The sequence below is a fragment of the Ranitomeya imitator genome, chromosome 5 (genome assembly GCF_032444005.1).
Source record: "Ranitomeya imitator isolate aRanImi1 chromosome 5, aRanImi1.pri, whole genome shotgun sequence".
In the NCBI taxonomy this organism is placed as follows: domain Eukaryota; kingdom Metazoa; phylum Chordata; class Amphibia; order Anura; family Dendrobatidae; genus Ranitomeya; species Ranitomeya imitator.
The window spans coordinates 711,209,750-711,314,325 of record NC_091286.1 but is presented as its reverse complement, the minus strand read 5'-3'; the positions used below and the strand labels follow the sequence as shown (position 1 = coordinate 711,314,325).

At 47.8% G+C, this 104,576-nt stretch overlaps 1 protein-coding gene across 2 annotated transcripts; it reads right to left on the bottom strand.

Moving 5' to 3' along the window:
- Window positions 1-36,574: 36,574 nt before the first annotated feature.
- Window positions 36,575-104,245, bottom strand: LOC138638919 (zinc finger protein 665-like). Of its 2 annotated transcripts, none has more exons than XM_069728668.1 (7): window positions 104,127-104,245; window positions 49,070-49,222; window positions 45,512-45,685; window positions 40,513-40,704; window positions 40,255-40,413; window positions 39,907-40,030; window positions 36,575-39,426 (listed from the first exon to the last, which is right to left on the bottom strand). In XM_069728668.1, exons 2-7 carry the CDS (start codon window positions 49,145-49,147, stop codon window positions 37,601-37,603), a joined length of 2,553 nt encoding a protein of 850 aa, XP_069584769.1. In that variant the 5' UTR covers window positions 49,148-49,222; window positions 104,127-104,245; the 3' UTR covers window positions 36,575-37,600. The 2 variants fall into 2 exon arrangements, with proteins under 2 accessions (XP_069584769.1, XP_069584770.1); XM_069728669.1 differs by lacking the exon at window positions 104,127-104,245 and adding an exon at window positions 52,787-52,979.
- Window positions 104,246-104,576: the final 331 nt, after the last annotated feature.

Below are 104,576 nucleotides of genomic sequence, written 5' to 3'. Positions count from 1 at the left end.
ATTGAAAAAAAAAAGAAAATTGCTAATTTGTCAGGTGTTGGGTTAGGGATGAATTTTTTGACTTTAAGGCCGTGTGCACAAAATCCGCATCTCCTGGCAGAAAGCGCAGGTGCAGATTTTCCGCGGATTTTATGCGGATCTTCTGTAGATTTTCTGCGGATTTTGTGCGGCTTTTCTGCAGTTTTTACCCCTGCAGATTTCTATAATGGAGCGGTGCAGAAACGCTGCAGATCCGCATGACAGTAGTGACATGCACTTCTTTGAAATCCCCAGCGTTTCCGCGCTGATTTTTCCGCACCGTCTGCACAGCTTTTTTTTTTTTTTGCTATTGATTTGCATTGTACTGTACATTACAGTGTGAATCTGCAGCGTTTCTGTGCAGAAAAATCCGCTGCAGATCCGCACTAAATCCGCACCATGTGCACATACTATTAAGCTATGTGTACACGTTCAGGTTTTTTCGCTTTTTTTTTTTTTTACATTTTTTCACAGTAAAAATGCTATAAAAACTCATTAAAAACGCATACATTATGCATCATATCATTTAGAATGCATTCTGCATGTTTTGTGCACATGATGCGTTTTTTTCCGCGAAAAAAACGCATCGCGGTAAAAAAAGTAGCATGTTCATTAATTTTCCTATTTTTCTGCGTTTTTCCGTCTATTCTATGCATTTGGGGAAAAACGCATAAAAAAACGCACAAGAAACGTCAAAAATGCGGAAAAAACGCATGCAGATTTCTGGCAGAAATGTCCAGGTTTTGTCAGGAAAATTTCTCCAAGAAATCCTGACGTGTGCACATAGCCTTAAGGTACCGTTACACTAAGCGACGCTGCAGCGATATAGACAACGAGCCGATCGCTGCAGCGTCGCTGTTTAGGTCGCTGTAGAGACGTCAAACACGGCAACACCAGAACGATGCAGGAGCGATCCAGTGACGTAACAGCGACTCACTTATCGTTCTCGCTGGTCGTTGCTCCATGTAAAAACATTGCTGGCATCGTTGCTTTTGCTCTCAAACAGGAGGAATCACGCCGACCTGACGACCAAATAAAGTTCTGGCCTTCTAGCTCCGACCAGCGATATCACAGCGGGATCCTGATCGCTGCTGCGTGTCAAACACAACGAGATCGCTATCCAGGACGCTGCAACGTCACAGATTGCTGTCGTTCTCGTTGCAAAGTTGCTGAGTGTGACGGTGCCTTTAATGTCGTCAAGGTGAAACGTTTCAGCTGCATTTGGCCTTTATCAATTACAAACTATACAGGAGCGTCCGGGATCCGGGGGAATCCTGTGCATTATTAGTGAGCCGCGTCTCAGTCTGGTCACCGCTCACATTGTACAGGCAGATGACGTCTCTCACCACTCACATTGTACAGGCAGATGACGTCTCTCACCACTCACATTGTACAGGCAGATGACGTCTCTCACCACTCACATTGTACAGGCAGATGACGGCTCTCACCACTCACATTGTACGGGCAGATGACGGCTCTCACCGCTCACATTGTACAGGAGATGACGTCTCTCACCGCTCACATTGTACAGGCAGATGACGGCTCTCACCGCTCACATTGTACAGGCAGATGACGGCTCTCACCGCTCACATTATACAGGAAGATGACGGCTCTCACCGCTCACATTGTACAGGCAGATGATGGCTCTCACCACTCACATTGTACAGGCAGATGATGGCTCTCACCGCTCACATTGTGCAGGCAGATGACGTCTCTCACCACTCACATTGTACAGGCAGATGACGGCTCTCACCACTCACATTATACAGGCAGATGATGGCTCTCACCGCTCACATTATACAGGCAGATGACGGCTCTCACCGCTCACATTATACAGGCAGATGACGGCTCTCACCGCTCACATTGTACGGGCAGATGACGGCACTCACCGCTCACATTGTACGGGCAGATGATGGCTCTCACCGCTCACATTATACAGGCAGATGATGGCTCTCACCGCTCACATTGTACAGGCAGATGACGGCTCTCACCGCTCACATTGTACGGGCAGATGATGGCTCTCACCGCTCACATTGTACGTGCAGATGACGGCTCTCACCGCTCACATTATACAGGCAGATGATGGCTCTCACCGCTCACATTGTACGGGCAGATGACGGCTCTCACCGCTCACATTATACAGGCAGATGACGGCTCTCACCGCTCACAGTGTACAGGCAGATGACGGCTCTCACCGCTCACATTATACAGGCAGATGACGGCTCTCACCGCTCACATTGTACAGGCAGATGACGGCTCTCACCGCTCACATTGTACAGGCAGATGACGGCTCTCACCGCTCACATTGTGCAGGCAGATGACGGCTCTCACCGCTCACATTGTGCAGGCAGATAACGGCTCTCACCGCTCACATTGTACAGGCAGATGACGGCTCTCACCGCTCACATTGTACGGGCAGATGACGGCTCTCACCGCTCACATTGTACAGGCAGATGACGGTTCTCACCGCTCACATTGTACAGGCAGATGACGGCTCTCACCGCTCACATTGTGCAGGCAGATGACGGCTCTCACCGCTCACATTGTGCAGGCAGATAACGGCTCTCACCGCTCACATTGTACAGGCAGATGACGGCTCTCACCGCTCACATTGTACGGGCAGATGACGGCTCTCACCGCTCACATTGTACAGGCAGATGACGGTTCTCACCGCTCACATTGTACAGGCAGATGACGGCTCTCACCGCTCACATTGTACGGGCAGATGACGGCTCTCACCGCTCACATTGTACGGGCAGATGACGGCTCTCACCGCTCACATTGTACAGGCAGATGACGGCTCTCACAGCTCACATTGTACAGGCAGATGACGGCTCTCACCGCTCACATTGTACAGGCAGATGACGGCTCTCACCGCTCACATTGTACAGGCAGATGACGGCTCTCACCGCTCACATTATACAGGCAGATGACGGCTCTCACCGCTCACATTGTACGGGCAGATGACGGCACTCACCGCTCACATTGTACGGGCAGATGATGGCTCTCACCGCTCACATTATACAGGCAGATGATGGCTCTCACCGCTCACATTGTACAGGCAGATGACGGCTCTCACCGCTCACATTGTACGGGCAGATGACGGCTCTCACCGCTCACATTGTACGTGCAGATGACGGCTCTCACCGCTCACATTATACAGGCAGATGATGGCTCTCACCGCTCACATTGTACGGGCAGATGACGGCTCTCACCGCTCACATTATACAGGCAGATGACGGCTCTCACCGCTCACAGTGTACAGGCAGATGACGGCTCTCACCGCTCACATTATACAGGCAGATGACGGCTCTCACCGCTCACATTGTACAGGCAGATGACGGCTCTCACCGCTCACATTGTACAGGCAGATGACGGCTCTCACCGCTCACATTGTACAGGCAGATGATGGCTCTCACCGCTCACATTGTGCAGGCAGATAACGGCTCTCACCGCTCACATTGTACAGGCAGATGACGGCTCTCACCGCTCACATTGTACAGGCAGATGACGGCTCTCACCGCTCACATTGTACAGGCAGATGATGGCTCTCACCGCACACATTATACAGGCAGATGACGTCTCTCACCACTCACATTGTACAGGCAGATGACGTCTCTCACCGCTCACATTGTACAGGCAGATGACGGCTCTCACCGCTCACATTGTACAGGCAGATGACGGCTCTCACCGCTCACATTGTACAGGCAGATGATGGCTCTCACCGCACACATTATACAGGCAGATGACGGCTCTCACCACTCACATTGTACAGGCAGATGACGTCTCTCACCACTCACATTGTACAGGCAGATGACGGCTCTCACCGCTCACATTGTACAGGCAGATGACGGCTCTCACCGCTCACATTGTACAGGCAGATGATGGCTCTCACCGCACACATTATACAGGCAGATGACGGCTCTCACCGCTCACATTGTACAGGCAGATGATGGCTCTCACCGCACACATTATACAGGCAGATGACGGCTCTCACCACTCACATTGTACAGGCAGATGACGTCTCTCACCACTCACATTGTACAGGCAGATGACGGCTCTCACCGCTCACATTGTACAGGCAGATGACGGCTCTCACCGCTCACATTGTACAGGTAGATGACGGCTCTCACCGCTCACATTGTACAGGCAGATGACGGCTCTCACCGCTCACAGTGTACAGGTAGATGACGGCTCTCACCGCTCACATTGTGCAGGTAGATGACGGCTCTCACCACTCACAGTGTACAGGTAGATGACGGCTCTCACCGCTCACATTATACAGGCAGATGATGGCTCTCACCGCTCACATTGTACAGGCAGATGACGTCTCTCACCGCTCACATTGTACAGGCAGATGACGTCTCTCACCGCTCACATTGTACAGGCAGATGACGTCTCTCACCACTCACATTATACAGGCAGATGACGTCTCTCACCGCTCACATTGTGCAGGTAGATGATGGCTCTCACCGCTCACAGTGTACAGGCAGATGACGGCTCTCACCGCTCACATTATACAGGCAGATGATGGCTCTCACCACTCACATTGTACAGGAAGATGACGGCTCTCACCGCTCACATTGTACAGGCAGATGACGTCTCTCACCGCTCACATTGTACAGGCAGATGACGGCTCTCACCGCTCACATTATACAGGCAGATGATGGCTCTCACCGCTCACATTGTACAGGCAGATGACGGCTCTCACCGCTCACATTATACAGGCAGATGATGGCTCTCACCACTCACATTGTACAGGAAGATGACGGCTCTCACCGCTCACATTGTACAGGCAGATGACGGCTCTCACCACTCACATTGTACAGGCAGATGACGTCTCTCACCGCTCACATTGTGCAGGTAGATGATGGCTCTCACCGCTCACATTATACAGGCAGATGATGGCTCTCACCGCTCACATTGTACAGGCAGATGACGGCTCTCACCGCTCACATTATACAGGCAGATTATGGCTCTCACCGCTCACATTGTGCAGGTAGATGACAGCTCTCACCGCTCACAGTGTACAGGCAGATGACGGCTCTCACCGCTCACATTATACAGGCAGATGATGGCTCTCACCGCTCACATTGTACAGGCAGATGACGTCTCTCACCGCTCACATTGTACAGGCAGATGACGTCTCTCACCACTCACATTATACAGGCAAATGACGGCTCTCACCGCTCACATTGTACAGGCAGATGATGGCTCTCACCGCTCACATTATACGGGCAGATGACGGCTCTCACCGCTCACATTGTACGGGCAGATGACGGCTCTCACCGCTCACATTGTACGGGCAGATGATGGCTCTCACCGCTCACATTGTACAGGCAGATGATGGCTCTCACCGCTCACATTGTACAGGCAGATGATGGCTCTCACCGCTCACATTGTACGGGCAGATGATGGCTCTCACCGCTCACAGTGTACAGGCAGATGATGGCTCTCACCGCTCACATTATACAGGCAGATGACGTCTCTCACCGCTCACATTGTACAGGCGGATGACGTCTCTCACCGCTCACATTATACAGGCAGATGATGGCTCTCACCACTCACATTATACAGGCAGATGACGTCTCTCACCACTCACATTATACAGGCAGATGATGGCTCTCACCGCTCACATTGTACAGACAGATGACGTCTCTCACCGCTCACATTGTACAGGCAGATGACGTCTCTCACCGCTCACATTGTACAGGCAGATGACGTCTCTCACCACTCACATTATACAGGCAGATGACGTCTCTCACCGCTCACATTGTGCAGGTAGATGACGGCTCTCACCGCTCACAGTGTACAGGCAGATGACGGCTCTCACCGCTCACATTATACAGGCAGATGACGGCTCTCACCGCTCACATTATACAGGCAGATTATGGCTCTCACCGCTCACATTGTACAGGTAGATGACGGCTCTCACCGCTCACATTGTGCAGGTAGATGACAGCTCTCACCGCTCACAGTGTACAGGCAGATGACGGCTCTCACCGCTCACATTATACAGGCAGATGATGGCTCTCACCGCTCACATTGTACAGGCAGATGACGTCTCTCACCGCTCACATTGTACAGGCAGATGACGGCTCTCACCACTCACATTGTACAGGCAGATGACGGCTCTCACCGCTCACATTGTACAGGCAGATGACGTCTCTCACCACTCACATTATACAGGCAAATGACGGCTCTCACCGCTCACATTGTACAGGCAGATGACGGCTCTCACCGCTCACATTATACGGGCAGATGACGGCTCTCACCGCTCACATTATACAGGCAGATGACGGCTCTCACCGCTCACATTATACAGGCAGATTATGGCTCTCACCGCTCACATTGTACAGGTAGATGACGGCTCTCACCGCTCACATTGTGCAGGTAGATGACAGCTCTCACCGCTCACAGTGTACAGGCAGATGACGGCTCTCACCGCTCACATTATACAGGCAGATGATGGCTCTCACCGCTCACATTGTACAGGCAGATGACGTCTCTCACCGCTCACATTGTACAGGCAGATGACGTCTCTCACCACTCACATTATACAGGCAAATGACGGCTCTCACCGCTCACATTGTACAGGCAGATGACGGCTCTCACCGCTCACATTATACGGGCAGATGACGGCTCTCACCGCTCACATTGTACGGGCAGATGACGGCTCTCACCGCTCACATTGTACGGGCAGATGATGGCTCTCACCGCTCACATTGTACAGGCAGATGATGGCTCTCACCGCTCACATTGTACAGGCAGATGATGGCTCTCACCGCTCACATTGTACGGGCAGATGATGGCTCTCACCGCTCACAGTGTACAGGCAGATGATGGCTCTCACCGCTCACATTATACAGGCAGATGACGTCTCTCACCGCTCACATTGTACAGGCGGATGACGTCTCTCACCGCTCACATTATACAGGCAGATGACGGCTCTCACCACTCACATTATACAGGCAGATGACGTCTCTCACCACTCACATTATACAGGCAGATGATGGCTCTCACCGCTCACATTGTACAGGCAGATGACGGCTCTCACCACTCACATTGTACAGGCAGATGATGGCTCTCACCGCTCACATTGTACAGGCAGATGACGGCTGTCACCGCTCACATTGTACAGGCAGATGACGTCTCTCACCACTCACATTGTACAGGCAGATGACGTCTCTCACCGCTCACATTGTGCAGGCAGATGACGGCTCTCACCGATCACATTGTACAGGCAGATGACGGCTCTCACCACTCACATTGTACAGGCAGATGACGGCTCTCACCGCTCACATTGTACGGGCAGATGACGGCTCTCACCGCTCACATTGTACAGGCAGATGACGGCTCTCATTGCTCACATTGTACAGGCAGATGATGGCTCTCACCGCTCACATTGTACAGGCAGATGATGGCTCTCACCGCTCACAGTGTACAGGCAGATGATGGCTCTCACCGCTCACATTGTGCAGGCAGATGACGTCTCTCACCGCTCACATTGTACAGGCAGATGATGGCTCTCACCGCTCACATTATACAGGCAGATGATGGCTCTCACCGCTCACATTGTACAGGCAGATGACGGCTCTCACCGCTCACATTGTACAGGCAGATGACGGCTCTCACCGCTCACATTATACAGGCAGATGATGGCTCTCACCGCTCACATTGTACAGGCAGATGACGGCTCTCACCGCTCACATTGTACAGGCAGATGACGGCTCTCACCGCTCACATTGTACAGGCAGATGACGGCTCTCACCGCTCACATTGTACAGGCAGATGATGGCTCTCACCACTCACATTGTACAGGCAGATGATGGCTCTCACCGCTCACATTGTGCAGGCAGATGACGTCTCTCACCGCTCACATTGTACAGGCAGATGACGGCTCTCACCACTCACATTGTACAGGCAGATGACGGCTCTCACCGCTCACATTATACAGGCAGATGACGGCTCTCACCGCTCACATTATACAGGAAGATGACGGCTCTCACCGCTCACATTGTACAGGCAGATGATGGCTCTCACCACTCACATTGTACAGGCAGATGATGGCTCTCACCGCTCACATTGTGCAGGCAGATGACGTCTCTCACCACTCACATTGTACAGGCAGATGATGGCTCTCACCACTCACATTATACAGGCAGATGATGGCTCTCACCGCTCACATTGTACAGGCAGATGACGGCTCTCACCGCTCACATTGTACAGGCAGATGACGGCTCTCACCGCTCACATTATACAGGCAGATGATGGCTCTCACCGCTCACATTGTACAGGCAGATGACGGCTCTCACCGCTCACATTGTACAGGCAGATGACGGCTCTCACCGCTCACATTGTACAGGCAGATGATGGCTCTCACCGCTCACATTGTACAGGCAGATGATGGCTCTCACCGCTCACAGTGTACAGGCAGATGACGGCTCTCACCGCTCACATTATACAGGCAGATGACGGCTCTCACCGCTCACATTATACAGGAAGATGACGGCTCTCACCGCTCACATTATACAGGAAGATGACGGCTCTCACCGCTCACATTGTACAGGCAGATGATGGCTCTCACCACTCACATTGTACAGGCAGATGATGGCTCTCACCGCTCACATTGTGCAGGCAGATGACGGCTCTCACCACTCACATTGTACAGGCAGATGATGGCTCTCACCGCTCACATTGTACAGGCAGATGACGGCTGTCACCGCTCACATTGTACAGGCAGATGACGTCTCTCACCACTCACATTGTACAGGCAGATGACGTCTCTCACCGCTCACATTGTGCAGGCAGATGACGGCTCTCACCGATCACATTGTACAGGCAGATGACGGCTCTCACCGCTCACATTGTACGGGCAGATGACGGCTCTCACCGCTCACATTGTACGGGCAGATGACGGCTCTCACCGCTCACATTGTGTAGGCAGATGACGGCTCTCACCGATCACATTTTACAGGCAGATGACGGCTCTCACCACTCACATTGTACAGGCAGATGATGGCTCTCACCGCTCACATTGTGCAGGCAGATGACGGCTCTCACCACTCACATTGTACAGGCAGATGATGGCTCTCACCGCTCACATTGTACAGGCAGATGACGGCTGTCACCGCTCACATTGTACAGGCAGATGACGTCTCTCACCACTCACATTGTACAGGCAGATGACGTCTCTCACCGCTCACATTGTGCAGGCAGATGACGGCTCTCACCGATCACATTGTACAGGCAGATGACGGCTCTCACCGCTCACATTGTACGGGCAGATGACGGCTCTCACCGCTCACATTGTACGGGCAGATGACGGCTCTCACCGCTCACATTGTGCAGGCAGATGACGGCTCTCACCGATCACATTTTACAGGCAGATGACGGCTCTCACCACTCACATTGTACAGGCAGATGACGGCTCTCACCGCTCACATTGTACAGGCAGATGATGGCTCTCACCGCTCACATTGTGCAGGCAGATGACGGCTCTCACCGCTCATATTGTACAGGCAGATGATGGCTCTCACCGCTCACATTTTACAGGCAGATGATGGCTCTCACCACTCACATTGTACAGGCAGATGACGGCTCTCACCGCTCACATTGTACGGGCAGATGACGGCTCTCACCGCTCACATTGTACAGGCAGATGACGGCTCTCACTGCTCACATTGTACAGGCAGATGACGGCTCTCACCGCTCACAGTGTTCAGGCAGATGACGGCTCTCACCGCTCACATTGTACAGGCAGATGACGGCTCTCATCGCTCACATTGTACGGGCAGATGACGGCTCTCACCGCTCACATTGTGTAGGCAGATGATGGCTCTCACCGATCACATTGTACAGGCAGATGACGGCTCTCACTGCTCACATTGTGCAGGCAGATGACGGCTCTCACCGCTCACATTGTACAGGCAGATGACGGCTCTCACCGCTCACACTGTGCAGGCAGATGATGGCTCTCACCGCTCACATTGTACAGGCAGATGATGGCTCTCACCGCTCACATTGTACAGGCAGATGACGGCTCTCACCGCTCACATTGTGCAGGCAGATGACGGCTCTCACCGCTCACATTGTACAGGCAGATGACGGCTCTCACCGCTCACACTGTGCAGGCAGATGATGGCTCTCACCGCTCACATTGTACAGGCAGATGATGGCTCTCACCGCTCACATTATACAGGCAGATGACGGCTCTCACCGCTCACATTGTGCAGGCAGATGACAGCTCTCACCGCTCACATTGTACAGGCAGATGACGGCTCTCACCGCTCACACTGTGCAGGCAGATGATGGCTCTCACCGCTCACATTGTACAGGCAGATGATGGCTCTCACCGCTTACATTTTACAGGTAGATGACGGCTCTCACCGCTCACATTGTACAGGCAGATGACGGCTCTCACCGCTCACATTGTACAGGCAGATGACGGCTCTCACCGCTCACATTCTCTCATCTCTTGGCATCACAGACTTGGCCCTTTCCTGGATCTCATCATATCTGACAGACCGAACATTCAGTGTCTCCCTCCCCCACACCACCTCCTCACTTCGCCCCTTGTCAGTCGGTGTTCCTCAAGGCTCTGTTCTAGGACCCCTACTCTTCTCCATCTACACCCTCTGCCTGGGACAGCTCATAGAATCCCACGGTTTGCAGTACCATCTCTACGCTGATGACGCAGATCTACTTATCCGGACCTGACCTCACCTCCTTACTTACCAAAATCCCGCACTGTCTGTCTGCTATTTCAGCCTTCTTTTCTGCTCGCTTTCTACAACTGAACATGGACAAAACAGAATTCATCATCTTTCCCCCATCTCACTCTACCCCTCCACCAGACCTATCCATCAATGTCAATGGCTGCTCACTTTCCCCAGTCCCACACGCCCGGTGCCTCGGGGTGATCCTCGACTCTGCCCTCTCTTTCAAGCCACATATCCAAGCCCTTGCCTCCTCCTGCCGTCTCAAACTCAAAAATATTTCCCGGATCCGTGCTTTCCTTGACCGCAACACCGCAAAAACGCCAGTGCATGCCCTCATCATCTCCCGCCTCGACTACTGCAACCTCCTACTCTCTGGACTCCCCTCTAGCACTCTGGCACCACTCCAATCCATCCTACACTCTGCTGCCCGACTAATCCACCTGTCCCCCCGCTATTCCCCAGCCTCTCCCCTGTGTCAAGCCCTTCACTGGCTTCCTATCGCCCAGAGACTCCAGTTCAAAACCCTCACAATGACATACAAAGCCATCCACAACCTGTCTCCTCCATACATCTGTGACATGGTCTCCCGGTACCTACCTACACACAACCTCCGATCCTCACAAGACCTCCTTCTCTACTCCCCTCTCATCTCTTCTTCCCACAACCGCATCCAAGACTTCTCCCGTGCTTCCCCCATACTCTGGAACTCTCTACCCCAACACATCAGACTTGCGCCTACCATAGAAACCTTCAGAAAGAACCTGAAGACTCATCTCTTCCGACAAGCCTACAGCCTGCAGTGATCCTGAAGTTACTGAACCGCCGCGCAACCTGCCCTACCCTCTCCTAGTGTATCCTCACCCACCCCCTGCAGACTGTGAGCCCTCGCGGGCAGGGTCCTCCCTCCTTATGTACCCGTGTGCCTGTTATCTGCTCATGTTTAATGTATTTGTCTATATTTGCCTCGTATTCACATGTAAAGCGCCATGGAATAAATGGTGCTATAAAAATGTATAATAATAATAATAATAATAATAATCTGGGGGAAGAAACAGCGATGTCACCACGCCCATCTGACCAGACCAGCCTGATTGACAGGCGAAAACGGCGACTTTGGTAAGTTATTTCGGCAGCATAGGTGGGGAATCAGGGTACACTACATACACTATAGTAACGCACAGCTCAGGCCCTATTTAACGGTATTTTTTATCTCGTACTGAAAAAACGGGGTGACAGGTTCCCTTTAAGACCAGCTTAATCCTCACACAATAACAATCTAGCTGTGGGTTGCATTGAGGGGATTAACTGACATTGCGCCCTGGATCTGGCTGCACTGACACCCAAGCTACACTCCTGCAACATAATTAGGAGACCTAATTGGTTCCGTTAGTACTACAGGTACCATCTCTTATTATATTTCTTGGATTTTTCAGAGATTGTTGAAATGCTGGATTTAACATAAAGACACTGGAATAATCATTCCAGGTCTCTGCTGCCATCTTGTGGTGAAATCTGGAACAATACCCAACTCCTATTACTTCCATTATACTTGGATTTTGGGATCCAGCTCACGGGGCTTGGTGTCACGGAGTTCACGCGACAGAGCAGTGTCAGAAGTCCACGGCGTCTGATGGCTTCTGCTTCATCGCTGAGAAGAAGCGCTTCTCCTGTGTAGTAAAGGTGTTTGTTTTCTTTCAGCAGGACAGGGGTTAATAGGCCATGTGGTAATCCCTGCTTTCAGCTGTGCTGGGTTAGCCACTCCTCTCTCCTATAAATGCTAGGCCTTCTGGTCAGATCCTTGTCTGAGATAGCACTTGTATGATAGACCTGGAGTAGTGAGGAGCTGGAGTTTGGAGAGCTGGAGGAATTTATTGTGCGACAGTTGTTTGGTTTGTACGCTTGGAAAATTCCTCATCCTTACCTGCTTTATTTACATTCCCCGTCCTTCACACCCTGGTGGATACCTCTGTTATTTGTGAGGGCATATTTTGTGTGAGTGGAGTTTTCTTTGTACCCTTGTCTTTGTTCCCCTGTTTGTCGGGTTGGTGTACTGTTGTACACAGTAGCGCCTCTCTTCCCCGGGTGGGGGAGGGGGACAGACGCAGGGCGGCAGTCAGGAGACAGGGCGAGGGCGGAGGCCCCGGCATCCTCGCCATCTGGGGTATCCCGGGGAACAGGGCGAGCTAGGGCGCCCCCTAGAGCTAGGGCCAGAAAAGGTGCCCCTGGTCCCAGTTTACCCGCCAGTCCAATCGTGACATTATCTCAGACCCGTAAGCATTTTCCGATCTGCTATGGATCCTATTACAGCGCTGACAGGGCAGTTGCAGCAGCTCAGTCTGGAGGTGGCGGATTTACGCACGGTGGTTTCACAGCACTCTGTAACGTCTGGTGTGGGGATTTCACTTTCCAAACCAACCATTGTGGAGCCCAAGGTCGCGCTGCCAGACAGGTTCTCCGGAGGGCGGGACAAGTTTGTTGTGTTCCGGGAGGCCTGCAAACTTTATTTCCGGCGGTGCGGAATCCTCTGGTACGGAGGAGCAAAGGGTGGGGATTGTTATCTCGCTCCTACAGCATGGGCATTCTCTCTTCCATCTGACTCACAGTCACTTCAGTCAGTAGAGGGCTTCTTCCAGGCTTTGGGCTTAGTGTATGATGACCCAGATCGTGTCTCCTTGGCTGAGTCGTCTCTGCGCCAACTTCAGCAAGGAGACCGTTAGGCGGAGGAATACTGCTCCGAGTTCCGGCGGTGGGCCACTGACACTAGGTGGAATGACCCGGCCCTCCGTAGTCAGTTCTGCGAGGGTCTCTCCGTAAGAGTAAAGGATGCTTTAGCTCTCTGAGACTCCGGATTCCCTTGAGGCGGCCATGTCTCTGGCGATCCGGGTTGATCGCCGTCTTCACCAGAGGCATAGGGAGACACCTCTGGGGACAGGAGGTCCGAGTTTGAGCGTGACCAGTACTGATTCTACTGTGGAACCCATGCAAGTGGGTGCAACATCCCAACCTAGCAAACTTGCTTTGATTCGACGTAAGGGGGGGGGGGGGAGTGTGTTTTTGTTGTGGCAAGGTCATTTTGTGAGCACATGTCCTACCCATCACTTGTTTAAACAACTGCCAGAAAACTAGAGAGCCTGGGTTGCTGGGAGGTAGGCAACCTGGGTGTACTCATAACCTCTGTGGGAAAGACTCGTTTTTTCCTCCCAGCTATGTTATATGTGGGTGAATATAAGGTTGACGTGTCCGCCTTCTTGGACAGTGGGGCGGGGTTTAATTTGGTCGACGCAGGGTTCGTCCGGGACCAAGGCCTTGTCTCACAAACCCTGTCCAGACCTATACCCATAATAGCAATTGATTCTGGTCCTCTAAGACAGGGGCACTTCACGCAGGTAGTCCATGACTTACGGCCACAGGTAGGGGCCATACACTCTGAGGTGTTAAAATTTTATTTCTTGGAGGGAGCGGTTCACCCTGTGACGGTGATCACTGACCATAAGAATTTGGTTTACTTGGAGTCAGCAAAACGTCTTACACCCCGTCAGGCCAGATGGGCTTTGTTCTTTAACAGATTTAACTTTTTTGTCACTTTTAGACTAGGAAGTAAAAATGTTAAGGCAGATGCTTTGTCCCGTTGCTTTCCTGGGGGAGGCGATAAGTGCAAACCGGTACCTATACTACAAAAAGGGGTAGTAATGGCGTCCATATGCTCCAATCTTGAGAGAGGTTGCGGACGCTCAGGGGTACGCCCCTGCTACCTGTCCTCTTGGTAAACTGTTTGTACCAGTCAATCTCCGTCTTAGAATCCTCAGTGAACATCATGATACTGTGCTGGCTGGACATCCAGGAATTAAGGCTACCGCGGATCTACTTACTCGGCGTTTTTGGTGGCCAGGTGCTTATAAGGATGTCCAGGAGTATGTCGCCGCATGCAATGTCTGTGCGCGTTCTAAGACTTCACATACTTGTCCATCAGGGGCTCTCCTACCTTTGGAGATTCCCAGCAGACCTTGGACTCATTTGTCGGTCGATTTTATTACGGATCTACCTGTGTCTGCAGGGAACACTGTAATCCTGGTGGTAGTGGACAGGTTCAGTAAAATGTCTTTTTATTGCTTTGCCTAATGCCAAAACTTTGGCACAAATATTCGTCAGGGAAATAATAAGACTGCATGGGATTCCTACGGATATTGTTTCTGATCGGGGGGTGCAGTTTATCTCCAAATTTTGGAGAGCGTTTTGCACGCGTCTGGGGATCCATTTGTCTTTTTCTTCGGCGTTTCACCCACAGTCTAACGGGCAGACTGAACAGGTTAATCAGAATTTAGAGACATATCTTAGATGTTTTGTATCTGAGAATCAGGAGGACTGGGTCACCTACTTACCGTTGGCTGAATTTGCTGTTACTAATCGCTGTCAGGAATCAACTGGTAAGTCCCCATTTTTGGGGGCATATGGGTTTCATCCGCAGTTTAGTTCGTTCAATGGTGATCGCCCTTCTGGTTTACCGGAGGAGGAACGTTTCTCTTCTTCTATTTCTACGATTTGGCAGGGGGTGATTGATAATTTGCAAAAGATGGGCTCCAAGTATAAGAGTGTGGCTGATTGGAGACGTTTGGTGGGTCCGGACCTGAGTGTTGGTGACTTGGTGTAGCTGTCCTCAAGGAACATTAAGCTAAAGGTTCCATCTTGGAAATTGGGTCCCAGGTTTATTGGTCCCTATAAGATCCTTGCCGTAGTCAATCCGGTAGCATTTCGCCTTGCTCTGCCGCCTACTTTTAAAATCCACAATGTGTTTCACCGTTCTCTTCTCAAAAAGTATGTGGCATCTGCAGGATCCTCACCTTTGCCACCTTCTCCTGTCATTGTCGATGGTAATCTGGAGTTCCAGATAGCCAAGGTCTTAGATTCTCGTCTGGTTCGTCGGTCACTTCAATACATGGTACATTGGAAGGGGTGCGGTCCTGAGGAGAGGATGTGGGTTCCAGCTTCTGACGTTCATGCGACCAGACTGGTTCTGGCCTTTCATGCGGCCCACACAGATAAACCAGGTCCTGAAGTTCCAGAGGTCCCTCATAGAAGGGGGGTACTGTCACGGAGTTACCGCGACAGAGCAGTGTCAGAAGTCCACGGCGTCTGATGGCTTCTACTTCATCACTGAGAAGCACTTCTCCTGTGTATTGAAGGTGCTTTGTTTTCTTTCAGCAGGACAGGGGTTATTAGGCCATGTGCAAATTCCTGCTTTCAGCTGTGCTCGGTGTTAGGAGTCGAGTTTCCTCTGCTGCACAGGGGGAATCTCGATCCGTGTCTGCTGCGGTCTCCCATTCTGCATCGGCCGCAGTGGGGTCTGCTCAGCGGAGTCGTCGCTCCCAGCGTCTCGCTGAGGCTGATTCTGTGCATAGGGTTACTACTGCCTTTTCTGGCTCTCCTATTGTACCCTGCACTGATCTGCGGCGAGCAGGCTTCTCTGGGACTAAGTCCTTATTTACACACACTAAGCATGCCCAGGGCAAGACCTCTCAGTGGAGGTCTAGGGTCACATGCTCAGGTACTGCAGCGACTCCCATTGGTCCTTCTCATGGAAGGTCCTGCAGGTACTAGGACTAGTTCTGCTTTGCACACTGAGCATGCCAAGGGCAGGATCTCTCAGTGGAGGTCTGGGGTCACGTGCTCAGGTGCTGCAGCAATTCCATTGGTCCTTCTTTCACAGGTCCTATATGTGCCGCAGCTATTTAAGGCTCGCATGGCCGCACGGCCATGCGCTAGTATCGTCTTATGTCATATGCTTTGCGCCAATGTGGTCATGTGTTTGAATGTGTTCAGGGACCCGGCTGAAATAAGCCCCTAGAATGCTGGCATCTCCAGCGAGGAGTTTTGTATGCATGCATGACCACTCACTGCTCACATCTGGGTAGTTGGCCTGTGCCTCTGTGAAAGTCTAACAGGGCACAGAGCTTTCCTCTCGCGGTTACTCTGTGAAGCTAACAGAGTTGGTATATACCGCCATATAGAGCCGCCACTATTTAGCAGCAGGTACTTTCCTGCACGGTGGATCCCGGGTTGCGAACGCACCAATTCCATTCAATAAATAATATATTTGGTGCGTCCCGCCAACCCTAACAGTATACTAGCGCCAGGATCTGGCTAAGTAATGGCGGATAAACAGCGATTGCAGGGGTACATCTAGCTGCTGGAGGGCCGGTTGGCGTCTCTTGAGCGTGCAACCTCGGCGGTGGATGTTACCGCAATAGCTGTTCAGGCTGCTAGCGTGGCTGCAGCAGCTTTACCCACTGCCACCTCTGTTCCGACCCTATCTCACCTTCCTTTGCCTGAGAGATACTCTGGGGACAGTAAGTCCTGTAGGGGTTTCGTGAGCCAATGTGGTATACACCTCGAGCTCCTGGCTGCACGCTTCCCTACTGAGCGGGCAAAGGTGGGATTCATAATCTCTCTGTTGTCGGACAGAGCGTTGGAGTGGGCTACGCCACTGTGGGAGCGCAACGATCATGTGGTGCGGAGTGTTCCTCTGTTTCTGGACACTCTGAAACAGGTCTTTTTAGGACCTCAGGTCACCCATGATACAGCGCTCCAACTGCTGGCTTTGACTCAGGGTTCAACCATGGTCAGCCATTTTGCTGTTCACTTCCTGACATTAGCGTCTGAGTTGGAATGGCCAGATAAAACCCTCATTCCCGTATTTTGGAGGGGGCTGGCTGACCATGTGAAGGACGCTTTGGCCACTAGGGAGATTCCCGCCACACTGGAGGAGCTCATAGCCGTATCCACTCGCATAGACCTTCATTTTCACGAGCGAAGGTTGGAGCGAGCCCAGTGTAGGCAGAGGTTTCGGCTGGCTCCCACCTTCGCCAAACCTTTGGAATCTCCAGTCCAGGCGTCCGAGTCACATGAGGCCTTAGAGGTGACACGAGCGGGATCCAAGTCTCAGTCCGCCCGTGCACATAAGGTCCGTCATATTTGCCGGTAGTCAGGACATCTTGCCTCCAAGGGTCCTCAGCGGTCGGGGAAACGTCAGCGTCTAGTGGCAGTTGGAGGAGGTACACTAGACACGGCGACGTTTGCCTCAAAGTTGTCCTTCAAGGGGACAATTACCATAGGCCCCATCCACTCTTATGGTCGAGCTATGCGTGGATTCTGGGGCAGAGGGTAACTATGTCTTCCGCTTTTGCCCAGCGTCACGCAATACCCTTGGTGATGCTCGCCAAGCCAGTAACCGTTCGAGTGGTAAATGGGTCGACACTACCCTCACAGATTACCCACCAAACCATTCCTTTCACGCTTTCTGTCTCCATCACATCAGGAGATAATCTCCCTATTAGTCATTCCTGAGGGAATTGATGAGGTCCTGTTGGGAATACCATGGCTTCGCTACCATTCTCCTCATATTGAGTGGTCCTCAGGGAGAATTTTGGGATGGAGTAAATCCTGCGAGGGTAGATGTCAGAGGAAGTGCGTTCAGGTTGCTACTACACAGGTACCCGCAGATCTTTCTTCTCTCCCCAAGCAGTATTGGCACTATGCAGACGTGTTCTCCAAAAGGGCTGCGGAGACCCTTCCTCCTCACCGCCCCTATGACTGCCCTATTGACCTCTTGCCTGGTGCTGAGCCTCCCCGGGTCGAGTCTATCCGTTATCTCTCCTGGAGACGGAGGCAATGTCTCAGTAAATCCAAGAGAATCTGGCAAGAGGACTCATTAGGAAGTCAGTGTCACCGGCAGGGGCTGGTTTCTTCTTCGTACAGAAGAAGACTGGAGACTTAAGTCCATGCATAGACTACAGGGGTCTTAACGCCATCACCGTTAAGAACAAGTACCCATTACCCCTGATATCTGAGCTTTTTGATAGGCTACGGGGAGCAAGGGTATTTAAAAGTTAGATCTGCGGGGTGCTTACAACCTGATTCGCATCCGTGAGGGGGATGAATGGAAGACGGCCTTTAACACCAGGGATGGGCACTATGAATATCTGGTGATGCCCTTCGGGCTCTGTAATGCCCCAGCCGTTTTCCAAGACTTTGTCAACGACATCTTCCGGGATATGCTCACCACCTCGGTCGTAGTCTATCTGGATGATATCCTCATCTACTCTCCAGATATTGACTCCCATCGGAGAGATGTTCGCAAAGTCTTCGACCTCTTACGGGCAAACTCCCTCTACGCCAAGTTGGAGAAGTGTGTGTTTGAGCAGGAGTCCTTGCCTTTCCTTGGTTATATCATCTCTGCCCAGGGTTTGGCTATGGATCCTGCCAAGCTACAGGCTGTAATGGACTGGCAGGAACCCCATTCTCTTAAAGCGGTGCAGCGCTTAATGGGGTTCATTAATTATTATCGCCAGTTCATTCCACACTTCTCAACTTTGGTAGCTCCCTTGGTTGCCCTCACCAAGAAGGGAGCAAATCCCAAGTTGTGGTCAGAGGAGGTCTCCAAAGCCTTTCTCTCGATCAAGTCACACTTCGCTAGCGCTCCCATCCTACATCGCCCCGATGTTGATAAACCATTTGTCTTGGAGGTGGATGCCTCATCCGTTGGTGCTGGAGCAGTCCTTTTCCAAAAGGATGCTCAAGGTCGGAAGCATTCTTGCTTCTTCTTGTCCAAGACCTTCACACCAGCGGAGAGGAATTATTCCATCGGGGACAGGGAGTTGCTAGCCATGAAGTTGGCTTTTTCAGAGTGGAGACACCTCTTGGAGGGAGCTCGCTTTCCCTTCCAAGTCTTCACTGACCACAAGAACTTGGTGTATATACAGACGGCCCAGTGGCTGAATTCTCGCCAGGCTAGGTGGTCCCTGTTCTTCTCCCGGTTCCATTTTACTCTCCATTTTCTCTCCGGGGAGAAGAACGTTCGTGCCGACGCTCTCTCCCGCTCCGTAGTGTCATCTGAGGAGGAGCCTCGGCTTATTGTCCCTTCTGAGAGCCTGAGAACTGTAGCTCCGGTTTCGCTAGAGTCTGTGCCCCCGGGCAAGACTTTCGTGCCAGCAAATTTGCGACCGGAGGTTCTCTCTTGGGCTCACTCCTCCAGAGTGGGTGGGCATTTTGGGACCAAGAGGACATCTGAGCTTCTGGCGAGAACATACTGGTGGCCGCATATGGCCCGAAATATCAGGGACTATATTCAGGCATGCGTTTCTTGCACCCAGAATTGGTCTCCTCGGCAACGGCCTGCTGGGTTGCTTTACCCTCTACCGGTGGCAGACAGGCCCTGGGAGATGGTTGGGATGGACTTTGTGGTGGGCTTCCCCAAGTGGCGTGGCTGCTCCGTTATTTGGGTTGTCACCGACCATTTCTCTGAGATGGTGCATTTGGTGCCGCTTCCACGGTTACCTTCTGCACGGGCCTTGGCGGTGTTGTTCATTAAGCACATTTTCCGTTTACATGGTATGCCTGATAAAATTGTCAGCGATCGGGGTCCCCAGTTCGCGTCTCGGTTTTGGAGAGAGCTCTGCCGTTTACTCAGCATAGAGTTGCACCTCTCCTCTGCATACCATCCCGAGATGAATGGGTTGGTGGAGAGAACCAACCAGACTCTGGTGACATATTTGCGACATTTCGTCTCTGCTAGGCAGGATGACTGGGCATCTTTGCTACCTTGGGCGGAATTTGCCTTGAACAACGCCGTAGCCGATTCCACTGGTCAGACTCCTTTTCTCCTTAATTACGGCCAGCATCCGCGTGTCCCTGTGCCCATGCCTGTGTCATCCACCGATTATAGGGTGGCAGACTGGGCGGTGGAGGCACGTGACATCTGGGACCGCACACAGGATGCCATCCGGGCGTACAAGGAGAGAATGAGGGTTTCGGCTGATACACACCGGCGTCCCGCTCCGATCTTTGCTCCTGGCGACTTAGTGTGGCTCTCCGCCCGTAACATCAGGCTGCGAGTTGAGTCCACTAAGTTTGCTCCTCGCTACATTGGCCCGTTTAAGGTTCTGGAACAGGTCAACCCTGTGGTCTACCGTTTGGCTATTCCTCCACGCCTTGGTATCACCGATACTTTTCACGTTTCCCTCTTAAAGCCCGTTCATTTGTCCCGGTTTTCTGAGTCATCTGCTGGGACATCGGGTTCATCCACGGATGAGTTTGAGGTGAATGCTTTTGTGGGGTGCAAGGTGGTACGTGGCAAGAAATTTTATCTGGTGGACTGGAAGGGTCACTGTAGTGAATTCTGTGGCCAAGCTCCCTCCTGTGGTCGAGAGTGGTACTTCGGCTGGTTCTGTCTATGAGCTTCCTTTGGTGGATGAGAGTGGTACTGCGGCTTCTGAGTTTCCTTCCTCAGGTGATGAGGTTAAGTCGTTAGGTGCTGCTCTATTTAACTCCACCTGGTGCTTTGATCCTGGCCTCCAGTCAATGTTCTAGTATTGGTCTTGCTTCCTCCTGGATCGTTCCTGTGGCCTGCATAAGCTAAGTTCTGCTTGTGTTACTTTTGTTTGCTATATTTTCTGTCCAGCTTGCTATATTGGTTTTTCTTGCTTGCTGGAAGCTCTGAGACGCAGAGGGAGCACCTCCGTACCGTTAGTCGGTGCGGAGGGTCTTTTTGCCCCTCTGCGTGGTTATTTGTAGGTTTTTGTGTTGACCGCAAAGCTATCTTTCCTATCCTCGGTCTATTCAGTAAGTCGGTCCTCACTTTGCTAAATCTATTTCATCTCTGTGTTTGTATTTTCATCTTTACTCACAGTCATATGTGGGGGGCTGCCTTTTCCTTTGGGGAATTTCTCTGAGGCAAGGTAGGCTTATTTTTCTATCTTCAGGGCTAGTTAGTTTCTCAGGCTGTGCCGAGTTGCATAGGGAGCGTTAGGCGCAATCCACGGCTACCTCTAGTGTGGTGTGATAGGATTAGGGATTACGGTCAGCAGAGTTCCCACGTCTCAGAGCTCGTCCTATGTTTTTGGTAATTGTCAGGTCACTTTGTGTGCTCTGAACTTCAAGGTCCATTGTGGTTCTGAATTACCTGTTCATAACAGGTCACGGCCCAAAGGATAGAACCTGGGAGCCTGTGGAGCATATTCGGGCTCCGCTGCTTATTGCAGCTTTTGAGCGTAGTGAGGCTCAAGGAGGGGGGCCCTAGGAGGGGGGGTAATGTTAGGAGTCGAGTTTCCTCTGCTGCACAGGGGGAATCTCGATCCGTGTCTGCTGCAGTCTCCCATTCTGCATCGGCCGCAGTGGGGTCTGCTCAGCGGAGTCGTCGCTCCCAGCGTCTCGCTGAGGCGGATTCTGTGCATAGGGTTACTACTGCCTTTTCTGGCTCTCCTATTGTACCCTGCACTGATCTGCGGCGAGCAGGTTTCTCTGGGACTAAGTCCTTATTTACACACACTGAGCATGCCCAGAGCAAGACCTCTCAGTGGAGGTCTAGGGTCACATGCTCAGGTACTGCAGTGACTCCCATTGGTCCTTCTCATGGAAGGTCCTGCAGGTACTAGGACTAGTTTTGCTTTGCACACTGAGCATGCCCAGGGCAGGATCTCTCAGTGGAGGTCTGGGGTCACGTGCTCAGGTGCTGCAGCAATTCCATTGGTCCTTCTTTCACAGGTCCTATATGTGCTGCAGCTATTTAAGGCTTGCATGGCCGCATGGCCATGCGCTAGTATCGTCTTATGTCATATGCTTTGCGCCAATGTGGTCATGTGTTTGAATGTGTTCAGGGACCCGGCTGAAATAAGCCCCTAGAATGCTGGCATCTCCAGCGAGGAGTTTTGTATGCATGCATGACCACTCACTGCTCACATCTGGGTAGTTGGCCTGTGCCTCTGAAAGTCTAACAGGGCACAGAGCTTTCCTCTCGCGGTTACTCTGTGAAGCTAACAGAGTTGGTATATACCGCCATATAGAGCCGCCACTATTGAGCAGCAGGTACTTTCCTGCACGGTGGATCCCGGGTTGCGAACGCACCAATTCCATTCAATAAATAATATATTTGGTGTGTTCCGCCAACCCTAACACTCGGTTAGCCACTCATCTCTCCTATAAATGCTAGGCCTTCTGGTCAGATCCTTGTCTGAGATAGCACTTGCTTGAGAGACCTGGTGTAGTGAGGAGCTGGAGTTTGGAGAGCTGGAGGAATTTATTGTGTGACAGTTGTGTGGTTTGTACGCTTGGAAAATTCCTCATCCCTTACCTGCTTTATTTACATTCCCCGTCCTTCACACCCTGGTGGATACCTCTGTTATTTGTGAGGGCATATTTTGTGTGAGTGGAGTTTTCTTTTTACCCCTGTCTTTGTTTCCTTGTTAGTCGGGTTGGTGTACTGTTGTACACAGTAGCGCCTCTTCCCCGGGTGGGGGAGGGGGACAGACGCAGGGCGGCAGTCAGGAGACAGGGATCCTCGCCATCTGAGGTATCCCGGGGAACATGGCGAGTTAGGGCGCCCCCTAGAGCTAGGGCCAGGAAAGGTGCCCCTGGTCCCAGTTTACTTGCCAGTCCAATCGTGACACTTGGCTTACGGCCCCCCTTACAGCCCCCCTGAATATTGGGAACTCGGCCTGGGGTGGGCTTGCTAATGGGGTGCTAGGCTCTACGGAGTAACCGCCTCACCCCCCATATCCCATCACCATTCTAGACACACAGTGCTTACTACAGACAACTATATGAAAAACCAGAAAGATCCCTGAACAGAAAGCAAAATCGGTTGGGGAAATTACCTCTGAAGACCTGAAACGTTACCTAAATTCAACTCCCCAGACTAGAAATACAAGGTCTGCAATGACATCTACTACTAATCGTGATAACTTCCCGTCCGGGGATTCAGTGGGCACACGTAGCTCGTCGGCTGATGGCTTCGATGAGGACATCGCAGATTCGGAGGAAATGAACATCGCAGAATTGAGCAAGTACATCAAAGCTCTACCTACCAAAAAAGACCTTGAGGGATTCGCTTGTAGGCTTGAAAATACATATAAGCAAGAAATCCACAACTTGCAGAAAGAATTTTACTACACGAATAGAGGACGTGGAAAAAACACAAGAGAATATCTTTCGAGAACTGCAAGCTCATAGGGATCTCTAATAGACAATTCTCTCAAACTAGAAGATATCTCATCTGGAATGGAGGACCTCGAAAACCGCAATAGACTAAATAACATTCATATACGAGGCCTCCCAGAATCTGTTGGTTTTTCTGATCTAGACCGTACAGTACAAAATATCTTCTTAGACCTGCTGGACGACAAGGATGGCGGCTCTATCGAGTTTGATAGGATCCATCGCGCTCTGGGTCCCAAACCTACTTCCGATTCTCAACCACGCGATGTTATATGTAGAATCCAGTACTATAGAATCAAAGAAGCCATAATGGTGGCTGCCAGGAAAAAAGAAGTCATCAGATTTGAGGACCAACCAATTTTAATTCTTTCTGGCCTATCTAGACGCACTTTATTACGGCGCAGAGCTTTGAAACTATTATTGGCCGAACTCAAGAGGAGAGACATCCCATACAGATGGGGGTTCCCGTTTCAATTAACGGCCTTTAAGGGAGGCAAGTCGGCTTCTTTTCGAAGGCTTTGCAACTTAACTACTTTCCTGGGCACCTTCGAACTTCCTATGGTAAATCTCCCCGAGTGGCCCGTGAGCCCAACACTCCCTGAAGCTCCACCAAAATGGCTCAAGGTTCAACAAACCAAAAAACGAGACAACAAGCGGGTTCCATCTGATCTGCCTTGAGAACTTAGCATTCTGGCTTGGTTATCCAGAAAGGCGAGCTCGGCTTACTGATGGAGTGGGTTTCGTTTGAAGGCTTTTATAGTCTGGTTTCTCTCTTTTGTATTTCCGTTCTGTCGGTTATGATAGTCTAGCATCAATTGCTTAGTTTTATTATGTTAGCACTTTATTCTCAAGTTCTCAGTGTTTTAGGTGCAGATGTTGCAGATCGCGAGAAGTCGTAGGCTCGTAGCAGGAGCTCTCCCTCCAAACCCTTCCCTCCACCTTCTCCTAGGCCTTTCCCTTCCCTTCTTCCACCCCTCCCTCATCATCTCTCCTTCCCGTCTCTCCCACCCTTTCTTTCTATCCCTCCCTTCTCCCTCTTACCTATATGGAGGATTCGCCTGCACAAATAGGCCTATACTTACACTTTCCATTATTCATATACAGCCTTGACTTCACACTTAGGTTCCTGCACTGACAATTAATTACCTTATTACTATATATAACATATATAATTTGATGTATTGACGTGTCCAATGGATATTTCTTATGCTTTCTAGGGTGGGGGGGTCATGGTTCTTCCTTGGGCTTCCTTCCCTTTGGTTGGGTTCTCAGGTAGTATACTACCAAAACTTGTCCTACCGTAGCTAGAACTACAAAGCTTTGGCTTTAGAGCAAATATAGATGTTTTGTTCTTTCTTTGTTTCTCTCTTTTTTTTCTCCGCACTCTTTCCCTTTCTAAATATTTCCTCTCCATGCGGGTACCCCTTCCGGGCGGATCAATAAAAATTTGCTGCTCAGCGATGCATTCAGATTATGGGTAAATTAAAGTTTTGCTCCTTTAATGTAAAGGGGCTAAATATTCCTGAAAAAAGGAGACAGGTCCTGTACACAAGTCATAAACAGCAGGTTACGGTCCTGATGCTCCAGGAGACGCATTTTAAAACTGGGGTTATCCCTCCCTGTGTTTCAAAATATTACCCCAAACCCACAGTTCCAATCCACATGCCAAATCTAAGGGGGTCTCGATAGCTTTTCATAAAAACTTTGTGCCTGAAGTGCTGAGTTCCTCTATAGACCCAGATGGTAGATATGTGTTTTAAAAAATTTCCTGTGATGCACGTCAATTGGTCTTAGCTAATGTCTATTTTCCGAATCAAGGTCAGCAGAGCTTCAGTGCGGAGTGTGGGAGGCGCCTCGGGGAGTTTGCTGGCTCCTCTCCTGTGATACTGGGGGGTGATTTCAACATTCCCATGAATACGGTGGTAGACGTCTCTTCGGGTAAGACTTCATACTCACTTTCTTCTATTGCTCGGATTAGGAAACAAATACGTGACATGAGACTAGTAGACATATGGAGGGTACTTCACCCAGGTACAAAGGATCACAGCTTTTTTTCACAAGTGCATAACACAGCAGAATTGATTACTTTTTTATCTCACACAACCTGCTGGATCTCCCAGTGGAAGCAGAGGTGGGTTCGATTCTGTGGTCGGACCATGCCCCGATATTTCTCTCAATTCTGTTTCATTCTAACGCAAAATCGGGCTTTTCGTGGCGCTTGAATGAGAACTTGCTCCAGGATACCCAATGCAAAGCCGACGTGGAAAAAACGATATACAATTTTGCAGCGGACCATGGGGGGAGAACGCCACATCTTCTCCTATGAAATGGGAGGCCCTAAAAAGTGTGATACGGGGAGTTCTCATTTCACATGGTGCGCACTTGAAGAGGGAGAGGGTCGCAGAAATAATTAAACTATCAGACCAAATTCATAAATTAGAAACGCAACACAAAAGAGATCTCAATGATGTTACGTTCGCACACTTGTCCACAGCCAGGCAAAAGTTGCTCGCCTTACTAGACCAAAAATCACGTTATCTCAGGGAAAGGCTCCGAAATCGCTTTTACCAATATGGAAACAAAAGCGGCAAGATTTTGGCTAGATATATAAACCCACGTGGCCCAAATACATTTATTCCCTTTATTAAAAATGGGAAAGGGGAAAAGTTACATAATACCAGGGACATCACCTCGAGCTTCAGTGATTACTATAAAGACTTATACAACATAGATGGCCACTACAAAGATTTGTCCATATCCTCACTCCATAACAAAATTAATACATATCTACATCAAAACAATATACCTCTTCTACCGGAGGATGAGATCCTGGGCCTAGAGAGGGAGTTTACATTGGAGGAGGTATTAGTAACTATCAAATGCCTGAAACAAAGGAAAAGTCCAGGTCCAGACGGATAGTCAGCTGGTTTTTAAAAATCATTCCCTTCATTATTGAGCCCGATTTTTCTTGAAATGTGTAATTCGGTCTCCTCCGGCGGTTCCTTTCCCCCTCAGGCTTTAGCCGCTCATATCACGGTCATACCAAAACCAGATAAAGATCCCTCGTTGCGTAATAACTATCGTCCAATATCCCTTATAAATTTAGACACTAAAATTTATGCAAAGATGATTGCAAATAGATTGAGCCCTCTCATTCCAAACGTGATAAACCAAGACCAGGTCGGTTTTGTCCCGGGTAGGGAGGCGCGTGATAATACCATTAGGACCATCTTTTTAATAGACGGGGCGGGGCGGGACGGGGGAGAACCTATGTCTATCCTGTCGATCGATGCAGAGAAGGCCTTCGACAGGGTGCACTGGGAGTTTTTGTTCCAGGCGCTGAGGGGGATTGGTCTGGGAGAAAACATGATGCATAGAATCAAAGCCTTGTATACCTCCCCTAACGCCCAGGTAAAAGTAAATGGCACCCTTTCGGACGCGTTCGAGATCCGGAATGGTACGAGGCAGGGGTGCCCGCTTTCCCCTCTTGTATATCCTGTCAATGGAATACCTGGTCACCGCCATACGCAATAACCCCTCCATAAGAGGAGTTAAATTAAGATCAGAGGAGCACAAGTTGGCGCTTTTTGCCGATGATATCCTCTTATATGTTACCTCCCCTATAACTTGTATACACAATATTATATCAGAATTATCGAAATTCGGTCATCTAAGCAATTTCAAAATTAATTCCCACAAATCCATGGCCTTAAACATATCCTTACCACCATCTGAGGTGGGCCGGTTGCGAGCCTCTTTCCCGTTTGGGTAGCGCTTCGATTGACTTCCGTATTTGGGGATCGGGATAACAGCCAAAACCTCTGGTTTGTACGACGCAAACTTTAAAACGGCGTTACAAAAAGCGGAGCTGGATTTGGAGAGGTGGCACAAACTTCAACTGTCCTGGTTTGGTAGAGTCAACGTAATTAAAATGGACTTATTGCCTCGTCTTTTATATTATTTCCAGACAATCCCGTTATATCTTCCTGCGTCCTTCTTCTCGCGACTTAAGAAAGCGGTCATCCGACTGGTCTGGTCCCATACTAGATCAAGAATATCACATTTTGTATTAAGCAGGTCCAGGGGGGGAATTGGTCTACCAGACTTTCTAGTATATAGTCGAGCCTCAATAGGTACTTGCATTTTAGACTTATACCACAGCAGTAATAACAAGAAATGGGTAGGCTTGGAGGGTGATCTTGTTGGCGGGGATCCTCAGACGATACTATGGAACACAGGAGGGGGGGGAGGTCGGACCTTCCATTCTTGACTAGGAACATGCTTCTACTTGTACGACAGAGTGGCAGAAATACTATAACCTCTACAGCCCCGGGTCCACTAACCCCAATTTACGACAATCCTCACTTCCCCGCAGGCCTCCGTAGGAAAACTTTCCTGAGTAAAAACAGAGCTTCAAAACCCATTATATTTGACTTCATAAACCAGACAGGTATTAAGTCCCTACACGAAATATACCAGGGGGGGGGGACCTCCTGAGGGCTCTTGGTTCTTCTATGAACAGCTAAAGAGCTTCATAGGCACATCATTTAAACTTAATAAGTCCGTGGGGGTGTTAACCTCTTTCGAGAAAATTTGTCTCGCTGAGGAGCCCCCATTTCGTAAGGTTTCCTTGTTACATAATCTTTTTCAAGAGAGTCAGACCCCAACACATGATTTCCCAACGTTTTTCTCAAGATGGGAGAATGACTTGGGGATTTCTTTGTCCCAAGAGGAAAGGGATAAGATTTTGCTGTTCACCTTTAGGACTTCATTGTCGGCTGTATCACAGGAGAGGAGCTACAAGGTTCTGTCGAGGTGGTATAGATGCCCTTGCCAGGTTCACGCTATGTTCCCGGTGATCCCGGATATTTGTTGGAGATGCACATCAGAAAAAGGGACTTATGTCCATATCTGGTGGGAATCTCCACCTATAAAGAAATTCTGGATGCTATTTTTCGATCTCCATAATAAATTATCCATCCGCAAAATACAGCCAACGGTGGAACTAGCCCTCTTGTCTCTGTGTGACATGTCGATCTCTGGTTTTAAGAGGAGTCTTCTCAGACATTTTCTTACGGCTGTCAGGAACTTGATTCCTAGATATTGGAAGCAGGATCGTTACCCCTCAGGCTCCGATTTTGTTGCGGAACTAAACAACATTTACAGAATGGAACAATTGATAAGCGAATCCATGGGGGACTCGGTGAAATTTTTTAACACTTGGGCTCCATGGATTGTATTCAGGGAGACCCCGGAGTTGGATGTATGATTGTCTAGGTCCTAATTCATATCTGGAGCCGCTATGGAAGCGTTCGCTAAATGGTTGTTGCCCCTATCCTCTAGTCTGCTGTCGTGGCTTAAAGCCAATGTTGGTGATTCATTGATCTTTTCTCTGCTATATGGGGCTTAGGATCGGCCCGGGGGGGGGGGGGGAGGGGGGCGGGGGGTGTCGCATTCCTCATACTTATCGTACCCTCCTACCTTCACCCGCTTTCCCTCCCCCCCCCTTTTTTTTAATCTCTTCTTTTTCCCTCTTTCTTTTTCTTTAATTCTTTCTACTTCTACCCATTTCTTCTACCTAGTGACATTCTCTACTAAGATAAACGACTAAATATAGCTAGTAATGCTTGATTGCCTTCGCTGTTGTTTATATGTTTCAACAATGAAAAGTATCATTGCTAACTTGAAAGTGTTATTGTTGGCATTGGCCAATTGCATCTACAACTTGCTGAGACTTTCTCATTATGTATGATCTATGGGTTGTACCCCGCTGAGTTTAATAACTATGTTTCAGCACTGTTCCATTGTTTGTATTGTTTATTTGCTTCAATAAACTTAATTTATACGAAAAGGAAGAAGACATAATGCAGCAGACATGGAGAAAGTCTTCAATGCCTTATTCCATAATGATTACAATATTGTTCTAATATCCATGATGGCGAGTGGGAAGGTCCACCCTGACGTTTCTGGCGGACCACCCTTAGTCAAAGGCCGGTGTCACACTTGCGTGTGCAATGCTAGAAACTCACACACGTCTCTTGCATCAATACCCGAAACTGTCGCTGATTCTCGGGACCGGAGCGTTCGGCTGGATAGAAATACATGCAGCTGAACGCTCCGATCCCGAATGCCGGGTATTGATGCGAGTTTCTTGCATTGCACACGCAAGTGTGACCCGGCCATAGAGTGTATCAGAGAATCATGAGATATGCCATTAAAAGCAACCACCCACCAATCATGAGAACAACAGAAAACCACGTGAACACAGAAATTAGAAGAATAAATGTAACATAATGCAATTAATACAGCGCTATATGGAATACGGACAAACTCCTAATTAGAGAACAATATCAATACTACACGTCAGAAATTACACATAGTATCATTTCTAGAAAACCAGGGATTCAAGCTTCAGGAGGCTAATTTGCATATTCCAGGTGCCTTCTGGGAGAAGCGAAGTCTCCCTAAGCTAGAAGATCGTTGGGTACAGCCGGGACCAGCTGCTTCGAAAGCATCACCAAACCAGGGATTCAAGCTTCAGGAGGCTAATTTGCATATTCCAGGTGCCTTCTGGGAGAAGCGAAGTCTCCCTAAGCTAGAAGATCGTTGGGTACAGCCGGGACCAGCTGCTTCGAAAGCATCACCAAACCAGGGATTCAAGCTTCAGGAGGCTAATTTGCATATTCCAGGTGCCTTCTGGGAGAAGCGAAGTCTCCCTAAGCTAGAAGAATTTTTGCCTGTAGGACATTATTGCAAGAGAGCTTGGCTGAGTAGATTACACAAGAAGGAAAACACACAGCAAGTCAGCAGGATCTAGGAGCAACATGGCAGATGTGACAACCTACATGGTGAGCTGCAGCATGTGCTACATGTTCACAGATCGACCAGAAGAAGAATCCAATTTCACCTGTCAGAAGTGTAGACTAGTGGCCCTTTTAGAAGAAAAGGTGCGGGGTCTGGAAGAAAGAATAGCAACTTTGAAACTCATCAAAGAGAATGAAGACTTTCTAGACAGAACAGAAGCATCTCTACTGGTCACAGAAGGTGCAAAAAGTGTCAGAGAACCTCCAAAAGCAGATGAGTGGAAGCATGTGACCAAAAGAAGCAAGAAGACCATGGAGAAATCACCAACCACACAACTGAAGAACCGATATCAAATCTTTGTAGAGGATGAAGATGGCACACCTAAGGATGAAGCAATACCAGCAAGCAAAAAAGAAAAGGGCACACAGCAACAAGTGACAGCAAAAAGTACAGCCAAGAAGCAACGAAGAGTGGTGGTGGTGGGAGACTCACTACTGAGAGGCACAGAAGCAGCCATCTGCAGACCGGACATAACTGCAAGAGAAGTATGCTGCCTTCCAGGTGTGATGATCAAGGATGTGACCGATAGGATACCAAAGCTCTTCAGCTCCAAGGACGTCCACCCATTTCTTCTGATACATGTTGGCACCAATGACACGGCAAGGAAGGACCTACCGACAATCTGCAAGGACTTTGAAGAGTTGGGGAAGAAAGTAAAGGAACTGGATGCACAGGTAGTTTTTTCTTCTATCCTTCCAGTAGACGGGCATGGCACCAGGAGATGGAACAGGATCCTTGATGCAAACAACTGGCTAAGACGATGGTGCAGACAACAAGGATTCGGATTCCTGGACCACGGTGTGAATTACTGGTATGATGGACTCCTCGCCAGAGACGGACTACACCTCAACAAACCTGGGAAACACACATTCGCCAGAAGACTCGCTACACTCATCAGGAGGGCGTTAAACTAGAAGAAGAGGGGACGGGAAGAAAAACATTAGACTCGAACAAAGACGACCCAGGAAAACATACTCAGAAGGGAGGTAAGAACATTTCTAAAACAATCCACAGTGAGGAGATTGGAACAAAACAAAATCCTCTAAACTGCATGCTCGCAAACGCCAGAAGCCTGACAAACAAGATGGAAGAACTAGAAGCAGAAATATCTACAGGTAACTTTGACATAGTGGGAATAACCGAGACATGGTTAGATGAAAGCTATGACTGGGCAGTTAACTTACAGGGTTACAGTCTGTTTAGAAAGGATCGTAAAAATCGGAGAGGAGGAGGGGTTTGTCTCTGTACAAATCCCTAGTTAGACCGCACATGGAGTACTGTGTCCAGTTTTGGGCACCGGTGCTCAGGAAGGATATAATGGAACTAGAGAGAGTACAAAGGAGGGCAACAAAATTAATAAAGGGGATGGGAGAACTACAATACCCAGATAGATTAGCAAAATTAGGATTATTTAGTCTAGAAAAAAGACGACTGAGGGGCGATCTAATAACCATGTATAAGTATATAAGGGGACAATACAAATATCTCGCTGAGGATCTGTTTATACCAAGGAAGGTGACGGGCACAAGGGGGCATTCTTTGCGTCTGGAGGAGAGAAGGTTTTTCCACCAACATAGAAGAGGATTCTTTACTGTTAGGGCAGTGAGAATCTGGAATTGCTTGCCTGAGGAGGTGGTGATGGCGAACTCAGTCGAGGGGTTCAAGAGAGGCCTGGATGTCTTCCTGGAGCAGAACAATATTGTATCATACAATTATTAGGTTCTGTAGAAGGACGTAGATCTGGGTATTTATTATGATGGAATATAGGCTGAACTGTCTTTTTTCGGCCTTACTAACTATGTTACTATGTTACTATGTTACTATGTCTCTATGTAAAGTCTTGTCTAAAGTCCACTTTAAGGGAGGATATTAGCGAAGGGAATGAGGATGTCGAGTCCATATGGGTTGAAATTCATGGAGGGAAAAATGGTAACAAAATTCTCATTGGGGTCTGTTACAAACCCCCAAATATAACAGAAAGCATGGAAAGTCTACTTCTAAAGCAGATAGATGAAGCTGCAACCCATAATGAGGTCCTGGTTATGGGGGACTTTAACTACCCGGATATTAACTGGGAAACAGAAACCTGTGAAACCCATAAAGGCAACAGGTTTCTGCTAATAACCAAGAAAAATTATCTTTCACAATTGGTGCAGAATCCAACCAGAGGAGCAGCACTTTTAGACCTAATACTATCTAATAGACCTGACAGAATAACAAATCTGCAGGTGGTTGGGCATTTAGGAAATAGCGACCACAATATTGTGCAGTTTCACCTGTCTTTCACTAGGGGGACTTGTCAGGGAGTCACAAAAACATTGAACTTTAGGAAGGCAAAGTTTGACCAGCTTAGAGATGCCCTTAATCTGGTAGACTGGGACAATATCCTCAGAAATGAGAATACAGATAATAAATGGGAAATGTTTAAGAACATCCTAAATAGGCAGTGTAAGCGGTTTATACCTTGTGGGAATAAAAGGACTAGAAATAGGAAAAACCCAATGTGGCTAAACAAAGAAGTGAGACAGGCAATTAACAGTAAAAAGAAAGCATTTGCACTACTAAAGCAGGATGGCACCATTGAAGCTCTAAAAAACTATAGGGAGAAAAATACTTTATCTAAAAAACTAATTAAAGCTGCCAAAAAGGAAACAGAGAAGCACATTGCTAAGGAGAGTAAAACTAATCCCAAACTGTTCTTCAACTATATCAATAGTAAAAGAATAAAAACTGAAAATGTAGGCCCCTTAAAAAATAGTGAGGAAAGAATGGTTGTAGATGACGAGGAAAAAGCTAACATATTAAACACCTTCTTCTCCACGGTATTCACGGTGGAAAATGAAATGCTAGGTGAAATCCCAAGAAACAATGAAAACCCTATACTAAGGGTCACCAATCTAACCCAAGAAGAGGTGCGAAACCGGCTAAATAAGATTAAAATAGATAAATCTCCGGGTCCGGATGGCATACACCCACGAGTACTAAGGGAACTAAGTAATGTAATAGATAAACCATTATTTCTTATTTTTAGTGACTCTATAGCGACAGGGTCTGTTCCGCAGGACTGGCGCATAGCAAATGTGGTGCCAATATTCAAAAAGGGCTCTAAAAGTGAACCTGGAAATTATAGGCCAGTAAGTCTAACCTCTATTGTTGGTAAAATATTTGAAGGGTTTCTGAGGGATGTTATTCTGGATTATCTCAATGAGAATAACTGTTTAACTCCATATCAGCATGGGTTTATGAGAAATCGCTCCTGTCAAACCAATCTAATCAGTTTTTATGAAGAGGTAAGCTATAGGCTGGACCACGGTGAGTCATTGGACGTGGTATATCTCGATTTTTCCAAAGCGTTTGATACCGTGCCGCACAAGAGGTTGGTACACAAAATGAGAATGCTTGGTCTGGGGGAAAATGTGTGTAAATGGGTTAGTAACTGGCTTAGTGATAGAAAGCAGAGGGTGGTTATAAATGGTATAGTCTCTAACTGGGTCGCTGTGACCAGTGGGGTACCGCAGGGGTCAGTATTGGGACCTGTTCTCTTCAACATATTCATTAATGATCTGGTAGAAGGTTTACACAGTAAAATATCGATATTTGCAGATGATACAAAACTATGTAAAGCAGTTAATACAAGAGAAGATAGTATTCTGCTACAGATGGATCTGGATAAGTTGGAAACTTGGGCTGAAAGGTGGCAGATGAGGTTTAACAATGATAAATGTAAGGTTATACACATGGGAAGAGGGAATCAATATCACCATTACACACTGAACGGGAAACCACTGGGTAAATCTGACAGGGAGAAGGACTTGGGGATCCTAGTTAATGATAAACTTACCTGGAGCAGCCAGTGCCAGGCAGCAGCTGCCAAGGCAAACAGGATCATGGGGTGCATTAAAAGAGGTCTGGATACACATGATGAGAGCATTATACTGCCTCTGTACAAATCCCTAGTTAGACCGCACATGGAGTACTGTGTCCAGTTTTGGGCACCGGTGCTCAGGAAGGATATAATGGAACTAGAGAGAGTACAAAGGAGGGCAACAAAATTAATAAAGGGGATGGGAGAACTACAATACCCAGATAGATTAGCGAAATTAGGATTATTTAGTCTAGAAAAAAGACGACTGAGGGGCGATCTAATAACCATGTATAAGTATATAAGGGGACAATACAAATATATCGCTGAGGATCTGTTTATACCAAGGAAGGTGACGGGCACAAGGGGGCATTCTTTGCGTCTGGAGGAGAGAAGGTTTTTCCACCAACATAGAAGAGGATTCTTTACTGTTAGGGCAGTGAGAATCTGGAATTGCTTGCCTGAGGAGGTGGTGATGGCGAACTCAGTCGAGGGGTTCAAGAGAGGCCTGGATGTCTTCCTGGAGCAGAACAATATTGTATCATACAATTATTAGGTTCTGTAGAAGGACGTAGATCTGGGTATTTATTATGATGGAATATAGGCTGAACTGGATGGACAAATGTCTTTTTTCGGCCTTACTAACTATGTTACTATGTTACTATGTTACTATAAGCCATTTCTATCGGTCGCTTCGTGTCCATCCTAATCCCGGACGCCTTCCTCAGTAACAGATTTTCCACCAGTCTCCTCCTCTATCTGGACGATTAACTCAATTCCAAAGATTGTGAGACTTTGAATGTTCCCATTATGTGTCTCCAAAAAATGTCTGGTTACCCCCCAATGTGTCCTGTTGTTACTGGTAACGTTTGTAGAGATTCCAATATTCTTTTTTCAGTTTTCGGCTCGTACATCCCACATATTTAAGGTTGCATTAATTGCATTGTACAGTATAGCTGTTCTAAACTGTTCCCGATACATACTGGGGGACGGCATATTACCGAGGGGGCATCCTCTATTAGAGACTCACTAAATCAACAGGAAGTGAGAGCTGCGGCTGGCCGATCACTTCCTGTTATTTACTTATGTCCGAAGGCGGGGACAGTGAAGCCGGCGCTGATTGGGCGCAGAGCTCATGTGACGTAACAACCTCACCAGACCCCAGGACCGAGAGCGCAGACACCGCTGAAATGGCACCAATGCGGGAGGTGAACATACAGTGGTGTGAAAAAGTTTTAGCCCCCTGCCGGATTTCCTATTCTTTTGCATGTTTGTCACACTTAAATGTTTCAGATCACCAAACAAAAGTAAATATTAGACAAATATAACACAAAATGCAGTTTTTAAAAGAAGATTGTTTTAATAAAGGGAAAAGGAAACCCAAAACTACAGGTCCCTGTGTGAAAAGTGATTGCCCCCCTCCCCTTAAAACATTAATTAACTGTGGTTTATCACATCTTTGGGAAGCAGACTACACATTCCCTAGCCTGCCACACCTGTTCTGAGTCAAGAAATCACTTAAATAGGACCTGCCTGACAAAGTGAAGTAGACCGAAAGCTCTTCAAAGGTTACAAATCATGCCGAAACCAAGTAATTGAGATCTTTCAGCTTGGATAAGGTTATAAAGCTATTTCTAAAGCTTTGGGACCCCAGCGAACCACAGTGAAAGCCATTACCCACAAATGGCAAAAGCATGAAACCACGGTGAACCTTCCCAGGAGTGGCAGGCCGACTAAAATTACCATAAGAGTGCAGTGATGACTCATCCAAGAGGTCAAAAAAGACCTCACAACAACATCCAAATTACTGCAGGCCTCACTTGCCTCGGTGAAGGTCAGTGCTCATGACTCCACCATAAGAAACAAAGCAAAAGTTTGTCCGCATGGCAGAGTTCCAAGACGAACACCACTGCTGAGCAATAAGAACATAAAGGCTCAATTCAGTTTTGCCAGAAAACATCTTGCTGATCCCCTAGAGTGGACTTTTGGGAGAATACTCTGTGGAGTGATGAGAAAAAGTTAAACTATTTGGCATGTGGAAGTCTCATTATGTTGTCGGAGTCGTCACGACAATACCCTTCATTCACCAGTCAATGATGAGGTAAGAATGAGTCAGACAAAGAGCTGGTTCAATCTCAGTGCATGCTCGTGCTTCTACAAGTATTAGCAACGGTCACAGCAACTGAACTTTATTTCCTGATACACAGCATTATGTAGTGTATTGGGGGAAGGCGTGCAATAGGCGGGGTTTAAGCAATATATGTCTAGTATCCGGTCTTTCTGGTTAGTCCTGACGTCATCTGGTGGATCCTCCTCTCTACACGTATCTCAGGTTTCGACTTCAGCAGAAACGATACTTAGCTTCTCAGAAACTAGGGCATAGGTGAATACTGGCAGCCATTTTAAATACAGTTACATTTGCATCAGCAAGCAAAGGGGAAAACTTATTGTTTCACAGCATAAGAATATAAAAGTACAAAAAGTGTATAAAGATATATATCTTTTCACCCTGACAATGTAAGTCTATCACATCTGGCGTAGAAGTAACAAAGCATTTCAGAAAAGGAAAATCATACCAACAGTAAAATATGGTGGTAGTGTGATGGTCTGGGGCTGTTTTGCTGCTTCAGAATGTCTGGCCATCTGTTTATGACATTAAGCTGGGTTATGCAGCAGGACAATGATCCAAAACACACCAGCAAGTCCACTTCTGAAAGGCTTAAGAACAAAATTAAGAATTTGGAGTGGCCTAGTCAAAGTCCTGACCTTAATCCGATTGAGGTGCTGTGACATGACCTTTAAAACGCAATTTATGCTCGAAAACCCTTCCATGTGGCTGAATTACAACAATTCTGCAAAGATGAGTGGCCACAATTTCTCCTGAAGGATATAAAAGACTCATTGCCAGTTATCGCCCATGTTTCATTGCAGTTGTTGATGCTAAGGGTGACCCAAGCAATTATTAGGTTTTGGGGCAAACAATTTTCACACCACTGCAACGGTTATTTAATGGGGCAAAAATTCTGATTAAGAATGGGCTTTCTTAGTGGTCAACCAATGTAATGTCTACACAACATTTTTTACTAGAAAATAAAAAAAGTATATATTCTTTGTAAAACTGTAAAAAATGTTATAAATATATGTAAAAATTTCATATTAAACAGCTCCCCCCCTGTGTGCGACTTATCTGATGACTATGAAGTTTGTCTTTGCTAATAAAGCATTTTCCACATTCTGAGCATGAGTACGGCTTCTCTACTGTGTAACTTCTCTGATGTTTCACCTGAAAAGATTTGTTTAAAGAAACATTTTCCACACTCTGAACATGAATTTTCTTATGCCTGAGAAGACTTGATTCATATATAAAACAGATCCCACATTCACTACATGTAACTGGATTGTCTCCAGTGTGATCTCTTTGATGAGAACTTAGCAGGGTTTCAGTATTAAAACATTTTCCACATTCTGAGCATGAATATGGCTTTTCTTCTGTGTGCATTTTCACATGAGTCATTAGATTTGACTTACTTTTAAAGAATTTTCCACATTCTGAACATGTATACGCATTTCCTGTGTGAATTGTCTCATGTGCAGTAAGACTTGATTTAAATCTAAAAACTTTCTGACATTTTGAACATGAATACGGCTTCTCTCCTGTATGAATGATCCTATGAGCAATAATATTTGATTTTTCTTTAAAACATTTTCCACATTCTGAGCATGAATATGGCTTTTCTTCTGTGTGCATTTTAACATGAGTCATAAGATTTGACTTATTTATAAAGAATTTTCCACATTCTGAACATGTATACGCATTTCCTGTGTGAATTCTCTCATGTGCAGTAAGACTTGATTTAAATCTAAAAACTTTCTGACATTTTGAACATGAATATGGCTTCTCTCCTGTATGAGTCTTCTCATGCTTAATAAGAGTTGATATTTGTGTAAAACTTTTTTGACATACTGAACATGAATATGGCTTCTCTCCTGTGTGAATTCTGTTATGTGTAACAAGACGTGATTTTCTAGTAAAACACTTTCCACATTCTGAACATGAATATGGCTTATCTTCCGTGTGAACACTCTTATGATTATTAAGAGTTGATTTATGTAAAAAACATTTCCCACATTCTGAACAGGAATATGGCTTTACACCTGTGTGAATTCTCTGATGTGAAATAAGACTTGCTTCAAATGTAAAACTTTTCTGGCATACCGAACATGAATACGGCTTCTCTTCTGTGTGAATTCTCTCATGTTTAACAAGGCATGATTTTATACCAAAACATTTCCCACATTCTGAACATGAAAACGGCTTCTCTTTGTGAATTTTCTCATGTTTACCAAGATCTGATTTATCTATAAAACATTTTCCACATTCTGAACATAAAAATGGCCTTTCTCCTGTATGAATTCTCTGATGTCTAAGAAGAAAATATTTGACAGAAAAACATTTTTCACATTCGGAACATGAATACGGCTTCTCTCCTGTGTGAATTCTCTCATGTATAACAAGGTGTGATTTACCTATAAAACATTTTCCGCATTCTGAACATGAAAACGGCTTTTTTACTTGGTGAATTATCTTATGTTTAAGAAGGTTAGATTTTTGGGAAAAATATTTCCCACATCTTGAACATGAATACGGCATCTCACTTTTGTGTCTTTTCTCATGTAAAACAAGATTTGATTTGTTTATAAAACCCTTCTCACATTCTGAACATGAATATGGCTTCTCTCCTGTATGTATTCTCTGATGTCTAGTAAGACGATATTTGTCTGAAAAGCATTTCTTACATTCTGAACAAGAATACGGCTTCTCTCTTGGGTGACTTCTCTTACATTTAACAAGATGTTCTCGATGTACATTAAGAGTACTGAGGTTTTCTCCTGAGGACTGACACATGATATCCTCTTCTTTTACATTATACTCTAGAGATAACACGACATTTCCTCCAGAACGATCACTTGCATTTTCTGTTAAAAATAAAAATAGATTTAATTATTTTTTATAAATCACAACTTTAAGCATAAAGGCCCATCCATGTCCCACCTCTGATCCAGGATGGAGAATGTAGAAGAAATGTTAAGGAATTCAATGCACATTACGAGAAATCCCCCGATCATCGGGAAACAGAAGATGCAGAATATGGGATCCTCCAATAGTTTCAGCTTCCCCAGTAAGTGTGTTTGAGAAGTTCTCAATCATGAGTGGTTGCACAAAGGAGACCCCTGAACTTCCAGACCACATCCAAGTGCAAATCAGTTCCACTTTCATGATCATCAGCGCACATTCAGACACGGGCAAAATCATGTTACACCAAATAACAATAATTATACTAACAGGTAATTACAGACACGTGTATGTACGGCCTGGGACAGTAGTGAGGATGTATGATATCTGACAGTGTCGACGACAGAAACGGCCACATAGAAATGACGGAGGTCTCCACTTACCTGGTGATACAAGAGGCCGATGCTCCTCCACCACAACGTCCTTATATTGCTCCCAGTGTCCTTCTACATAATCCCACTCCTCCATGGAGAAATAGAGAGCGACGTCCTGACACCTGAGAAGAACCTGACAACCAACGAGACCGACATCACCCAGAATCCTCCAATGTATACTTTATAATCTACCAGCAGTCTCCTCTCATCACCCAGAATTCTCCAGTGTATACTGTATAATCTCCCAGCAGTCTCCTCCCATCACCCAGAATCCTCCAGTGTATACTGTATAATCTCCTAGCAGTCACCTCTCCACTCATCACCTAGAATCCCCCAGTGTAATCTCCCAGCAGTCACCTCTTCGGTCAGCAGCTCAGTGATCTTGTTGGCCAGTTCAAGGACCTTCTTCTCAGGTGTCGGGGAGTGCAGGGGTTCTGTGTTGGGGCTCTTGCTCCGTCCTCCGGACATACAGGGCGTCACACGGTCACCGGACGTCTTCTTCACCACCGTGTGCTCCTGTGTACAGTGACAGACGCCGATCACCACAGATTCTATCCATCTTTTTGGTCCGGTTATATTAATAGAGATCAGAGTGATCTCATGGGAGACTCTCACCTTTCCCTTTAACAAGTCGATTATCTCCAGGGCGAGGAGTAATATTCTTGCAGTCATGTTGCTTTTGTCCTGGTCGCTCCTCGTTGGGTTATTTTTCATCCTGACATCCTGGTACTGATCCTTCTGTCCTTCCATGGACTCCCACTCCTCCATGGAGAAATAGACAGCAGCATCCTGACACCTGACAGGAACCTGAAAAACATATAGTTAGGAGCAAAAATCATTGGCCACTGAGGAATCCTCATGATTTCAACTCTGTAGACCGTTAGTTGGGATGTAAAATGAAACAATTGAGATGAAACTGAAGTGGAGAATTTCAGGTTTAATTTAAGAGGAGGAACAAAAATCTCCTATGAAACGTTTAGGAATTGCACCCATCTTTCTGCAAATCCTCCTAATTTTAGGGGCTCATGAGTAATTGGACAAATTAACTTTCCCATAAATAAAAAGGTCATCTTTAATTCTTGGTAGAAAATCCTTTGCAGCAATGGCGGCCTGAAGTTTGGAGGACACGGATGTTGCTATCGCTATTCTCCACCTGTGTGAGGCTTTGCAGCAATGATGGCCTGAAGTCTGGAGGCCATGTACGTTACCATCGCTGGTTTACTACTTTTGCCGCCTTTACTGCAGACACTTCCGTTTTCGCTTGTTTGTGGCTCTTTCTACCTTCAGTTTTGTCTTCAACATGTGAAATGCGGCTTGATGGGGCTGAAATCTGGTGATGACTCGATCACTAGAGAATAGTCCTCTTCTTTTTCGCAGGATGTTTTGGATTATTTTCCATCTGTCCTGTGAAGCGCCATCCAGTCAACCTTGCTGCATTTGGTTGCATCGGAGCACCAACCATCATCATTCAACACTGGTGGCTCGGGGTCATTGGAAGCTTTGCATGCCTACGCCATCACACTGCCTCCACCATGTGAAGAAAATTAGCAGTAGTCCGCTCACCTACCAGGGTGTGGAGAATTTACATCCACGTGCAGATCAAGCCAGAGCAGCTGAAGTAGATACAATGAGGTACAAGTGGTGATTCATGGTCACCATGAGCCAGACGTATGTCGATGCGTAGGTCCTGCCACTAGTATCTAATCTGCACTACTGCCAATCTATTTGGAGAATTTTTTAAATGGCTAAATAAAAGCTATGTTTTATACTTGGGACAAAGTCTTATCACTGCATCACCACTTGTACCTCATCCATGTGTTACAGGTGATGTGCTATGGTTTGGATCATGAGACGTTCCAAGCCTTCTCCATACTTTCGTATTCCAATCATTCTGTAATAAGGTTGATCTTAGTTTTATCTGCCCAAAGAATGCTGTTAAAGAACTGGTGGCTTCTTCAGATGTTTCTTGGCAAAGTCTAATATCACCTTTCTATTTTTAATGATGATTAATGGATTGCACATTGTGGGAAAAAGCCTTGGAAAGCATCACAGTTCTGGCAGCGTCAGGTGCGCTCCTGCTAGGCCATGAAAATCTGTGGGAGTTGGTGTAAAAGACTTCCAACTGAGATGTTCTTTAACCGCATTTTGTGGGTTCACAGCAACAGCGTCTGAATGTAAATCCCACACATCAAATCAGCTTGAGTCCTTTTACTTGCTTAATTTATGATGGATTAATGAGGGAAAAGCTCATGTACCCCACTAAAGAGCTTATAAGATAATTGTTCAATTACTTTTGGTCCCTTGAAAAAGAGGGAACTACAGTGGCATGTAATAGTTTGGGCACACCCTTGTCAAAATTACTGTTATTGCGAACAGTTATAGATGAAATTATCTAAAAGGTCAAAAGTTAAAAGATGACATCTTTTTATTTTAGGTAAAAAATATTATACATACATTCATATGAGCAGCCCAATCTCCAGACCTGAACCCTATTAAAAACCTCTGGAATGTAATTAAGAGGATGATGGATAGTCACAAGCCATCAAAGAAAGAAGAACTGCTTAAATGTTTGCGCCAGAAGCAGTGTGGAAGACTGGTGGAAAGCATGCCAAGACGCATGAAAACTGTGATTAAAATTCATGGTTATTCCACAAAATATTGATTTCTGAACTCTTCGTGTGTTAATACATTAGTATTGTTGTTTATAAATGATTATGAACTTGTTAGCATTATTTAAGGTCTGAAAACGCTGTTTTTTTACATTTTGACCATGTCTCCTTTTCAGAAAAAAAAAATACAAAATGTATTGCTTGGAACTTCGGAGCCATGTTGTCAGTAGTTCATAGAATAAAAGAACAATTTACATTTTACTCAAAAATATGCCTATAAAGAGAAAAATCAGACAAACTGAACATTTTACAGTGGTCTCTTAATTTTTGCCAGAGCTGAATATATATTTCATCTGTTCCTTTTTAAAAGTTACAAAAAAGAAAATGAGCCAGTGCAATAGTTTGGGCACCCTGCATGGTTGGTACCTATTCGCATCCTTTTTATAAGTATAACAGCTTGTAAATGCTTTATTGTAGGCAAACAAGAATCTTTCCACTCTTGTTTGAGGGAATTTCATCCATTCTTCCTTGGAGAATTCCTCCAGTTCTGTGCAATTCCTGGGTCCCCTCGCACCCTCTATTTTGAGGTCGAGCCACAGATTTTCAATTTTTTTTTCAGATCAGCAGACTGTGAGGGCCATTGTAAAACCTTCATACATCTTGCACCTTTTGAGGTCGTCTATTGTAGATTTTCACGTGTGTCCAGGATCATTATCCATTTGTAAAAGCCATCCTCTTCCTATTTTCACCTTCAGCTTTTTACAGATGTTTTATGTTTGTATCAAGAATTTGTTGAAATTTCACTGAATCCATTCTTCCCTCTACCCATGAAATGTTCTCCGTGCCATTGGCTGCAACCCAACCCCAAAGCATGATTGATCCACCCCCATCCTTAAAGGATGGCAAGAAGTTCTTTTCTTAAAATTTTTTGCACTTTCTTTTCACCACATATTGTGGCCAAAGAGTTCTATTTTTTCCTCATCGGTCCACGAGACTTGTTTCCAAAATGCACCAGGCTTGCTTAGATGTTCTTTTCATACTTCTGACGCTGCATTTTAAGGTGAGGTCACAGGAAAGGTTTTCTTCTAATGACACTTCCATATATTTGTGCAGTTGTCTCTGTACAGTAGAACAATGTACCACAACTCCAGAGTCTGATAAATCTTTCTGAAGGTCTTTTGCAGTTAAGCAGAGTTCTGATTTGCCTCTCTAGCAATCCGACAAGCAGCTCTCATTGAAATTTTGCTTGGTCTTCCAGACCTGATCTTGACCTCCACTGTTCCTGGTAACGGCCATTTCTTAATTACATTTCGAATTGAGGAAAGGGAAACTTGTAAAGGCTTCGCTATCTTCTTATATCCTTCTCCTGCTTTGTGAGACTCACCATTTTCAGAGTACTGGGGAATGACCCCAAACACACCTCCAGGCTGTGTAAGGGCTATTTGACCAAGAAGGAGAGTGATGGGGGGCTACGCCAGATGACCTGGCCTACACAGTCACCAGACCGGAACCCAATCAAGATGGTTTGGGGTGAGCTGGACCGCAGAGTGAAGGCAAAAGGGCCAACAAGTGCTAAGCATCTCTGGGAACTCCTTCAAGATTGTTGGAAGACCATTCCCGGTGACTACCTCTTGAAGCTCATCAGGAGAATGCCAAGAGTGTGCAAAGCAGTCATCAAAGCAAAAGGTGGATACTTTGAAGAACCTAGAATATAAGGCATATTTTCAGTTGTTTCACACTTTTTTGTTAAGTATATAATTCCACATGTGTTAATTCATAGTTTTGATGCCTTCAGTGTGAATGTACAATTTTCATAGTCATGAAAGTACAGAAAAATCTTTAAATAAGAAGGTGTGTCCAAACTTTTGCTCTGTTCTGTAGGTGTACCTTGATTTTTTTTTTTCATAGAAATATTTATTTATGGATACATTATCTCCTGATGTTTAAATTTCCGATATTTAAAAAAAAAGTTTACTTTTTTTTTTTTACATTGTTCCCCTATGGGACAATGATTTTTTGCAGGCTGATCGCTTGTAGATTATGGGGACGCAGCAGCATACCTGTACTGTGCAAACTGTCAGCTCTGCGCTGAGAGAGAAAGCTGCTGATCGTGCTCTGTCCATGAGTTAGCAACTTTCCTAGCTCTGGTGACCAGGATGCCATCATGATGACATCGGGTCACCATAGCGGCGTCATGCCGCAGGGTCCCTGATCCAAAGATAAAGGGGCGGTCATCCCTCTGTCAGCTCCACCGTTCTATCGCAGCATTTAGGGGGTTAAAGTGCCGGGAGCGGTGCATGACTGATCCTGGGAATTAGTGCTGGGTGTCCGCTGTCAGAATCAGCTGACACCCGGTGGTGGTCGCCCGCAGCCTCTGTGCACGCACGATCACGTAGACGTAATAATCCGTCCCGGGTCAATAAGGCCCAGAACACCGGAGGGATCATTACATCTGATGTCAGAAAGGGTTAAAACTGAGAATCGGCACCGAGATCCCACACGGATCATATAACTGGATCTCCAACATGTAAAAAGCTAAAATGCCAAAACTTGTGTCACCGTCCAAATAATTCTGTATACTATCACCACCCAGAATCCTCCAGTGTATACTGTATAATCTCCCAGCAGTCTCCTCTCACCACCCAGAATCCTCCAGTGTATATTGTATAATCTCCCAGCAGTGTCCACTCATCACCCAGAATCCTCCAGTGTATACTGTATAATCTCCCAGCAGTCTCCTCACATCACCCAGAACCCTCCAGTGTACACTGTATAATCTCCCAGCAGTCTCCTCTCACCACCCAGAATCCTCCAGTGTATACTGTATAATCTCCCAGCAGTCTCCTCTCATCACCCAGAATCCTCCAGTGTACACTGTATAATCTCCCAGCAGTCTCCTCTCACCACCCAGAATCCTCCAGTGTATTACTGTATAATCTCCCAGCAGTCTCCTCTCGTCACCCAGAATCCTCCAGTGTATTACTGTCGCATTTCCCAGCAGTCACCTCTCCAGTCAGCAGCTCTGTGATCTCGTTGCTGAGATCTAGGATCTTCTTTTCAGCCATCAGGGAGTGTGGGGCTTCTGTGATGGGGCTCTCACTCCTGCTCCTTCTTCCGGATACATGGAGATGGATGATGGGAGTCACACAGTCACCTGATGTCTTCTCTATGGTGTAATCCTGTATAAGGAGAGATGCTGATGAATATTACACATAAGGAAACATAAGAACATGACTGTCACCGATCCCCCACCACTCAGCAGATAACAGAAATATAGAAGAGTTTACCTCTCCACTCAGCAGATAATAATAGAAATATAGAAGAGTTTACCTCTCCGCTCAGCAGATAATAATAGAAATATAGAAGAGTTTACCTCTCCGCTCAGCAGATAATAATGGAAATATAGAAGAGTTTACCTCTCCGCTCAGCAGATAATAATAGAAATATAGAAGAGTTTACCTCTCCGCTCAGCAGATAATAATAGAAATATAGAAGAGTTTACCTCTCCACTCAGCAGATAATAGAAATATAGAAGAGTTTACCTCTCCACTCAGCAGATAATAGAAATATAGAAGAGTTTACCTCTCCACTCAGCAGATAATAATAGAAATATAGAAGAGTTTACCTCTCCACTCAGCAGATAATAATAGAAATATAGAAGAGTTTACCTCTCCGCTCAGCAGATAATAATAGAAATATAGAAGAGTTTACCTCTCCGCTCAGCAGATAATAATAGAAATATAGAAGAGTTTACCTCTCCACTCAGCAGATAATAATAGAAATATAGAAGAGTTTACCTCTCCACTCAGCAGATAATAGAAATATAGAAGAGTTTACCTCTCCACTCAGCAGATAATAATAGAAATATAGAAGAGTTTACCTCTCCACTCAGCAGATAATAGAAATATAGAAGAGTTTACCTCTCCACTCAGCAGATAATAGAAATATAGAAGAGTTTACCTCTCCACTCAGCAGATAATAATAGAAATATAGAAGAGTTTACCTCTCCACTCAGCAGATAATAATAGAAATATAGAAGAGTTTACCTCTCCGCTCAGCAGATAATAATAGAAATATAGAAGAGTTTACCTCTCCGCTCAGCAGATAATAATAGAAATATAGAAGAGTTTACCTCTCCACTCAGCAGATAATAGAAATATAGAAGAGTTTACCTCTCCACTCAGCAGATAATAATAGAAATATAGAAGAGTTTACTTCTCCACTCAGCAGATAATAGAAATATAGAAGAGTTTACCTCTCCACTCAGCAGATAATAATAGAAATATAGAAGAGTTTACCTCTCCGCTCAGCAGATAATAATAGAAATATAGAAGAGTTTACCTCTCCGCTCAGCAGATAATAATAGAAATATAGAAGAGTTTACCTCTCCACTCAGCAGATAATAGAAATATAGAAGAGTTTACCTCTCCACTCAGCAGATAATAATAGAAATATAGAAGAGTTTACTTCTCCACTCAGCAGATAATAGAAATATAGAAGAGTTTACCTCTCCACTCAGCAGATAATAGAAATATAGAAGAGTTTACCTCTCCACTCAGCAGATAATAGAAATATAGAAGAGTTTACCTCTCCACTCAGCAGATAATAATAGATATATAGAAGAGTTTACCTCTCCACTCAGCAGATAATAATAGAAATATAGAAGAGTTTACCTCTCCACTCAGCAGAAAATAGAAATATAGAAGAGTTTACCTCTCCGCTCAGCAGATAATAATAGAAATATAGAAGAGTTTACCTCTCCACTCAGCAGATAATAATAGAAATATAGAAGAGTTTACCTCTCCACTCAGCAGATAATGATAGAAATATAGAAGAGTTTACCTCTCCGCTCAGCAGATAATAATAGAAATATAGAAGAGTTTACCTCTCCACTCAGCAGAAAATAGAAATATAGAAGAGTTTACCTCTCCGCTCAGCAGATAATAATAGAAATATAGAAGAGTTTACCTCTCCACTCAGCAGAAAATAGAAATATAGAAGAGTTTACCTCTCCACTCAGCAGATAATAATAGAAATACAGAAGAGTTTACCTCTCCGCTCAGCAGATAATAATAGAAATATAGAAGAGTTTACCTCTCCACTCAGCAGATAATGATAGAAATATAGAAGAGTTTACCTCTCCACTCAGCAGATAATAATAGAAATATAGAAGAGTTTATCTCTCCGCTCAGCAGATAATAGAAATATAGAAGAGTTTACCTCTCCACTCAGCAGACAATAATAGAAATATAGAAGAGTTTACCTCTCCACTCAGCAGACAATAATAGAAATATAGAAGAGTTTACCTCTCCACTCAGCAGATAATAATAGAAATATAGAAGAGTTTATCTCTCCGCTCAGCAGATAATAGAAATATAGAAGAGTTTACCTCTCCACTCAGCAGACAATAATAGAAATATAGAAGAGTTTACCTCTCCACTCAGCGGATAATAGAAATATAGAAGAGTTTACCTCTCCACTCAGCAGATAATAATAGAAATATAGAAGAGTTTACCTCTCCACTCAGCAGATAATAATAGAAATATAGAAGAGTTTACCTCTCCACTCAGCAGATAATAATAGAAATATAGAAGAGTTTACCTCTCCACTCAGCAGATAATAATAGAAATATAGAAGAGTTTACCTCTCCACTCAGCAGATAATAATAGAAATACAGAAGAGTTTACCTCTCCACTCAGCAGATAATAGAAATATAGAAGACTTTACCTCTCCACTCAGCAGATAATAATAGAAATATAGAAGAGTTTACCTCTCCGCTCAGCAGATAATAATAGAAATATAGAAGAGTTTACCTCTCCACTCAGCAGATAATAGAAATATAGAAGAGTTTACCTCTCCACTCAGCAGATAATAATAGAAATATAGAAGAGTTTACCTCTCCACTCAGCAGATAATAGAAATATAGAAGAGTTTACCTCTCTACTCAGCAAATAATAATAGAAATATAGAAGAGTTTACCTCTCCACTCAGCAGATAATAATAGAAATATAGAAGAGTTTACCTCTCCACTCAGCAGATAATAGAAATATAGAAGAGTTTACCTCTCCACTCAGCAGATAATAGAAATATAGAAGAGTTTACCTCTCCGCTCAGCAGATAATAGAAATATAGAAGAGTTTACCTCTCCTCTCAGCAGATAATAGAAATATAGAAGAGTTTACCTCTCCACTCAGCAGATAATAATAGAAATATAGAAGAGTTTACCTCTCCACTCAGCAGATAATAATAGAAATATAGAAGAGTTTACCTCTCCAATCAGCAGATAATAATAGATATATAGAAGAGTTTACCTCTCCACTCAGCAGATAATAATAGAAATATAGAAGAGTTTACCTCTCCACTCAGCAGATAATAGAAATATAGAAGAGTTTACCTCTCCGCTCAGCAGATAATAATAGAAATATAGAAGAGTTTACCTCTCCGCTCAGCAGATAATAATAGAAATATAGAAGAGTTTACCTCTCCGCTCAGCAGATAATAGAAATATAGAAGAGTTTACCTCTCCGCTCAGCAGATAATACTAGAAATATAGAAGAGTTTACCTCTCCGCTCAGCAGGGAGATGATCTCTAAGGTGAAGTCTATGATACTTCTAGAAATGTTGTTCTCGTCTTCGTCCATGTCTGGTTCGTCATTCAGGGATAAATCTTGGTGGTGTGAATGGATCTGGTTCTTCGGTGTCTTTATGACAGGAGGCTGTAAATCATACAAGGACATCGTCAGTCACATACAGATCTGATATCATTGCACAGTGACATTTACAGATTATTAATAGGTATTTTACACCTGTCCATCAGGTGAGACTTTCCACCTGTGAGGACCGGGCTTGTGCTTTCCACCATCCTATAAAGACATCTGAAGCCTCGGTTCCTTATGGCCTTCATGAATATAGGGGGTCCGTGTAGAAGTTTAGGGGTCTCTAATATGATGGCACATAGCAGAATCCATACTTGTAGAACTAGTAAAGTCTCTCCCTGTATCAGCTTTACTTTGTCACATCCCTCAGTCTTTGCCTCTAGGGAACCTGTCCACTTGGAGAACGCTATTTCTACCATTTCATGGGTGATCTGTGGGTGAATAAGGAGACATTGCTGCTCGGTTGTTTTACTGAAAATAAATGAAACTATTTTGTCCCCTGAGATTTCCAGCCCTCAGTCCCTGGTGCGTGCATGTTTACAGCCGTGGGTGGATCACTATTCCACCAACGGCTGTTAGAGACACACGACAGCTCATCAGATCAGCTGTCATGTGCCAGAAAAGTTGCTGGATCTCGCAGCAAACGTGGAAGGCGTACTTGGACGTAATGTGAAAGGTCGGAAAGGGGTTAATCAGAAAGTTTCTATCTGTGGCTTTAGAGCTTCCTACTGAGAAGACATGCATTGTCCAGCTCACATAAGGTGTGAGACCCCCGGCCTCCATGGCAGTATGCACACGGTGTTAGTCAAAGCTTGAATTGTAGCCTGTAAACATGTTTGTTAGAAATGAATATTCAACTATATGGAGGCCTGAATTAGAACCAATCAGTAATCAGATGCTGCATATCTTATTGGATGTATTAAGTTTTGTATCTTATTTCTTTGTTACTCCCAAAGAGATACTGAAGAAATATGTATTAATCTCCTCTAATAAACGGGGAATCTTGTGATACTTGCAGTTGGTTTGTGACCTCATTCCCTCCGTTGACGGCATTCATCTGTGACACGAGGCCGATCCCTGCACGGCTGGTGGAGAATGCGGGCACTACAATAGAGTCACCGACCTGCAGACCAGGACTCGGGAACAACCGCGGTAAGTAACCCCTCGCGTTACTGCCGGCCTCCTGTAGCTCTGGCCATTAGTCTGTAGTCTGCACAGTGTCACAGTGAATACACAATTGCTTTTCTTTTTGCTGTTATTCTATGTGCTTTACCGTGTACCGAGAGTATGATTCTGTGAGTGGCTGAGAGAAGGGACTCGGAGATTCCTACAGTGGGGAAACTGGTTTCATGTAATAAAATGCTAATTAATGATGTAACAATCATACACAGAGATTTTCTGGATTTTCTCTTTAGCTTCTGTCTCTCACAGGTGAAGTGTACCTACGATTGAAATTACAGATCTCTTCATTCTATGTAGGTGGGAAAACTGCAAAATTGGCAGCGGATCAAACACTTATTTTCCCCACTGTAGTTCATTCTATCATCCTCTTATTAAGACAACTCAGAGTGAAGCGGTGCGGTGAGGGTTTTATCAGACTCCTAGGATTCAGAGTGAAGCGGTGCGGTGAGGGTTTTATCAGACTCCTAGGACTCGGAGTGAAGCGGTGCGGTGAGGGTTTTATCAGACTCCTAGGATTCAGAGTGAAGCGGTGCGGTGAGGGTTTTATCAGACTCCTAGGACTGAGAGTGAAGCGGTGCGGTGAGGGTTTTATCAGACTCCTAGGACTCGGAGTGAAGCGGTGCGGTGAGGGTTTTATCAGACTCCTAGGACTCAGAGTGAAGCGGTGCGGTGAGAGTTTTATCAGACTCCTAGGATTCAGAGTGAAGCAATGCGGTGAGGGTTTTATCAGACTCCTAGGACTCAGAGTGAAGCGGTGGTGTATAAAGCATCCAGAATGAATGCTAGGACCCTCGCAGTTCTTCAGACGTACTTGAAGTCATGTCGTCGTGTCCTCTATGTCCAGTTTGTCTTGTAAATTGATATCGAAGGTTGAGCGTGAGCAACTGTAGTCCCATGCAAAGGTTGAGAACAGAAGGTCCAGTGTAAAGTGCTCCCATGACTTCAGATTTTGACCTACGCCTTAATTGGCTGAATGGCAATGTAGATGGGTTCAGGGAGTTTTCATTGAAGAAACCTCCTGAGGAGGACCAAGTAGCTTTGAGACTGTGTGACTAGGGTCTACCTTTTGGATCTTTAGATTAAGGATCCTGGGTTTCCAGGGTAGGGATCCTGACCATTTATAACATACAAACAAAAGTGTTTGGATAGTTGGATGGGTGCCTAGCTGCCTTTTGGAGATGGGTGGTAAACAAAGAAAAGTGTCCTCCAGGAATTACCCTGAACCGTGGGTCACAGCCCTAGACATTGTGGGAAGCATGAAGGGAAGTTCTGCCACTAAAGGTAACAAGTTATTGCTTAAGAGAGGGGAGCAGGAAGACAAGGTGTTAAATGAGGGGATATGGAAATGATTTCCACCCAACAATCAGGATGGCTGGAAGCGAATGGACCACTGACTATGGCACCAACATGGCACACCGGTGCGAGCCAAATCACTAATACAGACCATAAGGAAAGAGAGACACCAGATGGATGCCTGTATATAATATACAAGGGCATCCAAGACAAAGAAAGGGCCTATCACTCCCCAGGGACCTAGTGGTTCCAAAGCGCCTCCACCTTGAGACAGCAGAACCTTAACTGGAGTGACTGTTGTAGCACATGTGGAGGTCCAAAGCCACATGCCCATAACCTGGTGGGGCTGTACTCCATGATCAAGGGGGTGAGATATGTCCTTTGTCTGTTCTACGCTTACCTCGCCGCAAGCTCCGAAAGCTGTGGCGAATGCCTCACAGGCCGCTGCAGCCCCTGTGAACTTAACCTCTTACAGTGTCTACCAACCATGGACACCCTGTGCCAGGAGCAGTGGGGACCACAGGGATTTGTGCCGGGAGCAGTGGGGACCGCAAGGATCTCTGCCGGGAGCAGTGGGGGCCACGGGAATCTGTGGCGGGAGCAGGGGGGACCACAGGGATCTTTGCTAGAACAGATACTTTTTAACCTCTTTATTACTGACCTTGTGGATGGGATTGAGAGTTAAGTGTCAGTCTTAGGCCGGCGTCACACTACACCTTTAACGGATGTGCTGCCTCTATTTTTTCATCTTTTATACTGAGGTTTGGTCATTGCTTTGGAGGCACGGCACCAAGGTACGCTGCCTGCTGCTGCTTTGTCGCCTTCTTTTTTCTATGTATTATATATACACAGATACATATGTGTGTGTCATTGACATCTATTTATCGATGTATTCTATGTGTATATATCTATTCTATTCTATCCCAACCTGTCACGCTGTGATATTACTGTACGCAGCAGATGAATTGCCGGCTTTTCTTCTGTCTATCTATGTAATAGATATATTTGTGTGTCACTGACATCCATGTATTCTATGTGAATATATCTATTGTAACCTGTCACTTTGATATTACTGTACGCGGCAGATGATTTGCCAGCTTTTCTTCTGTCTATCAATGCATGCAATATATACTGTGGCAGTTCACTCACGTGGCGGCATAGAGAGGTAGAAAAAATGAGAACACTGTCTCTTTAAGTCCTTGTTGATTTACTGTCAGGCAGCATAAACCAACCCATGGGAACAAAAACTCAGCCTTTCTGGCAACAACAGGAACAAAACAATAAAAGGAAAACAATAATGCTGCAACCCAGTCCGTATTGTGCGAGCGGCACCAAGCTCTGGAGCAGCACAGGTTCAGTCTGCGCTCGATGAGCCACAAAGCCTCTGGAGACTCCTCTCTCCCAGCTAGCTGAACCCAGATTGCCTGTACAGCTCGGTTATTTAACCCTAAGCCTGTTTTCCCATCATGTGATTGATCACATGATCATGACCTCACGCAGGTCCTGGCAGGTCTGCCAGGGAAGATAAAGTGGAGCTTCTCCCACCTGCCCTTTTACGCAACTTAACCCTCACAACACGTAGTGTGCTGGATAAAAATCCTCTGGTTTCACTGACGTCATTAAGCACAGTGACACATATCTCCCTTCTACCACCCTGCCAGCGACTGTCACATATTCCTCCCCCCTTTGCCTAAAGCCGTTGGTTTAGGCACCTTCACTAGCTAGGCAGGGGAGTCTGGCCAGGGCATCTGCATTCCTGGGCAACTTTCCTGGCCTACGTAAAAGGTGAACTCTTGGAGGCCCAAGAACAATCTCGTCACCAGAGCATTCTTACCCTTCTTTTCCCTCAACCACCTCAAAGGGGCATGGTGAGACACCAGCTTAAACCTATAGCCCAGCAGGTCGTACGTCAGGGTAGTCATAGCCCATTTTACAGCCAAGCACTCTTTTTCGACGATGGCATAGTTTTTTTTCACACAAAGAGAGCTTCCTGCTCAGATACATGATGGATGTTCCTCCCCATTCACCTCCTGAGACAGCACAGCTCCCATGCCGGCTTCTGATTTGTCTGGACAATGAACTCTTTGGTGAAGTCTGGTGTGATCACAACTAGATGCCTACGTAGAGCCTGCTTCAGCTCCTGGAATGCCATCTCAGTCTCTTCAGACCACTTCACTAACGTCAATCTTGTGCCGTGAAGGTCGGTCGGTCAGTCAATGGGGTGACAATTATGGCAAACCTTGGGATAAACAGCCGGTAGTAACCCACAATTTCAAGAAATGCTGTCACTCGCTTCTTGGATAGTGGTTGTGGCCATTTCTGGATCGCCTCAATCTTGTTTATATGGGGCTTCATCTATCCCCTCCCGATGACATAGCCTAGGTATTTGGCCTCTTCCTTTCCTACGGCACATGTCTTTGGATTGATGGTGAACCCCGCATTCCTCAACGCATCCAGAACAGCCTGTGCCTTTGGTAGATGACTGCCCCAGTTCGGGCTGAAGACCATAAAGTTATCCAGGTAGGCAGTGGCATACTTCTTATGCAGTGCCAGAACTCAATTCATAGCCCTGTGGAAGGTTGCTGGGGACCCCCTTATAGACCAAAAGGCATCCGGGTGTATTGGAAGCATCCATCCAGCATCGAGAAAGCCGTGTTCTCCTTAGCACTCTGGGACATGGGCATCTGCCAATAGCCCTTCGTCAGGTCAAGGATGGTAATGTACAACGCGGTCCCCAGTCTCTCAATGAGTTCATCCACCCAGGGCATCGGATACGCATCCGATTTGGAGACCTCGTTCAGTTTGCGGTAATCAATGCAAAACTGCCACACTCTGTCGGTCTTTGGCACGAGGATTATGGGACTCGACCATCCGCTTTTCGACTTCTTGATCACCCCAAGGTCCAACATCTTCACCTCATTGGCTATTATCTTCCAACGTGCTTCGGGAATTCGACATCGCCTGAGGTTCACCCTTACATGAGGCTCCGTCAACACATCATGCTCTGCCACCTGCGTACGCCCAGACTACTTGGAGAACAGGTCACGGTTTTGCTGCAACAGTTCCCGACACTGTTGTCTCTGGGCCAGTGTGAGAGTCTCTGCAACTGGGACGTCGTCCACTGTGGCTTGGCGACTGGCACGTAGGCATAGGGTTTCCAGGGATTCCCGTTCTCGCCATGGCTTGAGCAAGTTCACGTGGTATATTTGGTGCAGCTTCCTTCAGCCTGGCTGGTGTACCTTGTAATTCATCTCACTCAGCTTCTCCACTACCTTGCATGGGCCTTGCCACTTGACTATCCGTGGGGATAAGCACGAGCACGCGGTCCCGGGCTGGAACTGCCTCACTCTTGCTGACCGCTTCCTGCGCCTGCAGAACATGCTCCTTCACGATTGGCATCACATTCGCCATCCTCTACAGTAATTGGGCAACATGCTCTATGACGCATCGGTATGGCATGACCTCAGCTTCGAAGGTCTCTTGGCCAATGTCCAGAAGCCCTCTCGGATGCCGACCATACAGGAGCTCGAACAGTGAGAAGCCAGTAGAGGCTTGTGGCACTTCTCGGATTGAGAATAGCAGGAACGGAAGCAAATAGTACCAATCTCGGCCATCCTTCTCAAGGACCTTCTTGAGCATTGCCTTCAAGGTCTTATTGAGGCGCTCTACTAGGCCGTCTGTCTGCGGATAGTATACTGAGGTTCGCAGTTGGGCAATCTGAAGGACCTTACACAATTCCGTCATCACCTTGCTCTTGAACAGGGTCCCTTGGTCAGTCAAGATCTCCTTCGGCAGACCTGTCCATGCAAAAATATGAACACGTTCCCTGGCTATGCTTTTAACTGAGGCATTTCTAAAGGAGCACGGCTTTGGGGTACTGGGTCGCATAGTCCATGACCACTAAGATGCATTAGTTCCATTGTGCAGATTTAGCTAGAGGCCCCACTTGATCCATGGCAATCCTCTTAAATGAGACCACTATCACCGACAACAGAATTAGGGGACTTCGGAAATGATTAGAGGGAGTGGTTATCTGGCAGTAGGGGCAGGATCTACAATAGTTTGAAATCTCTCTGCAGCAACCCGGCCAATAAAACCTCTGCATTATCCTCAACCCCCAGATGTCCCTCCATGTGAATGGGCCCTGGTCTAACACCCTCCGCTGGTAAGGACCTGGAATCAAAAACTGCTCCATTATTTCCCTCCCCTCAATCTGGTTACCCGATATAGTAACCATTCACGGCAAAAAGTGGGAACCTGGTGTCAGCCCCCAGCTCTTGAGCAACCCCATCAATTACAGATACATTTTCAAATACATTTTTTTAACGTAACATCCCGCATCTGCGCAGAACAAAAATTTTCCCAAAAGTCTCACTGACCTCCACCTCATCCGCATTCCCCTCCATGACACATAAGGGGAACTCCTCCACCTCGGGCTGTGACAGGAATTGAGCGGGGTTTGACTTGCCTATGTCTGGGTCATTTATCATTGCAGCCTTCCCCCACAAGTCCCAAAACAGGCTGAAGTCTTGGCCGATTATCACAGGGTGTAGCAAGTTTTTCACAACCCCGACCTCATGGGATTCAGTGCCACAGTTAGTTTTTATACAGACACTGGCAATGGGGTAGTCCTTGGCATAGCCATGGATACAGCGAATGCCCACGTGCTTCCCTGGAATCATCTGGTGGGGAAGTGTAGACCTTAATAGGGTCACAAAACTCCCTGAGTCCATTAGTCCTGATACCAGCGTCCCATTTATAGTCACAAGACATGATTGAGGACCATCCTCGTGCTGATGGTCCACACTGCAAGAAGGGTAAGCAGCATACTGCCCCCTGAGGAAGCCTAGGGCGAAACGCGCATCGGGGCACGTGTGCACATATGGAGAAGGATATGGGTAAGACTGTGTGATGGGAACATTGGTTTGTGGATTTAAGGGGGCTCCCTTGCTATGCGGTTGTGGCCGATTTAAAACAGATGAGGACTTCTCTATATTATTATATTAGCAAGTGGACTATATTTATTGTGGTTATTATGCACTGGCACTTTTAACAGACTGATTGTATTGGCCCCTATCCTTCCATTAGCTTACTTATGATCTCCCTGTGGTGCTACACATTTTATATGGGTGCACCTGTACCTTATATTCAAATTGCTCTGGTAATAATAATTGTATCTTGATTGTTATATACATGTAATCTATGATAAATGTTTTATATGTACTGAATAAAATATATTTTTGTTTTTACTTTTTGTGTGATTATATGCTTCACTAGATGGTAGCCCGATTCTAACGCATCGGGTATTCTAGAATATGTATGTAGTTTATTTATGAAGATTTTAGAATAATACATTGAATACACAGGACTGCGCCTGTCGCTGATTGTTCACGGCCAGCCACGTAGTATATAGCACAGCCACGTAGTATATAACAGCCCACGTAGTAAATAGCAGCCACGTAGTATATTGCACAGCCACGTAGTATATAGCACAGACACTTAGTATATAACACAGCCCACGGAGTATATAGCACAGCCACGTAGTATATAGCACAGCCTATGGAGTGTATAACAGCCCACATAGCATATAACACAGCCAGGTAGTATATAACAGCCCATGCACGCAGCATATAACACAGGCCACGTAGTGTATAGCACAGCCCACGTATTATATTGCACAGGCCACATAGTATATCGCACAGCCACGTAGTATATTGCACAGCCCACGTAGTATATCGCCCAGCCACGTAGTATATTGCACAGCCACATAGTATATCGCCCAGCCACGTAGTATATTGCACAGCCCACGTAGTATATAGCAATGTGGGCATCATATCCGTTAAGAAAAAGAATGAAAATAAAAAATAGTTATATACTCACCTTCCGTTGGCCCCCGGATCCAGGCGAAGCAGTTACCGACGCTCCTGGCGCGCTCCGGTCTCAAGAGTGCATTGCGGTCTCGTGAGATGATGATGCAGCGGTCTCACGAGACCGCTACATCATCATCTCGCGAGATCGCAATGCATGGAGCGGTCACCGGAGTGTCGCGAGGAGCCGGAAAGGTCTGTTTTGGATGCGGGGGCCGACGGATGGTGAGTATATAACGATTTTTTTTATCATTAGATGTTTTTACTATTGATAATAATCTAATAATCTTTATTTTTATATAGCGCTAACATATTCCGCAGCACTTTACACACATTATCATCGCTGTCCCTGATGGGGCTCACAATCTAAATTCCCTATCAGTATGTCTTTGGAATGTGGGAGGAAACCGGAGTACCCGGAGGAAACCCACACAAACACGGAGAGAATATACAAACTCTTTGCAGATGTTGTCCTTGGTGAGGTTTGAACCCAGGACTCCAGCGCTGCAAGGCTGCTGTGCTAACCACTGCGCTTGCCCATAGGCAGCATCAACAGTAAAAAGTTGGTTACACAGGGTTAACAGCAGCGTTAACAGAGTGCGTTACACCGCGGCATAACGCGGTCCGTTAACGCTGCCATTAACCCTGTGTGAGCACTGACTGCGGGGAGTAAGGAGCGGCCATTTTGCCGCCGGACTGTGCCCGTCGCTGATTGGTCGTGGCTGTTTTGCCGTGACCAATCAGCAACTTGGATTTCCATGACAGACAGAGGCCGCGACCAATGAATATCCGTTTGAGACAGAAGGACAGACGGAAGTACCCCTTAGACAATTATATTTATAGATATTATGTTTTGGATGCCAGTGGTCTTGTCTGCTTGTGGTCACTAGAATACCGGCACCTCCGGTGAGGAGCTTGTATGGTGAATTCAGGGCTGCCATAAAGCCATTAGAATTCCGGCTCCACCGGAGAGGAGGTGTTTGTGTGCTTCCTACTCCCTGACCACTGATTGCTTTTGCTCTGTTAGGCAGCTGTGTTCCCCTGTGACGCTAACAGGGCACAGCGTTTTCCATTCTGTTCGAAGTGAAGTAACAGAGTTCGCTTCTACCGCCATATTGTGCTACCATTTGCTAGCAGCAGGTTGGTCTCCTGCACGGTGAACCTCGGGCTGCGAACGCACCAATAATAATATCTAAATATACTCGATGCGTTCCACCAGCCCTAACACTTTGAAAGTGTCCCCAAGTGCAGTTGCAAAAACCATCAACCGCTACTAAGAAAATGGCTCACATGAGGACCGCCCTGGGAAAGGAAGACCAAGAGTCACCTCTGCTTCTGAGGATAAATTTATCCGAGTCACCAGCCTCAGAAATCGCAGGTTAACAGCAGCTCAGATTAGAGACCAGGTCAATGCCACACAGAGTTCTAGCAGCAGACACATCTCTACAACAACTGTTAAGAGGAGACTTTGTGCAGCAGGCCCTCATGGTAAAATAGCTGCTAGGAAACCACTGCTAAGGACAGGCAACAAGCAGAAGAGACTTGTTTGGGCTAAAAAACACAAGGAATAGACATTAGACCAGTGGAAACCTGTGCTTTGGTCTGATGAGTCCAAATTTGAGATCTTTGGTTCCAACCACCGTGTCTTTGTGCGATGCAGAAAAGGTGAACGGATGGACTCTACATGCCTGGTTCCCACCGTGAAGCATGGAGGAGGAGGTGTGATGGTGTGGGGGGGCTTTGCTGGTGACACTGTTGGGGATTTATTCAAAATTGAAGGCATACTGAACCAGCATGGCTACCACAGCATCTTGCAGCGGCATGCTATTCCATCCGGTTTGCGTTTAGTTCGACCATAATTTATTTTTCAACAGGAAAATGACCCCAAACAACTCCAGGCTGTGTAAGGGCTATTTGACCAAGGAGAGTGATGGGGTGCTACACCAGATGACCTGCCCTCCACAGTCACCAGACCTGAACCCAATCGAGATGGTTTGGGGTGAGCTGGACCGCAGAGTGAAGGCAAAAGGGCCAACAAGTGCTAAGCATCTCTGGGAACTCCTTCAAGATTGTTGGAAGACCATTCCCGGTGACTACCTCTTGAAGCTCATCAAGAGAATGCCAAGAGTGTGCAAAGCAGTCATCAAAGCAAAAGGAGGCTACTTTGAAGAACCTAGAATATAAGACATAATTTCAGTTGTTTCACACTTTTTTTGTTAAGTATATAATTCCACATGTGTTAATTCATAGTTTTGATGCCTTCAGTGTGAATGTACAATTGTCATAGTCATGAAAATACAGAAAAATCTTTAAATGAGTGTCCAAACTTTTGCTCTGTACTGTATATACACACATACATACATATATATACACACACACACACACACACACACCATGTTTTAAATTATTATGCAAATTGGATTTTCAGTGTCATAAAGATTTAATTGTTTTGTTTTTCAAATAAACTCCTGGATGGTATTGTGTCTCAGGGCTCAATGGATCACTGAAATCAATCTTAAACACGTGTGATAATTAGTTTTCCAGGAGATTCTAATTAAAGGAAAACTACTTAAAAATGATGTTCCACATTATTAGGAAGGCCACAGTTTTCAAGTAACATGGAGAAAAAGGATCTCTCTGCTAAAGAAAAGCATCAAATAGTGCAATGCCTTGGTCAAGAGAAGATATTTCCCAAAAACTTAAGCGTGATCATCGTACTGTTAAGAGATTTGTGGCTGTTTCTGAGCACAGACATGTTTGTGCTGATAAAGGCATAATGAGGAAAGTTTCTGCCAGGCAAATTCATCGGATTAAGAGAGCAGCTGCTAAAAAGCCATTACAAACCAGCAAACAGATATTTGAAGCCGCTGGTGCCTCTTGAGACCCTCGAACCTCAAGGTGTAGGCTCCTTCAAAGGCTTGCTTTAGTTCATAAACCTACTATTCAGCCAGCCTTAAACAGTGTTCACAAGCCGAAACGGTTGCAGTGGGCCCAGACATACATGGACTAATTTTCAAACAGTCTTGTTTACTGATGAGTGTGGAGCAACCCTAGATGGTCCAGATGGATGGAGTAGTGGATGGTTGGTGGAGGCCACCATGTCCCAACAAGGCTGCGAAATCAGCAAGGAGGTGGAGGAGTCATGTTTTGGGCCAGAATCACGGGGAAACAGCAGGTTGGGCCCTTTAAGGCTCCGGGAGGTGTGAAAATGACCTCTGCAAAGTATATAGAGTTTCTGACTGACAACTTTCTTCCATGGTAAAAAGCAGAAACCAGGAGTAAAATCATCTTCATGCTGACAATGTCCCATCTCATGCTGCAAAGAATCCCTCTGAGTCATTGGCTGCTATGGGCATAAAAGGAGATAAACTCATGGTGCGGCCGCCATCTTCCCCTGACCTCAACCCTATAGAGAACCTAATAAAAGTCATCACCCGTTAGATTATACATCGAATTTTATTGAAGAAACCTCCCAATGATAACAGTATAATCTCCCAAATGAATAAAACCCCACAATGCACTGCTCCAAATTATTAGGCACAGTAGAATTTCTAAACATTTGATATAAAGAACTGAAAAGTCTCATTTGTGGAATTTGCAGCATTAGGAGGTCACATCCACTGAACAAAAAAGCTATTTAACTCCAAAACCTCCTACCAGGCCAAGTTACATGTAACATCGGAGCCTTCTTTGCTGTCACCTTCACAATTCTCGCCTCCATTGAACTTGTGAGTTTTTGGAGAGTTTCTGCTTGTATTTCTTCCCTCCCAGAGCCGCTGTTTTGATGTGATCGGCCTCCCACCCTCATAGATCTTTGGCTTGATGATCCTCCAAAGACTGACTGTTATTTGCACCATTTAGGAAAATCCGAGAAAAATATCATTTGCATAATAATTTGGAACATGGTGTATACATACATTATATATACACACGTTTAGAAGAATATTTCCTCTGTAAGTGATGGAGAATTTATCCATGTAAAAGCTCATGTTGAAATCGCATTACAACCCGATGAGAAAAACTGGATTGTACTCGCATTATACTTGTGTGACTCCGGCCTTATTCTTATTCTTTTCTGACGACACCAAACGATGTAGGATATAAACTCTGACCCCGACATTACAATATTACACAACAATCTGGATGAGACATCTTATGGGAAACACTTATCAGATGAGATTACAAGTAAAGGTACCGTCACACTAAGCGACGCTGCAGCGATATAGACAACGATCCGGATCGCTGCAGCGTCGCTGTTTGGTCGCCGGAGAGCTGTCACACAGACAGCTCTCCGGCGACCAACGATCCCGAGGTCCCCGGGTAACCAGGGTAAACATCGGGTTACTAAGCGCAGGGCCGCGCTTAGTAACCCGATATTTACCCTGGTTACCGTTGTAAATGTAAAAAAAAACAAACACTACATACTAACATTCCCGCTGTCTGGTCAGGTCCCTCGCCTTCAGCTTCCAGCACTGACTGTGAGCGCCGGCCGTAAAGTACAGCGGTGACGTCACCGCTGTGCTCTGCTTTACGGCCGGCCGGCGCTCACCAGTCAGTGCGGGAAGCTGAAGGCGAGGGACCTGACCAGACAGCGGGAATGTTAGTATGTAGTGTTTGTTTTTTTTTACATTTACAACGGTAACCAGGGTAAATATCGGGTTACTAAGCGCGGCCCTGCGCATAGTAACCCGATATTTACCCTGGTTACCAGTGAAGACATCGCTGGATCGGCGTCACACACGCCGATTCAGCGATGTCCACGGGAGATCCAGCGACCAAATAAAGTTCTGGACTTTCCCCAGCGACCAACGATCTCCCAGCAGGGGCCTGATCGTTGGTCGCTGTCACACATAACGATTTTGTTAACGATATCGTTGCTACGTCACAAAAAGCAACGATATCGTTATGTGTGACGGTACCTTAACCCCTTCCCGACCTTTGACGCCACGTAGGCGTCATGAAAGTCGGTGCCAATCCGACCCATGACGCCTATGTGGCGTCATGGAAAGATCGCGTCCCTGCAGATCGGGTGAATAATAATAAATAATAATAATCTTTATTTTTATATAGCGCTAACATATTCCGCAGCGCTTTACAGTTTTGCACACATTATCATCACTGTCCCCGATTGGGCTCACAATCTAGAATTCCTATCAGTATGTCTTTGGAATGTGGGAGGAAACCGGAGTGCCCGGAGGAAACCCACGCAAACACGGAGAGAACATACAAACTCTTTGCAGATGTTGTCCTGGGTGGGATTAGAACCCAGGACCCCAGCGCTGCAAGGCTGTAGTGCTAACCACTGCGCCACCGTGCTGCCCAAATAGGGTTAACTCCCATTTCACCCGATCTGCAGGGACAGGGGGAGTGGTAGTTTAGCCCAGGGGGGTGGCTTCACCCCCCCGTGGCTACGATCGCTCTGATTGGCTGTTGAAAGTGAAACTGCCAATCAGAGCGATTTGTAATATTTCACCTATTAAAACTGGTAAAATATTACAATCCAGCCATGGCCGATGCTGCAATATCATCGGCCATGGCTGGAAACACTTATGTGCCCCCACCCCACCACACCGATCGCCCCCCCAGCCACCGATCTGTCCGGTACACTGCTCCGGCTCCCCTCCGTCCTGTGCTCCGCTCCCCCCGTGCTCTTGTCCGCTCACCCCCGTGCTCCAATCACCCCCCCGTGCTCCAATCACCCCCCCTGCACTCCGATCCACCCCCCCTCCGTGCTCCGTTCCACCCCCCCTCCGTGCTCCGTTCAACCCCCCCTCCGTGCTCCGTTCAACCCCCCCCATGCTCCGTTCCACCCCCCGCGCACGGTGCGGATTTGGCTGCGGATTCGCAGCAGAGTTCCATCAGGCTTACAGTACCAAGTATACCTATGGAAAACCAAATCCGCTGTGCCCATGGTGCGGAAAATACCGCACGGGAACGCTACGTTGTATTCTTTGTGCGGATTCCGCAGCGTTTTACACCTGTTCCTCAATAGGAATCCGCAGGTGAAATCCGCACAAAAAACACTGGAAATCCACGGTAAATCCGCAGGTAAAACGCAGTGCCTTTTACCCGCGGATTTTTCAAAAATGATGCTGAAAAATCTCACACGAATCCGCAACGTGGGCACATAGCCTTAGGGTTAGGGTTGGAATTAGGGTTGTGGTTAGGGTTAGGGGTGTGTTGGGGTTAGGGTTGTGTCACGATATGGTATGAAATATCATAAGTAGTTCTCTTGCTAGCCTGAGTGGGCTAAGCCCCCCTTCTTGGAGCACAGTTTGAGCTGCAAATTCCTGGCTTTCCTTCTCTGAGAGTATGGGGGAAGAGAGGTTTTATTGCCGAACGGAATTTACGACTAGCATTTCCTGTGTAAGCTCTTGTTCAGCTATAAGGGAAGTAGAAACTTCAAGAATCCATGAAAGATTCTTTGTTTAGTTTTTGTCAGATATTAGGCAAACGATTTAAGCTAGGAACATGAAAATATATATTCGTATTCCCACTCGGTGTAGGTACCCATCCCTTTAAACTCGGGCTTCTAACTCCATCTGGTAAAGAAGTAGGGATTTCTCTGTAAATATGTATCCCAGATAGGACATATTTGATCTCATTAGAATGCTCACGTTAACCCGAGATGAATTATGGGTTTGGTATGACTCTGTCATGTTTTGTAGTGAAGTTATAGAAATTAGAGAGAATAGTTTAAAGTTTAGGCAGAATGTAGAGAGAGGAGGGTCTGGATACGCCAGCCCTTCTGTGATGTCACAGCCTCCAGGTATTAAGTTGTAGCAGGCTGCCCAGGGCACGGTCTTCTGCTGATTTCTCTTTCTGGACTGTTTTGTCCTATTGTCCTGGAAGAGCTGAGTACCTCCCATGGACTGGGATGTATGGAAACTAAACTAGCCTGGATGCCTGCAATGCTTTTAATATGTGAGTGTTGCTTTTCTCATTTATTCCCTTTATGTTATAATTACCCTTGTACATATTTGCAATTGTCTCATGTATAACATCTTTATAAACTATTTTTGATAAAGCACTGCCTAATTAATTTTAATGGGATATACTATTATATATTAGTTCTTCTCCATGCTCTAAAAGCCGTACCCTGTCTCTTGAAGAGAATTACGCTACTGTGTTGGGTTAGCTTCGGACCCGTTTAATCGAAGCTGGTGGCAGCGATAAGTGTGCAGACTGTTGAGTGCTGCTGCAGTGACTGCGGGGTTCATAATTATTGTTCCTGCCGGTGTGGGAGTAGTTATCGCGTCGCTGCAGCGTGCCCAATAGCCAGTACATAGCAGGCAGCCTTTCTGGCGACTAATTACCCAGGGTGCAGTACTTAATCTGACCTGAGAGTAAGGGGGCGCCAGAGAGCTGCAAGTGTTAAGTGGAACTGTAAGCGGGATATACATAAATCCCTGCAGTTCGTGGTATATTGAAAGCAGTGGGATACCTAGAATAAGCCCCTGCTGTAAACTAAGAGGTCAATAGCCTTGTGTGTGGTTCTTCATCACATTGTTAGCAGTGGAGGGATAACTAAGATAAGCCCCCCTGCACATGTGATAGCCGTCTGTTGGCCTAAAGTCACCCTGATCCGTGACGTAGGGGTGACGGTCACGGTGTGAATCCTGACCCAGTGGTGACAGCGGTCAGGGGAATCGTGACAATTGGTGGCAAGGCGGTGGGATATCTTAGAGCATTAGTGATTTGGTTTGAGTAATCATTCCTCTCACTAAAAACTTGCAGAAAGTTCTTGCGAGGACTCTGCGCAAATAAGTTTGGAGAACGAACTCAGTGCTTTTTAGTTGTGAGACAATTGCGTACTGGTAATTATCCCCTCCCTTTCTCTTCGTTTTTCTATCCTATCTTTTATTTGGCAACCATGGTTGGGCTGGGAGAAACCTTCTATGAGCAGCAGACCAGAGACACCCTTGTCGCCTTATGCAAGTCACAGCACATTGACTTTGCAAGCAAAAACAAAGCCCAACTGGTCGCAGATCTGGTGCAATGGGAAGCCGCTCGAGACCAATCTCAGAGCTCAGAGGCCGCAGAAGCCAGCACCAGCGAACATGAGACTGCAGCAGAGGTCCAACCACTGAATACAGGCCCTACTGGCAACCCGGGGGGCGCAGACCTCCTCCTGCAGCTGGCTCTGCAGCAATGCTCCGCAGATGACCTAGAGAGACGTCTGCAGCTGATCCAGCAATACCAGGAGCAAGCCGAGAGAGAGGCCCGAGCTGAGAGAGAGGCCCAGCGAGCCGAGCGGGAGGCTGAGAGAGCCGAGCGCCAAGCCCAGCGAGAACATGAACTGGAGATGCTCCGGCAGGGGGGGATGCCCTCCACCGCCCAGAGACGTGAGCCCAGCAGCGCTCAGATACCTAAGCCCCGGCCCGATCACTTCCCTGTTATGGAGAAGGACGGGGACTTGGACACTTTTCTGCGGGCCTTTGAGAAAGCCTGCAGACAGTACCGGCTGCCTACAGATGAATGGGCCCGATACCTGACACCAGGGCTGAGAGGCAAAGCTCTGGAGGCGTTTGCTGCCATCCCTCAAGAACAAGATGGTGACTATGAGGCCATCAAAAAGGCTCTGATAGCCAAGTACCAGCTTACACCCGAGGTGTACCGTAGAAAGTTCCGGACCCTCCAACGTGGCCCACACGACAGTTACAGTGATGTGGTGCATGGACTGGGGACCCACTTTGACCAGTGGACCCAAGGACTGTCAGTGACCACCTTTGCGCAGCTGCGAGACCTGATGATCAAAGACCAGTTCTTTCATCTTTGCCCAGCTGAGGTGCGACAGTTCGTGATGGACAGAGAACCCAAAGACGTGACGAAAGCAGCACAGATTGCCGATGCCTATGAGGCCAACCGTAGATCGGAAGTGCGGAAGCCAGTCACCACCAGCTGGAGAGGGGGTAAGCCTGCAACCAACGCCAGTACCCCTGCCAGCCAGCACACCCGAGGTCCTGGCCCTGTGGCCAACAGCACCAGACCTACCACCGAACCTGGCGCGTGTTACACCTGCAAGCGGCCTGGGCATATCAGTACCTTCTGTCCAGACAGGCCGAAGAACCCCCCAGCCAAGGCCCCAGGGCCTAATGCAGCAGTTCTTTTGGTGGGTGGTGTGGTTGGGAGGGTGTGTGACAACGTACAGCCCGTCACTGTGGGGGGCCATGTTGCTACAGGCCTCAAGGACACCGGGGCTGAACGAACCCTCATCCGACCCGAACTGGCGGCCCCTGAAGAAATCATTCCGGGGAAAACCCTAACTGTCACTGGGATTGGGGGCATCAGCTGTCCCTTACCGATGGCCCGGGTTTTTATTGATTGGGGTGCTGGGAGCGGGGTGAAGGAAGTGGGGCTGTCTGATAATTTGCCCACTGATGTTTTGTTGGGGACTGATTTGGGGAGGATGGTTGCATACTACGTTCCTGACACCCCTCCCCAATCTACTAATGCGGGTAAAGTTAACCCTGATGATGATGATGATGATGGGAAATCGCATGTGTTACCTGACCATGCTTTATCTTGTAATGATGCATCTATTAACCATTTTTTTCCTAGGATTGATGGTGAAAATGTTGTACCTGTGCCAACTGAACCTGATAATGATTTTTCTGTGAAGGTTAATGTGTCCATAGGTACAGGCGTGCCCAGCCACGTCGCTCTGCGGAGTGAGACGGCTGAGGAACCCCTAACAAGGGCAAGTGTCGGTGCTACAGGAAATGGGGAGATGCATGGGAACCGTGAGGAAGGTGATGCCATGAAGGTGACCAGTGCCACCGAGGAAGGTAACTGGCCCATAAGTAGCAATGCTCCTGGAGTGTTGGGGGTGGATGGGGAGGTAGAGCCCATAGCAGCGCCGGCTGATGGGACTGTAGAAATCCCCGGGGAGACAGCCTACGTAGCTGCTGTCACCCGCAGTCAGAGTGCCCGGAACGCAGATAACTGTCGGCCTTCCGGACCCTCCTCAGTCATTACTGTGACTGAACCAGAGGTGGACCCAGAGCAGGTCCAAGAGGGTTCCCGTGGGGAAGGGAACCTGACATCGCTTCTAGCTTCCCCTAGCCAGGAGTTTCAGGCCGCTCTGCACACAGATGCGAGCCTAGAGAGTTTGAGACAACTCGCCGAGACGCCCACCTCCGAGACTGATAAGGAGAGGGTGTTCTGGGAACGAGGAAGGTTATACCGGGAGACAGTACCCGGAGAATCACAAAAGGAGTGGTTGAGGGAAAGACAGCTGGTCGTCCCACAGCAATTCCGGGGTGAGTTGTTGCGGATTGCCCATGAGATCCCGCTAGCTGGACACTTGGGGATCAGCAAAACTAAGGCCCGGCTGTCTCAACACTTCTATTGGCCTAAGATGGGGACAGATGTGTCAAACTACTGCCGCTCCTGTATCACTTGTCAAAGAGTGGGGAAGGCGGGGCAGGCTCTTAAGGCTCCCCTGATCCCTTTACCAGTGATAGAGGAGCCTTTCCAGAGGATCGCAGTGGACATTGTGGGCCCGCTGGCCGTCCCCAGCAGCTCTGGAAAGCAATACATCCTTACTGTGGTAGACTATGCTACCCGGTACCCAGAGGCAGTAGCTCTGTCGTCAACTAGGGCAGATAAGGTGGCGGATGCCCTGTTGGCCATCTTTTCACGTGTAGGATTTCCCAGGGAAATGCTTACTGATCAAGGGACCCAATTTATGTCTCGCCTAATGGAGGCTCTCTGTAAGAGAATGCAGGTGAAGCACCTGGTATCGAGTGCGTACCACCCACAGACCAATGGCTTGTGTGAACGCTTCAATGGTACCCTCAAACAGATGCTACGCATGCTGGTAGAGACTCAAGGGCGCGACTGGGAGCGGTACCTCCCACACCTGCTGTTCGCTTACCGAGAGGTTCCACAGGCCTCGACGGGGTTCTCCCCCTTCGAGCTCCTGTACGGCAGGCGAGTCCGGGGACCCCTTGGGTTGGTAAGAGAATCCTGGGAAGAGGAGCCGAGCCCTTCTGAAGTGTCCATAGTGGCGTATGTCATGCGCTTCCGTGACAAGATGCAGACCTTGACGCAGTTGGTGCATGACAACATGACGCAGGCTCAGGCTGATCAGAAGCACTGGTACGACCAGAACGCCCGGGAGCGGACCTACCACGTGGGTCAAAAGGTGTGGGTGCTGGTCCCCGTACCAACGGATAAGCTTCAGGCAGCCTGGGAGGGCCCGTACGTCGTCCACCAACAGCTCAACCCGGTCACTTACGTGGTCACGCTTGACCACACTCGGGGTAGGCGAAAGGCCTTTCACGTCAACATGATGAAGGCTCATCACGAACGTGAACCTTTCGTCCTACCGGTCTGCAGCTTGCCCGAAGACGGGGAGGAAGACACCCTCCTGGACTTGCTGGCCCAAGCCAAGGCCAATGGGTCCATCGAGGGTGTGGAGGTAAGCGCCTCGTTAACTGAACCCCAGCGGGTGCAGTTGCAAACCACACTGGAACCCTTCCGGGTCGTATTCTCCAACCGACCTGGGAGGACTGAGTTAGCAGTCCACGAGGTGGACACCGGGAATCACGCCCCACTACGGCGAACACCCTATCGAATCTCTGACCAGGTGCAGCAGACTATGCGCCAAGAGATCGATGAGATAAACTAGAGTTAAACTGAGTTAAACTAGAAGAAGAGGGGACGGGAAGAAAAACATTAGACTCGAACAAAGACGACCCAGGAAAACATACTCAGAAGGGAGGTAAGAACATTTCTAAAACAATCCACAGTGAGGAGATTGGAACAAAACAAAATCCTCTAAACTGCATGCTCGCAAACGCCAGAAGCCTGACAAACAAGATGGAAGAACTAGAAGCAGAAATATCTACAGGTAACTTTGACATAGTGGGAATAACCGAGACATGGTTAGATGAAAGCTATGACTGGGCAGTTAACTTACAGGGTTACAGTCTGTTTAGAAAGGATCGTAAAAATCGGAGAGGAGGAGGGGTTTGTCTCTATGTAAAGTCTTGTCTAAAGTCCACTTTAAGGGAGGATATTAGCGAAGGGAATGAGGATGTCGAGTCCATATGGGTTGAAATTCATGGAGGGAAAAATGGTAACAAAATTCTCATTGGGGTCTGTTACAAACCCCCAAATATAACAGAAAGCATGGAAAGTCTACTTCTAAAGCAGATAGATGAAGCTGCAACCCATAATGAGGTCCTGGTTATGGGGGACTTTAACTACCCGGATATTAACTGGGAAACAGAAACCTGTGAAACCCATAAAGGCAACAGGTTTCTGCTAATAACCAAGAAAAATTATCTTTCACAATTGGTGCAGAATCCAACCAGAGGAGCAGCACTTTTAGACCTAATACTATCTAATAGACCTGACAGAATAACAAATCTGCAGGTGGTTGGGCATTTAGGAAATAGCGACCACAATATTGTGCAGTTTCACCTGTCTTTCACTAGGGGGACTTGTCAGGGAGTCACAAAAACATTGAACTTTAGGAAGGCAAAGTTTGAACAGCTTAGAGATGCCCTTAATCTGGTAGACTGGGACAATATCCTCAGAAATGAGAATACAGATAATAAATGGGAAATGTTTAAGAACATCCTAAATAGGCAGTGTAAGCAGTTTATACCTTGTGGGAATAAAAGGACTAGAAATAGGAAAAACCCAATGTGGCTAAACAAAGAAGTAAGACAGGCAATTAACAGTAAAAAGAAAGCATTTGCACTACTAAAGCAGGATGGCACCATTGAAGCTCTAAAAAACTATAGGGAGAAAAATACTTTATCTAAAAAACTAATTAAAGCTGCCAAAAAGGAAACAGAGAAGCACATTGCTAAGGAGAGTAAAACTAATCCCAAACTGTTCTTCAACTATATCAATAGTAAAAGAATAAAAACTGAAAATGTAGGCCCCTTAAAAAATAGTGAGGAAAGAATGGTTGTAGATGACGAGGAAAAAGCTAACATATTAAACACCTTCTTCTCCACGGTATTCACGGTGGAAAATGAAATGCTAGGTGAAATCCCAAGAAACAATGAAAACCCTATATTAAGGGTCACCAATCTAACCCAAGAAGAGGTGCGAAATCGGCTAAATAAGATTAAAATAGATAAATCTCCGGGTCCGGATGGCATACACCCACGAGTACTAAGAGAACTAAGTAATGTAATAGATAAACCATTATTTCTTATTTTTAGTGACTCTATAGCGACAGGGTCTGTTCCGCAGGACTGGCGCATAGCAAATGTGGTGCCAATATTCAAAAAGGGCTCTAAAAGTGAACCTGGAAATTATAGGCCAGTAAGTCTAACCTCTATTGTTGGTAAAATATTTGAAGGGTTTCTGAGGGATGTTATTCTGGATTATCTCAATGAGAATAACTGTTTAACTCCATATCAGCATGGGTTTATGAGAAATCGCTCCTGTCAAACCAATCTAATCAGTTTTTATGAAGAGGTAAGCTATAGACTGGACCACGGTGAGTCATTGGACGTGGTATATCTCGATTTTTCCAAAGCGTTTGATACCGTGCCGCACAAGAGGTTGGTACACAAAATGAGAATGCTTGGTCTGGGGGAAAATGTGTGTAAATGGGTTAGTAACTGGCTTAGTGATAGAAAGCAGAGGGTGGTTATAAATGGTATAGTTTCTAACTGGGTCGCTGTGACCAGTGGGGTACCGCAGGGGTCAGTATTGGGACCTGTTCTCTTCAACATATTCATTAATGATCTGGTAGAAGGTTTACACAGTAAAATATCGATATTTGCAGATGATACAAAACTATGTAAAGCAGTTAATACAAGAGAAGATAGTATTCTGCTACAGATGGATCTGGATAAGTTGGAAACTTGGGCTGAAAGGTGGCAGATGAGGTTTAACAATGATAAATGTAAGGTTATACACATGGGAAGAGGGAATCAATATCACCATTACACACTGAACGGGAAACCACTGGGTAAATCTGACAGGGAGAAGGACTTGGGGATCCTAGTTAATGATAAACTTACCTGGAGCAGCCAGTGCCAGGCAGCAGCTGCCAAGGCAAACAGGATCATGGGGTGCATTAAAAGAGGTCTGGATACACATGATGAGAGAATTATACTGCCTCTGTACAAATCCCTAGTTAGACCGCACATGGAGTACTGTGTCCAGTTTTGGGCACCGGTGCTCAGGAAGGATATAATGGAACTAGAGAGAGTACAAAGGAGGGCAACAAAATTAATAAAGGGGATGGGAGAACTACAATACCCAGATAGATTAGCGAAATTAGGATTATTTAGTCTAGAAAAAAGACGACTGAGGGGCGATCTAATAACCATGTATAAGTATATAAGGGGACAATACAAATATCTCGCTGAGGATCTGTTTATACCAAGGAAGGTGACTGGCACAAGGGGGCATTCTTTGCGTCTGGAGGAGAGAAGGTTTTTCCACCAACATAGAAGAGGATTCTTTACTGTTAGGGCAGTGAGAATCTGGAATTGCTTGCCTGAGGAGGTGGTGATGGCGAACTCAGTCGAGGGGTTCAAGAGAGGCCTGGATGTCTTCCTGGAGCAGAACAATATTGTATCATACAATTATTAGGTTCTGTAGAAGGACGTAGATCTGGGTATTTATTATGATGGAATATAGGCTGAACTGGATGGACAAATGTCTTTTTTCGGCCTTACTAACTATGTTACTATGTTACTATGTTACTATGAGATGTTACAGCTGGGGGTGATTCGACGGTCAAAGAGCGCGTGGGCATCACCTGTAGTTCTCGTGCCAAAGAAGGACCGGACCACCCGGTTCTGCGTGGACTACAGGGGGCTCAACGCCATCACAGCCTCGGATGCGCACCCAATGCCGCGCATGGAGGAGCTGCTTGAGAAGTTAGCTGGCGCAGATTACCTAACAATAATGGATCTGAGTCGAGGATACTGGCAGATTCCCCTGAGCCCCGAGGCGCAGGAGAAGTCCGCCTTTATCACGCCCTTCGGACTGTACGAGTCCACGGTCATGCCCTTCGGCATGAAGAATGCCCCTGCCACTTTCCAGCGGATGGTCAACCTTCTGCTTCAGGGACTGGAGACGTACGCCGTGGCGTACTTGGATGACATTGCCATCTTCAGTCCCTCCTGGAAGGAACACCTGCAGCATCTCGAGGAGGTGCTCAGGCGAATTCACCAAGCAGGACTGACTATCAAGCCGGGAAAGTGTCAGATGGGCATGAGGGAGGTTCACTACCTTGGAAACCGGGTAGGCGAAGGCACCATGGAGCCAGATCATGGCAATGGTGATGGGTTGGCCCACCAGGGTGAACCTGCTGAGGTGCGCATGGAGGAGAACCATCAGGTCCTGCCTCCCTAGCGCACACCAAAAGGGGGAGGTGTCACGATATGGTATGAAATATCATAAGTAGTTCTCTTGCTAGCCTGAGTGGGCTAAGCCCCCCTTCTTGGAGCATAGTTTGAGCTGCAAATTCCTGGCTTTCCTTCTCTGAGAGTATGGGGGAAGAGAGGTTTTATTGCCGAACGGAATTTACGACTAGCATTTCCTGTGTAAGCTCTTGTTCAGCTATAAGGGAAGTAGAAACTTCAAGAATCCATGAAAGATTCTTTGTTTAGTTTTTGTTAGATATTAGGCAAACGATTTAAGCTAGGAACATGAAAATATATATTCGTATTACCACTCGGTGTAGGTACCCATCCCTTTAAACTCGGGCTTCTAACTCCATCTGGTAAAGAAGTAGGGATTTCTCTGTAAATATGTATCCCAGATAGGACATATTTGATCTCATTAGAATGCTCACGTTAACCCGAGATGAATTATGGGTTTGGTATGACTCTGTCATGTTTTGTAGTGAAGTTATAGAAATTAGAGAGAATAGTTTAAAGTTTAGGCAGAATGTAGAGAGAGGAGGGTCTGGATACGCCAGCCCTTCTGTGATGTCACAGCCTCCAGGTATTAAGTTGTAGCAGGCTGCCCAGGGCACGGTCTTCTGCTGATTTCTCTTTCTGGACTGTTTTGTCCTATTGTCCTGGAAGAGCTGAGTACCTCCCATGGACTGGGATGTATGGAAACTGCACTAGCCTGGATGCCTGCAATGCTTTTAATATGTGAGTGTTGCTTTTCTCATTTATTCCCTTTATGTTATAATTACCCTTGTACATATTTGCAATTGTCTCATGTATAACATCTTTATAAACTATTTTTGATAAAGCACTGCCTAATTAATTTTAATGGGATATACTATTATATATTAGTTCTTCTCCATGCTCTAAAAGCCGTACCCTGTCTCTTGAAGAGAATTACGCTACTGTGTTGGGTTAGCTTCGGACCCGTTTAATCGAAGCTGGTGGCAGCGATAAGTGTGCAGACTGTTGAGTGCTGCTGCAGTGACTGCGGGGTTCATAATTATTGTTCCTGCCGGTGTGGGAGTAGTTATCGCGTCGCTGCAGCGTGCCCAATAGCCAGTACATAGCAGGCAGCCTTTCTGGCGACTAATTACCCAGGGTGCAGTACTTAATCTGACCTGAGAGTAAGGGGGCGCCAGAGAGCTGCAAGTGTTAAGTGGAACTGTAAGCGGGATATACATAAATCCCTGCAGTTCGTGGTATATTGAAAGCAGTGGGATACCTAGAATAAGCCCCTGCTGTAAACTAAGAGGTCAATAGCCTTGTGTGTGGTTCTTCATCACATTGTTAGCAGTGGAGGGATAACTAAGATAAGCCCCCCTGCACATGTGATAGCCGTCTGTTGGCCTAAAGTCACCCTGATCCGTGACGTAGGGGTGACGGTCACGGTGTGAATCCTGACCCAGTGGTGACAGCGGTCAGGGGAATCGTGACAATTGGTGGCAAGGCGGTGGGATATCTTAGAGCATTAGTGATTTGGTTTGAGTAATCATTCCTCTCACTAAAAACTTGCAGAAAGTTCTTGCGAGGACTCTGCGCAAATAAGTTTGGAGAACGAACTCAGTGCTTTTTAGTTGTGAGACAATTGCGTACTGGTAATTATCCCCTCCCTTTCTCTTCGTTTTTCTATCCTATCTTTTATTTGGCAACCATGGTTGGGCTGGGAGAAACCTTCTATGAGCAGCAGACCAGAGACACCCTTGTCGCCTTATGCAAGTCACAGCACATTGACTTTGCAAGCAAAAACAAAGCCCAACTGGTCGCAGATCTGGTGCAATGGGAAGCCGCTCGAGACCAATCTCAGAGCTCAGAGGCCGCAGAAGCCAGCACCAGCGAACATGAGACTGCAGCAGAGGTCCAACCACTGAATACAGGCCCTACTGGCAACCCGGGGGGCGCAGACCTCCTCCTGCAGCTGGCTCTGCAGCAATGCTCCGCAGATGACCTAGAGAGACGTCTGCAGCTGATCCAGCAATACCAGGAGCAAGCCGAGAGAGAGGCCCGAGCTGAGAGAGAGGCCCAGCGAGCCGAGCGGGAGGCTGAGAGAGCCGAGCGCCAAGCCCAGCGAGAACATGAACTGGAGATGCTCCGGCAGGGGGGGATGCCCTCCACCGCCCAGAGACGTGAGCCCAGCAGCGCTCAGATACCTAAGCCCCGGCCCGATCACTTCCCTGTTATGGAGAAGGACGGGGACTTGGACACTTTTCTGCGGGCCTTTGAGAAAGCCTGCAGACAGTACCGGCTGCCTACAGATGAATGGGCCCGATACCTGACACCAGGGCTGAGAGGCAAAGCTCTGGAGGCGTTTGCTGCCATCCCTCAAGAACAAGATGGTGACTATGAGGCCATCAAAAAGGCTCTGATAGCCAAGTACCAGCTTACACCCGAGGTGTACCGTAGAAAGTTCCGGACCCTCCAACGTGGCCCACACGACAGTTACAGTGATGTGGTGCATGGACTGGGGACCCACTTTGACCAGTGGACCCAAGGACTGTCAGTGACCACCTTTGCGCAGCTGCGAGACCTGATGATCAAAGACCAGTTCTTTCATCTTTGCCCAGCTGAGGTGCGACAGTTCGTGATGGACAGAGAACCCAAAGACGTGACGAAAGCAGCACAGATTGCCGATGCCTATGAGGCCAACCGTAGATCGGAAGTGCGGAAGCCAGTCACCACCAGCTGGAGAGGGGGTAAGCCTGCAACCAACGCCAGTACCCCTGCCAGCCAGCACACCCGAGGTCCTGGCCCTGTGGCCAACAGCACCAGACCTACCACCGAACCTGGCGCGTGTTACACCTGCAAGCGGCCTGGGCATATCAGTACCTTCTGTCCAGACAGGCCGAAGAACCCCCCAGCCAAGGCCCCAGGGCCTAATGCAGCAGTTCTTTTGGTGGGTGGTGTGGTTGGGAGGGTGTGTGACAACGTACAGCCCGTCACTGTGGGGGGCCATGTTGCTACAGGCCTCAAGGACACCGGGGCTGAACGAACCCTCATCCGACCCGAACTGGCGGCCCCTGAAGAAATCATTCCGGGGAAAACCCTAACTGTCACTGGGATTGGGGGCATCAGCTGTCCCTTACCGATGGCCCGGGTTTTTATTGATTGGGGTGCTGGGAGCGGGGTGAAGGAAGTGGGGCTGTCTGATAATTTGCCCACTGATGTTTTGTTGGGGACTGATTTGGGGAGGATGGTTGCATACTACGTTCCTGACACCCCTCCCCAATCTACTAATGCGGGTAAAGTTAACCCTGATGATGATGATGATGATGGGAAATCGCATGTGTTACCTGACCATGCTTTATCTTGTAATGATGCATCTATTAACCATTTTTTTCCTAGGATTGATGGTGAAAATGTTGTACCTGTGCCAACTGAACCTGATAATGATTTTTCTGTGAAGGTTAATGTGTCCATAGGTACAGGCGTGCCCAGCCACGTCGCTCTGCGGAGTGAGACGGCTGAGGAACCCCTAACAAGGGCAAGTGTCGGTGCTACAGGAAATGGGGAGATGCATGGGAACCGTGAGGAAGGTGATGCCATGAAGGTGACCAGTGCCACCGAGGAAGGTAACTGGCCCATAAGTAGCAATGCTCCTGGAGTGTTGGGGGTGGATGGGGAGGTAGAGCCCATTGCAGCGCCGGCTGATGGGACTGTAGAAATCCCCGGGGAGACAGCCTACGTAGCTGCTGTCACCCGCAGTCAGAGTGCCCGGAACGCAGATAACTGTCGGCCTTCCGGACCCTCCTCAGTCATTACTGTGACTGAACCAGAGGTGGACCCAGAGCAGGTCCAAGAGGGTTCCCGTGGGGAAGGGAACCTGACATCGCTTCTAGCTTCCCCTAGCCAGGAGTTTCAGGCCGCTCTGCACACAGATGCGAGCCTAGAGAGTTTGAGACAACTCGCCGAGACGCCCACCTCCGAGACTGATAAGGAGAGGGTGTTCTGGGAACGAGGAAGGTTATACCGGGAGACAGTACCCGGAGAATCACAAAAGGAGTGGTTGAGGGAAAGACAGCTGGTCGTCCCACAGCAATTCCGGGGTGAGTTGTTGCGGATTGCCCATGAGATCCCGCTAGCTGGACACTTGGGGATCAGCAAAACTAAGGCCCGGCTGTCTCAACACTTCTATTAAGGCACAGATGATTGGCCTCGGGGAGACCAAAACATCCAACACCGCGGAGACACCATCACGTGTTTCTCAACGCAGTGATTCCAGAACACTGCCCCCATCCCTTATGGGAAATATGCAGATGCATGTAAAGAAGCTGCGGAGACACCATCACGTGTTTCTCGACGCAAGCAGTGAATAGCCAGGCCTTTCCCCGGGAAGGAACAACCACGGGAAGGGCAGCATCCTATGAAGGAAAGCCACCTATGCCAAGCATGGTATCCATCCACAGACAGCTGTTTCGGGGTTTTTGCCCCTCATCAGTGTGGAGTAGGAATCTGGCTATTAGGAGCAGTGCCTAGTAAAAAGGCTATAAAGGCACAGATGATTGGCCTCGGGGAGACCAAAACATCCAACACCGCGGAGACACCATCACGTGTTTCTCAACGCAGTGATTCCAGAACACTGCCCCCATCCCTTATGGGAAATATGCAGATGCATGTAAAGAAGCTGCGGAGACACCATCACGTGTTTCTCGACGCAAGCAGTGAATAGCCAGGCCTTTCCCCGGGAAGGAACAACCACGGGAAGGGCAGCATCCTATGAAGGAAAGCCACCTATGCCAAGCATGGTATCCATCCACAGACAGCTGTTTCGGGGTTTTTGCCCCTCATCAGTGTGGAGTAGGAATCTGGCTATTAGGAGCAGTGCCTAGTAAAAAGGCTATAAAGGCACAGATGATTGGCCTCGGGGAGACCAAAACATCCAACACCGCGGAGACACCATCACGTGTTTCTCAACGCAGTGATTCCAGAACACTGCCCCCATCCCTTATGGGAAATATGCAGATGCATGTAAAGAAGCTGCGGAGACACCATCACGTGTTTCTCGACGCAAGCAGTGAATAGCCAGGCCTTTCCCCGGGAAGGAACAACCACGGGAAGGGCAGCATCCTATGAAGGAAAGCCACCTATGCCAAGCATGGTATCCATCCACAGACAGCTGTTTCGGGGTTTTTGCCCCTCATCAGTGTGGAGTAGGAATCTGGCTATTAGGAGCAGTGCCTAGTAAAAAGGCTATAAAGGCACAGATGATTGGCCTCGGGGAGACCAAAACATCCAACACCGCGGAGACACCATCACGTGTTTCTCAACGCAGTGATTCCAGAACACTGCCCCCATCCCTTATGGGAAATATGCAGATGCATGTAAAGAAGCTGCGGAGACACCATCACGTGTTTCTCGACGCAAGCAGTGAATAGCCAGGCCTTTCCCCGGGAAGGAACAACCACGGGAAGGGCAGCATCCTATGAAGGAAAGCCACCTATGCCAAGCATGGTATCCATCCACAGACAGCTGTTTCGGGGTTTTTGCCCCTCATCAGTGTGGAGTAGGAATCTGGCTATTAGGAGCAGTGCCTAGTAAAAAGGCTATAAAGGCGCGGGGTTGGATGTTTTTGTCTCCCCGAGGCCAATCATCTGTGCCTTTATAGCCTTTTTACTAGGCACTGCTCCTAATAGCCAGATTCCTACTCCACACTGATGAGGGGCAAAAACCCCGAAACAGCTGTCTGTGGATGGATACCATGCTTGGCATAGGTGGCTTTCCTTCATAGGATGCTGCCCTTCCCGTGGTTGTTCCTTCCCGGGGAAAGGCCTGGCTATTCACTGCTTGCGTCGAGAAACACGTGATGGTGTCTCCGCAGCTTCTTTACATGCATCTGCATATTTCCCATAAGGGATGGGGGCAGTGTTCTGGAATCACTGCGTTGAGAAACACGTGATGGTGTCTCCGCGGTGTTGGATGTTTTGGTCTCCCCGAGGCCAATCATCTGTGCCTTTATAGCCTTTTTACTAGGCACTGCTCCTAATAGCCAGATTCCTACTCCACACTGATGAGGGGCAAAAACCCCGAAACAGCTGTCTGTGGATGGATACCATGCTTGGCATAGGTGGCTTTCCTTCATAGGATGCTGCCCTTCCCGTGGTTGTTCCTTCCCGGGGAAAGGCCTGGCTATTCACTGCTTGCGTCGAGAAACACGTGATGGTGTCTCCGCAGCTTCTTTACATGCATCTGCATATTTCCCATAAGGGATGGGGGCAGTGTTCTGGAATCACTGCGTTGAGAAACACGTGATGGTGTCTCCGCGGTGTTGGATGTTTTGGTCTCCCCGAGGCCAATCATCTGTGCCTTTATAGCCTTTTTACTAGGCACTGCTCCTAATAGCCAGATTCCTACTCCACACTGATGAGGGGCAAAAACCCCGAAACAGCTGTCTGTGGATGGATACCATGCTTGGCATAGGTGGCTTTCCTTCATAGGATGCTGCCCTTCCCGTGGTTGTTCCTTCCCGGGGAAAGGCCTGGCTATTCACTGCTTGCGTCGAGAAACACGTGATGGTGTCTCCGCAGCTTCTTTACATGCATCTGCATATTTCCCATAAGGGATGGGGGCAGTGTTCTGGAATCACTGCGTTGAGAAACACGTGATGGTGTCTCCGCGGTGTTGGATGTTTTGGTCTCCCCGAGGCCAATCATCTGTGCCTTTATAGCCTTTTTACTAGGCACTGCTCCTAATAGCCAGATTCCTACTCCACACTGATGAGGGGCAAAAACCCCGAAACAGCTGTCTGTGGATGGATACCATGCTTGGCATAGGTGGCTTTCCTTCATAGGATGCTGCCCTTCCCGTGGTTGTTCCTTCCCGGGGAAAGGCCTGGCTATTCACTGCTTGCGTCGAGAAACACGTGATGGTGTCTCCGCAGCTTCTTTACATGCATCTGCATATTTCCCATAAGGGATGGGGGCAGTGTTCTGGAATCACTGCGTTGAGAAACACGTGATGGTGTCTCCGCGGTGTTGGATGTTTTGGTCTCCCCGAGGCCAATCATCTGTGCCTTTATAGCCTTTTTACTAGGCACTGCTCCTAATAGCCAGATTCCTACTCCACACTGATGAGGGGCAAAAACCCCGAAACAGCTGTCTGTGGATGGATACCATGCTTGGCATAGGTGGCTTTCCTTCATAGGATGCTGCCCTTCCCGTGGTTGTTCCTTCCCGGGGAAAGGCCTGGCTATTCACTGCTTGCGTCGAGAAACACGTGATGGTGTCTCCGCAGCTTCTTTACATGCATCAACACTTCTATTGGCCTAAGATGGGGACAGATGTGTCAAACTACTGCCGCTCCTGTATCACTTGTCAAAGAGTGGGGAAGGCGGGGCAGGCTCTTAAGGCTCCCCTGATCCCTTTACCAGTGATAGAGGAGCCTTTCCAGAGGATCGCAGTGGACATTGTGGGCCCGCTGGCCGTCCCCAGCAGCTCTGGAAAGCAATACATCCTTACTGTGGTAGACTATGCTACCCGGTACCCAGAGGCAGTAGCTCTGTCGTCAACTAGGGCAGATAAGGTGGCGGATGCCCTGTTGGCCATCTTTTCACGTGTAGGATTTCCCAGGGAAATGCTTACTGTTCAAGGGACCCAATTTATGTCTCGCCTAATGGAGGCTCTCTGTAAGAGAATGCAGGTGAAGCACCTGGTATCGAGTGCGTACCACCCACAGACCAATGGCTTGTGTGAACGCTTCAATGGTACCCTCAAACAGATGCTACGCATGCTGGTAGAGACTCAAGGGCGCGACTGGGAGCGGTACCTCCCACACCTGCTGTTCGCTTACCGAGAGGTTCCACAGGCCTCGACGGGGTTCTCCCCCTTCGAGCTCCTGTACGGCAGGCGAGTCCGGGGACCCCTTGGGTTGGTAAGAGAATCCTGGGAAGAGGAGCCGAGCCCTTCTGAAGTGTCCATAGTGGCGTATGTCATGCGCTTCCGTGACAAGATGCAGACCTTGACGCAGTTGGTGCATGACAACATGACGCAGGCTCAGGCTGATCAGAAGCACTGGTACGACCAGAACGCCCGGGAGCGGACCTACCACGTGGGTCAAAAGGTGTGGGTGCTGGTCCCCGTACCAACGGATAAGCTTCAGGCAGCCTGGGAGGGCCCGTACGTCGTCCACCAACAGCTCAACCCGGTCACTTACGTGGTCACGCTTGACCACACTCGGGGTAGGCGAAAGGCCTTTCACGTCAACATGATGAAGGCTCATCACGAACGTGAACCTTTCGTCCTACCGGTCTGCAGCTTGCCCGAAGACGGGGAGGAAGACACCCTCCTGGACTTGCTGGCCCAAGCCAAGGCCAATGGGTCCATCGAGGGTGTGGAGGTAAGCGCCTCGTTAACTGAACCCCAGCGGGTGCAGTTGCAAACCACACTGGAACCCTTCCGGGTCGTATTCTCCAACCGACCTGGGAGGACTGAGTTAGCAGTCCACGAGGTGGACACCGGGAATCACGCCCCACTACGGCGAACACCCTATCGAATCTCTGACCAGGTGCAGCAGACTATGCGCCAAGAGATCGATGAGATGTTACAGCTGGGGGTGATTCGACGGTCAAAGAGCGCGTGGGCATCACCTGTAGTTCTCGTGCCAAAGAAGGACCGGACCACCCGGTTCTGCGTGGACTACAGGGGGCTCAACGCCATCACAGCCTCGGATGCGCACCCAATGCCGCGCATGGAGGAGCTGCTTGAGAAGTTAGCTGGCGCAGATTACCTAACAATAATGGATCTGAGTCGAGGATACTGGCAGATTCCCCTGAGCCCCGAGGCGCAGGAGAAGTCCGCCTTTATCACGCCCTTCGGACTGTACGAGTCCACGGTCATGCCCTTCGGCATGAAGAATGCCCCTGCCACTTTCCAGCGGATGGTCAACCTCCTGCTTCAGGGACTGGAGACGTACGCCGTGGCGTACTTGGATGACATTGCCATCTTCAGTCCCTCCTGGAAGGAACACCTGCAGCATCTCGAGGAGGTGCTCAGGCGAATTCACCAAGCAGGACTGACTATCAAGCCGGGAAAGTGTCAGATGGGCATGAGGGAGGTTCACTACCTTGGAAACCGGGTAGGCGAAGGCACCATGGAGCCAGATCATGGCAATGGTGATGGGTTGGCCCACCAGGGTGAACCTGCTGAGGTGCGCATGGAGGAGAACCATCAGGTCCTGCCTCCCTAGCGCACACCAAAAGGGGGAGGTGTCACGATATGGTATGAAATATCATAAGTAGTTCTCTTGCTAGCCTGAGTGGGCTAAGCCCCCCTTCTTGGAGCATAGTTTGAGCTGCAAATTCCTGGCTTTCCTTCTCTGAGAGTATGGGGGAAGAGAGGTTTTATTGCCGAACGGAATTTACGACTAGCATTTCCTGTGTAAGCTCTTGTTCAGCTAAAAGGGAAGTAGAAACTTCAAGAATCCATGAAAGATTCTTTGTTTAGTTTTTGTTAGATATTAGGCAAACGATTTAAGCTAGGAACATGAAAATATATATTCGTATTCCCACTCGGTGTAGGTACCCATCCCTTTAAACTCGGGCTTCTAACTCCATCTGGTAAAGAAGTAGGGATTTCTCTGTAAATATGTATCCCAGATAGGACATATTTGATCTCATTAGAATGCTCACGTTAACCCGAGATGAATTATGGGTTTGGTATGACTCTGTCATGTTTTGTAGTGAAGTTATAGAAATTAGAGAGAATAGTTTAAAGTTTAGGCAGAATGTAGAGAGAGGAGGGTCTGGATACGCCAGCCCTTCTGTGATGTCACAGCCTCCAGGTATTAAGTTGTAGCAGGCTGCCCAGGGCACGGTCTTCTGCTGATTTCTCTTTCTGGACTGTTTTGTCCTATTGTCCTGGAAGAGCTGAGTACCTCCCATGGACTGGGATGTATGGAAACTGCACTAGCCTGGATGCCTGCAATGCTTTTAATATGTGAGTGTTGCTTTTCTCATTTATTCCCTTTATGTTATAATTACCCTTGTACATATTTGCAATTGTCTCATGTATAACATCTTTATAAACTATTTTTGATAAAGCACTGCCTAATTAATTTTAATGGGATATACTATTATATATTAGTTCTTCTCCATGCTCTAAAAGTCGTACCCTGTCTCTTGAAGAGAATTACGCTACTGTGTTGGGTTAGCTTCGGACCCGTTTAATCGAAGCTGGTGGCAGCGATAAGTGTGCAGACTGTTGAGTGCTGCTGCAGTGACTGCGGGGTTCATAATTATTGTTCCTGCCGGTGTGGGAGTAGTTATCGCGTCGCTGCAGCGTGCCCAATAGCCAGTACATAGCAGGCAGCCTTTCTGGCGACTAATTACCCAGGGTGCAGTACCTAATCTGACCTGAGAGTAAGGGGGCGCCAGAGAGCTGCAAGTGTTAAGTGGAACTGTAAGCGGGATATACATAAATCCCTGCAGTTCGTGGTATATTGAAAGCAGTGGGATACCTAGAATAAGCCCCTGCTGTAAACTAAGAGGTCAATAGCCTTGTGTGTGGTTCTTCATCACATTGTTAGCAGTGGAGGGATAACTAAGATAAGCCCCCCTGCACATGTGATAGCCGTCTGTTGGCCTAAAGTCACCCTGATCCGTGACGTAGGGGTGACGGTCACGGTGTGAATCCTGACCCAGTGGTGACAGCGGTCAGGGGAATCGTGACAGGTTGGAATTAGGGTTGTGGCTACAGTTGGGATTAGGGTTAGGGGTGTGTTGGGGTTAGGGTTGTGATTAGGGTTATGGCTACAGTTGGGATTAGGGTTAGGGGTGTGTTGGGGTTAGTGTTGGAGGTAGAATTGAGGGGTTTCCACTGTTTAGGCACATCAGGGGTCTCCAAACGCAACATGGCGCCACCATTGATTCCAGCCAATCTTGTATTCAAAAAGTCAAATGGTGCTCCCTCAATTCCGAGCCCCGACGTGTGCCCAAACAGTGGTTTACCCCCACATATGGGGTACCAGCATACTCAGGATAAACTGCGCAACAATTACTGGGGTCCAAATTCTCCTGTTACCCTTGTGAAAATAAAAAATTGCTTGCTAAAACATCATTTTTGAGGAAAGAAAAATGATTTTTTATTTTCACGGCTCTGCGTTGTAAACGTCTGAGAAGCACTTGGGGGTTCAAAGTGCAACCACATATCTAGATAAGTTCCTTGGGGGGTCTAGTTTCTAAAATGGGGTCACTTTTGGGGGGGTTTCTACTGTTTAGGCACACCAGGGGCTCTGCAAACGCAATGTGACGCCCGCAGACCATTCCATCAAAGTCTGCATTTCAAAAGTCACTACTTCCCTTCTGAGCCCCGACGTGTGCCCAAACAGTAGTTTACCCCCACATATGGGGTATCACCATACTCAGGAGAAACTGGACAACAAATATTGGGGTCAAATTTTTCCTGTTACCCTTGGGAAAATAAAAAATTGCAGGCTAAAAGATCATTTTTGAGAAAATAATTTTTTTTTTTATTTTCATGGCTCTGCGTTATAAACTTCTGTGAAGCACCTGGGGGTTTAAAGTGCTCAATATGCATCTAGATAAGTTCCTTGGGGGGTCTAGTTTCCAAAATGGGGTCACTTGTGGGGGAGCTCCAATGTTTAGGCACACAGGGGCTCTCCAAACGCGACATGGTGTCCGCTAACAATTGGAGCTAATTTTCCATTCAAAAAGTCAAATGGCTCGCCTTCCCTTCCGAGCCCTGCAGTGTGCCCAAACAGTGGTTTACCCCCACATGTGAGGTATTGGTATACTCAGGAGAAATTGCCCAACAAATTTTAGGATCCATTTTATCCTGTTGCCCATGTGAAAATGAAAAAATTGAGGCTAAAAGAATTTTTTTGTGAAAAAAAAGTACTTTTTCATTTTTACGGCTCAATTTGTGAAGCACCTGAGGGTTTAAAGTGCTCACTATGCATCTAGATAAGTTCCTTGGGGGGTCTAGTTTCCAAAATGGGGTCACTTGTGGGGGAGCTCCAATTTTTAGGCACGCGGGGGCTCTCCAAACGTGACATGGTGTCCGCTAAAGAGTGGAGCCAATTTTTCATTCAAAAAGTCAAATGGCGCTCCTTCCCTTCCAAGCCCTGCCGTGCGCCCAAACAGTGGTTTACCCCCACATATGAGGTATCAACGTACTCAGGACAAATTGGACAACAACTTTTGTGATTCAGTTTCTCCTTTTACCATGGGGAAAATAAAAAAATTGTTGCTAAAAGATAATTTTTGTGACTAAAAAGTTAAATGTTCATTTTTTCCTTCCATGTTGCTTCTGCTGCTGTGAAGCACCTGAAGGGTTAATAAACTTCTTGAATGTGGTTTTGAGTACCTTGAGAGGTGCAGTTTTTAGAATGGTGTCACTTTTGGGTATTTTCAGCCATATAGACCCCTCAAACTGACTTAAAATGTGAGGTGGTCCCTAAAAAAAATGGTTTTGTAAATTTCGTTGTAAAAATGAGAAATCGCTGGTCAAATTTTAACCCTTATAACTTCCTAGGAAAAAAAAATGTTGTTTCCAAAATTGTGCTGATGTAAAGTAAACATGTGGGAAATGTTATTTATTAACTATTTTGTGTCACATAACTCTCTGGTTTAACAGAATAAAAATTCAAAATGTGAAAATTGCGAAATTTTCAAAATTTTCGCCAAATTTCCGTTTTTATCACAAATAAACGCAGAATTTATTGACCTAAATTTACCACTAACATGAAGCCCAATATGTCACGAAAAAACAATCTCAGAATCGCTAGGATCCGTTGAAGCGTTCCCGAGTTATTACCTCATAAAGGGACACTGGTCAGAATTGCAAAAAACGGCAAGGTCTTTAAGGTCAAAATAGGCTGGGTCATGAAGGGGTTAAGATGAGCAGCAGCATTCAATGTCAGGCAGCAGCCACAAAAGCAAGAAACATTTTAGGATGTATAAAAAGAGAGAAAATCCTGCAATCACAACGTATTATAATAATAAATAATAATATTATTACCCTTTATAAATCACAGGTGAGGCCACATGTAGAATACGGGATCCAGTTTTGGGCTCTACATTTAAAAAAAGGATATTCAGGCGTTAGAGCCAGATCAAAGGTGGAAACTAGATCATTACAAGGGACGGAGACCTCTCCTATATTACACAGGATGGAGACATCGCCAATATTACACAAGAAAGAGGCCTCCCCTATATTACACAGGACGGAGGCCTCTCCTATATTACACAGGACGGAGACCTCTCCTATATTACACAGGACGGAGACCTCTCCTATATTACACAGGACGGAGGCCTCTCCTATATTACACAGGACGGAGACCTCTCCTATATTACACAGGACGGAGGCCTCTCCTATATTACACAGGACGGAGGCCTCTCCTATATTACACAGGACGGAGGCCTCTCCTATATTACACAGGACGGAGGCCTCTCCTATATTACACAGGACGGAGGCCTCTCCTATATTACACAGGACGGAGGCCTCTCCTATATTACACAGGACGGAGGCCTCTCCTATATTACACAGGGACGGAGGCCTCTCCTATATTACACAGGACGGAGGCCTCTCCTATATTACACAGGACGGAGACCTCTCCTATATTACACAGGACGGAGGCCTCTCCTATATTACACAGGACGGAGGCCTCTCCTATATTACACAGGACGGAGGCCTCTCCTATATTACACAGGACGGAGGCCTCTCCTATATTACACAGGACGGAGGCCTCTCCTATATTACACAGGACGGAGGCCTCTCCTATATTACACAGGACGGAGGCCTCTCCTATATTACACAGGACGGAGGCCTCTCCTATATTACACAGGACGGAGGCCTCTCCTATATTACACAGGGACGGAGGCCTCTCCTATATTACACAGGACGGAGGCCTCTCCTATATTACACAGGACGGAGTCCTCCCCTATATTACACAGGACGGAGGCCTCACCTATATTACACAGGACAGAGGCCTCTCCTATATTACACAGGACGGAGGCCTCTCCTATATTACACAGGACGGAGGCCTCTCCTATATTACACAGGACGGAGACCTCTCCTATATTACACAGGACGGAGTCCTCCCCTATATTACACAGGACGGAGGCCTCACCTATATTACACAGGACGGAGGCCTCTCCTATATTACACAGGACGGAGTCCTCCCCTATATTACACAGGACGGAGGCTTCACCTATATTACACAGGACGGAGGCCTCACCTATATTACACAGGACAGAGGCCTCTCCTATATTACACAGGACGGAGGCCTCTCCTATATTACACAGGACGGAGACCTCTCCTATATTACACAGGACGGAGGCCTCTCCTATATTACACAAGAAAGAGGCCTCCCCTATATTACACAGGACGGAGACCTCTCCTATATTACACAGGACGGAGACCTCTCCTATATTACACAGGACGGAGACCTCTCCTATATTACACAGGACGGAGGCCTCCCCTATATTACACAGGATGGAGGCCTCTCATATATTACACAGGACGGAGGCCTCTCCTATATTACACAGGACGGAGGCCTCCCCTATATTACACAGGATGGAGGCCTCTCATATATTACACAGGACGGAGACCTCTCCTATATTACACAGGATGGAGACCTCTCCTATATTACACAGGATGGAGACATCGCCAATATTACACAAGAAAGAGGCCTCCCCTATATTACAAAGGACGGAGGCCTCTCCTATATTACACAGGACGGAGGCCTCTCCTATATTACACAGGACGGAGACCTCTCCTATATTACACAGGACGGAGGCCTCCCCTATATTACACAGGACGGAGGCCTCTCCTATATTACACACGACGGAGTCCTCTCCTATATTACATAGGACGGAGGCCTCTCCTATATTACACACGACGGAGTCCTCTCCTATATTACACAGGACGGAGGCCTCTCCTATATTACACAGGACGGAGGCCTCTCCTATATTACACAGGACGGAGGCCTCTCCTATATTACACAGGATGGAGGCCTCTCCTATATTACACAGGACGGAGGCCTCTCCTATATTACACACGACGGAGTCCTCCCCTATATTACACAGGACGGAGGCCTCTCCTATATTACACAGGACTGAGGCCTCTCCTATATTACACAGGACGGAGGCCTCTCCTATATTACACAGGACGGAGGCCTCTCCTATATTACACAGGTAAGGAGGCCTCTCCTATATTACACAGGACGGAGGCCTCTCCTATATTACACAGGACGGAGGCCTCTCCTATATTACACAGGACGGAGGCCTCTCCTATATTACACAGGATGGAGATCTCTCCTATATTACACGGGACAGAGGCCTCTCCTATATTACACAGGACAGAGGCCTCTCCTATATTACACAGGACGGAGGCCTCCCCTATATTACACAGGACGGAGGCCTCTCCTATATTACACAGGACGGAGGCCTCCCCTATATTACACAGGACAGAGGCCTCTCCTATATTACACAGGACGGAGGCCTCTCCTATATTACACAGGATGGAGATCTCTCCTATATTACACAGGACGGAGGCCTCTCCTATATTACACGGGATGGAGGCCTCTCCTATATTACACAGGACGGAGTCCTCCCCTATATTACACGGGATGGAGACCTCTCATATGATGAAAGTTTGGAAAAGTTGGGATTGATTAGCTTAAAATAAAGACGCCTCAGAGGAGATCTCATTCACATGTATAATAATTAAAAATAATTTTATTTCTATAGCGCCAACATATTCCGCAGCGCTTTACAATTATAGAGTGGATTTGTACAGACAATAGACATTACAGCATAACAGAAATACAGTTCACAATAGATACCAGGAGGAGCGAGGGCCCCGATCACCAGATACAGGAGGAGTGAGGGCCCCGATCACCAGATACAGGAGGAGTGAGGGCCCCGATCACCAGATACAGGAGGAGTGAGGGCCCCGATCACCAGATACAGGAGGAATGAGGGCCCCGATCACCAGATACAGGAGGAGTGAGGGCCCCGATCACCAGATACAGGAGGAGTGAGGGCCCCGATCACCAGATACAGGAGGAGTGAGGGCCCCGATCACCAGATACAGGAGGAATGAGGGCCCCGATCACCAGATACAGGAGGAATGAGGGCCCCGATCACCAGATACAGGAGGAGTGAGGGCCCCGATCACCAGATACAGGAGGAATGAGGACCCCGATCACCAGATACAGGAGGAATGAGGGCCCCGATCACCAGATACAGGAGGAGTGAGGGCCCCGATCACCAGATACAGGAGGAATGAGGGCCCCGATCACCAGATACAGGAGGAATGAGGACCCCGATCACCAGATACAGGAGGAGTGAGGGCCCCGATCACCAGATACAGGAGGAGCGAGGGCCCCGATCACCAGATACAGGAGGAGTGAGGGCCCCGATCACCAGATACAGGAGGAATGAGGGCCCCGATCACCAGATACAGGAGGAATGAGGGCCCCGATCACCAGATACAGGAGGAGTGAGGGCCCCGATCACCAGATACAGGAGGAATGAGGGCCCCGATCACCAGATACAGGAGGAATGAGGGCCCCGATCACCAGATACAGGAGGAATGAGGGCCCCGATCACCAGATACAGGAGGAGTGAGGACCCCGATCACCAGATACAGGAGGAATGAGGACCCGATCACCAGATACAGGAGGAGCGAGGGCCCCGATCACCAGATACAGGAGGAGTGAGGGCCCCGATCACCAGATACAGGAGGAATGAGGGTCCCGATCACCAGATACAGGAGGAGCGAGGGCCCCGATCACCAGATACAGGAGGAGTGAGGGCCCCGATCACCAGATACAGGAGGAATGAGGGCCCCGATCACCAGATACAGGAGGAGTGAGGGCCCCGATCACCAGATACAGGAGGAATGAGGGCCCCGATCACCAGATACAGGAGGAATGAGGGCCCCGATCACCAGATACAGGAGGAGTGAGGGCCCCGATCACCAGATACAGGAGGAATGAGGGCCCCGATCACCAGATACAGGAGGAGTGAGGGCCCCGATCACCAGATACAGGAGGAATGAGGGTCCCGATCACCAGATACAGGAGGAATGAGGGCCCCGATCACCAGATACAGGAGGAATGAGGGCCCCGATCACCAGATACAGGAGGAGTGAGGGCCCCGATCACCAGATACAGGAGGAATGAGGGCCCCGATCACCAGATACAGGAGGAATGAGGGCCCCGATCACCAGATACAGGAGGAATGAGGGCCCCGATCACCAGATACAGGAGGAGTGAGGGCCCCGATCACCAGATACAGGAGGAGTGAGGGCCCCGATCACCAGATACAAGAGGAGTGAGGGCCCCGATCACCAGATACAGGAGGAGTGAGGGCCCCGATCACCAGATACAGGAGGAGTGAGGGCCCCGATCACCAGATACAGGAGGAATGAGGGCCCCGATCACCAGATACAGGAGGAGTGAGGACCCCGATCACCAGATACAGGAGGAATGAGGGCCCCGATCACCAGATACAGGAGGAGTGAGGGCCCTGATCACCAGATACAGGAGGAGTGAGGACCCCGATCACCAGATACAGGAGGAGTGAGGGCCCCGATCACCAGATACAGGAGGAGTGAGGACCCCGATCACCAGATACAGGAGGAGTGAGGGCCCCGATCACCAGATACAGGAGGAGTGAGGGCCCCGATCACCAGATACAGGAGGAGTGAGGGCCCCGATCACCAGATACAGGAGGAGTGAGGACCCCGATCACCAGATACAGGAGGAGCGAGGGCCCCGATCACCAGATACAGGAGGAATGAGGGCCCCGATCACCAGATACAGGAGGAGCGAGGGCCCCGATCACCAGATACAGGAGGAGTGAGGGTCCCGATCACCAGATACAGGAGGAGCGAGGGCCCCGATCACCAGATACAGGAGGAGGGAGGGCCCCGATCACCAGATACAGGAGGAGTGAGGGCCCCGATCACCAGATACAGGAGGAGCGAGGGCCCCGATCACCAGATACAGGAGGAGTGAGGGCCCCGATCACCAGATACAGGAGGAGCGAGAGCCCCGATCACCAGATACAAGAGGAATGAGGGCCCCGATCACCAGATACAGGAGGAGTGAGGACCCCGATCACCAGATACAGGAGGAATGAGGGCCCCGATCACCAGATACAGGAGGAGCGAGGGCCCCGATCACCAGATACAGGAGGAGTGAGGGTCCCGATCACCAGATACAGGAGGAGCGAGGGCCCCGATCACCAGATACAGGAGGAGGGAGGGCCCCGATCACCAGATACAGGAGGAGTGAGGACCCCGATCACCAGATACAGGAGGAGTGAGGACCCCGATCACCAGATACAGGAGGAGCGAGGGCCCCGATCACCAGATACAGGAGGAGCGAGGGCCCCGATCACCAGATACAGGAGGAGTGAGGGCCCCGATCACCAGATACAGGAGGAGTGAGGGCCCCGATCACCAGATACAGGAGGAATGAGGGCTCCGATCACCAGATACAGGAGGAGCGAGGGCCCCGATCACCAGATACAGGAGGAGTGAGGACCCCGATCACCAGATACAGGAGCAGTGAGGGCCCCGATCACCAGATACAGGAGGAGTGAGGACCCCGATCACCAGATACAGGAGGAGTGAGGGCCCCGATCACCAGATACAGGAGGAGCGAGGACCCCGATCACCAGATACAGGAGGAGTGAGGGCCCCGATCACCAGATACAAGAGGAATGAGGGCCCCGATCACCAGATACAGGAGGAGTGAGGGCCCCGATCACCAGATACAGGAGGAGTGAGGGCCCCGATCACCAGATACAGGAGGAGTGAGGGCCCCGATCACCAGATACAGGAGGAGCGAGGGCCCCGATCACCAGATACAGGAGGAGTGAGGGCCCTGCTGCTCACAAGCTACAAACTATGAGGAAAAGGGGAGACACGAGAGGTGGATGGTAACAATTGCTTTAGTTATTCGGACCGGCCATAGTGTAAGGATCGGGTGTTCATGTAAAGCTGCAGGAACCAGTTATCAGCCTAAATATGTAACAGTACAGACGTACTATTCTGTCCATGTGGGGTGGGCTTTACTTCCCAAGGACGGAATAGTACGTCATAGGCGATCGGCTGCGCTCACGGGGGGAGCGCGGCCGATCGCGGCCGGGTGTCAGCTGCTTATCGCAGCTGACATCCGGCACTATGTGCCAGGAGCGGTCATGGACCGCCCCCGGCACATTAACCCCCGGCACACCGCGATCAAACATGATCGCGATGTGCCGGCGGTGCAGGGAAGCATCGCGCAGGGAGGGGGCTCCCTGCGGGCTTCCCTGAAACCCCCGCAGCAACGCGATGTGATCGCGTTGCTCCGGGGGTCTCCTACCTTCCCCCCTGCAGCAAGTCCTGGATCCAAGATGGCCGCGGATCCGGGTCCTGCAGGGAGGGAGGTGGCTTAAAAAGTGCCTGCTCAGAGCAGGCCCTTGGTAACGCTGCAGCACTCTCGAGACAGATCGGTGATCTGTCAGAGTGCTGTGCAAACTGGCAGATCACCGATCTGTATTGTCCCTCCCTGGGACAAAGTAAAAAAGTTCAAAAATTTTTTTTTACAAGTGTGTAAAAAAAAAAAAAACCTAAATAATGAAAAAAATATATATATATTATTCCCATAAATACATTTCTTAATCTAAATAATAAAAAAACAATACAAGTACACATATTTAGTATCGCCGCGTCCGTAACGGCCCGACCTATAAAACTGTCCCACTAGTTAACCCCTTCAGTAAACACCACAGGAAAAAAAAAAAACGAGACAAAAAACGCTTTATTATCATACCGCCGAACAAAAAGTGGAATAACACACGATCAAAAAGAGATATAAATAACCATGGTACCGCTGAAAGCGTCATCTTGTCCCGCAAAAAACGAGCCGCCATACAGCAACATCAGTGTCACGATTCACACCGTGACTGTCACCCCTACGTCACGGGTCGGGGTGACTTTGGGCCAACAGACGGCTATCACATGTGCAGGGGGGCTTATCTTAGTTATCCCTCCACTGCTAACAATGTGATGAGAAAACACACACAAGGCTATTGACCTCTTAGTTTACAGCAGGGGCTTATTCTAGGTATCCCACTGCTTTTCTATATACCACGAACTGCAGGGATTTATGTATATCCCGCTTACAGTTCCACTTAACACTTGCAGCTCTCTGGCGCCCCCTTACTCTCAGGTCAGATTAGGTACTGCACCCTGGGTAATTAGTCGCCAGAAAGGCTGCCTGCTATGTACTGGCTATTGGGAACGCTGCAGCGATGCGATAACTACTCCCACTCAGGCAGGAACAATAATTATCAACGCCGCAGCCGCTACAGCATCACTCAACAGTCTGCACACGGTATCACTGCCACCAGCTTCGATTAAACGGGTCCGAAGCTAACCCAACACAACAGTAACAGTAGCGTATTTCCCTTCAGAAGACTTAGGGTACAGTTTAGAACAGGAGAACGAACTAATATTAAATATTACATCCCATAAAAATTAGGCAGTGCTTTATCAAAAATATTTTATAAAGATGTTACAAATGAGACAATTGCAAATATGTACAAGGGTAATTATGAAATAAACAGGGATTAAATGAGAAAATGTAACACTCACATGTTCAAAGCATGGCAGGCAACCATACGTCCCAGCTCATTGGACGTGCTGCTGGCTTCAGGAGGAGACAAGAAATCAAGCAGAAGTGACTCCTCAGAGCCTGCCAGACACTTAAAACCTTAAGGCTGTGACATCACAGAAAGGCTGGTTTATCCAGACCCTCCTCTCTCTACATTCTGAGTAAACTTTAAACTATTTTCTCTGATTTCTATATCTTCCCCACAAAACATGTCAGAGTCATAACAAACCCATCATTCATCTCGGATTAACGTGAGCATTCTAATGAGATCAAATATGTCCTATCTGGGATACATATTTACAGAGAAATCCCTACTTCTTTACCAGATGGAGTTAGAAGCCCGAGTTTCAAGGGATGGGTAGATACGCCGAGTGGGAATACGAATATATATTTTCGTGTTCTTAACGTAAACATTGTGCATAATATCGTACAAAAACCAAACAAAGAATCTTTCATGAATTTTGGAGCCATATTTCCAGTTCCAGCTGGAGGAAGATTCTAACCTGGTCGTAAATACCTTTCGGCCATAAAACTCCCCCCAGTACATTGGCAAAGCAGCTCTTGGCTGAGTGAAAGGGAAGGGGGGGGGGGGGCTTTTTAGCCCCCAGTCTGCTGCAAGAGAAACTACTTATATAATATTTCATACTATATCGTGACAAAAAAGTAAAAAAGTTATAGTCCTGAGAATAAAGCGATGCCAAAATAATTATTTTTTATATAAAATAGTTTTTATCGTATAAAAGCGCCAAAACATAAAAAAATGATATAAATGAGGTGTCGCTGTAATCGTACTGACCCGAAGAATAAAACTGCTTTATCAATTTTACCAAACGCGGAACGGTATAAACGCCTCCCCCAAAAGAAATTCATGAATAGCTGGTTTTTGGTAATTCTGCCTCACAAAAATCAGAATAAAAAGCGATCAAAAAATGTCACGTGCCCCAAAATGTTACCAATAAAAACGTCAACTCGTCCCGCAAAAAACAAGACCTCACATGACTCTGTGGACTCAAATATGGAAAAATTATAGCTCTCAAAATGTGGTAACGCAAAAAATATTTTTTGCAATAAAAAGCGTCTTTCAGCGTGTGACGGCTGCCAATCATAAAAATCCGCTAAAAAAAGCTATAAATAGTAAATAAAACCCCCCTTCATCACCCCCTTAGTTAGGGAAAAATCAAAAAATTAAAAAAATGTATTTATTTCCATTTTCCCGTTAGGGCTAGGGTTAGGGCTAGGGTTAGGGTTAGGGCTAGGGTTAGGGCTAGAGTTATGGTTAGGGCTAGGGTTATGGTTAGGGCTAGGGTTAAGGCTACAGTTAGGGTTAAGGCTACAGTTAGGGTTAAGGCTACAGTTAGGGTTAAGGCTACAGTTAGGGTTAAGGCTACAGTTAGGGTTAAGGCTACAGTTAGGGTTAAGGCTACAGTTAGGGTTAAGGCTACAGTTAGGGTTAAGGCTACAGTTAGGGTTAAGGCTACAGTTAGGGTTAAGGCTACAGTTAGGGTTAAGGCTACAGTTAGGGTTAAGGCTACAGTTAGGGTTAAGGCTACAGTTAGGGTTAAGGCTACAGTTAGGGTTAAGGCTACAGTTAGGGTTAAGGCTACAGTTAGGGTTAAGGCTACAGTTAGGGTTAAGGCTACAGTTAGGGTTAAAGCTACAGTTAGGGTTAAGGCTACAGTTAGGGTTAAGGCTACAGTTAGGGTTAAGGCTAGTTAGGGTTAAGGCTACAGTTAGGGTTGGGGCTAAAGTTACGGTTAGGGTTTGGATTACATTTGCGGTTGGGAATAGGGTTGGGATTAGGGGTTAGGAGTGTGTCAGGGTTAGAGGTGTGGTTAGGGTTACAGTTGGGATTAGGGTTAGGGGTGTGTTTGGATTAGGGTTTCAGTTATAATTGGGGGGTTTCCACTGTTTAGACACATCAGGGGCTCTCCAAACGCGACATGGCGATTCCAGCCAATTCTGCGTTGAAAAAGTAAAACAGTGCTCCTTCCCTTCCAAGCTCTCCCAAGTGCCCAAACAGGGGTTTACCCCAACATATGGGGTATCGACGTACTCAGGACAAATTGGACAACAACTTTTGGGGTCCAATTTCTCCTGTTACCTTGGGAAAATACAAAACTGGGGGCTAAAAAATAATTTTTGTGGGAAAAAAAAGATTTTTTATTTTCACGGCTCTGCGTTATAAACTGTAGTGAAACACTTGGGGGCTCAAAGTTCTCACAACACATCTAGATAAGTTTGTGGGGGGTCTAATTTCCAATATGGGGTCACTTGTGGGGGGTTTCTACTGTTTAGGTACATTAGGGGCTCTGCAAACGCAATGTGACGCCTGCAGACCATTCCATCTAAGTCTGTATTCCAAATGGCGCTCCTTCCCTTCCGAGCCCTCCCATGCGCCCAAACGGTGGTTCCCCCCACATATGGGGTATCAGCGTACTCAGGACAAATTGGACAACAAATTTTGGGGTCCAATTTCTCCTTTTACCCTCAGGAAAATACAAAACTGGGGGCTAAATAATAATTTTTGTGGGAAAAATTTTTTGTTTTATTTTTACGGCTCTGCATTATAAACTTCTGTGAAGCACTTGGTGGGTCAAAGTGCTCACCACACCTCTAGATAAGTTCCTTAGGGGGTCTACTTTCCAAAATGGTGTCACTTGTGGGTGGTTTCAATGTTTAGGCACATCAGTGGCTCTCCAAACGCAACATGGCGTCCCATCTCAATTCCAGTCAATTTTGCATTGAAAAGTCAAACGGCGCTCCTTCGCTTCTGAGCTCTGTCATGCGCCCAAACAGTGGTTTACCTCCACTTAAGGGGTATTGGTGTACTCAGGACAAATTGTACAACAAGGTTTGGGGTCCATTTTCTCCTGTTACCCTTGGTAAAATAAAACAAATTGGAGCTGAATTAAATTTTTTGTGAAAAAAAGTTAAATGTTCATTTTTATTTAAACATTCCAAAAATTCCTGTGAAGCACCTGAAGGGTTAATAAACTTCTTGAATGTGGTTTTGAGCACCTTGAGGGGTGCAGTTTTTAGAATGGTGTCACACTTGGGTATTTTCTATCATATAGACCCCTCAAAATGACTTCAAATGAGATGTGGTCCCTAAAATAAAATGGTGTTGTAAAAATGAGAAATTGCTGGTCAACTTTTAACCCTTATAACTCCCTAACAAAAAAAATGTTGGTTCCAAAATTGTGCTGATGTAAAGTAGACATGTGGGAAATGTTACTTATTAAGTATTTTGAGTGACATATCTCTGTGATTTAATTGCATAAAAATTCACAGTTAGAAAATTGCGAAATTTACAAAATTTTCGCCATATTTCCGTTTTTTTCACAAATAAACGCAGGTAATATCAAAGAAATTTTACCACTATCATGAAGTACAATATGTCACGAGAAAACAATGTCAGAATCACCGGGATCCGTTGAAGCGTTCCAGAGTTATAACCTCATAAAGGGACAGTGGTCAGAATTGTAAAAATTGGCCCGGTCCATAACGTGCAAACCACCCTTGGGGGTAAATTGGTTAACTGCATAAAGTGTATGAGGACATGATACGAGGAACCTGATTATGTTTTTTTTTTTTTTTTTATAAATAGGCCACACAGGGATAGTTAGGTTAATGCATTGAGGCGGTAGGCCAATCTGAACAAATGAGTTTTTAGGGTACGCTTAAAACTGTGGGGAATGGGGATTAGTCGTATTAACCTAGGTAGTGCATTCCAAATAATCGGCGCAGCACGTGTAAAGTCTTGGAGACGGGAGTGGGAGGTTCTGATTATTGAGGATGCTAACCTGAGGCCATTAGCGGAGCGGAGGGCACGGGCAGGGTGGTAGACTGAGACCAGAGAGGAGATGTAGGGTGGTGCAGAGCCATGGAGTGCTTTGTGGATGAGGGTAGTAGTTTTGTACTGGATTCTGGAGTGGATGGGTAACCAGTGTAATGACTGGCACAGGGTAGAGGCATCGGTGTAACGGTTGGTGATGAATATGATCCTGGCTGCAGCATTCAGGACAGATTGGAGCGGGGAGAGTTTGGTAAGAGGGAGGCCGATTAGTAGAGAGTTACAATAGTCCAGACGAGAATGAATAAGTGAGACAGTAAGAGGTTCTGCAGAGTCGAAAGTAAGAAAAGGGCGAATTCTAGAAATGTTTTTGAGATGCAGGTAAGAAGAGCGAGCCAATGATCGGATGTAGGGGGTGAAGGAAAGCTCGGAATCAAGGATGACCCCAAGGCAGCGGGCATGTTGCTGGGGAGTAATGGTGGAACCGCACACGGAGATGGCAATGTCAGGCAAAGGTAGGTTAGTAGAGGGAGAAACACTAGGAGTTCAGTTTTTGACAGGTTCAGTTTCAGATAGAGGGAGGACATGATGTTAGAGACAGCGGTAAGACAATCACTGGTGTTTTCTAAAAAGGCAGGCGTGATAACAGGAGAAGAGGTGTATAATTGGGTGTCGTCAGCAGAGAGATGGTACTGGAAACCAAATCTACCAATAGGGGCAGTATACAAAGAAGAAGAGGGGGCCTAGGACTGATTCTTGAGGAACCCCAACAGTAAGGGGAAGGTGAGAGGAGGAGGAACCAGCAAAACATACAGTGAAAGATCGGTCAGAGAGATAGGAGGAGAACCAGGAGAGAACGGTGTCCTTGAGGCCGATGGAGCGGAGCATAGTGAGGAGGAGCTGATGATCCACAGTGTCGAATGCTGCAGAGAGATCCAAGAGAATTAGCATGGAGTAGTGACCATTAGATTTAGCTGTTAGTAGGTCATTAGAGACTTTAGTGAGGGCAGTTTCAGTAGAGTGTAAAGAGAGGAAACCGAATTGTAGAGGGTCGAAAAGAAGTTATGAGAGATAGCGGGTAAGACGGGAGTGGGCCAGGCGTTCCAGGAGTTAGAGATGAAGGGAAGATTAGAGATAGGTCTATAGTTACACAGTTTTGGTCGTGGGATGGTTTTTTAAGTATTGTATGAGGAGGGAAAGATATCAGAAGAGAGAGAGGTTGAATATTTTTGCTAAGTGAGCAGTGACAGCAGGGGAAAGGGATTGGAGGAGATGTCAAGGAATGGGGTCACTGGTGCAAGTGGTCGGGCGAGAAGATGCAAGGAGCCTGATTACTTCTTCTTCTGTGACTGGTTTAAAGTCAGAGAGTGAGCTAGATTCAGTGGAGGAGAGAGGACAGTGCATGGTATGAGGGAAATGGGAGATAATTTCCGGTCGGATATGATCAATTTTTTTTCTCCACATTTGATCCCATTACAGAAGAAGTCTCCAGTGACACACTGACAGGAGACAATGGCTCCTGCAGTATTATCACTGAGGGTTCAGTGGCCTCTCACTTTACGGCACTGCTGTGTGAGAATTTTCCCACGCAGCTGTGCCGCAAGTGACAGTATGAATTATACTGTACTCACAGCGGCGGAGGGAAACAGTTCGGAAGGATTTCTTCCGTCATTGTATCCCGGAGGCCCTGGAAAGCGGTGGCATCTGCCGATGTGACAGCTCTCCACGGGAGATCCAGGAGTGGGTGATAATACAGAAGTGGTGCAGATGTTTCTATTATACGTTTCCTCTAATTGTTCCACTCCTGGTTTTGGCTACAAATACTGATGTAAAATACTGACCAGATACTGCTGGTGTGATAGCAGCCTTACATGGATTGCATCAGATCAGGGAGTATATGGTGTTTCTTTATTTTTTCCAGGTGATCGAGGGCTTCGGGGACTAGGCGATTGGTGATTATGTACTGTATGTCTATGTGTGTGTGTGTATGTGTTCTTTTTTTTTGTTACACTTGAACACAGTAGCTCGATGATGGGACTACTACTGTCCCATCATCCGGCCACCTGCCACTGTAGCAGACATAGCCGGATGGGACCTCCAGTCCCATCGGACGATGCCTGCTTACACACAGCTGCGCACATACACACACAGTCATACACAAACACTGGCACATAGCCCCGCACATACACACACACAGTCATACACAAACACTGGCACATAGCCCCGCACATACACACACACAGTCATACACAAACACTGGCACATAGCCCCGCACATAGTCTCTGCACGCACACAGTCATACACAAACACTGGCACATAGCCCCGCACATAGTCTCTGCACACACACAGTCATACACAAACACTGGCACATAGCCCCGCACATAGTCTCCGCACGCACACAGTCATACACAAACACTGGCACATAGCCCCGCACATAGTCTCTGCACACACACAGTCATACACAAACACTGGCACATAGCCCCGCACATAGTCTCTGCACGTACACAGTCATACACAAACACTGGCACATAGCCCCGCACATAGTCTCTGCACGCACACAGTCATACACAAACACTGGCACATATTCTCCGCACATAGTCTCTGCACACACACAGTCATACACAAACACTGGCACATAGCCCCGCACATACACACACACAGTCATACACAAACACTGGCACATAGCCCCGCACATATTCTCCGCACACACACAGTCATACACAAACACTTGCACATAGCCCCGCACATAGTCTCTGCACGCACACAGTCATACACATACACTGGCACATATTCTCCGCACATAGTCTCTGCACACACACAGTCATACACAAACACTGGCACATAGCCCCGCACATAGACTCTGCACACACACAGTCATACACAAACACTGGCACATAGCCCCGCACATAGTCTCTGCACGCACACAGTCATACACAAACACTGGCACATAGCCCCGCACATAGTCTCTGCACGCACACAGTCATACACAAACACTGGCACATAGCCCCGCACATAGTCTCTGCACACACACAGTCATACACAAACACTGGCACATAGCCCCGCACATAGTCTCTGCACGCACACAGTCATACACAAACACTGGCACATAGCCCCGCACATAGTCTCCGCACACACACAGTCATACACAAACACTGGCACATAGCCCCGCACATAGTCTCTGCACGCACACAGTCATACACAAACACTGGCACATAGCCCCGCACATAGTCTCTGCACGCACACAGTCATACACAAACACTGGCACATATTCTCCGCACATAGTCTCCGCACACACACAGTCATACACAAACACTGGCACATAGCCCCGCACATAGTCTCTGCACGCACAGTCATACACAAACACTGGCACATATTCTCCGCACATAGACTCTGCACGCACACAGTCATACACAAACACTGGCACATAGCCCCGCACATAGACTCTGCACACACACAGTCATACACAAACACTGGCACATAGCCCCGCACATAGTCTCTGCACGCACAGTCATACACAAACACTGGCACATATTCTCCGCACATAGACTCTGCACGCACACAGTCATACACAAACACTGGCACATAGCCCCGCACATAGTCATACACACAGTCATACACAAACACTGGCACATAGCCCCGCACATAGTCATACACACAGTCATACACAAACACTGGCACATATTCTCCGCACATAGACTCTGCACGCACACAGTCATACACAAACACTGGCACATAGCCCCGCACATAGTCTCAGCACACACACAGTCATACACAAACACTGGCACATAGCCCCGCACATAGTCTCTGCACACACACAGTCATACACAAACACTGGCACATATTCTCCGCACATAGTCTCTGCACACACACAATCATACACAAACACTGGCACATATTCTCCGCACATAGACTCTGCACGCACACAGTCATACACAAACACTGGCACATAGCCCCGCACATAGACTCTGCACGCACACAGTCATACACAAACACTGGCACATAGCCCCGCACATAGTCTCTGCACACACACACAGTCATACACAAACACTGGCACATAGCCCCGCACATAGTCTCTGCACGCACACAGTCATACACAAACACTGGCACATAGCCCCGCACATAGTCTCTGCACGCACACAGTCATACACAAACACTGGCACATAGCCCCGCACATAGTCTCTGCACACACATAGTCATACACAAACACTGGCACATAGCCCCGCACATAGTCTCTGCACGCACACAGTCATACACAAACACTGGCACATAGCCCCGCACATAGTCTCTGCACACACACAGTCATACACAAACACTGGCACATAGCCCCGCACATAGTCTCTGCACGCACACAGTCATACACAAACACTGGCACATAGCCCCGCACATAGTCTCTGCACACACACAGTCATACACAAACACTGGCACATAGCCCCGCACATAGACTCTGCATGCACACCGTCATACACAAACACTGGCACATAGCCCCGCACATAGACTCTGCACGCACACAGTCATACACAAACACTGGCACATAGCCCCGCACATAGTCTCTGCACGCACACAGTCATACACAAACACTGGCACATAGCCCCGCACATAGTCTCTGCACGCACACAGTCATACACAAACACTGGCACATAGCCCCGCACATAGTCTCTGCACGCACACAGTCATACACAAACACTGGCACATAGCCCCGCACATAGTCTCTGCACGCACACAGTCATACACAAACACTGGCACATAGCCCCGCACATAGTCTCTGCACGCACACAGTCATACACAAACACTGGCACATAGTCTCCGCACACACAGTCTCCCCCTCCCGATCTGCAGTGTTTCTCGCTGGAACATCCATAACATTTCCACAGATCTTTATTAAAGCTGTGGATTTGTCTGACACAATAGAAGTCAATGGGGGCAGAAATGCTGCAGAAAATAATGGACATGCTGCGGAAAAAAAAACGCTGCAATTCCGTGCGCTCTTTTTCACAGCATGTGCACAGGAAATGTCAACTTCACATAGACTAACATTGCTTGCGCACTACAGTGCGGATTTGATGCAATTCCGTGTGTCCAAAAATGCTGCGGATCCGCATCAAAATCTGCAACGTGTGCACACAGCCGAAAGAATCCGCTTCTATGTTGGTGGAAAAACCTCCTCTCCTCCAGACGCAGAGAACGTCCCCTTGTGCCCGAACAGATCCTCAGCGAGATATTTGTATATACTGCTTCATGTAAACGCCCACAAAAGACAAGGGGGCGGTCCCTCAGTATGGACAGACAGGCACTATTCCAGAGGAGACAAGGGGGCGGTCCCTCCGTGTGGGGACAGACAGGTGCAATCTCCAGAGCAGACAAGGGGGCGGTCCCTCCGTGTGGGGACAGACAGGTGCAATCTCCAGAGGAGACAAGGGGGCGGTCCCTCCATGTGTGGATAGACAGGTGCAATCTCCAGGAGACAAGGGGGCGGTCCCTCCATGTGTGGATAGACAGGTGCAATCTCCAGGAGACAAGGGGGCAGTCCCTCCATGTGTGGATAGACAGGTGCAATCTCCAGGAGACAATGGGGCGGTCCCTCCATGTGTGGATAGACAGGTGCAATCTCCAGAGGAGACAAGGGGGCGGTCCCTCCGTGTGGGGACAGACAGGTGCAATCTCCAGAGGAGACAAGGGGGCGGTCCCTCCATGTGAGGACAGACAGGTGCAATCTCCAGGAGACAATGGGGCGGTCCCTCCATGTGTGGATAGACAGGTGCAATCTCCAGAGGAGACAAGGGGGCGGTCCCTCCGTGTGGGGACAGACAGGTGCAATCTCCAGAGGAGACAAGGGGGCGGTCCCTCCATGTGAGGACAGACAGGTGCAATCTCCAGGAGACAATGGGGCGGTCCCTCCATGTGTGGATAGACAGGTGCAATCTCCAGAGGAGACAAGGGGGCGGTCCCTCCATGTGTGGATAGACAGGTGCAATCTCCAGAGGAGACAAGGGGGCGGTCCCTCCATGTGTGGATAGACAGGTGCAATCTCCAGAGGAGACAAGGGGGCGGTCCCTCCATGTGTGGATAGACAGGTGCAATCTCCAGAGGAGACAAGGGGGCGGTCCCTCCGTGTGTGGATAGACAGGTGCAATCTCCAGAGGAGACAAGGGGGCGGTCCCTCCGTGTGTGGATAGACAGGTGCAATCTCCAGAGGAGACAAGGGGGCGGTCCCTCCATGTGTGGATAGACAGGTGCAATCTCCAGAGGAGACAAGGGGGCGGTCCCTCCATGTGTGGATAGACAGGTGCAATCTCCAGAGGAGACAAGGGGGCGGTCCCTCCGTGTGTGGATAGACAGGTGCAATCTCCAGAGGAGACAAGGGGGCGGTCCCTTCAGGTGTGGATAGACAGGTCCAATCTCCAGAGGAGACAAGGGGGCGGTCCCTTCGTGTGGGGACAGACAGGTGCAATCTCCAGAATTGACAAAGGGGCGGTCCCTCCGTGTGTGGATAGACAGGTGCAATCTCCAGAGGAGACAAGGGGGCGGTCCCTCCATGTGTGGATAGACAGGTCCAATCTCCAGAGGAGACAAGGGGGCGGTCCCTCTGTGTGAGGACAGACAGGTGCAATCTCCAGAGGGACAAGGGGGCGGTCCCTCCCCCAGAGGATACAAGGGGGCGGAGCCTCCGTCCTGACAGTGTGCGGACCGCGGGGAGGACACACAGACTGCAGGGAGGGAGCAGAACACCGGACAACCGGCCACTCTGTGCCTGAGAGAGAGGAAGCCATGACTGCACAGACTGTGTGAGAGCTGCGCCCGAGTCCTGGCTGCTGTCACCTCACCTGATACCGCAGAGAGGCCGCAGCCGTGTGAAGACGTCCTGTGTGCGGCGGCTGACACCAGAGACAATAGCGGCACCCACTGCACTGCGAGACCTGCAGGACCTGTGGTGACGTCAGCACCATGTGACAGGGTGGGCGGGGCCTCTATCTCCATAGTAGAGCAGCGTCCAGTTCTGTGGCTCTTGTGTGGAGTGACGTCACTTGAGTGGGCGGAGCCGGATTCAGGCCAATCACCAGGGAAGGGAATGGCCACACCCAGTGGGCGGAAGTTCCTGCTCCGTTCTTCTCCCGCTGGCTCTGCTCCTCTGTGCTGTGGTTCCGCTGTTTCCCGGTTGGCGGAGGGATGATGCCGGTGCACAGGAGGCGCCTTCCTGTGCAGCTGTAGATGCCGCCGGTGATTGTGGCCTCTGACGACACCCGTCTATGTGACATTTATCCCGGTGATCGATC

Excerpts from the sequence above, each read along its gene's own strand:
- LOC138638919 (XM_069728668.1), bottom strand. The coding sequence starts at position 49,147 with ATGGACGAAGACGAGAACAACATTTCTAGAAGTATCATAGACTTCACC. Across the intron at positions 40,414-40,512 it reads TCGACTTGTTAAAGGGAAAG|GAGCACACGGTGGTGAAGAA; the intron begins GTGAGAGTCTCC and ends CACTGTACACAG. Across the intron at positions 40,031-40,254 it reads CTGAGCTGCTGACCGAAGAG|GTTCTTCTCAGGTGTCAGGA; the intron begins GTGACTGCTGGG and ends GTTGGTTGTCAG.